This window comes from Protopterus annectens, chromosome 2.part0 (genome assembly GCF_019279795.1).
Source record: "Protopterus annectens isolate FY-2018-M chromosome 2.part0, PAN1.0, whole genome shotgun sequence".
NCBI classification, from domain to species: Eukaryota; Metazoa; Chordata; order Ceratodontiformes; family Protopteridae; genus Protopterus; species Protopterus annectens.
Genome location: NC_056728.1, coordinates 370,563,411 through 370,707,589, shown reverse-complemented (window position 1 = coordinate 370,707,589; position 144,179 = coordinate 370,563,411).

Below are 144,179 nucleotides of genomic sequence, written 5' to 3'. Positions count from 1 at the left end.
TGCAAAAGTCTCATACCATTTAGAGGACCCCCACTTGTATAGACCCTTTATAGAGCACACCATTAGTATAGACCCCATTTGGAGCACCCAGTTATTCCACAACCCTCCATTTTCTCTTCCCACTCTGAAAACAGGATTTAACCTAGCATTATGAATGGTCAGTTTCCCTCCATTTCTCCTACCAGTCTGATTGATATGGGTATCCTGAGGCAATGTAGCAACTGCCTCTTGTACACTGACTACCCTCTACTCTTAAATTACCCAAGTACAATTTGTAAGAGAAACATCTACACTAAGAATCTGGAATCATTGCTGTCTCATGCAGAGAACAGTAACACTGAAATGGTTGTCAGCTCACATACTACACCTCTTACACAAACCAAGCAATCAACACATAAACCATCATACATGGAGATACTCACCAGAAACCTACCTTAACACCAGAGACCTTCCAAACATAAATATTCTAAACCTAATACAGCACCTACAGCACTCAATACACATAAAAACACAAGCATCAGTGTCTCAACAAATACGTCTGCAAGGGAAAGCATATCTAAACCATTTTTTTAGTCATAGGTGACTCCATTGTGAGACACACAGATGTTCCTCTCACAAAGCTGGACAAGGAGAAGGTCACAGTTAGCTGTCTATCGGGTGACAGGATCCATCATCTCACACATGCACTCAAGTATCTACAACTAGTACTATTATGACTCCGTCATAGTTCATGTTGGTGTGAATGGCTTGAGACATACCTCACTGGACTGTATGAAGAGAAACATGATTGAGCTCTATGAATATATGTCCCAGGCAAATATGTCCCTAGTCTTGAGTAGCATTCTACCCTTACCTATAATGATATCACAATATTAACAAAAAATGACTGACATCAACAATTGACTTAGTTTCTGATGTCATTCTAAGGGGATCTAGTTCCTGTCAACCTGGGATGATTTGGTTGATAGACCATGCTATTTTGCCAGAGATGGTCTTCACCTGTCACCTCTAGGCTTTTGCTTACTGGCTAAGGCACTTGCCACCCTCATAGTACCTTTTTAAGCAAGGTCTCAAGAACAACATTTCCAAAGTGAAAATTTTCACCCAGAAATAAATTGAAGGTTATGCTGCTAAATGCTAGGAATTTCAATCAGAAACTGCACTCTCTGGAAGCACTCCTCTCCCAGGAGGCTGTTGATGTTTGTGCAGCCACAGGAATTTATTTCAGGGCTGTAGAGAGAACCCCAGCCTTGCAAGGCTACAATGCCTTCCACACTTTCAGACTGCAAAATGAATGTCTGAGAACCAAAGGAATATCTGCCTTCATCAAAGATAAATACACCTCTAGACTGGTTAGACAGGAAAACTCCAAGGTGTTACTGCAAGTTCAACTAACTGTGGGTAAGACCCTCTTCAAGTCATTATTAGCTATAGTGCCCCTTCAGTGACCAAGATTTCCATGCTGTTTATTTGGACCTACTTGAGTAAATTAAATTGCAACAAAACACTCTAGTCATGGGCAATATTAACTATCCCCCATTGACTGAGAAACATATATGAGTACCACCATGCTCACACAAAGGTTCCAGGACTTTGTTAATACTAATGCCCTGGAACAAATAGTATGCAACCCTACAAGGGCCTCAAATATTCTCAACCTGGTCCTCAGCAACATAAATGGCAGTTGCACCACCACAAGTATAGCACCCTCACTGGTTAAATCTAATCACAAATCAGTCACATTTGAAGTAGCTATAACACTGGAACCCCTCTTAGGTGAAATCAGGCTAAACATTTTTACCAAAGCTGATTATACCCACCTAAGGGATGGCATAAATAATTCCCAAGCTCCTGTTCCCACAGATGATATTCACAACTATACTAAGGCATACACAGATGCCTTGTACAAACACTTGAATGTATTGGCACAGCTGCACCTGATAGATCAAAACAAGATCCTCAAGAAAAAAACAAGCATCCCTGGTGGCCATCTACCATTAACAAAGCTATACAACAAGAGGAAGAAGTTGCTGTCGAAGAATAAAAAGAGAGGCCCCAGGACTGAAAGAACACCCTCCTCTGCTTCAACAAATAAGACAACTTGTAAAATCCTCTAAGGGCAACTTTGAAAGAAAATTAGCAACCATAGCTAAGGATAACCATAAGGAATTCTTCAGCTATATATGTAAACTAAAAGATGGAACCCAGAAAAAAACAGTGAAAAAAAGACAAAATGATGACTGTCCACACAGATATAAAGTTAAGCACTTTCTTTCATTTTATTCACTACAAACTTCTTCAGAACTGACCGGTGAATCAAGTTTAAATGCAAAATTTGATTAATAAATAAACCAATAAAATGTCCATTCATCTAATTGTTAATTAATGCATAACATTTTCGTAAAGGCAAAAATATCAAATATAAAATATTCCACTCGACAAGTATACAAAAAGTATATAGCACAGACAAATGTGTGCCTGCTAGAACAATACTTATCAAATAAATTATTTAATAGTACAATCTGTTATTTAAAAGACATTTAACATTTAAAGTCTCATTCAGACAAGGAATATGATCTGCCCTAAAGAAAACCTGCCATCTAAGCTCCTTGTTTTCAAGGGCATCGTTGAATTCTGTGGCAAATGGAGTCAAATCTATTCCATCCAACACAAAAAATAAAATATTTTTTTAATTGGAACATTCCAAGGCATGTTTAGCTAAAGCATTGTTAGTGTCTTTATTTCTAATAGCCAAATGGTGTTCATAAATCCTTTTGTAAAGGGCTCTAGTTGTTTTCCCCACATAGAAATTATGACAGGTGAAGCAGAGGGACTTGAACCTCAGCACAGAAATAAATAGAGCTTGCTGGAGGGACAGGTTCATAACCCAGAGGCTCCCTTCACTCTGTAATAGAATTCCAGTTCATGTGAGGCAGAGCACCTCACTGAATCTCTTCAAGAAGAATCTCGATAGGTGGATGGGGGATCGTAGGTTTGTCCCAGGGATTACTCCCGTGTCACTATTAGACAGAGGCACAGTAAACTAAACCTTAAAAAGGGCACTTTATACTCAAATCAAGGGGTGGTGTAAGCCATACAGAATCAGGCTAAGCTTATAATTGCCCCAGGGCAGATAGCCTAGTATGAACCTAACCTATGAACTTATGTTGCCAAATATACTACCCCCATACTTTTGCAAAAACTACAGGAAATGGTATGTATTAATTAACAATTAGATGAATGGACATTTGATTGGTTTATTTATTAATCAAATTTCCTATTTAAACTTTACTAATTGACTCACTGGTCAGTTCTGAAGAAGTTCGTTGTGATTAAAATGAAAGAAAGCGCTTAACGTTTTATCTGTGTGGATAGTCATTGTTTTGCCTTTTTTTCTGAAGTTCACTCTGGTTTTCATGAATTTGGTGGTTTTTACATTAAAAAATCGGAACCAGACATGTGATGAATTAGTTATGGATGGCATTACACACACACTGATACTGCAAAAATAGCTAACCTATTAATTGACAGATTTGGCAAAAATATCACCCCATTGTCCCCTCTGAACATTCCACAAAGCATTCCTTCTAACATCCCCCCACCTTGTATCTCCAAATAGCAAGTCACTAATGCTCTCTCCAAGGCCAAAAACACAGCCTCTATGGGACTGGATGGCTTCCCAGGTTGCATTTTAAATGATCTGAAACATGAGTTAGCAACTCCATTAGGTGCTCTCTTCAACCACAGCCTGAGTACTGGTTTTGACCCTGCTGAATGTGAAACAGCAACTGTCACCCCCCTTCAGAAAGGTGTACAGCCACAGACCCTGGGAACTACAGCCTTATCTGTAAGGACATCGAATGAATCATCGTGGATTCTAATGGAGAGATGAAAAGTCAGCAAGCAAAGGAGAGTAGTAGTGCTGAAGTTGAATTCATCCTCAAGTCTTGGTGAGTACCTTAATGAGGTGGACCCTGTTTTTCACAAAATCTAACTAAGGCAACACTGATATATAGACTGTATTTATATAGCATATATCATGGACCGAAGTACGTCAAAAACAAAAAAAGATAGCTGGGTGTAAAAGTCCCAGGATAAAAAAGTGCCCAATCCTGGTAGGCACACTGATGCCAGGGCTAGAAAAAATGACAGTGTAGAATCCTCAAAATCTGGAAACATTCCTACAATGGACCTAGGCCAGGCCCAGGTGGAGGATGGCCTCCCCTGTTGTAGAAGGAAGTAGCAGTCCACAAAAATCACAAAAACTGATAGGCCAAAGAAAAACCATAAAGATGACAGAGTGGACTATTGAGGATAAGAATGAAATTATCTGTTGTTACTATTATGCAAAAAGCCCAGAATTTCCAGACAGAGGATAAACAAAGAGATTAAGAGATAAATTAGGGGAAAGGAAAATACTTTCACAAAACAAAAAAAAAAAAAACTGTCAGAAGCTTCAAATAAAAATGTGCATTCATGAATACAACAGATTTTTGAAAAACAGTATATAGATCAAGAAACTTTGAATTATTTGGAAAAAGAAGCATCTGAGGAAGTGCAAAAATGTAAACAACAAACCTAGACATTTTTGAAAAGTATAAAAAAGAAATATGGACATGGAAAAGAAAGAGAGATTTGATATGGTGCAATATTTATGCAAAGGTGAAAGCCACGTTAATTAATATAGAGAAGGGAGCCACAAAGATATTCAAAGAGAAATACCGGCAAAGGCATCCAGATATGAAAATTTTCACAATAAAAAAATCATTATCACAAAGATGGAATGTGGAAAAGAAGATTGTTAAAGCAGAAGTTAAAGAAATAGAAGTTGAAGTTATGGAGTGTCTGCGAAGTGAAGGATTTAATGTAGAAAGTTTAACACAGACTGCATGACAGCATGATGGAGTGAGTCCTCAAAGTAAGGAGAAGCAGGAAGATCAGGAAACATCTAAAGAAGAAATACGGACACAGGAAAGAGAAAGAGACTTATTATGGTGCAATATTTATGCAAAGGAGAAAGCAAAACTAACCAATACAAAAATAGCAGCACCAAATATATTTGAGAGAAATACAGGCAAAGGAATCCAGACATGGAAAACCTTACAGTATAAAAGATAAGAAGACAAAGAGGAAATGTAGAAAAGGAGATTAGTAATGGAAAAGTTAAAGAAATAGAAATTGAGGTTATGGAGCACCTGCAAAGTGAAGGATTCAGTGTAGAAAACCTAATACAGAAAGCTCCACAACAGGATAGAGCAACAGCTATCCAAATTAAGGGGAAACCAGTGTAACAGGAAACAATTGGTCAGGTGCCATATCAAGATATTTTGGAGCCTTCCACAGGAAACCAGTATAAAAGTTTACTTGAAGCTAGACAGCAAGGGAATGAACAGGAGATTGTGGAAAGTCTGATGCAGTCAATGTTGAGGAGTGAATGGCCAGTGACTTCCCATATGCCAGAGAAATGGATGACACAGGATGAAATTGAAGAGAAGGTGCCACAGGAAGAGGCTGTAGGACTTTCTATACAATGCTCGCAGGAGGTGGAAAACAAAGGATGTACGCTCAGTATGGAAGAAAATGAACTAAGGGAAGAGTTGCTTGATTTAATGGCCATAGACAGATATATTAATATCAATGAAAGAAATAGACTGCAGAAGGTTAATGAAATCCAAAAGTCAAAAATCTGAAAAAAACAAATGAAACAAATGAAATAAAAATTTCAGCACAGACAGAAAAACTTAGAAGATACACAGATAAATATAAATGAAAAATACAAAATAAGAAATTTAGTGATATCCCAAAAATGTTTTATTAAGAATTGGGAAGCAAGGTAAAAGGAATTGAAAGACTGCCAAAAAAAGAAGAAATAGATGAATTTTAGAGAAGTATCTATGAAGATCCTGTGGAACACAACAAAGATGCAAAATGGATAAAAGAACTAAAAGAAAGAATAAGAAATTTAAAGGTACAGGATGTGAAATGGGATCAAGTAACAACCAGAAAAATTGAAACAATGTTAAGAAATGCCTCTAACTGGAAAACCCCAGGCCCAGATGCAGTGTCTAACTTTTGGTTAAAAGTATTAACATCTTTGCATGAATACCTAGCCGAGAGTAAGAAATATTTGTATGTCCACCCTGAACAGACACCAGTCTGCCTAACAGATGAATCAATGCTACTACTTAAGAGTGAACCTGCAAGCTACCCCAAAACTTATAGACCAATAACTTACCTTCCGACGATGTATAAACTATACACTGGAATTGATGCAGACAGAGTTTATAGTCATTTAGAAGAAAACTCAATTATAGCAGAAGAACACAAGGGCAATAAAAGAAAGTCATATGGAACAAAGGATAATTTTTTGTTAATTAAAGTCATAGTGGAGAACTATAAAAAGTGAAAGAATCTAATTATGGCATGGATTGACTACAAAAAAGCATTTGATAGTATCCCGCATTCATGGATAAAAGAGTGATTAAAAATGTATGAGATACACCCTACACTGATTGACTACATTACAGCGACCATGAAACAATGGCAGACCACTTTGCAATTAAGCCATGATAAAGGAAAAATTATTATCCAGGGGATACAAATTCAAATGGGGATATTACAGGGTTACTTTCTGTCACAGTTGCTGTTCTGCCTTGCCCTTAACTCATTAAGCTGTTTACTTAGCTTAGGCCATGGCTATAATTTGGCTCCTAATAAACGACTTCTCATCTTCTCTTTGTTGATGATTTAAAACGGTATAGCTCATCAGAGGAGGAACTGATAGCACAGCTGCAGGTTGTCAAAACTTTTTCAGATGATTTTAGAATGTCATTTGGCCTTGATAAATGTTGAAAAGCAACCTTTAACACAGGAAAACAGCAGCACCAGCAAAACATCAGTTTGGGACAAGAATGTGATATAAAAGAACTTGAGCAAGAGGGAGTGTATAAATACTTGGGAATTAATGAAGGCTCAGCAATAAAACATGAATAAATGCGAGTAAAACTTAGTAAGGAATATTTTAGAAGACTTAAATAATCTAGGAATAAAATCCAACCTATAAACCAATTTGCTTTTTCTGTCCTAACTTACAGTTTTGGAGTGATTGACTGGTCCCAAAATGTGTTGGATAGACTAGACAGGAAAACAAGAAAGATTCTTCATGCTCACCAAATGATCTATAAAAATCAGTGCATACCAAGAATATATATTCTCCATTCCAAAGGAAGGATCGGCATCTTTGAAACTGATTACATGTATAGTTCTGCAATCGTGGGACGCCACACATATCTGCTGACCTCACAAGACACAATCATAGTGAAAGTGTTGAAATATGAGGAGAATAAATCTAAGATGACTTCTCTGCTTAACCTAACAGAAGCATATCAGTGTCAAGCAGGAATGGAAATCAAACCAGAAGTAGATAAAAATCAGGAAGCAACTGAATGTGCCAAAAAATAAAAGAAAGAATATAAGGTGAAGGACCAGATGAAAAGGCAAGAAATGTAAAAAATGCATAAATATAGTTGCAAGTATAGAAAACTTCTGGAAGAACCTCATGTTGATCAGGAACAAATGCAGGAATGGTTAAGGAGAGGTGAATTCAAACCAAGAGATGAAAGGGTAATATTTGTGGCACAAGACAGTGGGCTACATAAATGCTGGTTTACCAAGTCCATTGAACACATGGGAGAAACAGACAAATGTAGGTTTCGTAAAACTGAATTGGAAACTGTCACACACCTTGTTGCTGGTTGTGACGTACTAATGGCAGAAGGACTGTATATTGAAAGACATAATAATGTGGCAAGACTGTTACACCAAGGATTTTGCAAACATTATGGTACAGAAGTGGCTGAAAAACACTGGAAACATGAGCCACAAAGCATCATAGAAAATTATGAAGTCTGCATCACATGGGATCATCCACTACCGACAGTTCAAAAGATAGATGCTAGAAAACTGGATATAGTGGTCCAGGAAAAGAAGACAAAAGTACCATTGATCACTGAAAACACCACACCCAGTGACTACAGTGTCCTGCGTACAGAGAAACACAAAGTTATAAAATATCAGGATCTGCAAGAAGAAACAAGAGCAATGTGGAAGAAGGATACCCAGATAGTTCCAATAATAGTAGGAGCAACGAGCATTACAAAAAAAAGTCCACAATCATATTTAGATATGCTACCAATACACGTAATTACAGGAGGAGTCATTACTGGGCACACTGCGGGTACTGCAAAGAGCACTTTTGGCTGACACCAAAGAGTGAAACAATACTAATTTCATGAACTTTAATTGTACTTTGACTTAGTAATGGGGTCCATTCCTGTCATAGTATTAGAACCCCCCCCAAAATTTGGAGAAATTAAAAAGGGAGAGAACTTATAAATAAAAATATAGGTGATCTCTAAACCCTTTATCCAACATAGTTTGGTTTTGTCAAAGGCAGGTCATGCCTGTTTGACCTGGTTGACTTCTTCGAAAAAGTCACCAGAGTCATAGATGAAGACAAATCTGTGCATACAGCCTACCTTGGCATAGTCAAGGGCTTCAACACAATCCCACATGCCGTCATCATTGATAAACTCTCCAAGTTGAATATCAACCCTTATGTTGTCTGGTGGGGTGCTAACTGGCTCACTGATAAAACACACTCAGCCAAAGTTGGAGACTTTACCTCAACCAGCAGACCTGTCATCAGTGGGGGTTCACAAGGGTCACAAGTGCTGTGCCCCCTATTGTATGGAATATACTTCTTAGAAGTTCAGGCCAAAACAGATGGGTTGTGACTAACTAAGTTTGCTGATGACTGCAAATTAGGTGCAATCACTGAATCCCCAAATTATATCAATATACTTATTGACTTATAAGAGGGACTTACACAAACAAATGATTGGTGCCAAAGCCAAGGACTCAAACTCAGTGCAGAAATGCATAATCACCCCTTCAGTAAAAGCAATATCTCTGCAGACTATCATATAAATAATAATACCCTGAGTAACAACTCAGTGGTGAGAGATCTGGGAACGTAAGTTATCTGTAGCCTAAACTTTAACCACCATGTGTCTACTGTGCTAAGGAAGGCATTTTACATCACACACCTCATTAGCAAAGGCATTGCCTCAAGAGCAAAAGGACATAACACCCCTGCACTCATCCCTTATCAGCCAATAACTGAGTACAGTCCTCCGTTTGGTATGTACCTTATCAGGCACCTACAGCAACTTGAGAGACCTCAGAGATTTCTAACCAAGAAAATTCAGGGTCTCCAGCACATCATACATTGACAAACTGAAGTCACTGTCACTGTGCAGACTACTTAGAGGAAACTTATGCCTGGTCTACAGAGCAATCTTGGATCCAAACTTAATGGAAATGCTACACATCTGCAAATCAAATGCGGCAAGGGTCACCTGCTCCAGGGACCTTAACCTGGCCTGCAACATAAATAAGACCTGCTGGAGAGATAGATATGTCTCTAAGAAGTTGCTATTCCTCTGGAATAGGCTACCAGTTCAAATCAAACAGAGCCCCTCTATGACCCTGTTGAAGTGCAGCCTGGATCACTGGATGGGAAATCATAAATTCCTGGGAGGTTGAAATTCTGCCAAATTATCACTTAATAGTTAGAAGTCAGCCTTATATTAGTTCCTGAATATTCCAGGGTTAACTTGGGTTCCAGGATTTATTTTTACTTCAGTGGAGACCATTTTGTGGTCTGACCTCACCAGATAATATATTACACTAGCAGGTGTACTGCACTCAACCATGTTAGTGAGACCTAGATCCAGTAGGTTTGCACCCCTGGTCTTTGCACTGACTATCTGGTCTAGGGAGTTTGTGCTTACAAAAGCCAGGAAACTCTGTGCCTTTTCATTTGGTGTCATATATGATTCCCAGTTAATACTGAGGTAATTAAATCTGGTCATAAATATGGTGTTGGGTTGGATGGCGAATGTTTCCAGTAAGTTTAAATACATCTTATGGGTTTCCTGGGTCATACAGGGGCCTATAACTTGCAAGGAAGTGGTATGGGATTTTGTCTATGGAGATCTGAACATGGAGAAGCTCAAGTACATTGTCCTGTTTGATCAGCCACAAGGTAACTTATTTTTATGTAAATTGAGATACTTCCACCTTTAGTCCCTGTCTGTCTAGCAACTCATCTAAATGTGTGGAAGGCATTATAGCCTTGACTACTGGTGTGTTTTCCATGGCTTTAAACCATGTCTGAGTGACCACACAGACATCAGCATTCTCTAGGGTGAGGAAATCTTGTAGGGAGTGTTTTTTTTTTGTTTGTTTAGATTCCTAGCATTGAACAGTAACACTTTTAGATTTTCTTGGTTTTGATTTATTATGTCAGAAGTACATTTAGTCTGGCATTGCCTAAAAAAGGTAATATGGGGAGGACAATGTTTTAGCTAATATTTGAAAGCCTAGAGGGAAGAGGTGCAGACCATCCCTGGCAAAGCAATGTGGCCTGTTAACCATCCCTTTCCATGCTGACAAATATTGCACCCCCTTTGAATGACAACAGAAACTAAGCCAGTTAAATCTTCTGTTCATATTGTGGCATCACCCTTGGAGAAAGTAAAATGCTGCTGAATGTTAGGCTAATGCGAGTCTGGGGCAGATATTCCAATGTCTTCCTTCATAGGTATGTTTCAGGTCATTTATACTCACATGGACTATGACTGAGTCATATTGGTACTTGTAGTCCAATAACTTGACGGTGTGCATAATGTGGTGGATCCTGGTCCATGATAAGGAACTGACTGTAACTTTTTCCTTACTCAGCCTTGGGAGCGGCACATCAGTATGTCTCACAATGGCGTCTCCAATGACCAGAATATTAGATTCTATGCTAGCTTGCCTTATGGGCTAAGAAGTAGAGACTCCATAAGATGTGGCTGTAGGTGTTGATATGGGTGATGTTTTGAAAAAGAGTGCATTTGGGGCTGCTGAGGGTATTTGTTATGTGTGCTTCATCTAGGAGATCATTGAGGTTTAGGAAGGTTACATTTAAGTGCCTTAGTATATGTGGGTCTATGTATCTGCTTTGAAGTGTGTGATGGGTGCAGAACATGTACTGCTGACAACCTTGTGGACATTAGGAGTGTTTTATGTGAGAATCTTGCCTCCAGTGATATTGCGTAAATGCATCCCTCACATACCATATCAATTTGTTTGAGAATTAACTAGTTGTCAGTAAACATGAGGCAATTTCTACATTGTCTCAGTATGCCCACAGCCATGAGGCTGGTAACAGAGATAGTGAGAAAGTTCATATCCATGGCAATAGGCTCTTTTTATGGATTAGACAGTTGGAGTGAGAATATAAAGTAATGTCTGAAATATCTGGTTTGCAATTCTGGCGACAGTGCTTATCACTGCAAACTAGTTGCCCCATGTGCAACAATGTATTGGTGAAATTTCTAGTGTGGTTTTACAAGAAAAAAAGTCAACTGCAGGTGTCTGCACCTATAAAGGGCACTACCAAACACTTAAGGGGAAACTGATATATTTGCCCTGATGATTTATGGATGAAGTATTTAGGAAGCTAATCTGAAGTTAGGTTAGACCGCAGCTAATCAAGCAGTACTTACCAAAAAGAAAGAATTAGTTTTGTCAAGAATGATGAAAAGAGGGGATTTGCCTGAATGACAACTGCCTGGCTACTACTAGTGCTAGTCTTATTACAGCTTCACAGTGCTGGGATACAATGCTCCTTTGTTTCTTCTCTCATCAGAAGCAAAATGATGGCACCAGTCCCAAGATGAAAAACAGGCCACAGGCTCATTGGTGATTAACAATCTTGGCCCAGATGATGTAAGAGTCTGTAGGCTGTAGGTTTGTTTTAGCCTTTTCCTGGTAGATTCCTTGAATAGCAACCAGACCATGCTGACAAATATTGCACCCCCTTTGAATGACATCAGCCTTCCTTCTCTAATGGCAGATGTCTTGAATAGCAACCAGACCAATCAGGAAGGTCCAACACAGAGACTCACTTCCCAATCAGAAACAGTCAGGAAACAATGCACTCTGCTTCTTTTCTCACCAGGAGCAAAATATATCCACAAATTCCAAGCTGGCATCCATGAAGCAGTTATTAGGCTTTCTAGTGATCATCACTCTCCAGGAAATATTGACATATGCTTCTTCTTTTACCAGGAACAAAACAGAAGTAATCCCTAGATAACTATTGAGAGGTAGAATGTGGGCTCTCCAATAATTGGTGGTCTTGGAGTAGATATAGACTTTAAATGTATGAAGGAAAAATGGTTAATATCCTAAGAGTTAAAGTATGCATTAAGCAGTTAGATATGAAAGAGGGGGAACTTAAGCTTTAGCTAAATGGGGAGCCACTATTTAAAAAAAAAAAGCTAGATACATTAAAAGGGGTTATTCACTTTGTTTTCTGGCTGAATTGAATGCAGTGGGATGACCAATACATTTAAATAGCTGAAGGGGAGTGATTTCACAAAATGATAATTTTGTACTTACAATAGCCAATGAATGAGGAGAGGGAAGGTAATATGTGGTCAAATTAACATAAGGGGCAGCTAACTAGAAAGACAGTTAAGTTTAAAAAGATACACCAGGGTGAGAGGGTGGGGAAAATGTATTTCTGTGGGACTCACAAGAGAAACAGCTGTGGTCTCTTTCCGAGTTAAAATATGTAATTAAAAGCAGAATAGAAGTAAAACAATGTGTAAAGAAAATAAACCACTATAAATAAAAAAGAAGGCAATGAATCAATACAAAATACAAGAAAACAAAAGCAAACTAATCTTTTCCTAACAGCAATTTGTGGCAGTGTTGATTGAGCTTCTCCAGTTTAGCCTTTAAATGTTTTATTTTACCCCCTAAATACTAGGAAGCAATAAAGGGGGCAAGCCAAGATCAAAGCTCCCAGTAACTTTCCCACTGTTTATTTCAGAAAACAGATAGCAAAATGTAGAACTTCAAAAGAAAAATCAAATGAAGTACAACGTTTTTCTGACAGAAGTGCTAACACCTTGTCATGGGCAAGGGAAGGAGAATGGGTCAAAGTGAGACAAGATCAGAATTTTGGTCACAAACCAAAGAGTCAAGCGAATATAATTAGTCATCACCTATAACCAAGATCTCATGTAATCAAGAGAAATGATACACAAATGAACAGGAGGAATTGAAAATACGTACTGAAAATCTCAAGTCGAGATTTATTGACAGAGACTTAGGTTTTTTTGAGTCAACCAAAGGATAGTTTTTGGTAGCTCGGATACTTTATTAAATGCCCAGGTGAAACTGCATAGATATTGTGAAGTCTGCAGGTATATTTCCATTGCAGGATCTGTCAACAATTTATTTATCGAAGTCTTTGTACTTGTCATGATATTTGAAGATATTGTTCCACTATAGAAGCTAAAAGAAATTCACTTACTGAAGCCTTACTTTCTACTTCAAATGCTGCTACTGAGGGTGGTATAAAATTAAATAGGGGCAGTAACTACTCCATTATTTTGTGGCAGACTCAATACATCAAGAGAGTTAAGGAGAGTGCAGAGTGCCATACTTCTCAAGTGTGTAGATTTTTGCCTCATATTTTTGGTCTGTACATCATAAAATTTGTGGTTTTCTGGCAAATCACTGAGGATTCAAGTGACTAAATAATGACATACATTTACATTTCAGACTTCACATCCCTCAGGAAATCCATGCTAACACAAATTCTCTTATTCTAGCAACCTCTTATTCTAGCCACTTTCCAAGCTTATAACAGCAATATTTTAAATCTGTTCAAATTTTTGCACCTTTGTCTCACAATTATGTTGGGCTTTGTCCAGATTTCTTGCTCTAAAATGTTGAGAGGTATGCAGAATGCTGATTATACATATATATATATATATATATATATATATATATATATATATATATATATGTGTGTATATAACAGGAATATCCACTTCCAGCAGCTCACAGCAGAGTCTCCAAATGTTCAAAAGCTACAGCCTTTCTTAGAAATGTTTATTAGGTAAGCACTTCCGCAAACAGTAAGTTTGCTTCCTCAGACCTTAATGAAAAAACAGCTATGAAACTTATACTTATAACCTCCCATAGATTTAAAACAGCCTGTCACTAGTCATTTCTAAATAGCAACAAGTAACTCATTCATTGCCAAGTTACTTAAAGAAAATACAGACATTAAAAATGCAGAGATTAAAAATACAGGCAATGAAAATACAGGCAATAAAATGCATTAATAATAAAAACACTAATACATAGGATTCCACACTATTTTAGCTTATTTCCTTAATTTTTTATTTTCAGCTTTGATATGATAGTTAGGTGGTCATTGAGTCTCTTCCCCACATGTGCACTAAATTTTGTTCTTCAGTGATGGTATTAATGTTCCCTAACCTATTTTCATGCAGAATCTCCAAGACACTGAACATAAAATGGTGCTGACTGCCTAGTTCCAAAATGTGTTTGGCTACAGCACTATATACATGCCCCCTCCTCAAGAAATACATGTGGTCCCGTATTCTCTCCCTTAACTTTCTATTTGTTTTCCCAATATAGAATGATGCAAAAGTGCAACAACGGGCAAGGTAGGCCAAATTCCTAGAGTTACAGTTGGCATCTATCTCTAACACATACGATCTACCAGTGTCAGGATGTATAAACCCTGTCCCTTCTTGGATATATTCACAAAAGTTGCATTGACCACATTTAACTGTGCCCATACCCTTAGGTATAGGAACTAACTGTGGGTCCATCATCGGATAGCATAACCTACGCCTTAAGTTCTTTGTGTTTTTATATACCATCCATGGTCTAGTTCCCACTAGTTCTGCTGCTTTATGATCTAACTGAAGGATATGCCAATTCCTAACAACAATATCATGTAATGCTTTGCTATCCCTAGTGTAAGTAAGACACAGGAGAACACTTATTTTACTATCAAATGTCCTAGTGTTACCAGATGCCCTATGGGCTGAAAAATAGGGTTTAGCTCTATCATTTCTCATGCATTTTGTAGCTTGGTAGACTTGACTGACCTGTTCCTTGTTATAACCCCTTTTGACAAAATCTTTTTTCTAGTTTAATAATTTCCTTCTCATACTGACTATCTTTTTCTGCCAGTCTGGAGCATCTCATTTCTTGGCCCTTGACAACATTATTGAAAATGTGAGGGAGGTGCATACTTGTCCTATGGACAGAGGCCACATGTTGACAAGTCTTCCTAAATCTATAAGAATGTAGCTGCCCTAGTGTGTCAATGTTAATCTCAACATCTAAAAATGCAATATTTCTATCTGAATATTTCAAGGTGAACTTTAAAAATTCATTGGTGGTGTTAATGTCATGTGCAAAATTCTTAAGCTGAGTTATACTCCCTTTCCATAAAATGAAAATGTCATCTACAAAGCATCTGTAAAACTGTATACATGACCTTGCTAGGGGATGTGGTAGCATGCATGCCAATTCTCACTCTGCCATAACCATATTGGCATAACTGTTGGCACATGGAGTACCCATGGCTACACCAGATACTTGTGAGTAGTATTTCTCATCAAAGACAAATACTTTGCTTTTTAAAATAATTCCTAGCAAGTCGCATAATACATCGATCTGTCCAGTAGAACACATCTCCTTTTTTGTCAAAAAACTTTTCACCATTCTTATTCCATCTCTGTTGGTTATCACTGTGAATAGTGATACCACATCCATGGTCACTAGCAACACATTACCTGTCATCCCATTCACATCACCTTTAGTGAAATCATATAATTCCTGTAAGAATTGTGTACTATCCTGTAAAATATACTCATGAGCCTGTAGCAGAGGTTTTAATTGCTTGTCCACATAAATGGGTAGTGGCTCTGTTAACCATCCCTCACCAGCTACTATAGGTCTAAATGGTGGGGCATAGGGATCCTTATGGATCTTAGGTAGTCCTTGTAGAGATGGAATAAGTGGTTGATCTACCATAAAATATCTGAACAAATCTTTGGTTATAGTTTCATTATTAACACTTTCCATTAACATGTTTAACATGTTGTCCCTGATTTCATTTATCACATTGACATCTATAATCTTATAAGCCTTTTTATCCTGCAACATTTCATGCATGCATTGGAAATAATATGGCCTGTCTATATTCACTATTAGGCCACCTTTATCTGCTGGTCGTATTAAATAAATGGAAGGTTAAGGGAGAGAATATGTGACTACATATATTGCTTGAGGAGGGGGCATTTATCATATCAAAGGTGAAAAATAAAATATTAAGGAAATAAGGTGAAATAGTGTGGAATCCTATGTCTTGGTATTTTTATTATTAATGCATTTTTATTGCCTGTATTTTCATTGCCTGTATTTTTAATCTCCATATTTTTAATGTCTAGATTTTCTCTATTTAACTTGGCAATGAATGGGTTACTTGCTGCTAATTAGAAATGACTAGTGATAGGCTGTTTTAAATCTATAGGAAGTTATAAGTATGAGTTTCATGGCTGTTTTTTTAATTAAGGTCTGAGGAAGCAAACTTACTGTTTGTGAAAGCGCTTACCTAATAAAGATTTTTAAGAAAGACTGTGGATTTTGAACATTTGGAGACTCTGCTGTGAGCTTCTGGAAGCGGATTTTGCTGTTATTTACTTGGATTGTTACTATACAGCAGCGTTCTTCTGTGTGGATTTTTGATCCATATATATATATATATATATATATATATATATATATATATATATATATATATATATATATATGTGTGTGTGTGTGTGTGTGTGTGTGTGTGTGTATGTATGTATATATATATATATATATATATATATATATATATATATACTTAGACACTATTATCATTGCTTTCTAATATGTACTAGCATATAAATTACTTGTTTTAGATTAAGCTGGTTATAACAGTCAGGGTAAACTGTAGTGTTGTATTTATTTATTTATTTATTTATTTATTTATTTATTAGTGTCTGCAGTTTTTCATTGGCTGTTTCCTCAGCCTGTACTCATTCATCAGTTCAACTGAACTTCTATGCCATCCCCAGACTTACTCCAACACCTGTTCTGAAACAGTAAGGCCTGGGCAGCATCTCAATCTAACCAAGGGAGTTTTTCTTCACTTTCAGGTCTACTTATATCCTCATGTGCACACTTGCTGCCAGTGATGGTGGTATACAATAGACTTGCAGCTTGTTGTCTATATATGACTCGGTCAAAATCTCAACCATTTGCAGACAGCACTCCTTCTGCTCAACAGTGGTGGTATGCTCGAGCACCTTCCCTTCCTCCCCTAGGATGAGCATTCCATTCTCCTTGCCTGGCCATCAAGTACCTGAATGACTAATTAGACTCAAGTCACCTTGGTCTTACACAGAGCTTTATCCATCTAGGCCACTAGTGAGGCTATACAGTTAAATGTACAAAGTGCATAGCCTTCCTTCTCTAATAAATGAAACTATAATATACTTAAAATATAAAAGAAATATAGCATGTGATATGTGAAAGTGTGGAGTTGGCACCTGTGAGTAAAGCTGCACTGAATCCCTCTGTAACTGTGTCTTGCTTATTCTTATGCATTAGACGGCAGTGTAGTGTAGTGCACTAACAATTAAAACCCTTTGCCACACAGCTGTCCACACAAGCAAATCTTGTTGAACCAACACATAAAAGAACAATGCTCCACAGAAAAGTAGTTTTAGCACTTTTGTTAATTTAATCTTGAACTTCACCAAAAACTAAATAAAAAGACACATAATTCCATTTAAATACAACATGAAATGACAGTAAACTTTTAAAACATCCAATGACTTAGTTTAAAAAATACACACCTTCATTTAACTTCTGTTAACCATAAAAAGACATTTCAGACAAATATAGCTTCATAGAAGCTTGTTTTTAACACACTTTTGACACACTTTTAATGCTCATTAATACCTGATAGAAAATCCACTCTAAGAAACACTTACCATTTAACTCCTATTTTTCTAAATAGTTGCTAAATGAATCAACAAACAACTGGGTCTATGTTCGGCTAAAGAAAACTACAAAACTTGAATGGTGAGATATCAAATATAAAACAGCGAGCGGGAAAACGATCAAACAAAGACAAAAGCAAATAAAATATATTGAATGGCCTTAGTTGGCCCACATCACAAACACAACTAAGCAAGGTGGGAGGCTGTACCCCCTTGACTCCCCTAACTATATATAGCAACTCCTAGATTGTACGTCAGTGGGGAATAGGGGTAATTTAAAAGGTTTTCCTTCACTTACCTTATGCATTGCATTACTTCCTGGTTGTTGGCCAACTATAGCCATTCGATGAATTTATGTTCAAAGTTGTCGTTGCTGGATAATTTTGCATTTCGCTGCTTTACATTTGATATTTCACTGTTCGAGTTTTATAGTTTTCAGTAGCTGAACATGGACCCCAAATAATTTAGAATCCACTTTTTCTAACACTAAAAATTAAAATTTCCTGAAATCAGTACAATTCAAGCTGTACTTTGCTAGAGCATTGTTAGTATCATGTTTCCTAATGGCTGACAAATGTTCTTTAATTCTGTTAGGCAGTTTTCTAATAGTTTTCCCTAAATAAAAACTTTTGTCAATTTGTATAGGTTGCAAGGTAAGATTACCCAATATTATTGCAACTGCATGCCTGTTTTGCTACAAAATGAAATCCATGGTGTTCAAAACATATCTACTGCATTGGTTAATATACCTGCAGTACTTACAAATGTAACAGAGACTTGTACCATAGGAATTCTTAATCCAGAGAAAAATGAGCCAATACCAAAGCCAATACCAAACAAAAAAGTCCTGAAGAATTTATAATAGTCACCAGCCAGAAAAACTTTAATTGTGTAAAATCCTTAACGCTGAAATTGTACAAGGCGTTTTCGTCTGAGTATCACCCAGAATTCTTCAGAAATTAAAACAATTGACACAAGATTAATTGCTTTTATATACCCTAAACTTGATTAAACAATTAAGCTAATAAACTTGTAAAATCACTAGACAATTGATTATTAGTAACTAAATGGTGAGGAAATTAAATACATAAACAACGCCTTGTACAATTTCAGCGTTAAGGATTTTACACAATTAAAGTTTTTCCGGCTGGTGACTATTATAAATTCTTCAGGACTTTTTTGTTTGGTATAAGAATTCTTAACCTTTTGACCACTGTTACTAGGCGTTTGTACAAGAAATTAATAGTAGTGTTCTGCGGTTTAAGTTTGTAGTTAGTGTTGAAGAACAAACTGCTCATTTTTTGGATACCCAGATTTCTCTTGTTGTTAATAATAAAATGTTTCATAGCAATATCTTTAGAAAAGACACCTTTGCAAACAACTATTTACATTTTCAAAGTTACCATCCTTGTTTTATGAAATTTGACATCTTCAGAGGTCAAGTTATAAGACTAAGTAGATTAATTAGTTCTGACATTGATTTTTGAGACAGGCAGATGCCATTACCAAAATTTTACTATGCAAGAGGGTACTCCTTAGACAAACTTAACAAACTGCTTTTGAAGTTGTCCAAGCCAGGAACAGTAAATTCCCTGCTATTTTGTAAATAAAGCTGATGTCACCAATATGTTTTGTTTCCCTATACCAATGAGTTTAAATGACCGTTATATTCAAAATATTCTTACACAAAATTGGAAAATTATTTTAGGGAATTCAGAACTCACAAAGGCTCTGGGAATACAAACTAAATTTGTTTACAAGCAAACTAAGAACCTTAAACAGTTATTGGAACAAATGCCTAGTAACAGCAGTCAAAAGGTTAAGAATTCCTGTGGCACAAGTCCCTGTTACAATTGCAAGTACTGCAGGAATATTAACCAGTGTAGTAGCTATTTTTTGAATACTGTGGATTTCATTTTGTAACAAAAGAATCATACAATTGCAATAGCATTGGATTAGTTTACCTTGCATCTTGTACAAATTGTCAAAGTTTTTATATAGGGAAAACTATTAGAAAACTGTCTAACAGAATTAAAGAACACTTGTCAGCCATTAGGAAACATGATACTAAGAATCCTCTGGCAAAATACAGCTTGAATTGTACTGATTTCAGGCAAATTTATTTTTTAGTGTTAGAAAAGTAGATTTCTCCAAGTTATTTGTTTTTTAACAACTATTTGGAAAATAGGAGTTAAATTGGCAAGTGTTTCTTACAGCAGATTTTCAATCAGGTTTTAATGAGACTATTAGTGTTAAAAGTGTGTTAAAATACAAGATTCCATAAAAATGTATTTGTCTCAACTGTCACTTTAAGCTTAACATTAGTTAAATGATGGTGTGTATTTTTTAAACTAAGTCACTGGGAGTTTTTAAAGTTTGATGTCATTTCCTTTTGTATTTAAATGGAATTAAGTGTTTTTTTATTTAGTTCCTGATGAAGTTCAAGATTAAACAAATGAAAGTGCTAAAGTTATTTTCCTGTGATACAGTATTCTTTTATTATCTGGTGCAACAAGATTTGTTTGTGTGAACAGATGTGTGGCAAAAGGTTTTGCAGTCAAGTTTTGTCTTTCATACCCTTTGAAGCTTTTTCAGTTTTACTAACAATTAAAACTTCTACTTTAGTTATCGAGAATCAGAATCTATAACCAGAATATTCATTACAGAACAACTATAGCAGCTATTTAATTAAAAGTGCATTGCTTAGTCAAATATCAGTGTCTGATATTTAAAAAAAAAAAAAAATTTTTCTTATATAATAAATAATTACATTCTTATACAAATATGACTTAAATTCCCAATACAAACAAAAATACTTCAAAATTTGTTCATTATCCTGTGCCATCTCTGTAGCTTAAAGGAAAGAAGCCTTTACTATAACCCGGATGACTCAAATTTGATTAGTGGCCTGGCTGGATCTTGGAGGATCCTGAGTTAGAGGCATGGGAGTGAATTGTGTATGTCGGTGTATCCACTCCAGGGGCAGGGCAGAGGTCTAATGATGGTTCCCACTGAAAATGGGAGCATTGTATTCATTATTTCTAGACTGAGTTGTCGGCCTTTCTTCTGCCAAGCTGCTTTGGCAGTTATCCTCTGAGGCAGCATAGGAATGGGAGCATAAACATGACTGCTACCAAGGATCAAAAAGTTAGGGCCTGCAAAAAAAAAAAAAAAAAGAATAATAGAATGTCTGCCTAAATGATGCCCTTTTATGTCTCATACTCATCCCTGATAAAGGGAAACATATGTTCCAGTTGGCTATTGGGGATGCTGATGGTTGGCTGGCAGTGGATATAAACAAACACAAAAAAAAGTTGTTCATTACCTTTTGAACTTCACAGAAATTTATTCTCAGGACTAGTGGGTAAATCATTCCTTTGCAATTGATTTATTCCATTGTTTTAGTCTAACCTCTCTAATCCTTTTGCCAAAACAGAACATAGAATGGGGCACTTGCTAGCATATATCATGCAGTTTATATAGCACTTATACTCATTGTAAACAAAATATTTTCTCTATTTATGTCCTTGCAGTCAGGTCATTCTATAAAAGCAAAGACAAAACAGCTGAGGCATGCATTCCTTTGGGGTTTTAGTCCTGGATATATATTAATGGAATGATACCTGCATGAGCTAGTTTATCTGTGTGTTCTTAGACATTAGACATTGTGGTGCAATAACAATTAAAGATTATACTCTAGTGATTGAGAATCAGAATCTAGAACCAGAATCTTCTCTAAGAGCAACCATGGCAGATAATAAATTCAAAGTCCATTACTTAATCTGAGAGCATACAATGTCTGATATTTTTAAAAACACCTTTCACTTATATCACAAATTCACAGCATTCATACACCAATGTGACTTATATTCTCAATATATACAAAAATACTTCAAAAGTTTTTCATTATTCTGATCCATCTCTGTGGCATAAAGGAATCAATCCTTTACTATAACGCAGATGACCCAAGCATAGGCATGGGAGAATACACATAACACCCACCACGAGTTACAAAGTTCAGACTTGCAAAACAAAAGAAAGTAAAAAAAGAAAAAAAACTTCTGCCTAAATGATGACATCTTATGTATCACTCCCATCCCTGATGAAGAGAAATGAATGATCCAGTTGGCTATAAAGGGTAGGTGGGGGGGCTGATAGTTGTCAGGCAGTGGGAAATAAACACACACTAAAAGATGTTCATTACTCTGCTGGACTTCGTAACAAATGCCGGGCTACATGACTAGTTGGTAAACTGTTCCTTTGCACTTGATTTGTTGCATTTTTTCAATCTAACTTATCTAATGCTTTGTCCAGTGCAGAACATAGAATGGGAAAATTATTGGCAGATATCACACAGTTTATATATCAGTTATACTCATTTTAAACAAAATGCTTTTCTCCATGTCCTAGCTGTCAGGTCATTGTACAACTAAGATATACATTCCTTTCCATCTTTTAGCCCTGGGTAGATATTAATGGAATGTTACCTGAATGAACTTGTTTGTCAGACAGGATGGGTGGTTTTGGGTTTATTTGAAATGACCATGCATAAAATATTGCAAATTAAAAGTACATTCCAGTAGTTTTAATAATGCTATTCACATAGCAATCTTACAATGCTTTGATTTGAGTAGACATGGTTTACATCTGAAATGCTCATCTAAATCAGGTTAATGACTGAATTAAATGAGCACTGTCTAAAACATTTCTAAATTTATGGTCAAGTATTCATTTGTAATAAAGTATTAAAAAGCATTTTAATAAATCTTATACATAAACTATGAAATGCTACTTGTCCATCTACAAATGAAATATTTCTCGAACATGTAGTTACCTTGAAGCAAAAAAAAATCCTTTACAGCCACAGCTGTATAATGGATTTTTACAATTAAATCTAAGATGCACTTTATAAATATTCATACTTAGGTATGCCACAAATCATTTAGTTATTTAGCCTACCTATGACCTGTTTTATAACTTTATTACTTTAGTGCAGTTTGCCATTTAATATACTAAATGTTTATTTCAGTAAGGTGAAAATTTATACAACATGTTCCATATGTTGTTTTTATTATTATTTGAGAATGCTGGGAACACATGACAGCACATTGGGAAAAGATGATATCTTATAGATGATGGGGAGGATTCAGTAATCCTCCATGTAGGAAGATCGAAGAGTTAGACGTCAGCGTGTCATGCATATGCATGAGAGTTTGCTGACTCAATTCCCAGGATAACACGGAGCATGTAGGAGTGCAGGGGGCATGTCAGACTGCCAAGCAGTCCAAATATCCACTCCCCTGCAAGTGCCTAACTCTGCAAATGTCAGCAGATATGAGCGGGTCTGCTCAAATGTGTATACCCCCAACACTACACTCCCCCCAATGCCCTGTACAAATGAAATAAAATGAAAAACATTTTTTTTTTATTATTCACCATATAGCTGCCTGTATTTGCGCGTGTGTGTGCAGGTGTGCCCATTGCTTAGCTACAGTTAGCAGTTTAGACATCGAAGAGGATAATAAACCACTTATATGAAAGTTAAGCCAAATCGCAATAATGTAGTGGTAAAGCCTTTGCACAAACAGGAGGCATTCCCGGTTCGAGTCCCACCACTCCCCTCTCCTTTTTCGGTAGGAAATCTGTGCATAAAAATAATTCCTGACATTTACCTTTTAAATTATATTAAAATGCATCAAAATGGCCCATGTAGTAGTGAATGATATTTTAAAGTGAAACGGTCATGCATACCAATGAATGCATAAGTAACCTATCTTAAGCAATGTGAAGCACTTCTAAGCAATGTTCACCAATAGTAAGCACATTTAAGAAAAATTGCCCATAGCTAAGCACTGGTTTAACTAGCGTGATAGCTTTGCGTGGAGCTGCACATCGCGACAACTAGCGCAAACCAAACATGTATGCGCAAAGCTGCGCACCGTGCTAACTAGCAGAACATCGGGCAACGTTGGGCAACATCGGTAAACGTAGAGTAACATTGGGCAAAGTTGAGCAAAGTCGGCTAAATCCAGCCACAGCCCCTACCGGTCAGGCCAGTAGTAAAATAAAAAAAGCAATGACAGGTCTCGAACCCGGGATAGTGTGCACCATAATCACAGTACTAATCCACTAAGCCATGACAACATTTGATGCTCATGGACTGTCAGCACACATATACATACAATTCAAAGTTTACCCAGTGCTAAGCAGGTATGCACTCAGTTGAGAACTTTGAAATCTGGCCAATCACAAATAAATGCGAGAAATGAGGCATATTTAAGCTCCATAGGCAGGAATACTTGCCATAACTGGTTGCAACTCCCATTTGCAGGCAGCAATGTCTGGTGTCGGAGAGGGCTCTTGCTTCCCAGCTCAATGGTGGGGCATTGAGGAGTCAAAACTGATGGTTTGGCTCCTCGTCCATCATCATGATGTTAGACTCCTGCAGGGCCAGTTCCAGGGCACAGAATACAAAGCGGAGGTCTGTAACCGTCTCACACATGAACTCAGCAGTGCCACAGGCGTCCCTTGGACTGGTGATCAGGTTAGACATCACCATGCAGACCTGAAGAGACGCAAGTAGGACCTACAGAACCAATGGATACAGGAGGCCCTTGGGATGCAAAATGCCCCACTACTGAGTAGGTAGCCATGGACTGAAGTATGTAAAAATTGCTAGTGTAGTTGATACTATGGATAGGTATATGTCTCACTTCATTTACTTCACAGCTGCAGGTGTCTGTGCTACGAATCAGCAAGCCTATGCAGATAGGCTGCTAAGGCTGCGCCACCAGGCAGGTTAGTAATTTTACTGCATGTACTGTTATATAAAATAAGTGAGAGAGCCTGGCTAAAAGTGTCTCAGCCCAATAATAAAGATATAATAAGGCTTGAATAACCTCTCTGCATGAACTGTTATGTAAAATAAGTGAGACAGCCTGAAAAAGAGTGTTGTAACCCATTCATAAAGATATAATAAGTTCTGAATTATTTCTCTGCATGTATTCTTATATAGAATAAGTGAGAGAGCCAGAAAAAGAGTGTTGTAAACCATAAATGAAGGTATAATACATCCTGAATAAGATGTCTGCATGCACTGTAATAACAAATAAATGGGAGAGCCACTAGAAAATTGTTTAATGTAATTAATAAAGGTATAACACCTGTAGTGTGTCCGTGTCACTTCCTTTGAAATGATGATGTACTCTTGCAGTATAGAAATAGTAGTGTTGTATTAAGCGCTGTCAACCCACACTTGAGTAGGCCCATAGAAAGAGTACAAAGGGAGTGCCAGTATCTCTTAAGCATATATACAGTCCTCAACTGCAGTTTAAAGCCTGGCATGTATTGGTAAATGTGGCACATGAGTAGCTTGTAGTTGTGTGCACTGGAAATGTCAGTGTGCTGCTAGAAATGTAGGGGGCTGTTAAAATATAACTGATAATGTCACCTGAACACATCCAGATATGTAGACATATGAATATAAATAAAATATATAAATACGTAGTAGTAACATCTGCATCCTGGACAGTTTGTATAACAGATCCAGGTCAGGTACATAAGGAACTAGCAAAACACATCCCACAATGTAATGGACTTTGCCTAGTGTAATAATACATGTAGGGGATATATACCTGCAGTCAGTAGGAATGTAGTGTAAACTATAAGTTCATATAAGTTGTTAATGGAAGTATCTTTTTACACCCTACTGTATGTGCATAAACAACGCAGTTCCACGCCTCAATCGGTATGTGCAGTCTCAAAACATTTGTTGAGACATATGTCCTATTGGTTTATAAATATCTGCATAACTTTGATGCATGTGCCCTGTTCAAATACCACAATCTTGGTGGCCTGTTGCCACCATTCATTCCTGCATGCTGTTGGAATGTCCACTGTCGTTCAATATATGCATGTGTTATGCTTCCTGTTCAACTGTTGGAACTCAGGTGTGTTGGGTTAATGGGAATATTATTGCATGCTGTTACAACTAATTTGGAATGCTGTTGGCTATACTGTCATTAAACTCACCTAAACACAGAACGTATGGGAAGGCCGGTCTCAGCGGACCCACCTGTCCCACCTCAGCTGTCGATGGCACCTGGCACCAGCAGGTCCGGTGCCCAGCCCGGGACCCCCTCCTCCATTGGACCTGTGCTGCCTTTGGGTGGAAGCACTGCAGGGAATGGGGCTCATCCCCCCATGCAAGCATGGCTGGAGTAGGGCCACCTGTCACCCTCCGAAGGATCCGGGCTGTGGTGAGTAGGGAGAGCCAGCTTTCAGTCGCTGATCCCCTACGCCAGCTCAAGACAAGAGTGGCGTGACTCACGGGTGAGCCTGACCCTCCTACACAGCCCCCAGCACAGCCACCCTCCGGGCTGTGAAGGTGCAGTGGTGACTGCCCATGGGTGGGGATCTCAGGTCAACTGTTACCATCTGTGGGCTCATGGGATTGCGATTTCCAAAGATCCTTCCCCATCAATTGTGTTCACCCACCCCATGTGTCATATTCCACCCTTGTATCTGCCTTGTTTGCATTGTCTGTTTACCTCCCCAACCTACCACCCAAAACATTCCTACTTCCCCTACCCCACATTCCACTCTCATCTGAAAAAAATGGGCAATCTGCTCCCACAAGAAAATATGCCCCATACATAGCTGCCCATTTCACACAGATGTCCACTGGACACAGAAACTGAAATTCAATTGGCAGTACAACATACTTTGTTGTCCTCACCCCTCTCTCAGGGGTGGAAGATTTCAAAATTCCCTCCAAATTACTAGTATATGCACAGCTGTTGCTGTTAAAGAAATCGGCAGCCATGGACCTTCCCTACACCCATCCTGCACATCCCGAGCTGTTTTCCCTATAGTCTTTCCCTCAATGTGCCCTTTTTTCACCACTTTCCTATCTCCCCATTTGCTTTTCTTTCAAAGAAATGAGAGTGGGGTTAGCGGGAGTAAGCACTTTTAAGCAGCAGTAAGCGGGTTTGAGCGAGTGTGCGCATATGTGCGCTTAGCTAAGTATTGCTAAGCATCGCACAAACCCACGCAAACCCACTTACAACTGCTTAAAAGTGCCTCAGTCACCCTGCATATGAGGGGCCTTGTTCTGCTCAGCAGCAAAATAAAACACCACTGTCAGTCTCGAACCTCTGACACACTAGACTGCATGAAGTACCACTAGGCCACAGTAGATATACAGCAGGATGTTGCTGAAATATATATATCATGCATCAGAATGTGTGAATGTAAAGGAAAGATAGGAATGCCATAACACAAAATCTGTTCTGTGGAACTTTACCAGCAGTTGTTGTGGAATTGTATTACATGGCTGTGATAACAGAACCAGACATTCTATCAGGAAATACCGTTACAGCAGCACTTCACAACCCCCACACAGTATCATAGCAGGACAATCCCCACCCAAATGTACAAATTACCAGTGTGTTCAAGGTACAGCAAAGATGTAGGTAGGCATACTCAGTACTGGAATTGTCCAGTTTCATGAGCATCCTGTGATAATGTCAACAAAATAAAAAGCACAAACAGTGCAGAAGTGAGTACATTAATATCCACAGTATAGCTGTTCCCAAACAGTTCATGTGCCAAATGAAAACATTGCAATAACTACATATGTATGGCAGCTAATTGCGGATGTTGTAAAGAAACTCCATACTCCCATGTTTCTTGTGTTAGCATTTCTAGGGGTGAGTACAATTCTACACTGTCAACTGTGTACTGGAAGAGGCAACATTCTGGTCTGAGTACAACATACAAATAACTGGCTATACCCTTAGCAACAGTTAGAAGAAGTATACCAACCTTCTGACTTACACAACGGTGTCCACAGCAAACAAGCATGGTCCCCACTCTGGAATTCTGAAAGGGCTATGCCTACCTGACCTAGCAATGTGTAGCACTGGGTTGCTATGACAGTGAGTACTGCAAGTACCACCCAGCAGGCTGCATGCAATTGACAGATGGTGGCCACCAATTGGTACAGAGGCCATCACATGCACATGTGCAGATACCTATAAAAGCAGTCCGTACTTGCTGTCCACACATGCAATCATTCCATTGCAGGTACAGAGGGGGAGAGAGAGAGAGAAAAAAAGAAAGGAAAAAGTGATGTAAAGTTAAGAAATATAACAAAAAGAATATATTGAAAAAAAACAGTATACTGACAAAAGAAATTATATTGAAAAAATATATTGAAAAGAAACTATATTGAAAAAATCATTGAAATAAAATATATTGGAAAAAAAAGTTGAAAGAAAAAATATAGAATAAAAAAATTAAAAAAAAAATATTGAAAAAAAATATTGAAAACAATATATTCTGAAATATAAATCTACTAAAAAAATCTTGAACAGTAAAAGAGATATTGAAAGCAAAACGTATATTGGTAAAAAAAGTATACCAAGATATACAGCAACATATACAGACACATACAAAGGAAAGGTATGTAACAGCTGTGCATTTACTGGAATGTAGTAGATGTTAATGAAGAGTACTCTATATAGTTTGAATCATCCATATGTGGCAGCAGTACGTATCGATGCTCAGATGCCCTGCATAACCACTGGCATGGGGAAATGAGTGTGTTGCTGTGTGCAGTGGGATGTGACGGTGACATATGTAGTTCAGCATTAAATGTCAAACATCTGATCCATGTTATCTGTGTTCTGTACAGTAGTGTGTACAATGTCTGTTTGGGGTAGTAGCCCATACGGTTATGCAAACATGGATGTGGCAGAGTAACAAATGCATGATAGTCATATTAATGTGTAGCTTAGTATTGGCAACAGCTGTACCAGGCTAGTATGCTAATTCAGCATTAGCAGCTATATATATACACCCTCTAATATTACTGTGTGCTCACATATGACACCTGTTCATGTTGCAGCAAGGCTCAACAGGTCGGCCGTGAGGTACATGTACTTACAACAGTGTGGTCCTTGTGTGTGTATGGCACATACATATGGAGAGATCTGTCCATGTCAGATATATTAGCATCTGTACATGTGCATTGAGCAAGGGACATACTGCAACTGTTTGATAAAAGGTGGATATATATATGTTGTTGAAGGTTGTTATATGCATATTTCTATGTAGGTTGTAGTGTGTGGCAGACCAGACAGCATACAGTGCTGGTATATGACATGTGGTGGTTAAACGCTGTGGGTATGGTTCATCAGGTTTGCAATGTTGCAGCCAGTGAGGCCTGCTAAAGCTACATGGGCTGAGAACACCTTCAACGCATTCTGCACAACACTGTGCAATGCTATGACATAACTGTATACGTCACAACCTTCCCATACTTGATATACCCATCATGACAGGTGGACTGTATATGTGCCTATATGTATATCTATATGTACAGTAATTGATGTTCATATGTATGTGTGTGTGTATGTATATGTATATGTATATATATATATATATATATATATATATATATATATATATATATATATATATATATGTATATATATATATATATATATATATATATATATATATATATATATATATATATATATATATATATATGTATATATATATATATATATATATATATATGTATATATATATATATATATATATATATATATATATATATATATATATAAAGAGAGAGGGTCATAATTACTGCAACAGATGCCTGGTGACAAAGCCATGGACTCAAACTCAGTGTTGACACTGTATTGGAATCCTTCCTTGCAAAGACTCAGTACCCATGAACTACCACATAGGTGGTAGTCTACTCAACACCGAAGGTGTGATAAGAGACCATGGGACACAGGTGGACAATAGTCTCCCCTTCGATTGTCACAGTGCCACACTAGTCATGTAATCCGTCTATGTGGCACATGTCATCACAAAAGGTGTGTCATCCAGGGAAAAATAGGTCAGTGTTCCCCTCTACTCCACACACATAAAACACAGTATAGAGTACAATTCCCCATGTGGTATGTATCTCACAAGACATCTACAGCAAGTGGAAAGGACACAGACATACCTCACAAAGAGTGATACCGGCGTCAAACAGATGCCCTATGCAGACCATCACACAAACCCACAACTAGACTGTGTTGCATGCCGCCTACCCAGAGGTGACCTCTGACTGACATACTAAGCTATGTCAAACCCAAATCTGTTGAACATGCTCCACGTAAACAGATCACAATCTGTACGAGCTACATGCTCTAGGGACCCAAACCCTTTGACCACAATAAACAGCACATGCTGGAGGGATATATTCCTATCTCAGAGACATCCCATACTCTGGAACTAACCAACTATCCATAGCAAACAAAACTCCTAATTAGCAGTTGTCATAAATAATCCTGGAGATTGTATGGGAGATAGTGAATACACCCAGGCAATCACCTCAGTGTCTCTGCTTGACTGGGCCATGTGTAATTTAAATACCTGTGTGTCAGAGGCCAGGGTAGCATATGGCTAGAGTTCTATAGGCCCTAGGGCCAATAGCCTCTTACCTACCTATGAAGAGATACACACCCACATGTACTTGTTGCAATAATCGATATGTGAGGTTGACTGAGTGTGATGGTGAATGTGTTGGTGAATGTGTCAGAGTTCGGTATATGTGTGATAGATTTGCGGGAAACTGTTTCAGTCATGATGTGTTTTAGCTGTGATCCCAGCAAAAGATGTGTATGCAATTGTTAGGCAGAAAAAGCAGTATGCCATACGGTCTGACGTAGTCCCTTGTTGTCGAGTGGGGTGTCCCATTGTAGGCTAAAGCAGTACATGTATGCTTATTGGGTGTTACTGCCGGTGAATCCAACTCCTGTATGAACTGTTGTACTACCTGAAGCTATATGCCTAAACAGCACAGTATGGTGTACGTGCACATTTATTGGAACCACTGTTATGTGTGTTCCCTGTAGTCATCACAGATTACATACCTCAGGCATAAGTTCTGGTAACTACTGACACACAGTACTGTAAGGTACACAGGTAAAGGTCACCTGGGTTGCCATACCTTTGTGTCTGTTATGTATGTCTGCTGTGTGTGTGGGTATGCCTGTACCATGGCCTCGGTCATATGTGTGTTACAGGATATAACTGCGTATCTAGCAACACGTATATTCTAATACAGCAGTATGCCACCTATATTAACAAATGTGCACATATGTAAGGCAGGGGTCCGCCATCAATGACTAGTGTGGTATACTGGTAATACTGTCAGTGGACTTTACATTCATTGTAATGGATTACATATTTCATGATGCATTAGCATGATATATACCTCCTGTGGCTAGGTGGTGCATTGTGTCACATACAGTGTGCCATGTACTGTTGTATAGTCTTACATACTGTTATAACGTTGTTCCTGTGCAAAACATGGTTTGATATATAGAGTGTGCTAGGCACTGTCAGGTATCTGTGTGTTGAGAACTGATATGTGGTATTGAAAGTGTGTATCTTCTGACAGCCAATAGGTTGCTATATATGGCAGTTAATTTATATCTGTACTTTAGAATGTTACGTGTGCCACATGACTTGCTCACACATATTGTTTAATTGTCTTCCAGGGTAATGTCCCACCATCATAACCCGGCATATAGCATGGCCGAGAAGGAAGCCATCACAGCGAGCCTGGTGCAGCCCTATGCACTGCTGTTCTCCAGAACCAGCAAGGACCAGCATGAGTGGGCTGCACTGTGGCAAGATCTTGTCCGTAGGGTAAATGACAAAGGCATGCATAACCGGACATATGAGTAGGTACGCCATCACTGCAGTGATTTAATTAGACTTGTCCAGCAGCATGCATCTGATATCCACAAACAGCTTGCCACAGGTGGGGGGGTAGCCATCCAACCCCCCTCACCAGAGTGGAGGAGCTGCTCCTGAGCCAGGTGGCTCCTGGCCAACAACAACCACAGCAATTAACATGTATCATCACGGAGGCCGGAACCACCCAGCAAGTTGACATGGAGCGTGCAGGTAACATGGCATAGCTGTAGAATACTATTACCTCTATTGGTAGAGCATGCTTATGTGAGATGTGTACTGTGTAGTTAGACGATGTGGTGCCTAGTGTTGTGCAATACTAATAATTAGGAATATAATCTGTAGGCCTGTGACTGTCCACCATTGTACTACTGTAAGATTGCAAACACACAGTAGCAATGCCACAGTTGTTGCCGCTGACAAAGTGTCTGATATCCTTGTAGGTCCCTCTGGTGTGACAGCAAGGCAGCAGAGCCATACTGGTGAGTGTGTTATACCTTTAATATTGCTAATTAAATGTGCATGCTATAGGTGAGGTGTAGGCTATGTACACGTAACACACCTACGCATAATGCATGCTGTGCATGTTTGCTGTGAGACTATGCACATCCTAGTAACGTGGGTAGCTGCCTAAAACATATACAATACACAGAGCATGCCACACAATTGTGGCAACACTGTAGAGGACATTGGATAGGCAGAGTCGATACACATGCACACAACATACACACCTTTGTCATACGCAGTACACGTTAACATGCTACACATGGCTTATTCAGAAACCTGCTGTAAGGTCACACTACAGTATCCCAAACCTCATCCACACAGCACACGTAATATACCTGAGGGGTAGATGCCTCACATGTGGCTGTGCAACATTCTTCAACACATAACACATTCATGTTAGGCAATGCCCCCTATTGGGTGCCTCACATACCCATGTGACAACTGGCCATGAAATGGTGAATGTAGCCATGGTACTGCAGTTCAGGTACAGCATGCTATGTGCTGGTCTGGCACACATTAGTAGCCTTGAGTGACCACATGATGATGGCTCATGGTACTACACATCATCCAGTTACAGTGGCCACAGTAATACACATATCATAAATTGCTCTGCACCTCAATGTTGTGTGTGTGGAGACATATGCACCTATATGCAGTATGCATAGCAATCCCCATTTGTAGAAAGTGACATGCATATGTCTTGTAATGCTATGGGGTGTATAGGTCACATGACACACATTGTGTATGTGTGATGTTTCATGTTGCAGTTGTGTGGTAGCATGTCATGTCATGGCTGGCACTGGCATGTCCACAATATGTCCTACACTCACCATAACCACTGTACAATGGCTATGTTGAGCAATGGTATTCCATTAGGTATACATGAACCACTCATCATATGTGTATATATAACATGCATGTGCTACAACTGTGTCCACAACCATCTGCTAAAGACACAGATGCTTTAATCAGAAATGGATATCTATGTGACACACTGATACACATCCAGCCATGGTATGTATACCTGTGACTGAAGGTGCACAGGACATTGCAGGGCTTTTAATACCTGCAAAGCAATGTTGTGTCCATGTACACATTGCGTTCCAGGGTGAGGCCATTCACTGAACAAAACACACATGCATCAAGGCCATATATATACTGTTATTAGCAATGGCTGTCTACACTCACACTGCATGCTGCTGAGCAACACACGTCCTGCATGCTGTCACATTTGATATAAATGTTTGGCTTGTGATACTGTACCCCAACATCACACGCTATTGAGTATATTCGGGATTGCTGGTGGTGTGTGTGTGTGTGTGTGTGTGTGTGTGTGTGTGTGTGTGTGTGTGTGTGTGTGTGTGTGTGTGTGTGTCTGTACTAGTGAGGAGTGTATTTGTGTGCATGTGTGCTGACATCATGTACAGGTCGTAAAGTGTGTTTCCTGTCTCCCTCTCAAAGGTGCTGATACTGGGCTGGTTCATTGCAGCAGGGAAACTGATGTCACTGAGCATGATAGTGATGATGATAGGTGTGTTGAGGCACAGGCATGTTTGTCAGGGTCTATCATTGGGCCACCAATCGACACTACACAAGTGTCCACCCCATCCATGCACACAGTCATACTGCCAATATATCCATCACCAATGCCCTTAGCAGAGGGACAGCGTACAGCTGGCATTGGCCAGGACAGTGTGGTATCCATGGTACATGCATCCCAACACAGCAGCCATACCCAGATGTCTGGAAGGGTATCACATAGGCAGATGTCCAGGGATTCTCATTGGAACACTGCTGCCCATCATGCCACTGGCAGACTTGCCACAGGTCTAACTACCTCATGCATGTTCCAGGCTGTCATGGAGGCACAGGCATGTATGGAATGGTACACCAGACAGGGACTGAGGGCACAGAGGGCACATAACACCACCGTAATAGACAGTATCCATGACCTAGCTGGTGCCATCTGCAATTACACTGAGGTCACCAATAGATGTTGGGGAGAGACATTAGATGTCCTCCGCAATGTCATGTCCATGTGTCAAGACAGTGCAGGACAGTTGAGTCATCGATGTGAACGTATGCCAGCAACATCAGCAGCTGTCAGTCGCCGTGGACATCCCTCAAGCAACAGCCGCTCCCATAGTGCCAGTACCAGCCCCAGCAATGTTGGGGGTGGTCTGTCCATAGAACGTCCTAGAAGACCATGTGCACGTGGCTCTGGACAGTCCTAGCAGGGACCTGGGTCAAGTGTAAATCCATCTACCTCTGGGGGTAGTACGCAGTCTGGCTTGGTACCTGATAGTGTCAGTAGCACCCCTGCCAGGCACAGGTACCATATCCATGGCCAGAGATGGTGATCTGTAAAGCCTCGCAGGTACAGTCTGTGGTTGTCCAACAAGTACCCATATGTGGCAGCCACATGGTGGAACTTTGTGCATGCGGACACACACACACATAATCCAGACACCTAGGGCTAACACATACCCACACACATTACATCAACATTGGCCAATGCCATTATTCTTGCCCCATACACACACACACACACACACACACACACACACACACACATACATGTCGATTGGATGGCTCACTGTAGGCATCTGGCAGACCAACAACACACCCTGTGCATATGATGAAACCTGTGCCACCTCCTGTCATCTGTAACATAGATGCAGGAACAGGCTACCATGATGCTGATGCACAGGGTGTCTTTATAGCAGTATAGCAATGTTAGCATGTTGTCAGCAGTAGAGTGTAATGATATGCTTGAAAGTGTAGCTGAGCAGGCATGATGCATTAAAGCTATGATTATCATTGTAGTGTTGTTTACACCAGTGTTAGTTCCAATTGTATATTGTCCGCCCACGTGCCACTTGGCTGATGTGTGCAGTATTGGCAGCATGTGTTAGAGAGTGGACAGTATGTGTGGGATGTGTGTAGCACATATTTGCAGGTGTACAGTTGTGGAAATGGTGGAAGTGCACTGTCTGCATGTACGTGCATAGTGGACACATGGGCAGGATGACATGCTCTGTATTACACAGTAACACTCCATAGTTTCTATTGGTGGCCAGAATGCATTGTACTACACACATTTTGGAACCTGACTACACCTGTGTGTATGACATGGTTTGACACTGTGCTGTGGGTGATACTGTTACTATCTCTCATTGTTTCGCATTCTGGTAGTATACCTGACTGCAACAGCCTGACCATAACCAATTGTTAGCTGATGTCCTGACAACTGACACACAGATGTAAGACACACAGCAACATTTGGAGCCTTCAGGTACTATACTATGCCAGTAACCAGTGGTATTCAGCTGCACCCATTACTGAGACCACTCCTGTTCAGCATATGGCTCTCTTAGGTACAAGCAATCACAGTAGGGATATATCTGTCCACATGTGCTAATGCATACTGTGGCCTATACTGCATTCTCCAGGTGACACACACATCCGCCACAAGGGTATCATACAGACAGATACCTGTTGTCAAACCCATGCTGTAAGGCTATAGGTGAAACTAAGCGTAGTCATCCACCTTTATGGAACATAGTATCCCCACAGTACCACATAGGTAGTAGCCACAAACATCATGAACAGGTACCAATGTGTACATGCAACCTAGTGTTATGTCATCTCTCCTTTGATAATCACATTCCCTAAAGTATTTTGGAATCCCTCGGTGGATCACATAAGCAATCAGGGGTCTGCATGCATGTCCACAAAGGTTGTTGTGCACCTATAATGCATAGTCATCATTGACAGACTCTGCTGCTTTTGAACAGGTCTGACATATACCTCGGCCATAAACCCTCACACACACAATTCAATAAAAACCGTAATGAGTGTGTGTGACACGGATGACCTAGGCCAGGCATCACTGCAGTGGCTGGCCTTGTCACAAGCATACAGATGTAACCTAAGGTCTGTGAAGCAGCAGCACAGTTTGGCAAAGATGCCAACTGTGTATTTGGATAAAGCAGGGTTCCCACACATGCAATACTTGAGGTGACATGTATGTATATGTATTTGCCTCATAGCTACCTCACATGTGCAATACCTACTGATATGTCATACGGTAGTAAAAGCAAAACCCCCAACACAGTCACACACACACTCACCCAGTGTAGGCTTCAAACCCCTACCTAACTAATTCATGATACTAGAGGAGTATGCATCAACGCATTGTGCTGTACACATTACTGAGAAGTATCTTTTCCACAGGTATATTTGTAGGATGGTGACATAATCAGACTTGACAAAGAGTAGTTTACCACTTTTAAGGTGTTTTGCTACTCCTCTAAAAGGTTGATCCTTCTCAAGGAGACCACATAGAAACACACAGTCGTCAAGTGCAGGATTTAAACCACTACCTAACGACACCATGATACTAGAGGAGTACTCATTAACACGACACACTATGCACATTACTGGGAGTAGTTTTTTCCACAGGTATGTTTGTAGGATGGTGACATCATCAGACATGACAAAGATTTGTATACCACTTTTAAGGTGTTTTATACTCTCCAAAAAGGTTGCTCCTTTCTAAGGAGATCACACACAATTGTCAGGTGCAGGATTGAAACTCATACCTAACTACTTCATGACACTAGAGAAATATGCATTAGCATGGCATGCTATACACATTACTGGGGTTTCATTTTTCCACAGGTATATTTGTAGGATGGTGACATCAACAGACATGACAAAGATGTGTATACCACTTTTAAGGTGTTTTACTATTCTCCAAAAAGGTTATTCTTTTCCAAGGATATCACATACAAACACACACACAGTTATCAAATGCAGGATTCAAACCTCTATCTAATTATTTCATGATACCAGCAGAGTACACATTAGTATGCAGCGCTATACACATTACTGTTTTTTTTTTTCCACAGGTATATTTGTAGGATGGTGACATCATCAGACTTGACAAATATTGGTTTACCACTTTTAAGGTGTTTTATGACCCACCTAAAAGGTTGCATTTTCCCAAGGAGACCACACACAAACACCCACTTGTCAACAGCAGGATTCAAACCCCTACCTAACTACTTCATGATATTAAAGGAGTATGCATTCACACGACGCGCTATACACATTAGTGTTTTTTTTTTTCCACAGGTATATTTGTAGGATGGTGACATCATCAGACTTGACAGAGATTAGTTTACCACTTTTAAGGTGTTTCACTACTCTCCAAAACATTTGACCCTTCCCAAGGAGACCACACATGAACACACACTTGTCAAGTGCAATATTCAAACCACTACCTAACTGCTTTATGATACTACAGAGGCATGCATTTACACGCCGTGCTTTACACATTACTATGAGTTACTCTTTCCACAGGTTTATTTGTAGGATGGTGACATCATCATACTCTACAAAGTGGGTTACATTAGGTGACATTAGGTGGGCTACATTGAAGGAATGTGTACACACTTTGGCCATGTCATCATCAAAGGGGTGTGTACTATCTACCTGTGTCTCCAGGGCCATAATGACTTTCTCCGTATATACTGGATTACCACCTATGTGGTAATTTGTGTGCACTTTGTTGTACCCAAAGGGGATGACTATGCATTCTTTGGCATTCAGCTTGAGGGCATTGTTTTGACACCAGGTATCTGTCTCTGTAAGACACTTCTGGAGGATGTCTGTGTTAGCCGTGCAGTTGGTTATGGACCACAGTTGCCATTCATCTGCAGACCTGTTCAGCCATACACCTCCCTTGCTTGCCTGTACCTCTGAGCAGTATCTACTGAACAGGTGGGGTCCCAGGACCAAGACCTGTGGGATGCCATTTGTGACTGGCTTAGAGTTGGACATGGCACCAGCAACTCTGAACATGTGTGTTTGATCTGTGAGCCACCTGGCCACCCATACTGTGACATAGCTGTTAATGTTCCAGCTGGTATGCTTGTCCACGATGACAGAGTGGGGAATGGTGTGGAAAGTCCTTCATGAGGTCCGGGTGGGCTGTGTGGACTACTTTCACCTCCATCCATGTCCTTGGTAACTGTTTGAAATAAGTCAACTAGGTTTGGGAGCCAGGATCTTACTTTAGCAAGGTGAAGTTATGCAGAGTACAGTGTCTGGAGGTCTCCAATGCCTCTGTTTATGGGTTCCATGACAATTTGCTCAATAACTCTGTAGACCTGGCTGAGTAGACATATTGGACAATGGTGTCCATGTTCTGTTGTGGCATCCCCTTTCTGGAGCTGGATGACTGTTTCTGTATGCCATGCTTTGGGTACATAGCCTGTGGTATGCTTGTGTCTGGACAGTGAATGTGAGTGAGGGTCCAGTTCCTCATGGGCCTAGTGTATGATGCAGCCTGGGACACCATCCAGACACATTGATGCTGTGTTCTCAGCTTTGGTGAGGGCTGTCTTTACCTGCATGTCCATGATGTCTGGGGCTCTGCATCCTTCTCTGCTGGACACAGGCCCTTTTGGGGGTGATGGGGGTGTTTACACTGAACGTGTCCCCCTGGATGTGGGCAATGAAAGTTGGTTTGGTGTATTTCTTTCATTTTTTTCAGTAGCTGACAGCATACTTGGAGGTTGACACCTACATGTCTGGTATAGCTACCAAAGGTTTTGTGGTTGTCATTCTTACATTCCTTGGCTATTTGTCTTTAGAAACTGTCCTTGGATTATTGTATGAGCAATCATTGTTTCATCCTGATAATGATCAGTGATGCCTTTCCTTTAGTGAAGTTGGCTCTATCATGTGTTTGTTTCCTCCTTCTGTTGTCTAGCTTATTTATGGGCAACAACCACCTGACTGTTGTCCTATTTTTGGAGGTGTGCTTCTTTGTTTTATTTTTGATGTCTGAATCCATGCATCCCTGTAGATGCTCATAGGATGCACTTGTAAATTAATCTGTGGATTGTATACCATTATCCTATAGCAAGAGGGCTTTGGAACGCTCCACTTTGGTCTTGGGAAGTATGCAGTTTGCTTTTGCAAATGTCTTCACAATGGTTTCATTGACTGGGTGGGGGGGGTCAGATGTGGATGTCCAGTGTGATTACTTTATGATCTGATATTACCAGTGAGGGATTTATCTCTGTAGTGGAACACTGGTACCCCATGTTGATGATGATCATGTCCAGTATGTTGTCACCTCTAGTGGGCCTGGTGACTAGCTGTTCCAGGGTGTTAGGGTTTTTAAACTCTAGGAAACATTGGGTGAAGGACGTTGTACATGAGTAATTCCACCACTCACTGTTTGGGTAGTTGTAATCTCCTTATATAATGGTGTTGGATAGGACCTTTATACTTTGCACTGTTCTCTGGAATACTGAGTGAGGTTCCTGAGACAAGGTACGTGATCTGTAGCAGGCTACAATCTGATGGGCAGCTTTGGCCATTGTTACTTGCACTTGCATTGTCTCCAAGGCCTCATGCTGTGTCACTAACCTGAAGTTGTGGGTATCCATAGGGTAAATGGGTACACCCCTTCCTTTTGTATTCCACTCGTGGTTTTGGGTCCAAAGGTCAGAGGGATTGTGAGTGTTTTACGTGGACCATATCCAACAGCTCTGTGTTTGACATAGCTTTGTATGTTAGGCAGTGAACACCTCTGAGTGGGCGATATGCAAGGGAGTACGCATGGAGCATTTTGAGTTGGTCTGTGTATGGCATGTATTTCAGGCTGCTAATGCTCTTTGTGTGGTACTGCTGCTGTCTTTCCAGTTGTTATAGTTGTCTTGTGAGGTATATAGCAACAGTGGTGTTGTACTCTATTATAGTTCTAGTGAGTGATGAGTGGAGGAGAACATTGTCCTCTTCCATTCTGCATGAAACACATTTTGTGATGAGGTGTGCCACATGGGAGAGTTTCCTGACTACTGTGGGAATGTGATTATCACAGTTGTATCCACTGTCCACATGTGACACAAGGTCCCTTGTCACACTTTCAGTGGGAAGTATACTACCACCTCTGTTGTAGTTCTTGGCTACAGAGTTTTTAACATAGGCGATGACAATGCACCTTTTGGCATTGAGCTAGACCCCATGGTTTTGATAACAACCATCTGTCCCAGTGAGGCCCTTTTGTAGGATGTCCACATCTTTTGTGTTTACCATTATGGCTCCTGGTTTGCAGTCCTCTGGTAAATTCAGCTGCCACAGACTTGCCATGTTAATGTTTACTTCAAGGAATTAGATACTACACAGCCTGGGAAGTTATCTGGTCCCATGTCTGCTGTGATACTGGCTTTGGAGAGTGTTTATTACCTGTGCAGCCATGATGACAGCAACTTTGCAGTCTTCCATTATGGAGATGTGCTCTTTCATGGGTGAGAGGGGTACAGTTAACTGTGATCCTATCTGCCAGGATGTTGGCAATATCAGTTGGCTCTGTACATTTACTGCCATTGATCTGTAACTTGGAACAGATCTGACTGTAACCATGACATGAACCTGTCTGTTGGGCAGAGATCTCCTGAGTAGACAGTATGCCATGGAGTACAGATTGGGTTACATTCAGTCTTGGTGCATGGGGCGACTATTTGATGCCAGTAATCCTCTTGTTAAGGTACTTCATTGGTCTTTCTAGCTGCTGAACGTGCCTAGTCGGATTCATTGCAAGTGTGTTGTGGTGCTCTCTGACAGGTCTGATGACTGCTGAGTAGTGGGAACCTCCTTTGACCTACGTGCACAGACCTTGGCAGTTTGTGTGAACACATAGCATGATTTTCCAACCACTTTGTGAATGTGTTTCTGGAAGTAGAGATGGCTATCCACATTTGTCCATAGATCCTTAATTATCACATCTGTATTTAGCCTAAGTGTGTGAGCATGCCCAGTATGACCTTTCAGTATGTTGCTGCCTGACATTTGGTTCGTTTCTATAAGTGTGTGAGCATGCCCAGTATGACCTTTCAGTGTGATGCTGAATGGAATCAACTACATTTGTTGGAGTGTGTGAGCACACCCAGTATAGACATTTATACTATATGTGTATAAAAAATCAAGTTGTATTTTTACAGTAGGGCTCACCTTTGTGTGATAGATCAACAGGGATCATGCTGTGCCTGCAGGGATTCTATGCGACACTTTGCATAGACTTGCCAACATTTCTACATATGGGGGAACAGCTATTCTTTGTACATTTCTACCCAGGGGCATGCCTGATTGTTACTGTGGGTATACATAGGATGTGGGTTTCACCTGACACTTATACACATTTGCTCTGCCTGCACTGCTATGTACAGGACACTATTTCAGTCTGTACTGTTGCCTATCATAATGGCTTGAGGCATACTACTGTACTACAGATGTTGGCGTCCAATGTCACGTATATTACACTGCGACTTCATAGCCTACACAACCCACATCACACCACCTAGCCTGATGTTTTCGGTCTGCATAGGCGTGTGGAGGAGGTTACCCATTTGCCTCTTTAGGGGCATGATGCTGCATTTCTTTGTGTTTGCATTAGTGTATAATTGTCCTGCTGTGTCTGTGGCACTGCAATGCTATCATGGCTTAGTGGTTCATTACTGTGACTATAGTGCACAGTATCCTGGTTCGAGCCCTGTCATTGCTTTTTATTGCCATGCTGGGCAGACCAGACTGCTTAATGAACAGTAAAGCAGATATGAGCATGTTTAACTAACTTTGGCCAACCCTGCCCAACGTTGCCCTAGTTGGCATGAGCAATTTTGTTTACATATACTAGATATTGGTAAAAGCTGCTTAGCACTGCTTTATATTGCTTAAAACATGGCAATCATGCCTCAGGTGGTGCTGCAGGGCTGCCTATGCCAGATGCACATACTACACTCCCTACACATTTTTGGAAACAGGTAGTGTCATGTTAGGCATCCTTATTATTTTATGTGTGAGTCAGAGGGGGGTATCATTTCCAGGGTTTCTACTGAGCCAGTGTATGTGCTATGCGTTGCCTCTTTGCCAAGGCCAAGGCATACTGGGCATGCCTCCTTCTGCCTACTGGAGCAGACTCAGGTTGTTCCTCCTCCGAGTCAAGCTGTCCCTGTGCAGGCCTTGGCAATGGCGGGGGGCTGTTTGGCCCTGCCACATGCTGTTCCTGCTGCAGCTGTTTTCGCAGCATCATATTGTGTAGCATGGCACATACCATGACAATTTGGGTACATGTAGTTGGTGAATACTGCAAGGCTCCACCAGATGTGTCCAGGCAATGGAACTGTGACTTGAGCATCCCAAACACACGCGCTATTACATTTCATGTTTGTGCGTGTGCCTCATTATGGTGTTCTTGTTCAGGTGTGTGTACATTTCTGATGGGTGTCATCAGCCATGGCTCCAGTGCGTATCCAGCATCCTCCACTAAGTGACCGTCAGGGATGTCCCCATTGGCAAATGTCTGGTACAGCTGCGACAGATGCCAGATATGGGAATCGTGGTAACTTCCAGGGCAGCCAGCACACACATTCAGTATTATGCCCTGGGCATCACACATGACCTGGCAGTTGATGGAGTGGAAGCCATTGCGGTTGATGTAGGCCCTACCCTGCTCACTGGCTGGTGCTTTGATGTGTATGTGCGTGCAGTCAATTGCACCCACTACCTCAGGGTATTCTGCTATTTGATGGAAGAGATGCATGTTGCTGGCCAATACCTCATGGGAATTGGGGAAATATACATGATCCCCGACATGTGCTGACATGGCACTCAGAAACTGGTGCAGTACTCTGGATGTTGATGCCTGTGAAATCCCCATCATATCACCAGTTGGTCTCTGGAAGGTACCTGTTGCTAGTATTCTTAGGCCAACACATGCCTTGGTTTCCACTGGGATGGGTTCCCCTCTGTTGGTTCTGTGTGTGAGGCATGGCCTGCACAGATCAACAATTTGCTGCAGGAGCTCTCTGCCCACTATATAGCGCTCCACTATCTCCAGCTCATGTAGGATACCCTGGGTCTGTACACTCTTCTCTGTCTCCTCACTGTGGGTTGATCAGCAGCATTTGCAATGGCACCACCCTCAGCATCTTGCACATGTTGCCTTATAATAGCAATGGTAGCCCCTAACATTCTTTTGTCTCAGTTAAGCTTTTTAAATTTTCACTTCTCTTTGTAGACTGCAGTTTTGCAGTGTTTCTGAGAAAAAACATGGGGGAATGTTGTTTGCAGAGTTTTAAGTGCTGGGCTGGGCTAGGCTAGTGTACTGCCTGTGTGATTGGCTGATTCTGATTGATTTCACCTGGCAGCTCTGCTAGTTCTCCTTGGTTAACTTCCTACTACTTCCTTTCCTTCCTTTTCCCATTTCTGTTTCCACAGGGGGCAATCAAGTGCAAACACGTGCACATGAGCATACATGCACGCACACAGCCTTACACAGGCTTACACGGCTTAGGCATGTGCACATTCGTGCATACAGGCTTAGACGGCCTTACACAGGCTTAAATGGGTGCACACACATGCACACAGGATTAGTCGGGTTTACTGGTGCACACACGCATGCACACAGTGTAAGCAGCTTTGCAAAAAACTTCAGTGATAGCCATGGTGTACACCTTCGGTTTCTGGGATTCAGTTTAGACAACTGTAGACACACCTTTTCCAGTCCTGAGTAACTCACAGCAACCACATGCCACTCTGCTCCAATAAGCTTAAAGTCTTTTTGATACATACCCCCTCATGATGTCACCTATCTTCTACTCTGTTACTCTCCAAATCCTACTCTTACACTCTACAGACATGGTTCACATGGCGGGGAAATTTGGGATTCACTATCCTTATACTCATTTGCATAGGATTGCCTACTAATGCTTGGTTACATCTGTCAGACTGAGCTTCTCCCCCTTAGCAACCACTACTTAGTAGCCATGTTGTCTTCAGCCTGCCATTCACCTGCACGGTAGATGAATATTTTGAATAAAATCCCTATTTGTGGCTTTTATTTTTTGTTTTTAGGGTTTTTAGAGCATTGCACGTTTGCTCGACGCTGAGCTATGCTTAAACATCGAAGATCGAGGAAAAAAAAAATTTTTTTTATTATTTTGCAATGGATATAGATGCCAATGGCCGTATATTTGGCCATTGGCATGCTTCCACAACTGGATGCATCCTTTATTTGGAGCTGTCATAGCTCCGTTTTGTTATTTGCAGAACGGTACTCAGTTGCCAACCGAGTACATTTCTGCAAATAACACTACTCCTACTCGGACAGGTTAGTGTTTCCTGGATCACAAATTTACCTCATTTGCATAGCTTTCAGCAGCAAATGAGGTAATTTGCATAAACTAACCCTGTCCGTGCAAGAGTCATTTTAGGAGCTCTCTTGCACGTCCCTGCTGGCTGTTCCTGGATCGCTCGGCAGACATGTTGGCTTGCTGGAGTCTTACTCTACTCTTAGACTCCATGCAAGCATTCGTGAATCTGGCCTGATATCTTATGCATGCGAGATTCAAACATTACTAAATTAAATTATAATTAAAATATATTTGCAACATTTATGTAAGGAAGTCAGCATTTATGTAACATTTATTTTATAAATATGTTTGTGATAAGTTATTAGACTTGTACTTTCAACAATTAACTTGTGGCTGTGTTGAAATTGATGCTATAGGATGTTTATTTTTCTTCACAGAATAGTAGCAATGATCTGTCTGCCTATACTTATGTAGTTACTGTCTATGATGGAATGGTATCCCATTCACAAATAGCTACTCTGCCTTATACCAATAGAGATTATGCTATGCCCCCTCCCACAGTCTTCCTTATACCAATAGAGATTAAACTGTGGCCCTCCACAGTCTGCCTTATACCCATAGAGATTAGGCTGTGGTGCCCCACAGTCTGCCTTATACCCATAAAGATTAGGCTGTGGTCCCTCACAGTTTGCCTTATACCCATAGAGATTAGGCTGTGGTCCCCTACAGTCTGCCTTATACCCAAAGAGAGTAGACTGTGGTCCCCACAGTCTGCCCTATACCCATAGAGATTAGACTGTGGTCTCCTCACAGTTTGCCTTATACCCATAGAGATTAGACTGTGGTCCCCCACAGTCTGCCTTATACACATAGAGATTAGGCTGTGGTCCCCTACAGTCTGCCTTATACCCATAGAGATTAGGCTGTGGTCCTCCACAGTCTGTCTTATATCCATAGAGATTAGGCTGTGGTCCTACACAGTCTGCCTTATACCCATAGAGATTAGGCTGTGGTCTCCCACAGTCCTGAGCTGGACAAAACAGGTATTGAGAAATGAATAAATGTCTTCAAACTATAATCATTAATTCATTTCTTTATGCACATGTTGATACAAGGATGTCTAGCTGAACCGCATGCTTAAATTCAGTGGAAGCTTGTAGGCAAGCCCTCCACAGTACATACGTTACATACATTCATCAATAAGTTTAATTTTGATCTATAGTACACAAGATACATAACAGACATATGCTGCCACCTTATAGTAAACAACAGTGCAGTAAAGACAATGAATTCATCTGTTTGTCTTATACAGAGTTAATTATTCCATGAGAGAGACAAATCATCATTAGTACATACGAATGGTCAACAAGATATTTGCAATAAGTTATAAATGAAGACTTTACATCACCAGTAGAATTTTACAAGAAGAAGCTAACATGCAGTCCAATACAATTAATTCATGACACATTTTGACAGCTAGTTCACTGTATGCATATATTAAGAAAGGCAGGTTTATCAAGCAGAATTATAATCAGAATGATACTCATAAGCATGACATTACATGATTTCAATAAGAATCCGGAAACTATTCAAGATATGACATGAAACTGCACTCATTGCAAGTATTCTGTACCCTAGAAGATGCTGACATTTGTGCAGTCACAGAGACCTGGTTCAAAGCTGCAGACAGCACCCCAGCCTTACCAAGTTACTTGTCATACCATATTTTCAGACCCCAGATAAAGGGCTACAAAGCCAAAGGAGGTAGAGTTTTAGTATTTATCAAAGACATACACACCATCAGGCTGGTCAAACATTATGATGCACAGGAGATGCTCCAGGTGCACTTAACTGTTGACAAAACACCTGTTCAAATCATATCTAGCTACAGACCCCCGGCCATTACTCAGGAGGCCCATTCCACCTATCTGGACTTACTTGAATCTATCCAGATTCAACCCTCTACTCTGATCTATAGAGTGGAAGACCTATTCCAGCTCAAACAAGAATGCCCAGAGATTCCTCAACTTCGTCAATGCCAATGCATTCTATCAGCTGGTCGACACCCTCACAAGACATGAAAATATATCGGACCTGGTACTAAACAACAAGAGTAGCCACTGTAGTACCTCTATAGTTTCATCCTCCTTGGTAAGATCCCACCATAAAGCAATCACTTTTGAAGTCACTATCTCCCCTGACCCCCCCCCCCCCGCCAGGGTCGAACAAAAAACGTTTCCAAAGCTGACTACAACCTCCTGAGAGCAGGTATAAGCAGCTTCACAGCTACCATACCTTCAGTTGGAACAAGCACTAATGTCTAAGCCTACACCAGAAAACTATATGAGCACCTAATATAGCTGCATGGACTCATCAATGCCTGACAGCGCCAAATCATCTTCCTCAAGGAATAGTAAACCTGTCTGGAGGACAACAGCAATAAACAGACTCTATAATAAAATGAAAGAAATTGCTGTCCAGAACCAAGAAGGAGCAGGTGCCAAGTTGGAAGCAATCTCTCCTTTACCTGAGCAAGCAAATAAGGTCATTGGGGAAATCCTCTAAGGCTAACTTCTAGTCCAAATAGGCCACATCCACTAAGGACAACCAGACCTTCTTCGCATATGTCTGCAATCTCAAATGTAACTCCCAAATCTGCTCTGAATTAGTGGTCAAGAATACCACATACACAAATGCCATAGAGATAGCCAACCTGCTGGCAGACAAGTTCAGTGAAAACTTCACCCCCCCCTGCCCCCCCATCAGTAAACCAGGACAATCCCAGCACCTGCCCCTCTCTCCTCATCACCAGGGAGCAGGTTATTAATGCCTTCTCAAAAGCAAAAATTACAGCCTCCATGGGACACAACAACATCCATGGCTGTGTCCTAAATGAACTCAGGCAAGAGTTCCCAACACCACTAAAAACCCTATTCAACCAAAGTCTGTACATCAGCTTCATACCAGCAGAATGGAGGACAGCCACTGTCATCCCTCTACATAAAGGTGGAGCATCCACTGACCTAGGTAATTATATGCCCCTCAGCCTAACAAGCCTAATCTGCAAGGCCATGAAATGCATCATCATGGACCTTATAAGCAAGGACATTGGCAACCTCCAAATGTTTGATACCACACGGTTTGGTTTTGTCAAAGGGAGATTATACCTATTAAACTTGGTCAACTTCTTCAAAACAGTCACCAAAACCATGGATGAGGGGAAGGGTCTATATCATGAAATTGAACTTCCAAAATGTCGAACACCATAAGTTCGAATTTGGAAGATCGAATTCGGATAACATTGACAATTCAAAACAGTGAATTTTTTCCCAGGGAAAAAATTCACTGTTCCGAAAAATACACACATAACACAATCACACCAAACACCTTCAAAACCTACACTAAACCTAACATACACCACTATCTATGCACTAACCTTAACCCAACCCTAACCCTAAAGTCCGTCACTACAGCACACTTACCTGACCCTAACCCTAAAGTCTGTCACTACCGCACACTTACCTGACCCGCGCCCTAACCCTAAAGCCCGTCACTACCGCACACTTACCTGACCCGTGCCCTAACCCTAAAGTCCATCACTATCGCACACTTACCTGACCCGCACCCTAACCCTAAAGTCCGTCACTACCCGTTCATACACTTAACTTGACCCGGTCTGAAAATGCCGAAGCCGCAGAAACGGGCAACTGAATTCTTTCCCTGGGAAAGAATTCGGGTTTCTGCGGCTTCGACATTCTCAACTTTCAACTTACCAGGTTCGGCCTTCCGGTATTCGGCATTCACAACATTCAGTTTCGTGATATATACCCTGAGGGGAAGACAGTGCACACCACCTGCCTTGACCTAGCCAATGCCTTAGACACAATTCCCCACTTGGGCATAATAGATAAAGTCTCCTAGCTAGGCAGCAACCCGCATGTTACCAGATGGGTAGCTATCTGGCTCACTGATATAACCCACTCAGTCAAAATAGGGAAACCATCTTTAGTAGTAGACCTATAACAAGTGGCATACCCCAAGGATTCATCTTGGGGCCTCTACTGTTTGGGATATACTTTTCTGAGGTGCAAGCCAAAACCAGTGGTCTGTCACTGACCACGTTTGCAGATGACTACAAGCTGGGCACTGTCTTAAATTCCTCTAGTGATGTGAACATCCTGCAAGACGGCCTTACCCAATCTAATGACTGGTGCCAGAAGCATGGCCTCAAACTGAATACCAAGAAATGCATCATTATCCTCTATAGGGAAAATGGCATACCCACTAATTATCACATTAATACCAATGTACTAAGAATGCAATCAGTCATGAGGGACTTACCCATCCAGGTTGATAGCAACCTGACTTTTGACCACCACACTGCATTCATCATATGGAAGGCTTTCTACATGGCCCACCTCATAAGTAAGGGTATTTCATCCAGGAGCAAGGAGGTCATAACATCCCTGTACTCCTCCCTTATCAGACCCATTATTGAGTACAATGCCCCCTTCAGCATGTATCTTGCCAAGCACATGCAGCAGTTGGGGAGACCACAGAGGTTCCTGACAAGAAATATCCAGGTTCTCAATCTCCTATCCTATACAGATAGGCTAAAAGCTCTGTCCCTCTACACAGTCTCGTACAGACTGCTTGGAGGTGACTTGTGTCTGGCATACAAGGCCATCTCAGACTCAGCCTTGATGGAATTGCTGCGTATCCGTAAGTCAAACTCCACTCATGCAACCCACATACAAGGCCTCAACCTAGTCTGTGACATTAATAGAACTTGTTGGCAGGATAGATTTGTGCCCCAATGACTCCCCCATCTGTGGAATGGACTCCCTCTCCATTTCAAACAGACTAGCTCACTAGCTCTTTTTAAGAGGAACCTGGATGACTGGATGGGAAACAGAAAATATATCCCCTGGGATCCCACCTTTGCCACTGCTGGACAGAGAAAACAGGTGCTAACTTTGTGGGAACATGGGTGAAATTCTTGTCTAGGCTTATGAGAGTCTCCGGGCCAATAGCCTACTATTGTCCTATGAACATGGGAACCTGTATCCTTTAGTCATGAGAAGCTTTGAGGCAGAATGCTATGACGCAATAGGATTTGGGTTCTGAGAGTAAGTGTTTTTTGGTATTTATGGTGTAACATATTTGTAGTGCATAGAGCACTGTGATTATACTCCAAAATTAGAAAAAAAGGTCAATCTGTTATGCAGTTCTGTAGAGGGCAACCAAACCATAATAGTGCTTTCAAAGGTATGTAGCAAATGTTACACATCCTAAATGTTTTGACAGTTGTGTATAAGAGAAGGGATGTTCCTTCACTCTCAGTGGTCCCTGAATGTCTTTCCTTCTATGTCCACACATATTTACAGACATCAGTCTGTAAGTACCTTATTTAAATTAGGTAAGTATTTAAAAAATGCCTCCGGGCCAATAGCCTACTATTGTCCTATGAACATGGGAACCTGTATCCTTTAGTCATGAGAAGCTTTGAGGCAGAATGCTATGATGCAATAGGATTTGGGGTCTGAGAGTAAGTGTTTTTTGGTATTTATGGTGTAACATATTTGTAGTGCATAGAGCACTGTGATTATACTCCAAAATTAGAAAAAAAAGGTCAATCTGTTATGCAGTTCTGTAGAGGGCAACCAAACCATAATAGTGCTTTCAAAGGTATGTAGCAAATGTTACACATCCTAAATGTTTTGACAGTTGTGTATAAGAGAAGGGATGTTCCTTCACTCTCAGCGGTCCCTGAATGTCTTTCCTTCTATGTCCACACATATTTACAGATATCAGTCTGTAAGTACCTTATTTAAATTAGGTAAGTATTTAAAAAATGTTCCTGATGATTAAGGCTGTGAGATGATGGTAAGCTTTGTCCTATAGTCCTGATGTGATTTCTTCAGTGGCCAGTTGACTACTGTGTGACCCTGAATACGTCTTTTAACCATTCAGTGCTCCAGGGTCATCCATGTAAAAATCCCTATTTGCTACTGATTTACCAGTTTATCAAATAAATAAAATAAAATATGTTAATTGAGATTACATGCAAACAAGTGTTTACAATGGAATCTTTGCTGCAGAAGAGGGCCTTTGATTAATTAGGTGATATCTACACAACTTCAGCAATAGTCTCAAGTAATGTAATTGTGCCAGACTCTTACTTTGTTTTGAAGAGCGTGTTGCTAGTAAGTTTCTTTAACTCGTTATGTTACAAAAGAAGGCATTTCCATATTAATTCTAGATTTATAATAGAGTGTTTTTTCATTTAAACATATATTATCGCTTAATTAGGATAATACTATATAAAATATTCTGCTAAGTTTTAATCTGGTACCATCACAGAAAAGATCAAATTCCAAAACAATATCTATCTATCTATCTATCTATCTATCTATCTATCTATCTATCTATCTATCCATATATATCTATCTATCCATCTATCTAGATCAGCTTCATCATAGTGGATCCCCTTTTTCCCATTTAATATATGAATCAAGGTATTTCATCACCTGTCACCATCTTTCTCAATTCCTTGTCACTCTTCTGACTTCTTCAGTGCTCAGGCCTGACTGTCACATGACTTCTGTCATGCAATCTAGCCGTCTTTCTGCTAGATACCCTTGTTTCCTCTTGCCTTCTTTCTGTCTCTTCCAAATCTTATTCACAAAATTATTGTTTGCTTTCCTGAACATGTGCCCAAACCCCTGTAATCTGTTTTCTTTGACATTCACCACAATTGGCTCTGCTTTGGCTTCTGTTCTTATGTCCTTATTTCTTCTTCTGCCCCACAGTGTGCAGCCTACCACATGTCTCTGGCACTTCATCTCCATCATCTCTTGTTTTGTCAGCTGCTCTTTTTTTCACTGTCCAGGTTTCTGCACCACTGTTTTGTACACCTTCCTTTTCAGCTTCTTTGGCATGTTTCTGTCAGATACTACATCAGAAGGTGTATGCCATTTGGCTGTAGTCCTCTGTTTCTAGCTCTGACTTCCTCACCAAACTTTCCTTTTCCTCAATAACCCATTGCAGATATTTGAAGCTGTTAACCTATTGCATTACTTTTCCTTTTCAGTTCAGTTTTTCTTTTCTTCTGTTACCCCCCTCCCCCATTTGCTGATATGACAGCTGTCTTGTCTGTACTTAGTTTCATCCCATTTGTCTTCAGTTTTGTATTCAATTCCGTTAGCCTTTTCTGAAGTTCTCTTTCAGACTCTGTCTGTAATGCTGCATTGTCTGCATACAGCAGCTTTGTTGATCTGTCCCCTCTGACCTCTTTGCCAATGTAGTCCATCACTAGTATGAACAGCAATGTGCTCAGTGATGAACCCTAATGCACATCCATTACCATGGGGAATCCCTATATTATTCCAAATATGGTTCATACTTCTGTGTTTGGTCCTTGTACATAGCCTGCACTAATTCTATCAGTGCTTCTGGGTCTTCATGCCATGATAGGACTACCTAAATCAGTTTCCTTGGAATCTTGTAATGTACTTTTTCAAAGTCTAGGAATGCCCAGATGAACTCTTTCCTTATTTTTAGCTTCTTCTGAAATATCTGTCTCACTGCCAACATTAAGTTGGCTGTGATGCATCTTAATCTGAATATGAACTAGGGTTGCCACTTTTTGCTGTCACTAAAACCGGCCATAGGCCACACCCCTTGCACCTCCCAGAACCTCACCCATGCCACACCCACTTTACACCATTTTGTGACATCATTGTCAAATCAGACGGGTGAGAATGCCCTCTTTTTCCATTTATGATGTCTTTTTTCCTGTGGATTTTCTGTGCTTTTTGTAAAAAGAAATAGGACCAGATTCAATAAAGCCTACACTAAGTGTACACGATATGTATTCAAGAACATTCCTAGTGCATGTTTTGTGCTTTCTAGTCACTCAGAAAGATTAAACTAAGTGTACATGTAGGCTACACTTGGTGGTAACTTTTATAAATCCCTATCAATATTTAAAGCTGCAAGAAAATCAGGAGGAAAACTAAAATAAGGAGGAAGAAGGTGTGAGTTATGCCTGCGTTCACTCAGAACAGTGTACACTTAGTGCAGGCATTATTGAATCCCAGGGATAGTAAATCTCCAAATTTAACAACTTAGCTAGTCTGTTTCTTTTTTAAACAGAATACTGGAGTTTGTACAGTGTTTTCCAGACTACTGGGCAATCAGTTTGATTTCTGAATGGTCCGAAAAAAAAAAAAAATAAAGATAGGTGGCAACACTAATATGAACTGCTCATCTCCCATCTTACTTTCTACTACCCTGCTTATTCATTTATCAATAACCATTTCCAGTACCTTCATGTAATGTAAAGGAGTTTGATAGGTCTTTACACACAACTGTCAATGTCTCCTTTGTCCTTGTACAATGACACTAGAATGTTTGCACTCCAGTCACCTCAGGTACATATTTCTCTCCATACAGCAATGATAATTCTTTGTAATAGTTTCTCCCCCTAATTCACCCAGCATCTTGATCATATCTGCTGTGACTTCATCTGAGCCTGCTGCTTTCCATGACTTCAAATTTGTAGTGCATTTCTTACTTCTTCTAGTTTAGTTCTTCTTCTTCTTTCACTGTATGTTATATCTTGAACAATTTCTATGTGGTTTCCTTAATTAAGAAGTTGCAGGAAGTATTTCTTCCTGATGCCTTTGATGTCCTGCAGGCTGGTGAGCAGGTTGTTACTGGCATTCCTTAAGAATTGTGTTGGATGACTATCTTCTTTATCTTTCTAACTTTGCCTGGCAACCTGACAGAGTTACTTTGTGCCGAATGCTAAATCATGGTCAAATGGGACCCTATGCAGGGTAATGGACCAGATCCCCCCACAGCCACTCCATTATCCCATTACTTGGCTGTCTCACCAAACTTACCAGATGCACTGTTCAAATCTGGCAGTGTGCATTTTCTTGTCTTCCTTAGTTTTACAGAGATTACAGAACTTTGGATATAATTTAAAACTTTTATTTCAAATTTTATTGCACAAACAGTAATGACCATTTGCTAAACAAAACAAAACAGTTTTTAATTGAAAAGACTTAGAAAACACAACAGTAAACTTTCCTTGAAACTCACATTCATTAAAAATGTACCTGACCAGCAGCGGATTAAGTGTATCTTGGTCACCAGCTGTTTTCAAAGCATGGAACCCCTGAACACATTTTTAGGACCATGCATAAATGCATGTATTCGTTGATTCACATTTCTGATTGCTTTAAATTATATTTCTTGGATAATGTAGTAATATTTGTCAGAGGGTAATTTAGTTTCGAAAATTGTTTCCATTAAGCAGTGAAACAAAATATAAGAACCGATATTGGAAAAAAGTACCCATTTCAGAACATTTCAAACATAGTATCCACTCAGACTGCTACTGTTATAATCAACCAATATCTATACTCAACAATTATGATTATGGTCGCTTTATCAACAGACATATCACATGTCTGATTGTGATAAAAATGGCCATGGGTAAAGTAATCCATTTTGCTCTGCATAAATGCACTCAAGTCCTACAAAGACATATGAACCACTTTTTAACTTTAAAAATGACAGGCCTATATTATTTCATCAACTGGCCACATTGTTGATTGACATTTCATCAGAAATGCCATTCATTGAACCTCCTCCCACCACTAATTATATATGCCAACTCTGATATCACACTACAGTGGGGAAAGGGCAAATTTCCTGATCCCTAACATAATGCGATCTCAGTCAAAATGGTTCAATGAAAGGCATTTCCGATGATATGCTTTTCGATTAAATAATAGGGACCCAAAAATGACTGATCCTTCTGATAAACACAGACATCCCCAAACACAGCAGTTATAGATACATTGTTGACTGCATCCTTCTCAGATGTCTGTGTAAAAAATAATAGCAAAAATAATGACCATATGCATATATTTCAAATTTCTTTCACTCAATCGCATACTAGCCAAGGTATTCCAACTTAATTCACACACACACACACACACACACACACACACACACACACACACACACACACGCACGCACGCACGCACGCACGCACACACACACACACACACACACACACACACACACACAAACTAGCCCTGCGAAATTAGATTAAAGACCCTTTCAATATGACCAGAAGAGAGCATAAAGTACTTCCATCGATAGAGCGCCCCAACCACCAACACTAATAGTTATAGCCACTCTGTTGACTCTATACACCCATTTTTTTTATAAATAAATAAATCACATGTACTTTATTGGTAGCCACTGATGAAATACATGAAATTGTAAAGTTCATTATCATCATACCATACAATTCAGCCATGTGTATCACAGTTTAAACAGAAGAGTATTTATGTGAGCATAAGCAATGTTAACCAGCTGCTAATATATGATGTCAGTATGTATGATCTCTGCAGAAGCAAAAGTCGTTTAAACAGTTCCTCATTAAAGATTAACTATTACTAATACAGAGGTAGCCTGCTCACAAACAAGTTTGCATTTCAGTGCTTCATCTATAAATGTAATGTCTGCTACCCATGAAGGATAAACTGCCAAATGTTGCATTAAAAACTAGTGTGCTGGTGATATTGCCATACTATATCTTGACCTATATTAGTTAAGCAATAGGAAGTCTAGCAAACAACAACAACAGGTCCATAGTTATCAGGCATGTAGTGCTAAAGACCATTAAGAAGCCTAGCACAACCTTCCAATTGCTACAAAGCATTATCTGGTCAAACAATTTGTCAATGTCACACACAAGGTAAATAGAGGTAGAATGATTAAAACTCTGCACCCCTTCACCAGGAAGCAGCTAACTAATGAGTCAGAAATTTAGGTCTTTGTGTTTTAACTAAATACAGAAATTATTTACAATCTGATCTTGTAGAGAAGACTGCATCACACAAATGTGATCATCATTCTAAATAAAGCAGACTATATGACTTGACAAATGTCAAAGTCTTTGTATTTGCTGGAAGCTGTAAAGAAGGTACTGCATAAATATATTACTAAAATGCAACAGGTTTAGACTATTTTACACAATTCAGGCCTAGTAAGGAATTTATTTAATATTCAGTGCAATGAATAAAGCAAAACAACTGCAGACAATATAAATGCAGCAGTAGCTTTTGTTCAACAGCCCACAAGTCATACAAAAATCAGAAATATTACTGCATATAGCATACTGTTAAAAGTTGTTTTTGGGGGGGTACATTTTACACATTACTGCTTACCCATACATGATGCTTCAACATTATAGCATAACTCCAATGCTGCTTCACTATGTTCACTGCTAGTAATTCCGTAATTCCTTAAATCTTGTGCCATCTCTGCTCCTGTTTCATAGGCTGGAAGCAGCAAAACATGAGCAAAGCCGCAAAACTTTTTTTTAATTCCTAAAGCAAAAGTACAGAGTCACAAAGTAAGTAAACCTTACTTTTAAATTTAATGTTGTGGCCAGGCTCTCCTGCCACCATGGGACTCTAGACAACTGCCTAGGTCACCTAGTGATGGATATAGTTCTATTTGTGCCATCTTCTGAGTTATTTTCTAGAAGATGATGTAGTAACTCCTTTGCTACTGTAACTGCTCTCTTAGCCTCTTTTTAGTCAACCAGTATTCCTTTTTACCCTGGTCCATATTCTCTATCTCCTACATTTCCTGCACTCCCTTCTTTCTTTTGATAACTTTCTAGACTTCTGTGTTCCACCACCAGCTTTCCCTATATGTCTTATTTCCATACCTGATTTGACCACATATCTGTTCTATAATCCTCATATATACTGTTTTGAAATGATGTCATTCTTTTTCTTCAACTGAACCCATTTCCACTTCTTCCTGAAGTATAGAGCCCTGAGCATCTCCTTGAACGCTTGTGTTTTCACTCCAGTCAACTTCCAGGCCTTCATCTTAGTCTCTGTTAACTGCAGAGTCTTCTCTGGTCACTGTTTATAGCAGACGGTGGCCATCAGTATTTTATGTGGTGGCACTGCTGTTTCACTGGGGAAACAGTTGCTGATTCTATCCCAATGCCCTTTCCCTACTAGGAAGATGACTACCTAAGTTGCATGTTGGCCACTCTTGTATATGATCTTGTGATTTTCTGTCTTTTCGAACCATATTTTAGCCACAATTTAGTCATTTACCAAACAAAAGTTGAGTAAGGCCTCTCCTTTATTCTTTGTGCTACAATTATGTAGACCCAAGAGGTCCGTATATCCTGTCCTATCTTCATCTGTCTATCCAAGTATGAACATTCAGGTCCCCTATTATCAGCACCGACTCGTGTTTTTTCTGCTTTATCTAGTAGGTACTGCAGCTGCTGCCTGAAAGCACTTTTTTCCTCACTATCACAACTCTGCTCTAAGGCATAAGCTGACATTATAAATGTTGCCCTATCTTTACACAGGAGTGTGATTGCCATGAATCCATCGCTAATTCTAATGACATCCCTCACTGTCTTCTGAAGACTACCCTCACTACAATTCCCACATCATTTCTAGCCCATCCACACCTGAGTAATGAACTCTGTACCCCAAGTCAAGTTGCTTTGTTGTACCACCCTTCCATCTTTTCTACTGGATATACAGGATGTCCATCTTCCTCCTTACAGTCATGCCTTCCACATCTGATCTGCATCTGTCAGTCAACATGTACTGAGTGCAGCAATCTTTATTTCATGTTTTGGAGTTTGATTGGCTTTAAGCCCAGTGCTTTCACTTAACAGAGGTATCCCAGATAACCCAAACTGGACAACTGGACATCAGATCACTAGTAGCTTATGGGCCTAGGGCTGCTGGACTTTATGGTAGCCACACACAGGCTAATAGAGGCACATAGACCCCTCCTCAACATTTGTATGGGTACCTGATGAAAGTCGGAGTAGGTATGGCCCTCAACTCACTTAGCACTGGCAAATACCCATGCCTATTTTTGGTGACATTAGTCAGTGTGACCAAACTAACTACAGACATTTTTTTCATCGTTGAGTGGCAAGCACTGAAATGGCACTCAGTACGTGATTCATGATCTCCTATATAGGTGGTACTGTGCAGCACAACTAATACCTAGAGAGGTTAGGTGGTTAGTTTATACAACTATTATATAAATATTTATAAATAACCTGTTCATGGCAGCTAACAGGTTCAATTTATTTATTCAATGCTACACAATAGTGTTTTCTGATTTACTTAAAGAAAGCAAATTTCACTGTTTTATTATGAAGAGATTCTTTGGGTTAGTGGGTTCTGAATTTGATACTATTAGTATTACATACATTTAGGGACTACACCAAAAGATACAGACAAATGTTTAGTTTTGAAAATTCTACATGAAGTTTTTTTTCTTTTTCTGGAATTAGTATCTGACAAGAAAAGAATGACTAAATAACACACTTACTAAAAAAAACAAAACAAAAAAAAACAAAACACCTTGATAGTATATTTGGTCCACACATGGGGGTGGGGTTATTAAAGAATATTAGTAAATGCCCCAGAGGTGGTGGTAGGTGTCACAACATGCTGCTTCCATTTTGCTCTAAGGCTTTTACCTATCAAGTAATCAATTAATGAATGTAGTCTCCATGAATCCAAACCAATAATACTGAGCCTGTTGATTAATGTGTCCCTGCAAATACTACTGAAGGCATATAACAAGTCATGGACAATTGCTACACCAACTTGTTCATTGCTAGAAGTGTTTCTGACATGTTCAGCAGGTAAGAATATGGTCCTGTTGATAATGTAGTTTTTACAACATCTATGTAGTAAAGGAGAGCTAATATTGTTTGCCTGAGGCGAATATGTTGAGTGGGAATTATTTATACTTTTCAAAAAAAATTTTTGATGAGGGATTGAATATTTATGTAGGCTTCAAGTTAGGTTCTTGATTGAAAGTGCCACCTTTAGGGAGATGGACAATGACTGCTACCTTCCATGATGTGGGGAATATTACTACTGAAATACCTTGAACAGTCAATCAGAAGATCTAGTAGGTGGAACAGCATCTTGCATCTTGATTTTACTAACATGATGGCATCTTCCATAATTTCTTGAGCATCTTCGTCATTTGTTGAGGTTTTCTCACCAGGTCTCTACTGAAAAAGGGCTCCGGCCCAGCTGGACTAACCTGGCCAACAAATGTTAAATAAACAAATACATTTGTTAGGTTGATCATAAAGCTGCTTCCTTCAAAGTTAAATTGAAACCAGAAACCCCTTCCACCCGAGATACCTTTAGAAATTTCTCTAAGACAAACTACCTACTCCTAAGTAATATATCAGTAAGCTCAAATTCCCTCCAAACTCAGTTAACTTCACTTAATATGCAGAAACATATGCCATTACACTCTACCAGCATATAATTAGCTGCATAGATACAGCAGTACCATGTAGAAACAAGTGTGGGGCAAACCCCTGAAACAACCCTCCATGGTAGAACCATAATATCAACTGGCTTTACAATAAAAAGTAGAGAATTTTGACCACAAGTAAGACAAATAATTCACAGATTGACAGAGTCCTTGTCATTGTAATAAAAAAAAAAAACAACTCAGGAGCTAAAGAAAATCCACCAAGGCCATGTTTGAGGCTAAAATAGCTACTCAAAAAATCACAAGACTAAGTTACGTTCTTGTTTCGGAAGCATAGTGTATCAATGTGCTAAACTGATTGTGAATGATATTACCTACACTGAGATTAAAGATATAGTGAAACTACTAGCCAGTAAATTCAACTCAAGCTTTACCCCTTTCTCTTCTCCATCTGTCCCACAAAATATAACAGAAATCCGTTTACCTACAGCTATCACAGTCCTAGAAGCACTACAAAAAGATAAAAGTACTGCATCAGTGGGTCCTGACAGTAACCCCAGATGCATCTTAAATAGCATGAAGCATGATTTAGCCACCCCAATAACAACATTGTTCAACTTCAGCAACATTACAGGTTTTGTACCAAGTGAATGGAGAATAGCTCATTCACCTGCATGAGACAGAACCTTCAACAGACCCAGGTAGTTACAGTCCTATAAGTCTAACCAGACTTATATGCAAAGCCATGGAAAGACTTAATATGGAGCTAATTAGTATAACATAGTAAACCTCCAAACACTGACTCGTCTTAATTTTGATTTGTCAAGGGCAGGTCGTGCTTATTTAACCTCATGGACTTTTTTGAAAAGGTCACCAAAGTAAAGGATGAAGGAAAAATGCTACACAATTCATACCTTCATTCTGCCAAAGCTTTTGATCAGGCAGATAAGGTAAATAAACTAGAAATAGACACTTACATCACCCACTGGATTGCCAACTGTCTCACAGATAGGACATGAGATCAAAAGAGAGGAAGTTACCTCCACAAAGAGACCAAAAGAGAGGAAGTTACCTCCACAAAGAGACCAATCACCAGTGAAGTTCTCCAGGGTTCAGTGCTGGGACCTCTCCTGTTGGCATCCACTTCTCTAAATTAAAAGCCAATACCAAAGTTCTCTAGCTGACCATGTTTGCAAATGACTGCAAGCTAGGGGCAGTCACTGAATCCCCAAATGACTTAGTCATTTGGCAAGAAGGTTTGTCCTAAACAAATAATTGGTGCCAAAATCATGGACTGAAACTAAACACCAAAACATTCTTTGTCTTATCATTTGAGAAGTCATCTTCCCTGAGAAATTACCACATTGGCAATATGTCCCCTGAGATGACCCAGTTGTGCAGGATTTGGGAACTTATATGGACAATGACATAATGTTTCAATGAGCATGTGTCCACTGTTAGAAGAAAGTCTTTCTATATTTTGTAACTTGTAAACAAAGGGATTGTGTCTAGATCTAGAGCTGTCATTGTCCTTTACTCAGCCCACATAAGGCCAGTCATTGAGTATAATGATCCATTTGGCATGTGTCTATCCAGACACATGGAACAATGGGAATTCCAACAAAGATACCTTACTAAAAGAAAACAAGGCCTAAACAATATGTCCTAAATGGACTGACATGAAGTGCTGTCTCTATACTTGGTATCCTACAGACTATTAAGAGGTGTCTTGTGTCTGACATACAAGGCATCCTCCAACACAAAACTGATGGACTTAATGCATATCAGCAAGTAAATGGCTTCAGAATTTCTCAGTCTAGTGATTTAAACCTCTTCTGCAACATCAACAGAATGGACTGGAGAGGCAGGTATATTTTGTAGAGGATACAGCTGCTCTGGAACAAACTCCCCATCCACATAAAACAAATGTCATCCCTATCCATTTTCAAGCACAACTTAGATCTACGGATTAGTAACTGAAAATTGACCACAGGACTGCCCCCTGTGCTACTGGTGGACAAAGAAGGCTCTTAAATGCTTTAGCCCATGCATGGGTCCCCTCAGATTATCTGTAGTATGATCCCAGTTATTACAGGATGGGTAAGGCCAACCTAACATCAAATGGGTTAAGTTAATGCAAGTACTGAATGAGAAACTGGCTAGGCTTAAAATGGCCTACAAGGGCAGCTAGCCTAGTACTTACCTATGAACCTATTTGTCAGAACTATAAATGGCATAGACATCGAGCAGGAATCTATATTTGCTAGTCTGTGTAGTAATGTGTGAGTTCCACTTCAACCTCATCTTTTATCTTGGCTAGAAGCTTTGGAATCTTTCTAATGTTCCTTTGAAGTGAAAGTGGTATTGAATTTTATTCAAGGCTTCATTGTAGCTAGCAGCGGGTGGAATGTGAATATGTGGAACTGTTCATTAAAAGTGTTTCTTAAACAACTAACCTACCACTATATCTTGTGCTTCTAGTAAAAGGGAAGATCAGAATAGTCTGACCCAGCAGAAAAATGTATGGGACTCCTTTCCCCAAAGTCCTAATCTTAACTGGTCCTGCTTGCTTTAGGAATATAATAATTTGTTCACAGGATCTGGCAAGAATTTTACATTGGTTCCTTAAATGATTATATGAATTCCAGGAAGATAGTATCTTAGTGTAGATATAGTAGGGCTTAGACTTTGTCTGAAAACATCAAAGATCAGCAAGCTTTTTTCTTTCTTTTTTTTTTTTAAAGCTCACTTGTCAGATAAGGAAGATTGGGCTTTCTTAAACAATAAATATTTAATGGGAGCTAAGTCAATGAATATCTTTAATATAGTGTTACTGGACTGATTTGGTGCATTGTTTAACTCAGGAACTGCTTTTAGTAAGGACTATTCCCGTCTCTAATGTTTATACCTACATTAGTATATATAACTTGCATAATATGAAAGTAGTTATGCATCATAAATATTTAGGAATAATTACCAATCAAATAATCTTTATTGCAGCTTAAACAACAGTGTTAAAGAAGAGCTCATTTACTAACCTTAATTCATGTTTATTCTTATATTCTTCTTGTATGACATTTATCATTATTATTAATATGTTACTTTGTGCAATGAAAAAAATGGATTTCAATGACCTATACTGGAAAACTTGGATGGAAAGACAGAATCTGAATCCTGTTTCTGTAGAGAGGCCATTGCCTCCTGCATCCTCTTTTGTAATAAGTGCTTCTCATACACGGGTGAACTACTGGTGGATGAAGATGGAACGCTTGAGCTTCAGTTGCCCAAGGTTCACACCAATGATGAGCAGAGTTCCTCCACTGGAAACCACTGTCAGTGAGTAGTGCCAGCAGTGATGCCTTTTTTTTTTGGGTGGGGGACTTCCCCTTTCTTCAGGTTTTTGTGACTGTAGAGTTGGTATATATAAGTTGGTGTGGTACAGGTGCAAGATATTTTGCCTTCTGCAAAAAATGTTTACAAAAGTGTTTTTTGGCATTTTTTTATTGTTGTTGTTTTAGTAAATGCAGTTTGGGGATTACAGTCCTCAATGATTCACCTCTGTCCACTCATAGTAGAAGCGTCACATACAACACTTGCAGACCAACTTGTCACACTAGAAAAAGAAAAATGATCTGGTTCCACACAGCAGTGAAAATCAATATGTCCTTTATTGTGGTAAGGTAAACGCTTTCTTGGAATAACATCCGCTTCATCAGACCAACAAGGATAGAATAACAGTTACATTTTTAAACACTAAAACACCCCATCAAAAATCAGATAAAATGTGTATCATAGTTGAAGCCATGTGATAAAATACATCTGTAGGATATCTAGATCTTTAAAACATTGAATAAAAACAGACTAAATGAACAATATGTACTTAAAAATGTTAACGAATACAGTAGTAAAAAATAATAAAAGATGAACTATTGAAATATATATGATAAAATATTAAAAGACAAATCAATGCTTTAATGGCCGTGCTTTAAGGAAGGGTTTCAGGGAAACTCTGTTGTTTAAACCTGGAGGTTTATCAGCTTGAAAGCGCAAAATCCATTTCTGTTCACTAGATTCTGTTCTATTATTTATGTCGCCTCCTCTCTTGGTACTATGCAGAATCTCTAGTACCATAAAGATAATTTATGTTCTTAACCCTCTTTAGCTACATGTAGTGATAGTGCGCTGGTTTCTTTAACATTCCTAATATCCCTAAGGTGTTCAAGTATTCTATCCTTAAGCACCCTGTTTGTTTTCCCTATGTAAAATGAGAAGCAGGTAGTACAATAGCAAAAATAGACATTTTTTGTTTGACAATCTGCATAAAAGCAGTATCTATCTTAAAACCCAAAGTGAGATGTGTGGAATGATTACCAGTATGTATATATGTACAGGCCATACAATTCCTGCACATATATGTACCAAGTCTATCAGATATTATAGTTGATTTAGTATTAAAGGATCGATAACAGAGCTGACTCTTAAGTGATCTATTATTTCTAAAAGCAAAATCTGGCTGTGTGCCAATGACCCCATTCAACTCATGTACAGTAGACAGAATATCCCAGTCCTTTTTAATAATATCACATGCTACATGCACATTGCTGGCAAAAGTCAATGGCATCCTTAGTTTATTCCCAGAGGTATCAGTGGAAGTGTCACTTGAGAAAGTATTGTCAGTATTATCCCTGTTGTTAATACTAGTGGGGAGGGGGGGAAAGTATGGCTGGCACTTACCTGACCTATGCCGCCATCCTTCTGCTATTTGAGAATCAATAAGTTTACTGCTATAGCCTCTTTCTAAAAATTCTTGTTTAAGTGTTTGTAATGCAACAGTGAGACTATCATCACCATTAAAAAGTCTCATAGTTCGAAATATCTGTCCTTTCAACACATTAAATTTTGTATGATTCGGATGCATACTGTCATAGTGTAGAACATTATTCTTTCTAACAGTTTTCTTATACAAAGTAGCAGACACAGTGGCTAAAATAGTTTTAGTAACTTTAACATCCAAAAACTCTACTTCTTTATCAAAATATTCATAGGTAAAACTCAAGAAGGTATTTAACTAATTTAAGTATAAAAGGAACTCTTGTAGCTGCTGCTCTGAGCCATGCCACAAAAAAAAAAATATCATCCACAAAACGTTTATACCATTTGATGTTAACCTGGTATTCATTATTTGAAAGTACATGTTTAGCTTCCAAATTAGCTAGGGATAGGTTGGTGTACTATTAGCACAAGCTGAGCCCATAGTTATGCCAACTTTTTGTGCATAATAAACATAATTAAAAATAAACACATTGTTTTCTAGGATGATTTCCAAAAGTGTGCAAATAAGTGTCACCTTAGTATCAGGGGTGTTTCTCTCACACAGTAATTCTCTAACATTTTCAATTCCCCATTCATTGAGTATAACAGTAAACAATGACTGAATATCCAGAGATACAAATAAACATTGTCCTAAGATAATTTAATTTTGTTTAGATAGCTCATTTAAAAAAAAAAAACTCTTGGTATCCTTTAAAACAGTGCTACAATTAGCCAAGGCAGCATGCAAGGTCTTTTCTACAAAGATAGAAAGTGGCTCAGTTACCCAACCTCGGCCTGAAACTATAGGACGCATAGCTGGAGTTAAAGGATTCTTATGTATTTTGGGTAGACCAAACATCAAAGGGACTGTCGGATGTCCTACCTTAAAATACTCAAACAGTTGCTCATATATCATGCCTGTTATTAATAAATCAAAGATCAAAAACTGTACTTTTTCTAAGACACTACTAAGTATATGCATAGGTAAGATGGCATATGTATCAACGTCACTGATATGACTTAACATAGATTCTATATATTTGTTCTTGTCGATAACAACAATACCACCTCCTTTATCATCTGGACATATTTCTATACTATTTAGTTCTTTCAATTCAACTAGAGCTTGTATCTCTGCAGCTGATAAATTACTAAAATTATTAGTTTACTTATCTAGAGACTTCTTTCTAAGTTGTTTTTCACAAAGGTCAATAAACAGATCTATAGTAGAATTACTAGGTGGTATGCAAGTGCTGGGCTTTCTAAATATACAATCAGCATTATTAGAATTACCAAACATAGCTTTAAGTATAAGAGCTCTGCCAAAAAGGTGTAAGTCTTTAATTACCTCTGTTATGTCCATTCTTTGAGCTGGAACAAAGGTTAAACCTCTGTTTAACACAGATAATTGTGAGTCAGTTAAAAGTTAAAGTAGAGATATTGTGAACTATGCTTGTTTGTATCTCTTTCCTGACCTTATTTCGTCCTCCTGGCTGTGTAGTCATCGTGTACACTGATTTTGCAGGCGATTCCTCAATCTGCCTCTTATAGGCAGGGGTTCTCTCAATACAAAATGTTCACGAGTGGAGCCTGATAGCACAGAGGCCTGCTCTGTGGAATTCAAGCTCAGACTGGAAGCCATGCTTGTTTTAGGTCTAACAGCTGCAGTGCTTGTGCTAGCATCAGAGTGGCTGTTTACAGCAGCTACAGATGTATTTAGGTTAACTTCTGAAACAATTCCCTCACTAACAGGAACAGTAGTAACATTGGGCAACAGTTCTGTGGGTTCTGTTGACGTGGTAGTTTTAACAGCATTTGCATATGCTGCTTGTTCATCTTAAACAGTTGAATGCAATGTAGTTCTGGGTCTTACAGAGCTCAGCCCATTTCCTCTTATATGCTGTATGTTGGTATTAAAAGTATTAACCCTTTCATTTACCCAAGAGAAGAAATTACCTTCTTTAAAATCCTTCAAATCCCTTTTTAATTTTTTGTTTTTGGTAATAGAAAGTCTCTTGTCATAACCAGTAATATTTTCAAACAGCACATCCATTTTATCAACAAGTTCATTTGAATAGGTATTGTTAATTATGTTTTGCAACTCAGTGATTTCATTAGATAGTTTTAGCTCCTCTGGTCTAAAAACTTCGATGAGGAGCTGCATATATTTAGAGCTGCACTCAAGGTTAAGTAACTGCCAGCGCCTAAGTAGCTCAGGATAAGCTTGCCCATAACTAGGCATGGTGAGAAACCTAAGTCCCCTTGGTGCTATATTAAGGCTCAGTGAAGCCTCAAGATGAAAGCGCTGCCACTGCAAGCGCTTAAACTTATAAAGTTTATTCTCCAGATTGCGATAGTCATCTCTCAAAGCTGCAGATAAATCAGGATTATCTGGAGTCAGTGATGTTGTCTGCATACAAGTTCCATTAAGTAATGGATTAGTTTGAAAGTCCAATAAAGTAGACAAACAATAGTTGTTCCTCGTATTAGATGGCAAATCCATCGAAGGTACAAAGTTGTCCAAATGATCCATTTCATTTTTCGTTTGGCAACTTGTCACACTGTTTGCATAGACATGCCATTTTTCACATTTTTTCATCCATAATGAGATCAGCCAGCAAAAGCATAGCAGCATTGTCCTAACCTCTAGTGAGGGCTGCAATAATAATAACACATTTTGCCAAATGATGCTACCATTGCGTGAATTTGAATTTACATCAGCAGTGAAAACATGATTATACATTTAATATTCATGCATTCCCACAAAGCATGACTGCATGTAAGGATGAGCTGAGGGAAAAGAAAATGAACAATGTTAAAATATGTACATCACCAAGAGTGTTATCAAACAACTCTGCCAGATGGGTTTTCTGAAGTAATTCATAAATAATGCATTTAATCTGACTTGTTTTTTTGTGTTTTACTATCAAAATTGTGACGGTAAAAAAATGTTTCACAGACCTACAAAACTAAACACGGAACAGAAACTAGGTCAGTATGTCGAACATCATGCAGATTATTCTAGTTAGGCATCATTCGACATACTGTGTCCCCTGCACCTTACACAACAGTAACTTAAGTTCAGGTTGTCAGCAGTACAAATGTACTGCACAACACTGAAGTACATGGTTTTGCAGGAGGACAAGCCCCCCTGATCTCCCCCCCATGGGGAGCTGCAACCCTCACACCCCCTGCAAGTTATATATTTCAACTTCAAAATTGCACTACAATGGAGAAAACGGTAAATTTTCCGATCCACACTGTACCGTGATCTTTTGTACTAAGGTCGATCACATATGTGGGAATGCACAGTTCATTCACTGAACTGGGGACTCACACACATGATGGTTCAGCAACACAGATTCAGCTAACTGTAATTCTACATCCCGTGGTCACTGAACCTTCACTTTAATTTTGATGGTAAACCGTTTTTGTTTCAACCTATATATTACAAAAGTTAACCGCTGCAGTAATGTGTTGGACTTTTAAAATTTATATTGTTGTAACATGGAGTAGGAGGTGGAATATAAATATAGGTGAACAACCTATTTAATACTTTTTATGAATTTCAATTCCTTAGAGAGGGGGCTGCCAAACATTTTTTTTTCAGAAATACCTGATGTTTTATACAACGGAGTAATTTTATAAGTTAATATGAATGAAATTTCAGAGACTATCATTGACCATTTTGTTGTCCACTCCATGGCTATTTTTACCAGGACATAAAAAATAACATAGTGATACAGATGCACTTTTCTTCCCACAAATATGGGTTTTTCAAAACACAAGAATAATAATGACAGATATGTCTGGAAAAATATAGGCATGTTTACATAAAGTGGGATAATTATGGAGCTACTTACTATGGTAGGTTCATTTGTTTCTGCAAAACTGTAAGAATGAAAGAGGCTAATTAGAGAAATAAAAGTCTTTGTCACAGGGAAAGAAGGAAGGAAGGTAGGAAGGAAGGAATTCGGATAACTAGACCAGAGCACTGGTGTTAACTTACTGAGCAGAGTTAAAATAATAAATAGCCAAGTTCCTATGTTAGATTCATCCCAGGATCAGACCATATTTATTGTCTGGGATAAGGTGGTGTTGAAGTGCTCCTTGGCAGTTCCCAGGAGAGGGGTTGCAAACTGTTATCATTACCCAAGGTTCAAATGTGTATCTTATGTGACCTGCAAAACAAAATAGGGTAGGAGAACATACAAAAAGTGGGTCATCAGTACTCAGTACTACCTATACTACCACTATACAGGTTATGAAATAGCTAAGATTAGGAACAACAAAATGCTTTACATGTACCAACTAAATGTCCTTAATGAATCCTACAATACAGTAAAAAGTGGTAGATTGAGCTTGAGTGCCAAATATGGGAATTATGGACCCTGCCAGGATACTAGGCTGCCACATTGGTGATGTACTCCAGTGAGTCAAATATTACCTGACAGTTAATGGAAAGGTAGCCCTTCCTCTTCCAATACCACAGTGGTGACATGGGTGCAAACTATTGCACCAAGTACCTGAGGAAAATTGTGCAATCCATAGAAAGCACATGTGGTACTACCTTGGTCCTGTAGTGACAGTGGGAAACAAATGTACTGATCCAAGTGTCAAGAGTATGTCCAGGAACTGCTGAAGTCCCCTCAAGGCAGAATTCCTGTGGGACACCCAAAAGATTCCCAGTTTGCCTTTAGGTATTCCTCATGGCAAATATAAAGAGGACTCTACAAACTGCAGTATCCACTAGTATACAAAGACCACTCATTCTCCAGTCCCTATCTGTAGGGCATACAAAACCATCAGAACCCATATGATGTCCCTGTCCACCCTAAATATATCTACAAATTACTGATCAACAAAGTTCAGATAGGTCAGTCTTTGCCTGTATCTTTGTTGGGTGGTGGGCAGCTCTAAGTGCACCTTCTTTTGACATAGCCAAAATCAACACCCCACTGCAGAAAGCAGCTAAACAATCAAAAAATCCAACCAAAGTCAAAGATTGCAAAGTAGATAAAAAATGTATGATTGAACCTTTTATTGCCCTTATTTGCACAACACAGAAGAACATCAAAGAGCGACTATGAATAACACAAAGGTGAGAAGAGCTACTTATTTACATAATACAGACACGCATTTTACCTTATTTCTCATTTATCTGTGATTATCTTAATTGCATATGACTTTTTCAGGCTACTTCAAAATGCTGCACTAAACAAGAGTTTTTGTCTCTGAATCGCACTTTATATGCATTTAAATACAGCCAGTGCAGCTTACCACTATGACGACTTTGAATGCTGTTCTTAAAGTGCTTAGTTGGATTCAAGCACAGTTATGGAGTAACTATCATTCCTGTGGCTGCATGAAGCTTGCTTTCTGTCAACCCAGTTTCTATGTAAGATCATGCCTATAACAAAGCTTTTTATAGCACAGTTCATACACACACCTGGGGATTCATTAAAGGGCATACTGCACGCCCAAATGCCCTTCTCCCATGATGCTGTATTTTGTGATTCAGAGAATGTTAGCTGCTATGACAGAGACCTCAGTATCAGCTAATTTGCCTGCCTCTGAATCACAGTTCCTAAGTACTGTGATGTGCAGATCATTGCTGATTTGCATGTCACAGTAGTTAACTGGTGTGTCATGTAGACACTGGCGCCCCCCCCCCCTCAGTCACTCTCCCACACATAAATGCACAAGTACACATTCAACAAACACACACGCACACACACACACACACACACACACACACACACACACACACACACACACACACACACACACACACACAGACACACCACAGTCTTCACACCTCTACCTGAGTTTAGGTTCCATTAAGACAAAGGAGGTTAGAATACTCACTGGTGGCTAGTGTTTCCACAGACCCAGTAATCCCTGTATTGCTGTTGATGCCATTATGACAAAGTTGTATTATCCCTGATGGCTAGTGTTTCCCTCACATTCAATTTTCACACTGCTACTTGCCCCATTATGGCACTCTTTTATTATCCCTGGTGGCTAGTGTTCCACCCCACCCTCAATAGCTGTACTGCTGTTTTTGTCATTATGGCACAATTGTATTATCCCTGCTGCTAGTGGATCCTCCACCCCCAATCCTCGTTCTGCATTAAATGTTGGTATATGAACTCATGTTCACTACCACAAAATGGTGGAGCTGACTGTGCTTATCTGCACATCTGAGCAATTTACTGAATTGCCTGGCATGTACATTTCTTCCTGGAAGTGGTTCTGAGAGAGACACAGATAGCTAATTGGCATATGTCTCTCCCCCTAGACTATCTCATTAGCATACAGCATGGCACAGTTCCACTTGTCTTAGTGCTAGACCAACATGGCACACAGGTTAGGGCTGTTTATGAGTTTAAAAAGGTTACTGTGATAGGTACATAAGGTGTGTTTGTTGCAGAAATGTTTTACAAATTCTCCCATAATCATTATAGCTGGATTCTTACATATAAACCTGGCCACATCATTATATTTCTCATTTTCAGAAATAGTTGGAGTGCTCCGTGTAATACAAAGTTATTTGTGCATTAAATTGGTTCATTGAATTATATAGTTCTCTTTTTCTCTGATTCTTAGGCAAGTTAGGGTGGATAGGGTAGGATGTGATGCATATGTATTTTTTATCTAAGAAGTTTCATTGTCGAGACGAAAGTGCTCATCTTGGTCTATTCTTTGAATAAATTACTTAAGCTGTTGACCTGTGGTTGGAACCCTTTTTTGGTCAATTTTTGGATTGACCAAAAAATCTCAGAGTGCTAGGGAGGGAATTCTATTTTTTCTCTTATTGGTTTTTAATACGTTCATAACTTCATAGGTAGGTACTAGGCTATCTGCCCGAGGGCATTTATAAGCTGATTAATTAACTGATCCTCTGTTAAGCAGAGCCAATGAAGTGATCCCAGGGGTGTATTTTCTGTTACCCATCCACTCGTCAAGGTTTCTCTTGAAGAGTGTTAGTGAGGGGCTCTGCTTGACGTAATTTGGAATTTTGTTCCAAAGCATGGGGAGTCTCTGTGACAGGAATCTATCCCTCCAGCATGTTCTATTTATTGTTGCGGCGAGGTTTAGCTCACTAGAGCGCATGGCTCACAGTGACTTGGATTTCTTTAGGTACAGCATGTCCATCAATTCTGAGTTGGACATGGCTTTGTAAGTCAGGCAGAGATCACCTCTGAGTAAGTGATATGCCATTGAGTACAGCCAGAGTTTTTTCAGCCGGGCTGCATAGGACATATGTTTGAGGCCAGTAATCCTCTTGGAGAGGTATTTTTGTGGATTTTCCAGCTTTTGGAAGTGTCTTGTGAGGTACATCCCAAATAGGGCATTGTACTCTATGATGGGTCTAATGAGTGACGAGTAGAGGGGCACTATAACCTCTATTTCTTCATGCAAACCCTTTAGTAATTAGATGGGCCACATAGAAGGATTTCCTAACTACTTTGGCAATATGATTGTCAAAGGAGAGATTACTATCTACATGTGTCCCCAGATCTCTTATTACCTCTTCTGTATTAAGGAGGCTGCCATCTATGTGGTAATTCATAGGTGTTTTGTTTTTCCCAAACGGGATGACTATGCAGTTTTTGGAATATAGCTTGAGGCCATGACTTTGACACCAGGTGTCCGTCTCAGTAAGGCCCTTTTGGAGGATGTCCGTGTCAGCCAGAGAGTCAATTATGGCTCCCAGTTTGCAGTCATAGGTGAACTTAGTTAGCCATAGTCCTCCTGTGTTTGCTTGTACTTCTGAGAAGTATATGCTGAACAGTAGAGGTCCCAGGACAAGGCCTTGTGGGACACCACTTGTGACTGGTTTAGAGTTGGACCTGGATCCCGCTATTCTTACCGTGTGAGTTCTGTCTGTAAGCCAGTTGGCAACCCATCTCATGATGTAGGGGTTTATGGTCAGGCTGGTGAGTTTTTCTGTAATACCTGAGTGGGGAATGGTGTCGAAAGCCTTGGCGAGGTCAAGGTAGGCTGTGTGAACCACCTTTCCCTCATCTATGGCCTTGGTGACTGTCTTGAAGAAGTCAATCAGGTTTAGTAGGCATGATCTGCGCCCTTAACAAAGCCAAACTGGGTTGGGTCAAGTGTTTGCAGGTTCCCAATGTCTTTGTTAATGAGTTCCATGATGATGCGCTCCATAGCCTTGCAGACCAGACTAGTCAGGCTTATGGGGCGATAGTTACCATGGTCAGTTGTGGACCCTCCTTTGTGGAAAGGAATAACCGTTGCTGTGTGCCATTCTATGGGCACATAGCCTGTGGAGAGGCTGAAGTTGAACAGCGTGTTTAGGTGGGGTGGGGGGTTAGTTCATTCTGTAGTTTGTGCAAAATGCAGCCCGGGACATCATCTGGTCCCATTGACGCTGTGTTTTTGGCTTTTGAAAGGGCTGTTTTCACCTGTGCGTCTGTGATTTTTGGGACACTACACTTTTCCGGTATTGTTGTGGGCCCTTTTGGAGGTGAGAGGGGGGGTGAAGTTTGCACTGAATCTATCTGTCAGGATGTTGGCAGTATCAGTAGGTTCAGTATATTTTGTGCTATTTTGCACTAGTTCAGTGCATATCTGCGAGTTGACACTTAGATTCTTAACATAGCTGAAGAAGGCTTTGTGGTTATCTTTTGAATCCTTGGCTATTTTTCTTTCGAAGTTAGCCTTGGATGATTTCAAGAGGGACCTTAGTTTCTTACTGACACTGATCAGGGATGTCCTTCCTTCTTGGGATTTGCTTTTTTTTCTGAACTAGTTTCCTCCTTCTATTGTATAGCCTGTTTATTACAGGGGTCGACCAAACTGGTTTCCTTCTCTTAGAGGAGTGAGTCTTGGTTTTGGTAGGGATGGCACAATCCATGCATCCTTGTAGGTGCTCATAGAGTGCATTAATAAAGGTTTCTGCATCTTGGGCAGAGTTATCCTTTAGCGAGGGGGCTGTGAAACGTACCATGTCTGTCTTAAGTAAGGTGAAGTTTGCTTTAGAAATGTTTTTTACTGTGGTTTCCTTAGTTGGGGGGTGGGGTGTGGACATCCAGAGTGATTAGTTTATGGTCTGATCTAACCAGTGACCGGTTGACCTCCAGTGTGGAACACCTATCACCCATATTGGTGATGACTAGGTCCAATATGTTTTCACCTCTGGTAGGGGAGTTTACCAGCTGATTCAGGGTATTTAAGTTGATGAATTCTAGGAAGCACTGGGCCTGGAAATTTGTACTCGAGTAGCTTTCCCAGTGAATTGTAGGGTAATTGAAATCACCCAATAACAGGGTGCTAAGTAAGACCTTCATGTTTTCCAGTGTCTCCAGAAAGGTGGAGTGGTGGTCCTGGGTCATGGAGTGTGATCTGTAGCAGGCCACAATTTGCATTGCAGATTTGCCCGATGTTAGTTGCACATGGATGATCTCAGAGGTATCATGCTGTGCCACTAACCTGGAGGTGTAGGTATCCTTGATGAATATGAATACATCCCTTCCTTTTGTGTTTTGGTCCATGTTCTGTGGCCGAAACATGTGGTATGAGTTGTAGCCCAGTAGTGCTGGGGTGCTCTCTGGAGCCTTGAACCAGGTTTCAGTTACTGCACAGATGTCGACGTTCTCCATACTGAGGAGTGCTTTGAGCGTGTGCATTTTGAGATTTAAACTCTTGGCATTGAGTAGAATAACCCTCTGTTTTTTGTTAATTGTGCTGTTTGCAGAGGTGGGTTTGACTTCTCAGTCTTGCCTAAAAAATGCACTATGGGGGCAGCAAGAGCCTTGGCCAGTATTCGAAAGCCTAGGGATGACAGGTGCAAGCAGTCTGTTGCAAAGCAATGCGGCTCATCGAGCATGTCGTCCCAGGCTGACAGATACTGGATCCCCTTTGAATGACACCAGAAACTTAGCCAATTGTTGAAATTGATATTTTTTTCTTATTATTTCAAAATTATTAAGTATTTAATGGCTTGAAAGTTCTTACTTAATTACTGCCTTTACTATAACTAAGGAAGGAGTCATTTTAGTCATATTTGTTTTGTTGTTTTTATAAAAAAAAAAAAGAGTATGATGAAAGACATATAAAGATGTATTCTTCAAGGAGAAACAGTTACATGCAAATACAATTATGACCCATAATCACGAAGACCTGCTTATCATGCTTAGCATGTGTTAGGGAAGAGCAACAACAACAGAACAGTTTGCTATTCAGAAAACAGCAGCACATATCACAATTGGCTGTAAGACAAAGTTATCAGCAGAATATGCAGATGATCACATAGTTAGCCAGTCTTCATGCTAATGAAGCAGAAATCCTGGCTGAGCAATTCAGAAATGTATAAAACAAGTGCAAACACATCACAGTCACTTTAGCTCTGAATTCCAACACATGCTGGAATGCAGACACAGGAAAACTTTAAAAATGTCAGGGGTTAACGCAGTCATTATAAACCTGTATCGGCAACAGGCTCATACAAGATGCTGCTGCTGATGGCAGAGACCACCATAGAAGGCATAGGATGTGTAGAGCATGTTTGACCTATCATGGACTACATGAAATTAAAATACTAGGCACTGCAAGGTGGACAAGGATACCACACAGGAAACTGGGCCCCATCAAAAGCCTCATGAGAATAATGAAGAACCTATTCCAGTGGAACCTAATTTATGTGTAGTTTTATGTATTTTAGCTGCAAGGCCTTTTTATCAAACTACAGGAAAGAAAGTGGGGGTTTCACAGGCTTCTACTTCAAGAATACTCCATCAGTTCTTCAGTGCTATGCTTTAACATGTGGGGGAGAATATATGGTTTTATGCACTGCAAAGGAGAGATCTACCACTATGCAACATTTCTATGTCATAACCCATTTCCCTAAGATTCTAGGGGCCATAGGCTGCACCCATATTGAAATAAAAGCCCCACCTGGTGAACTAAGAAGAAGGTATGTGAACAGAAAAGGTATCACTCCATCAGCTGTGAGGTGGTTTGTAATGCACAAGGTAGCATCTATAATGTGTGAGCAGGCCACCATGGTAGTTTCCATTACTCCCACATATGGCACACCTATGACCTGCACTTAAGGTTTTTCAAGGGGCAACTTTCCACAAAGACTTCTAGAGAAGGATCCAGGATATGCACTAAGACTTTGGCTCATAACTCCTATGAAAAACCCACACAACCCTACGGAGAAGTTACAACACTGTACATGCATAGAGAAGAAATATCACAGAATGTGTATTTGTCCTGCTCAAATCATGGTATTGATGTATGAATAAATCTGGAGATGCTCAACAATATGACCCAGCCACCCCTGCCAAAATATTGACTGTGTGTGCCATCTTACATAATATTATATTTAGAAAACAGATGAAGCATTCTGGACCAGGACAGGGACTGCAGTTCTCAGCATCCCAGACAGGGGCTGCTGTAAAAGATGAGGGGTTTGAGATGAGGAACCAGCGGCTGGGGATGATCTTGGCAGACAGAGAAGTGCACAAAATTCTTTGGTACTGGCTAAGAGGCATCAATTTTTACATACACTCACCACCTAATTAAATTAAGAGCTTAGCAGATGCAAACAGCAACACTGATGCATACAAACAAACCAGGTTGTGCTTACTCATGCAATGGCTGGCTACTCTAAGCATCAAACATAGGCAACCCCAGGCTAGGATAATCTCAACACTAGTAACACAGGTGAGTGATGAATCTGTAACGAACAGGTACAACAGTACATAAACAGAAATAAATGTTAAATAAAAAAAAACAATGATATCTATACAGGAATATCATTGCAATTACATATATCCAGCAAATAGAGACACCAACTATGATGAATTCAAATGCAACATACTTTACACTTCCTGTGCATTCACTAGCACTAAACTATTACTCCAATAAAGAAACCTCATATAGTGCAAGAGCTGCAGGGTAGTCAAAAGTAGATACTTGTCAACTCATGGACAAATCTGTATTCTTCAACTTACAGTCTTGGTATGTCACTCGCCTGTGGTGTTAGCAATTATTAAACAGAGTTCGGTACTTCATGTTTCTTTTTGTCAAGGGTTTGATTCTAAGATGGTATCACTCACAGCTTATAAATGTTGATGTAATAATAAAGCATTGTTTACTAATTAAGCATAATGTACGTAAGGATAACACAGAATAACAAAAATATCATGGGGATGATGTCATATTTGTGTGTCACATTGTTCACATTAAGAATGCTATAAATAATCCCAAACTGATATTGCTCACATTATGACTGCTATAAATAATCGCAGAGTAAATGCCCAGAGGTGGCAATATATCATTTGAAATGTAACTGAGATGTCAACATTAACCAGCATTTGCTGGAGTCAGTGTGTAGCATGTGTATATATATATATATATCTATATATATATATATATATATATATATATATATATATATATATATATATATATGTATATATATATGTATATTTATGGATGAACACATATGTCCAAGTATTACTGCCATGTTTGTCTGTTAAAATGGACATTGAAGAAACAATGCATACATTTAATTGTAGACCATTTGTATGCTTTCTGTTATGCAAATGTGGTTCTCTACCTTTTCCATTTCTGCAAACAGGCTGGTTGAGAAGACATGGCAGGTGGTGCTGAGGGTAGTTCTCTAGGAGTCAAAGATTTTTGTAGGACTCCTTATCAAACATCACAGCCAAAAGCTCCTGCAGGCTGACTACACTTGGTCATAGTACAAGGCTGCGGCTTGGAATAGCTTAGCCAAGGCTGTCAGCCATGCAACTGACATCCCATGCAACATGAATAATACTGTAATTGTTATTGTTATTGTTATTGTTATTGTTATTATGGTGACATAAATAGGGAAAACTGGGACCGCCTTAGTACATGGAAGAAATATTATGATCACCAGTACACATCTCAGCTTTGTAAGTATAATATATAACCAGGCAGTACACTACCATGACTTGGCAAAACAAACATGTATTCATTATTATTTTTCTGTTATGTGTAGCTTCTGCAGAGATTGAAGGAAAGAGAGAGGTGCATCTGAAATGACTGCAATGTTTCAGAGAGGCATGGGGTAAGTATGGGTTCAGCAAGAGTAACTGCCATTTTTAATAGCATTGATTGTACAGTAATGCATGACTAAGAATACTCTACATTTTCAAACTGTACATGTGTACAATTAGCTCATGCAATATTGCAGTAATCAGCGATTAGGTAAATGAAGATGTCTGAACGCTCAAATTCAAACAACTGAAATTACTCTTTATGACTTAATATTTATTATTTTGTAATCAATAAGGTAGTATACCATTAACTCAGATGACATAAAGATTTAATGACATTTTCTGCATAACCCAGCTTACCTATGCTTACGTATATTGTACAAGGGTCATAATAGTGGCAGCCATGGAGATTATCCTTTAGTGTAACAGAAATGTATGGCCTCACAATCATATCTGGATGTGAAAATTCTAAAAACTATTAGGTTCATAGGTTCATAGATTAGTACTAAGCTAACTGCCCTTGTGAGTCATTTTAAGCCTAGTCAATTATCCCTTGTGAGACTCGAACCCCGTGCCTTGTGTTTGTAAGGCAAACACCTTAACCATTAGGCCACCCTCCCAACCCATATTGTGGGATATGTTGTAATTGGGATATGTTGTAATTGGGATATATTAGAATTACATAACACTTATGATATTTTTCTCTGCTGTCTCTCTCCTACACTATGTCTTGTTTTACATTATTGCATTTGAAATATCATTCCTTGTTTTAACATGATCACCACTATGGGGAGTCCAACCAGCTGCAGTAGCTAAGACAACTATCGCTCCACAAGTGGCTGTGTTATCTCCACCACAGGCAGCACAGGTAAACAGCACTTCTCGGACACATAATGTCTGTGGTGCCTGTGTTATCCCTGCCACAGGCAGTACTGGCATGCAGCATTTCTAGGACACAAAATGTCTGCATCTAGAACCCTTGCAATAATTGAACCACCTGCATCAGGTAGCTTTGCCCGGGAGGCTGGCTGATACAGTAGTGCCCAACAAGAGTGGTGCCATTGAAGGTGATGATTATTTCAGCTGGCAGGAACTGATAGGGCTAGTGGAGGAGATTATGGAGTGGGATTTCAGTAACCCACTTTAGCTGTATAGAAAGGATCTGGACAGAACAACCAAATCACTGACCCATCCAGCACTGATCCAGGTGTCTGGGACAGGAGACAGAGGTGACAGTTCTGACTGTGATAACTAGATTGCTACTGTATTTACACTAGATTGGGAGGCACCTTCAAATTCACATTCATCAAATTCCCAAATCATAGCATCCCCCAAACTTGTGTGTCCATCACCATTCCTGTTTTCTTGTATGCCCTGTATGTTTGCACTTGCAACCTGAACTACCCTACATACCTACTCATCTAATTCTTAAATACCTTCCCCAACCTTCCTCTATCTTTTAAAAAAGGAAAAGGGCAGCTGTGTCACAAAATAACTATGTTTTTGGTGCAGTATATAACACAACATTATTAAATTGTTGTTACACATCCTGTATAATGTGCCTAACCAAATTTACAAAATTGCTTGCAAAAATACAATTGTAGCTTCTGAAGAAGTGGATAGCTATGATGCTCTCCCATCACCATCCTGGTCATCTCTGAATAACCCCCAGTGGCCTATCCCCTGCTTGTTCATTTTCACCACTGCCCAATCAACCCCATTTTATAAATTTAATCTGGTCAAAACATTTATTCATACACCAAACACATGGCCAAAATTGCACGTAAAGAATGATATTTATGTCTTTCTCAGCATTTGCACAATGCTTGGCACTGAGCAGCATGCTACTGATACTTACTTAATAGTATCTGCTGTTTTCTTTGCTATGGCAAAACCTAATCTGATTCTGCCTTCAGCCTCACTCAGATGCTGCTACTCACACTCTGATGCTTAGCACCACTGTGCGACAGAAAGCAGTACCAATATCACTATGAGGAAACAGTCATTATTATATGTATAACAGGTTTGAGGGTTTAATGTACTCCTGCTGAGATATTTCACATATCCCTGCTGTTAAATCTGATCCACACCATATTCCTTCCTTCATATTTATGTCATGGTCTTTTCAACTGTGTGATTTTTGCTAACTGAAACATGACTTCCTTTGTGGTGTGGTCAGGTAATGCACAGGCCTGTAGCATACTGAGTAAAATTGGCAAGTGCTTGCATATAGCACTGTGTACAAAGTTTCTAACAGTTTTCTTTAGTATACATTTTACCTCATGAAGAAGTGGATAGATATGTTACTCTCACATCCCCATCCTGTTTATTCCTGTATTACTCTACTGGTGGCCTACCCTCTGCTTGCTCCCTATTTTCAACACATTCCTGCAAACCCCATTTAACAATTGTAATCATGTTATAACTGAGATTTACACACCACAAATGTCCAGAAATAGCTTCTAAACAGAAATCTCTGTTTGTATTGATCATTTCTATAATGTTAAGCATCAAGTAGCAAAGCCCACTGCTAATTCATATCCTAGGTTAAAAAAACTCAAAAAATAATTACGCATTCACTAATTCTCTGTCATCATTTATGAAAGTGACTTGCCAGCAGTGCTCTTCAGTAAGTGATTGTGACAGACTAAAAGTAGTATCAGTGGCCTCTATTACTTATATATGATTTTTTGGGTTCCACTTCATATCGTCGAAAGTTCATTTCATCGAATTTCAAAACAGCGAGACCAAATCATCGAAAACTCAAATCATCGAACACTCATAACATCGAATCTCAAATCAATGAAAACTACAAAGCAACTAGAAATAACATCCCACAGAGTTTTTACTATGTTTATGCAGGGGGCAAGCCCCCTGCACCCCAAAACCCCATGTATATTAAATATACCAACTCCAATGTCGCACTACAGTGGGCGAAAAAGGTAATTTCCTAACTCCTGGAAAAAGGTAATTTCTTAACCCCTGCAGAAATGTAGTAAACAGTGTCTGGGATGTTATTTCTAGTTGCTTTGTAGCTTTCAATGATTTGAGATTTGATGTTATGAGTTTTCAATGATTTGTGTTTTCGATGATTTGGTATCTCTGTTATGAAATTCGATGAAATGAGATTTTGACGATATGAAGTGAAACCGATTTTTTGTATCCCTGACATGAAGAGTCCATTATAATGCAGTGCATTTAATTCAGTTTTGTAAATGAGTATGGCAGTGTCTCACATTGCCCTTCCATTTGTGTTCCAGTGAACTGGTAGAATAACAGATGTAGACTAGTACTGATGAGTGATGTGCAATCTAGTAATTACCTTGCACATTGTATAAATATCACCTGAACTTGTCTGTGATGCAGACACAACCAATAGACTTACATGAAATGATCTGGAAATTAAATGTCAGAAATGCATGGGTGGCACTCTGGTGGTTGACATCTGTAAATATCACCAATCACATAACTGTCCAATATACCTTAATATGATGCACATAGATATTATTCCCTACCAAAGCAATTAATGTGAATTATGTGATGTATGTCATATTGCTACAGTATGTTTTTTCCTCTTAAAATATTTATTAAGATTTTCAAAAATAATTCCAGATATGACAAGATTTGAAATGTAATATATTTGAATAAAATAAGTCATGTTTTTAAGAACGAAAAAATATAACTATTTACAATATTTACAGTAAGCCTGATACCAAAGTAATAATAAATAAATCAGAACAAATATAAGAAATCTTAATAACAATCCAAAATTATTAAATTGCTAAAGAAAAGTATTCATTAAGGGCCCAAATCTTCAACCAATGATTAATTTTCAATTTCTGTCTTCTACTATGGATTCTTTAATTGCTGTGTATTTTATAAGGATAATGAAGTATTCACATTTTGATTCTGTAGAAATTTTCCAATTTCTTGTGATAGTTTTCCTTGCTAGAGCAAGTATAGTCCAGGATAGATAAGAAAAGTTTTTTTTTTTGAGTTTTCTGTTAAGAACCATTTATTTTGTTAAAATAAAGGTATCATTACATAACGCTTTAAAACAATCTTGGACTTTTTCCAAAATTGTGAGCCATATGACATTCATAAAATATACGTGGCAAATTAACTTTAATATGTTTATTACATCTCCATCATTCAATACTACTTTCCTTTCTCATTTTAGCAACCCTTTGCTGGAGTTAAAAATGATCTAAACAAACATTTGCAAGTAAATATACTCCAGTGAAGGGTCCAAGAAGTATTTTTAATAGAGCAGAATAATTGATTTGTGTTATGGTCAGAAAAAAAAAAGCTTCAGAATGTTCTTCTGAGAACATGTTCCAAAATTATTTAAGTTAGAATTATTGTTAGCTAGTACTGAACATATTTTAGAGATTAAATTATAAAATGTGTGATGTTTGTAAACAGTTGCAAATAAAATATGTATTAGTTCTGGAAATTCTGCACAGTTTGAGTTGGATAAGAGAGAAATGATGTTAAAAATACTTTTAAGTGAATTATATCATTATTATTTATATTAAGTTTTAAAGAAATGGAATCAATTAATGTGACTATAATTCCTTCAAGATATTGGTAACCATAGTAAAATGTTGATTTTTCTCAAGATTTAAGTAAATTAATTGGTAATTTAATATTTTTCTTGTTAATGAAAAGGGAATAAGAGATTCAAACAAAAATTATAGTTCAAGTTATTCATTATTACTTTTTTAAATATTTTTAGGACTGGATTTATATAATTAGGATTAGATGGCGAATATGTAGAAATTTGAATTTACTTACAAATATAGACCCAGAAGGGATTGTATGATTTAAAATTTATTAAGTGTAAAAAAATCATGTTTTTAACATTGAGCAAATAAAAATGTAATATTCTCCAATTGGATATATAGTTGGTATCAAACCAATTGAAAATAATTTTTATAATAACAGCTTTTACACAAGTTTCTATATTTGGAAAATGTACACCCCAGTATTTCAAAGACCTAAAGTGATGATTTATACTTAATCTAGATTTATTTGAATACAATAGAAAATGTATAAGTCATTTATCGTTTATATTTGTTTCTTATTAGATGGTAATATAAGAGACTGAGGTATAAATAATAGCTTTGAAAATAGTCATTTGTATAAATTGTAATCTATCTTCAATGAAACATAAATTTTATTCTAAGAATTAATTAAATTAAAGAAATTATTTTTCATAGCTGTAATTTATAGTCTCTTCTGTTTTGTTAAAAATATGAATTACTAGATATAGTAAATTAGTAAACTCTTTACCTAATAAGTGATTATCTGTATTTATTGATTTTCTTTATTAATAAGGAAGTAATTAAATTTTAAATTATTAAATTAGACATCTTTTGAAGATTTCTTATAATTTTCTCAAGTTTTTTCTAATGTTTTTGATTAATTTTTAATGGTTAAAAGGATATCATCAGCAAATAACATAATTTTGGAGTTCTATTACTGATTAATTTCTAATATTTGAATTTTTGTATTTGAATTAATAAGAATTACAAGTATCTCAATAGCTAATTTAAATAATAAAGGGGAAAGAGGGCATCCTTGAATAATTCCTTTTGTTAAATTTATCAGATTTGAAGTGTATGGATCTAATTTTAAGTATGCTTTATTATTGTTATAAATAGCCATTAACATTTTAATAAACTGTGATAGAAAGTCAAACATATGTAAAACTATAAATAAATAATCCCAATCCAATGAATCAAATGTTTTTACTATATCTAACTTAATAAATAAAGACATGAAAAAATAATATACATACATATATTGTTAGTATCTAATATATTTACATTCCTATTTTCTCTTTGTTACAACTTTTAACTGAAAATAATCAATTACATTTCAGAATTTTCAAATTAATATGGTATTGCTATTACAAAAGAATATATATCATTATTTTTAAAACTTCCAACATCTCCTCTTCCCTCTCTTCTCTGCAACACATTACTAAGAATTAAAAACAAATGAAAGAATGTAATATTGTTAGCATAACACATGAATACCATAAAGAGTGACAGAAAATTACTATTTAACTTCAAGTATAAAGATACAAGGAATTGTGTCAGATATTGACTTTTTGGAACAATAAATTCAAAGACTATTCATTTAGAACTACAATAAGATGAAAATAAGAAAACCTTTAGATAAGTCTGAAACATGTATATGTTGAATAATCAGTTAATAGTTAATAAAAACTGAAGTATCAAACACCTTTAAGTTATCTGAAACTATGAAAACACTTATATTACACATAAATATTGACATTGTCTTGATACTAGTTCAGAAGAACATTTTAAGTAAAAAAACTAATAACTGTTTTCCTACTATTAATATGAGCAAACCTTCTTAACTTCATTTAAGAATCCTATGTTAATACATGGAGAAAAGATAATAGAACATATAAAAAAACTCCTTAATATCTCTTTAAGTTTCCACACAAGAATGACTGTGCCAGAATTCTTATTTTTATTATAATAATTCTTAAAAAATGAACAACATTGAAATAATGTTTAGTGTTCATGTTAAAGTGAAATAAATTTACAATACTAATAATGTCTGCATATAAAAGGAAATAGAATACTATAATAATCTGTAGAATTAATATCATAGAATATATCGTGAACATCTCAAGTAACTCATGATGAATCTTTTGATATTACTGGGAATTTTACATAAAATAACTCACAGTGTTTAATTCAAATGCATTACCTGTAAAGGTTCTTATTAACATGCTAAACTTTGAAAGGTAAAATATTTTGGTGAAGACATCTTTGGGGTTTAATACTTGTGAATAACCATAGAGGAAACTATGTTTATTCAGAGCAGTATGTGGCATATTACTATCATTGTTTAGGAAATGTTTATATTGCCTTGTCAGATTTGTATAAGGATACAACTTTTCCCATCTTTTATACTGCTATAGTAAAACATTCTAATTTAGTGAACATATACAATTTTATCAGCACTATGCCTTATCAGTGGATTAAGTTTTATGTATACATATGCCCAAAACGCGTATAAACTAATATCAAAAACAGGAGAAAAACATACATGTATGTTATTTTTACAGTTTGTTCAAGCTTCCCAAAAAATGACAGTCAATAACTCCAAGAAAATGACTTTTTTAATATAGTACAATATATCTAAACTCTGTTTCTATTCTTATTTATGAAACATTCTAAAACCAAAATGAGAGGCTTATTCTTAAAAAAGATGATGTTATAATTATTATTACTAATATCTAGGAGAGTACAGTTACTTTAATTTATTAACTAGAAAGCAAAGGCATTGACCATGGCATACTTAAATGACTGAGTACAATAAGAAGAGAATACTATTAATAATTCTGCTTGACATTTTTTTTTTACCTCTAAGTATTTATCTGACAAGTTCATCTCATTAAACTTTTCCCTAAATACTCTAATAAATATACAAATATGACATTCACTAGAATACAATTGTATTTACATTTAGCTTATGTTCTTTAAATTATTTTTTCAAATACTATTCAGGAGTTTGAGATTGTGTGTTGACTTCTAGAAATGTGGCATTTCATGTCAACCAGCCATGAATGAGTTAACTAGAACTTCACGGTCTCTCACTACTCAGGTATTTACTTTCGGACAGCTGAATGGAATATTGACTTAACAAAGCCTTTTTTTCAATACATTGTTATCAGTTTTTTAAAGAATCTACACATTATAAGCTATGATCAACATATCTTCACTATGTACAACAATATCTTAATTCCCATTTATTTAAAATCAAAATCAAAGTAGAGAACCTTATTTTTCATTCTCAACATTTTAACTTGGTTTGCCACTGGTATTTTACTTGCACATTATCAGTTTTTATTATGCAAACATTATTTTATGCAGATAATTTAATTATGTGAAATTCTAAATCTTCTACCTCATGCATAAGCTTCATGCTGCTGAACAATCATGTCAGTTCAGGTTAGTTCATTTCATTATAATAAGAGTAGGCATAAGAAACTGAAGCCAAACTAATTTCTTTCAACAAATGCCACTAATATTCAATTATCATTACTTTCATGGACTAACATAGATCATACATGTAACTCTACCTCTCTTTCTCATTTCCCCCCCCCCTCCAATCTATCACAGTTCTCAATATCTATGAACAAGCACATCAAATGCATACATCTGCACCATCGCATGACACAATAAATGAACAAGGAAAAAAGACACAGAAAAAAAAAAAATTCCACCATCCACTAACATCACACACATCCCCAGTGAAACAGGAACAGAAACTGCCACCACAACATCAAAAAGAATATCAGTACATGACTAGAGTTACCCTCCAAAGCTCCAACTACTGCAATCTCACATCTCTCAAAAAACACTTCCAAACCCCCAAAGTCAATCAAGGCACAAAAAGGAATGTATTCATATGTAAAAATATACAGCCCATAGCTACATTTCAGTCTTTGCAAAGCTGTCAGTAATCATCACAGAAGAAACCACATCCCCACTGATACATTTGCATATTGAAGTTCTTTCTTAAGCAGGACAATAAATGGGAAGAACTATTCATAAGCTGAGTACTAAAAGCTTCAACAGCTTGATTTGAATCAACTGGCAAGTACAAGTAACAGCTAGATAGAGAAAAAGTCAGTATGAGCTATCAAGCGAGAACCCATACCTCACTACAACATACACTAGCAACAGAACACACAAGACCAAAATGGGTCGAATCAGACATGTAAATAAAATAATAATAATAATAATAATAATAATAATGATAAAAAATTAAAAATAAAACATATTTCCCACATCTCCCATCTATGAAACTGTCATGCTTCAATGTCTGAAATAACTCAAAATCCCTGTAGCTCCATGTCAAAATCTCCCAGAAACATTGCTACACTACATCAAACCTTTAGAGTCAGAATGCCCCCCCCCCAACAATGCAAAATACAGGACTCAGAAGCATATCCAGCAAAACACAAAACTTTCTTTAACATTAATATATAAATAAGAAGCAGGAAGGAAGGAGCAACAGAATCAAGTATAAAGCCCCCTTTCTTTGCATTTTGTATGAATCATATTAAAAGAGATAGTAATAAATAAACTATTCAATTTAATAAGCAAAGGTAACTTAAATATACACAGATAAATTTAACTAGTGAGTGGCTGGGAAGAAAGAGAAAGAGAGGAAAAAACTTTTATAGCAAGAAGAAATAGTAACAAGAATATAATAGTTATAAAGGAGGTAAATGGGAAATATCACTAGACATAAATTAAATAATATATAGTTATTCTTTTTTTGTTCAAATAGTTTTTATTAATTTCTAAAAATAGCAATAAATTAGTATGTGTGTATATTGAGTAAATTATAACAAACTATATACCATATTTACAATTGGCCTAAATAACAATAACAATCTACTAATAAATGTTTTTGTTACACATTAACACTCATTTCAACTTCACTATCTATTAGGAGAGGAAATAAAGCTAGACTTTAATGTTACAGTAAGATAAAGACTTTTCTTCCAAGGATTGTTGTTCCATTATTTAGGAACCATTATTGAGTCTGACTTTTATTTCCAGTAGCACTGTTTCTTCCAGTAAAATCAGGAATTCTTCAATATTGGGCTCTGAGGATGATTTCCATTTTCTTGTAATACATTTTCTAGCAACTGCTAACATGGACCAGAGGAGATATAAGTTATTTTAGACATTTCATGTGTTTCATTAACATTCAGCAAAATCAAAGTTAATATAAATGTGTCTGTGAAGATGGCTTGAAGGAAGTTAGTGATCTCATCCCAATATTTTTTGATTTTATTACAATCATAAATTATGTGGGAACAATCAGCTTTGCAACTTAGTGAACATCTCCAGCATAAAGTGTTTTGGGGAGGATTTATTTTAGCTATATTATTAGAAGTATAAAAACCTGTATGTAAAACATTTCTATGCGAAAATCATCCAAGATTGTATATTAGAGGTTAATTTGGTAGAGTACAGCAAATTATTTTTCTTTCACTTGATAAGTTAATTACATATCCTTTAGTAATGAAGTCCCAACATTTTTGCTTAGGATTAACTTTCTAATTTATTACGATTATGTATAATTTTGATGTTAAATTTGTCCCTTTATGAGTATTATAAACCACCCACGGTAGTGGTGCTGTGGTAGTGTTGTTGCCTCACAGCAAGACATTGTCCGATTCTATTCTCAGCTAGAGCGTCTTCTGTGTGGAGGCATGCGTGAATGGGCGCGTCTTCATTGAAGGATGTGCGTCAGGGCTGGTAACTCAGCATGTAAAAATCCACTACCAAACATTAGCGGACCGGAGTTCCACTGTGGCAACCCCTAACCAGGATAAGCCAAAAGACACAACAACAACATGAGTATTATAAACCATTTCCTGTACGAAGAATATTAATTTGGTTCAGTTTTAAAAGGAAGAACTATTGATTATTCTGCAAACTTCTTGAGAATAAGATAAAATACTTTGAAGAATAAGCCAATCTGAGGTTGGGATATCAAATATATTTCCTATTTGTTGTATATCTAGTACTGACAAGCTTTTTATACAGTGTTGCCAACAAATGAAGTTTTTTGATTCCCATTCATCAAAAATACTTCTATGGATTTTGTTAGATACATTTTTTTGCAATTCTGAAGGGAATTAGCACATCCTACCATAACTTTATATGACTGTTGGAATTGATGAAATATCTAAATAGATTAAAATGTAATTTACATCATTTAATTTAGTGGGCTTTGACATATTGTATTGTAGATTAGCACATATTATATACCATAATTTATTAACTTGATCATTTAGCAGTAGATTTTTTGCTAATTTGTTTTCATTTAAAAAGATGGTAATATGAAGTGTTTTCCAAGCAGAGGAAAAATCAGGGTCTATCCAGTTAATAACTATTTTGAAGATTGAAGCCTTGATATATGTTTCTAGATCCATGAAGTTGATTCCACCTAATTCCCAGGGTCAAATATGATGACAGTAGGCAACCAATTTCTTTTTGGGAACCAGAGAAAGTTGACTAATATTTTATTAATGTCTTTTAGGAGTTCCTTATTTGGTAACATGGGAATAGCTTGCACTATGTAATTTATTTTTGGAAGTAGAACCATCTTTATTAATTGTAATCTGCCCTCAAAATTTAGGAATAGCTTATTCCATTTTACTGTAAATGATTTTTAATGTAGTTAAAATATTTTTATAGTCTGTAACTACAGTTGTAGCAATGTTTTCACATATTGAAATTCCTAAATAATTTAAAGAGACAACCTGTTCCCCTATTATATGATTTGGAATTAAATGAGTAAGTTTTTTTATTCAAAAACATATAGTTAGATTTTGTATCACTTATACATAGGCCTGAACTATGAAAAAATGTTTTGGATTGTATATCTAATTCCTGTAAATATTCTTCTGAAACTTCCAGAGTGAGTAGAATGTCATCTGCAAAAAGCATGATTTTGGAGTTAAATTGACCGTATATGTCAATGCCTTTTATTTTTGAGTCTTGATGTATTACAGTCGCAAAAAGTTCTATTGCAAGAGCAAATAAAATGGAGGACATAGGGCAACCTTATTTGGTGCCTTTGGAGATTTTAATGGCTTCTGAGGTAAAAGGGCCAAGTTTCACATAAGCAAGATTATTTTTATATATATACTTTTTATCAAGAATATAAAGTGAGGAGGAAAATCAAAAATGTCTAAAGCTTTAAAGAGATAGTCCCATTTTAGTGTATCAAAGACATTTTCAATGTCGAGTGCTATTAAAAAGGCTTCTCTGTTAACTCTAGTTAGGATGGCTATAACAGTTATAATTCTTTGGATATTGTCATAGGTATGTCTATTATAGATGAATCCTGTTTGATCTTCATTTATAATATGTATTAAAGATTTTTTGATTCTGTTAACTAGGATAGACATGAAAATGTTGTAATCATTATTAAGTAGTGAAACTGGACTGTAATAACTACAGAGATTTGGATCCTTATTTTCCTTTAAGATGGGAGCAATTAATGAGTATCTCCATGAAGGTGGTATTAAGTTTTGGGCTTGTATCTCATTTAGGGTTCTGTGATAGAGCAATATAGCTGAAAATGGGAATATCTTGTATAATTCAATTATAATTCCATAAATTCCAGGAGCTTTGTTGCTTTTGCTTTCTTTAATTTTATCAACTATTTCCTTAAGGGAGATTGGTTTTTGAATATCTAGTTTTAATTTTTCTGGAATTTTATTTATGCTAGAAAAATGTATATCTAAATCTACTGGATTGGAATGCATATTATCATTCTATTGATAACCAGTGTAATGATACCTAAAGGCTTCAAGAATGTCACTAATGTCTGATATTGCTTTATAATTTCTTCCTTCATGTATAATTTTTGTAATATTATTTTCACTAGTTTGTCTTTTAACCTCATTGCTAGATCATGGGAATGTTTTGGTGACATCGAAAAATAATTATTAGTTTTTCTAGAGCTAGGTTAGTTTTATGAGTTAATAGTTCATTATATTTTTTTATTTAAATCTTCAAATATTTTTTTGTTTGTAAGTGAATCTTTTGATTCATCATTATTAGTATCTATGATTTGTTTTTTAAATATTATGTAATTCCAATTCCCATTCTTTTGTTTTATTTCTAAACCATGAAAGAATTTTACCATGAAGATAGGCCTTCAATGTGTCCCATAGTATTACTAAGTTTATTTCTCTTAGCTCATTGGTTTCTAAGAAGTATTGTATTTCAGAGTTAACCAAGGTTTAAATTGTTTTAATTTAGTAATATATGCCGGAATTCTTATTCTAAAAATTAATCTTTTAAAATCTGTTTCAAGTTTAAGGATACGTGAATTATGTTCTGATAAAGAACAAGGGATTATAGAGAAATGTATTATTTTCATGTTCATATCTTGAGATATGTAAATTTTGTCAATTCTAGTTTGAGTGTCAATTTTGCAATCTCTATAAGAAAATAGTAATGAGTTATTCTCTTTATATTTGTATGTATCAATTAGATTCAAATTCTCACTCCAGTTTTTAAGGACTCTCCCTATAGGAGTAAGAAGTTTTTTTTTTTTTTATTAGTGGTCTCCGAGCTATCTAAAATACAGTTAAAGTATCCTCCAAATATCAGGTCGCCCTTATAGACTTTATTAATGAGTGTTAGGTGTTTTCTAACTGTTATTATCCCTATACCAGGAAACCATTATGTATTGACCAATGTCCAAATTTTATTATTGAATCTTATTATTAAGATAGCTATAAGGCATTCTTTAGCTTCATAATTATAGATAATTTGAGGAATAATTACTTTTTTTCTTCCAAAGTATTAAAACTCCCCTAGTTTTTTTCTTGTATGAAGAATGAGATAAAATTATATATTCCATTGGGTTCCAGCTGAAATTATCATTTAATTTGAAATGAGATTCTTGGATAAATACAAGTTTTGCTTTGTTTAATTTTAGATATCTTATTATTTAATCCATTAACATTTAAAGTTAGTATATTAAATCCATCTAATGCTTTACTTGTGAGGTGATTAAGATTTGAAACATATTTCAATATTTTCAATTCTAAAGAGTGTGTGACTTTTTTATTTATGTAAGTATTAAACAACTTAATTAGATTAGTTCTTCCTTGTAATGTTGAAAGAAATAACTAGATTTAGGCCAGTATAGAATAGAAAAAAAGATAATGAAAATGATTAATTATAGATAACCCAACAAGTAAAAAAATAATGAATCCCACTAATCAACATGGAGTGAAATACACTCCTAATCTGAAAGAACAGAAACATTGTTATGTTATGTTTGAGCTCCAAATAGAAGTTCTAGGAGAATGTATGTTACTTGAAGTAAAGATAAGTTTCTATATTTGGTTAACTAATTATATAAGATTATTACAATTCAAAGAAGGAGATGAATATAAATCTCACGTAAATTTCCAAAACCCAATATCTAATGTGAAAATTTAGAATATATTTGATAGTAAACATACAAATTACAAATAAAGAATTCCTTGTGAAGTATTTACTAATTTCAATGTTAATCAAAAGGGAAACAAGTAGCTTAGCAAGAAGATAAGATTAATAATCTCCATTTATTTATGGCACATATATGGAAAATCAAAGAAACAAATTTGTTAAACTATCTATATTAAACCTGTGATCCATTAAAGACAAGCAGTAATAATCAGATGGGGTTGTAACAATTCACTTCGAATATCATGTAACAGATTATACATAACATTTTAGTGTAGTAATTAATTTATAATGAGTAATAATATAAATGTAGCTGGACAGAACATAAAGGCCCCAATGTCTGGTTAGTAAAATTAGAGTTACAAATAAAGAAAAGTTAACAGTTTAAATACTATGACAGTTCTAAAACCTTGAGACAAGGTCTTCTTTACTGTAATAGACAAATGAAAGATATGTGAGGTAACCAATTATGCCCTTAAACATCAACTGAAACTTATTGTGGTGAAGCATATACACCGGATTAATTAGTGAAATGAGTTAGTATTTGATATAACATATAACTATTTATGACTCCAGATGAACACCTAACGGATATTGTTTAAACATAATTATCTAATGAATTATTCAAACAGAGAGGGGTAAAATGTGAATATAAATGGTATGTAACATCTAGGAAAAGTCTCAATTTTAAGTATCTTTAATGTTAATATCTTAGGGCTTTTTCTCTCTTGAATCTCTAATGGCAGGAGATTCATAAGCCAGACCCTAATTGCATTATAAAGTATTTTAAACTTTGATTAGATGTCACAGCCCTGGAATCTAGAAAGGAGAGTTAAGACAGTAAATCTTTGATGGCTAGACAACAGCATCATATAAACAAATTACTGGAAAAATCACTCCCAAACCCCTAATTGAATGGGCCTAATTCTATGCCAAGTATCTTGCTTCTTGAGCAGGATGCCAATGCTTCGCTATCTGCGGAGTACCCATAATTGTATTCAATCTAAATCAATAATTAGTCAAATAAGCATCAGAGAGGGACCATCATGAAGACATTCACCAGAATAAACATGCCATTCCCTCACACCTACTGTATTCTCTTCAATCTTCAAGAAATAAAGAATAACTGATGTATAGTATTAGCAAAATTTTCATCTAAATCTCTCATGGGTCAATGAGTCAATATTTTCGTCCCAGTTTAGTGTTAATCACAAATAAATAAGTCAAACATGTTAATCAAATTAAACTTATAAAAGTTTTCTTTATACAATAGTTTAATAACTGATTTAGTAAAAACATGGAAATGTTGGGAAAAATCTGCTTCAACAATAAAATTATATGAAGCTCAACAGATGAATTATTGTACAAAGATGACTCAAGTTACTACTAAACAAAAAAGCCAAGTCAAATATGAAATAATAATTTACAAGAGAATGGATGATTAGAAAGGAAGTCATCACAACAGAGTTAATGGTGAGCTGGAGAAAAGTGAGGGATGACAGTATCTCCAGAACATACTGGACAGAGAATGTACACCAGGACAGCTGGAAATTCCCACGCTCATCTTTCCAGATAATTACATGCATTTTTATAACTGCAACTCTCTCTCCCAAGTATTTAACTTGTTGATATAACTTTGCTATAATTTAGATTTCTATATTATATAGGGAGAGACTGCACAACAGACACGTAGTAACAAGAAGTTAGTAGATATGTTCAAACCTATAGTCATCTAGTAGCTGAATATGTAAATCTAGGAAATAATTCTATAGTAATTGTACATTAATGTATAATTAATTTAAATGTCTGAAAAGAAAGAAGCCTAGATATATGTTGTTATGAAACCACTAGAAATTGAAAAGCATAAATATTAAGAGTGAACTATCCAACATAAACTTAGAAGAAAAAACTCTAAACTGTACTTGTCATTTCTCTTATATAATGTTTGACTATATTCACCTATTCAGCATTTCAATAACACTGTTTGAGTCAAAAAAGAATATCATACAACAATTATTTACATTTTAATATATGTCAAGTCAAATAAGTCTAAATGTGTTATGAAGTGTTAAAAAACATATTACTTTTCCCCATATGAATCAGTGCTTATTTATTTGAGGAGATCACCAGCTAGTGGTTGTACTGCAAATTTGTCTCAGACTACTACTAAAATCTAATGTATTTAAATCTATTAATTATAGATGTAGTGACTTGGCTGATTATATAGTCTATGTAAAATAAAAAAGAACAGAACAAAACTTATTATATATATTCTATGAGTGTCCGTATACTTTATAGAGTAACAACTTCTCTTCTCACATCACAAGTACTACTATATGTTATTTACAAACTTTACATGTATAAGCAGGTAGATTCAATGTAAGACGATAATGAAAGTTACTTTATATGCAAAATATCCTCTCATTAGGTTGCTATTAAATAAGTATCAATTCAAATATACTTCAATAAACTAATCACTTTTTTCCTTTCCTCTCCCCTCTCTTTTCGTTCTTTGACTGAGTGCCTGCCAGCTTTTGTTATGCAGATTTATTGCCATTGTGCTATAACCATATGCTATGACACACACAGCAAGCATCACAGAATAACTTCATAAATGTATGACATCTTGAAAACTGCAGTATATTTTGTACTATCAATGACACAACTATATGTCAGAGAAAAGTGTCTAATAATTTTATAACTGTGATGGATGATTAATACTTAATGGAGTATTATTTGTTCTTAATGGTATTAGAGTTTGAAGTTTTGCTGTTAACGTTTACTGCACAAGTTATTTTTTTATTTTAATAAATCAGTCTGTGTACTAAACTGAGTGAATTCATCTGGCCTGGAACTTGTGGTGTGAGGTCTGGTCTGTTCTACAATGTTGTGCTTTATCTATCTGTGAGCCAGTTGGCAACCCAGCAGGTAATGTAGGAGTTTATTTCCAGTTTATTAATGTTTCTATTATGCCTGACTTGAGGACTGTGTCAAAAGCCAAGTAGCGTGTGCTGTTTTCCCTTCATCCATTGTTTTGGTGATGTTTAAAAAAAATCCACCAGGTTGTAAAAGCACGACCTGCCCTTGACTGCCCTTGATGAATCCAAAAATTAAATGTGTCAATTATTTGGAGTTTCCTTATGCCATTATTGATTAGTTCCATGCTAATAAGCTGGCTTGGCATATGAGGCTGTTCTGACTTATCAGTCTGTAATTGCCTAAGTCTGTGGAAGGTCCTTCCTTATATAGAGGAATGACTCTACCTGTTCTTCATTCACTTGGTACAAAACCTAATTGTGGCTGAAGTTGAAAAGTATTATTAGGAGGGTGTCTAAATTGTGCATCATGCTATCTTAGATACATGCAAGGATATTATCAGGATCAATCAATATTGCAATTTTAGATTTGTATAGTGCTTTTAAAACTTGGCCTTGTGTGATAGCTGGAGGCTTGTCAGTTTCAGGTGTGTCTTGTAGAAAAGAAGGAGGAAAAAGAGGGGCAAAGTCTGAGCTAAACATTTTGGCCAGCAGGTTAAGAAAATCTTCAGCATAAGTTGAGGTAACAATTGACAATCAGCTCAGTGTATTGTTGAGTAGTTTTTTCAATGGAATTTACTCAGTTTCATTGGGATTTGAAGTTTGCCAATGTATCACTTAGGACTAGGCTTTTTGCCTTAGAGAAATTTCTAAAGGTACAATTGTTGAAAGGGGTGTCTGGTTTCAGGTTTATGTCATAGGAGTTGACTTTATGGTCAGACTTAACAAGTAATGAAAATATGCAAGGGATGGTGCTCTGATTGTAGTGCACAGGATCCTGGGCTCAAGACCTGGGAATGAAATGCATGGTAGTAACACACCACTGGCCATTTCACACAGAGCTAATCGGAGGAGGGGCACTGAGCAAAACTCTGACCTGTGATATATAACATTAAGTATCCTGTTTTTTGCTTAATTGTATTAGTTATTGCTTTTTCTAGATATTTATAGCACTTTCATTGAATGCTGCATACTTTTTACTATATTTATAACTATAAACTAATCTGCATAGTTGTATTAAAATTAACTGGAAATTGTTAAACACCTGTTTGTTTGTTCTGATTTCCTGCCAAGGAGTGTATCATATAACTGATTTGTTTGCAGTTAAAAGCATTCTCTAGATTCTCCTTGCTCCTTTGTCAGTTTAAAACTTTCATTTAAAGGCTCAATGCTGTTTTTTCTGTTGTAATAAACATTTCTGTAGTGTTTTTTGCCTAAGTAGTGTAGGTAGTAGCTGTAGCATTGCCCGTATCCAGGATTGTATTTCTGGGCTTATTTGTTGGTTTGCAGAGGCTGTGTGTCTGATCACATTTTCTAGGCCATCCTAATTTAGCAAAAGCCATTTTACATTTTAATGAGAGTGTAGTGCTTATAATCATTGGCTGATTGGGTTACCTGGACTACGGCTTGGAGTAAGCACCTCATTGGTTCTTTCAAGCTTTTTTAAAGTTGTTTCAGGTTTCAACCTTCTGTTACTTAAGTTCCCTTGTGAGTGATTCTGCCATTTCACACAGAGCTAATCAGAGGACGGGCACTGATCAAAACTCTGATTTGTGATATATAACATTAAGTATACTGGTTTTGCTTATTTTATCATTTATTGCTTATTCTAGATATGTATAGCATTTTTATTGTCTGTTGCATACTTTTTGCTGTATTTTATAGCTATAAAATAATCTGCACAGTTGTACTAAAATTGACTGCCTCACAGGGCCTGATAAATAAGGTTTTGATTGTCACACTGTTTGTAAATCTTTTCTAGCAAGTTTCACTGTGTGTAAGGTATTAACTGGATATGTTCTCCATTTGTTAAACATATGTTTGTTTGTTCTGATTTCCTGCCAAGGAGTTTATCATATAACTGGTTTAGTTTCCCACCCTCCTCCCTATTGGTGTCTTGTTCTTATACATGGTGGCTTTGTAGTTGCCTGCCCCTACTGTAAAATTTGATCTGGGACACTCCACCCAGTCTAGTGTCATTATCTCATTCTACCTAATACAGAAAGAACATTTGAGCAGGCCAACCCACTTTATTTCATAACCTTGAATTATCTTCTGCTCCTCCTTTTTCCCTTTCCACTTTACTAAAAAAAAAATAAAAAAATAAAACAAACAAACAAAAAAATGTTTCTAGAATCTCCCTGTGTTCTGACCGAGTGTGTTTCTCAGCTGATGAGTATAAAGTTTGGCACGTTTTAACTGTTCAGAGGTGAATAAAACAATAACTGAATTCAGTCCAGAATGCATTTTGAATAAATTGCATTTATTTAAACTGTGTTTGCTTTAATACGGCTACACACTCAAGTGTGCTAGCTTGTACTGCACTTGAATTGTTTTAATGCTGTTTTAGCTGCTTTTCTGTAAAAAAATTGAAGCTTGTTTCCTGCCTTTCTTGTAACTAGTCTAGTCAAGATACAGATTTGCTGTATCCAGGACTGTTTGTAAGCTTCTGAGTGGTGCCAAAGTCTGCTCTTCAAATTTTCCCTTAGATCTGCTAGTTCTCTGCTCTCTTGCACTTTTACTAGCTTATTAGTCTAGCACTTTACCAGACTTCTTGTAGCAATTATTGTAGCAAATAAAAGTGCTACCAGCACTAAAAATTCTACAAGGAAACAGCTCCAGTACTTATTATTAATGCCTATCCCTCCAGACATGTCTAAAGGTCAGTCATCTGTGCTTTCTCCTATTAACCTGGTGAACCTGGGCATCCTAAGGCAATGTAGCAACTGCCTCATGTACACTGACAACCCATCTCCTCTTACCTCCTAACACTCAGACTTGTGACAGATGTACTTATATATCCAAATTGGAAGCCACACACTCTCCAGCCAAGACCGTAATAGCTGGTCAAGAGGAGAAGGTCAACACTTGCACCACACCACATGAAACACATTGCCATTCAGAACACACACCAGCACTGCCTTCACATAAAATCACAAACCACACACCCACTTTTGCAGAGGCTCTCAAGAAAAATCTACCCAAACAACAGAGACCTCCAAGGCAGAAACGCACTTGACCAGCACAACACAACACTAATCACGAGACTTATAACTCTCCAAAACATTGTGGCACTTAACCAAAGCCCCTAAGGCAAAACAGCATGCCCAACACACTAATCATAGGTGACTTGATAGTGAGGCACACTGATGTCCCACTGATGTCCCACTCACTAGGTTGACTAAGGAGAAAGTAACAGTCAGCTTCCTGTCAGGCACCAGGATCTGCCACATAATGCACATACTCAGGTCCCTCAACAACAGGTACAAATAAGGCTCTGTCATTGTACATGTGGGTGTGAATGACCTGAGACATACCTCCATGGACTACATGAAAAGAGACATGGAGGAGCTCTCAGATTATGTAGCCCAGGCAGATATGACCCTAGCCCTGGGCAGCATCCTACCATCACCCACATTGATACCACAGTACAAGCAGAAAATGATTGATTTCAACAATTGGATAAGTTTCCGGTGTCATTCTAAGGGGATCCAGTATCTGTCTGCCTGGGCTGACACGACTGACAGACCTCAATGCTTTGCCAGAGATGGCCTGCAACTGTCACACCTGGGATTCTGAATACTGGCCAATGCTCTTGCCACCCCTATAGTGCCTTTTTTAGGCTGTGGTCCAAAGACCAAATTACCACTGTAACAGCTACAAACAAATGCAATCTGAGAGTCATGCTGCTCAATGCTAGAAGTCTAAATCTCAAGATGCACTCACTCGAAGCACTCCTTAAAATGGAGAACATTGACATTTGTGCCATAACAGAGACCTGATTCAAGGCAGCAGAAAGCACCACTGCTCTATCAGGTTATAACTCATTCCACACCTTTCGGCCCCAGAACTTGGACTGAAGCTTCAAAGGTGGTAGTGTTTCCATATTCATAAAGGATGCACACATCTCCAGACAGGTAGCCCAACATAACACATCTGAGATACTTCATGTGCATCTAACATTTGGTAAGACAGCGATTCAGGTCATAGCCTGCTATAGGTCCCCAACCATGTTCCAAGACTCACACTCCATGTTCCTAAGCACCCTGGAGGATATTAGGGTCCAACCTAACACTCTCATACGGGCGACTTCAACTACCCCTCCATTAATAGGGAAAACTTCTCATGTACCAATACACTTGCCCAAAGTTTCCTGAAACTCAATAATTCCAATGCCATGGACCAGCTTGTTCTTACCCCCACTAGAGGGTAGCAACATCCTTGACCTGGTCATTACTAACATGGGTGATTGTTGCTCTACACCAATAGTCAACTCCCCCCTGGTTAGATCTGATTACAAACTAGTCACATTGGAAATCCACATCCGTCCCAACCCCGTGCAAAGGTAACCACCATGAAAAACTTCTCCAAAGCTAACTGTGGGATCCTAAAAACAGAGGTGGCTAAATTCACGGCACCCGTGCAAATGCAAAATAGCTGCATGACCACCAAATCATACACCAATGCACTGTACGAACATGTAGACAAATGCATGGATCTCATCATACCCAATAGAACCAAGACACACTCCACCAAAAAAAAAATAGAAGCCAATCTGGTGTCCCCTGCCATAAACAAACTCTACAACAGAAGAAGGAAACTGATGTGGTATAAGGTGAAGTCCCAAAACTAGAAAAATTCCCTTATCAGTCTCAACAAAAAATTGAGATCCCTCATCAAATCTTCTAAAGCTAGCTATGAAAACAGATAGTAAAGACAACCACAAGGCCTTCCATATTTATGCAAATGATCTCCATGGCAATACCCAGATTTGCTCTGAGCTACTGCGCAATGGTGCCTCCTATACTGAGCCAACATATATTGCCAATATACTGGCCAAAAGATTCAATGCCAACTTTACCTCCCCCCCAGTGGACCAGTCACAATACCAATAGATTGTCAGGAACCCCAGTATTACTGCTGCAGAGGTTAAAACAGCACTGTCCGATGCCAAGAATACAGCTTCTATGGGACATGACAATATCCCTGGCTGTGTTCTACATGTTCACCTCAGGCTCTGTCCCTACCAAATGGCACACTGCTACAGTCATCCCTCTCCACAAAGCAGGAGCAACTACAGACTCTGAGAACTATCTCCCCATTAGCCTGATGAGTCTGATATGCAAAGCAATTGAATGCATTATCATGGAGCTATTAAACAAGAAAATCTCCAAACTCTGGGTCCCACACCGATTGGTTTGGTAAAAAGTAGAACTTCTTTGAGCCAGTCAACAGAGCTGTAGATAAAGGCAAGGTGGTTCATACAGCCTACCTTGATGTGGCCAAGGCCTTTGATACCATTCCCCACTCAGGAATCATAGAAAAACTCACTAAGCTAGGCATCAACCCCTATATCACTAGGTGGGTTGCAAACTGGTTCACAGGTAAAACTCAGAGTGTAAAAGTAGCTGACTCCAAGTCAGACTGCCGACCAGTCACTAGTGAAGTCCCACAGGGTTTGGCCCTGGGTCCTCTTGTTTTTGGTATCTACTTCTCTGAAGTCCAGGCTAACACGAAGGGACTCTAGCTGACAAAGTTCACAGATGATTGCAAGTTGGGAGCTATTATTAACTCCCCGACTGATGGTGACATCCAACAGAAAGGTCTCACTGAGACCAACGATTGGTATCTGAACCATGGCCTTAAGGTCAATACCAAAAAATATGTCATCATCCAGGTTCCCATGAATTACCATGTAGATGGTAGGCCACTGAAAACAGAAGGTATTATAAGAGATCCGGGAACACAGGTTGACAGCAACCTCTCTTTTGACCACCAGATTGCCACTGTGGTCAAAAAGTCCATTTATGTGGCACATCTCATTACTAAGGGTTTTGCATCCAGGAAGAAAGAGGTCATTGTCTCCCTCTACTCTTCCCTCATTAGGCCAATCATTGAGTACAATACCCCATTTGGCATGTACATCACTAAACACCTGCAACAACTGGAGAAGCTGCAAAAGTACCTCACAAAGATTATCCTAGGCCTTAAACATTTGTCTTATATGGACAGACTCAAAAAAACTCAAACTATTCTCTGTCTCATATCGCCTACTTAGAGGTGATCTCTGCTTGACTTACAAAGCCATGTTTGACCCAGCTCTGTTAGAAATGCTACATCTAAAGAAATCCCAATCCCTCCATATCACATGCTCCAGAGACCTCAACTTCATTACCACAATCAACAGCACATGCTGGAGGGGTAGCCTTATTACCCAGAGACTGCCCATGCTATGGAATAGACTTCCCATACATGTCAAGCAGAACACCTCACTAGCCCTCTTCAAGAGAAATCTTGTCGAGTGGATGGGAAATAAAAAATTTACCCTAGGGATCATTCCAGTGGCTTTACTCGACAGAGGCACAAACTCAACAGGGAACAAAGGTTGGGTGGCATGATGCCAGGGTAATACTATGGACTAGGCTTGTAAAGGCTCCAGGGCCATTAGCCTAGTAAACACCTATGAGCCTATAAACCTATGAAGATGTGGCCATATTAGTAAGGACAAGAAGCAAGATGTTGCTCCTCCAATGGACACTGACTGATTGTAACAGTGCATTTTTATTGATAAGACAATGGATTTCTGTGCTTGTGCAGTACTGATGATGTAGCTTTTCCATTTTAGAGTTGGATAGTTTAGACCACATAGGAAAATGGTTTGGGATTTAATACTGAGTGATTCCAGTTCATGTACATAGGTGTAGTGAATTTATGGGTCTTAGAGTAAATTCTGTGTCTAGCTAACATATCATATGGGACCTTTCAGATGATTATTTGGATGGGAAAAAGCCCTAGTGCATCATTCCACTTTATCAGCCATGATGCGAGTATCTTCTGGATGAAGACTGAGACACCACCTCTGCTTTTCCCCTCCTGCACACTAGCTAGTTTAAATGTGTAGGATATATTTTAACCCTGCAGATCCAGAGTGCTCTCTGCCAGTTTAAACCATATCTCAGTCACTATACAGATGTCTACATCATCCAGGGTGAGAAGGGCTTGTGGGGAGTTTCTTGGTTAGGCTTCTAACATTGATCAGTAACACCTTCAGATATTCCTTTGCACTGTCCATTATTTTACTAGGTTTATTAGGATGGCATTGCCTTAAAAAAGGCACGATGGTGGTGGATGATGTCTTTTCTAATAAACGAAACCCTAGAGTGGCCAGAGATGTCTTTTCAAATAAATGAAACCCTAAAGGCAACAGATGCAGGCCATCCCTGTAAAAACAACATGGTTTGTCAAAATCCTCCCAGGCTGTTAAATGTTGGACCCTCTATGAATGACACCAAACACTAAGCTAGTTATTGAAGTAAAGCATTTTTGTTTGCATTATAATTAATATCATCATGAAAGCTGTTCTCACACTGCTACTGTTTAATTATGAGATGCTGGTAAAGGCAAATAATTTGAATTTAGGTTTAAATAATTTCAAAAAGTTTGTCTCAGAAACTTAAAAGCCTTAAGTTAACATTAAATACAATGATATACGACTGCAGTTCTTTTATATGCTGATAACTATGTAATGACACAAGAGGTTAAGTTAGAATGTGCCTGTCTACAACCACAAACACACACACACACACACACACACACACACACACACACACACACACACACACACACACACACACACACACACACACACACACACACACACACACACACTAATTTCTTTCTCAAAGCTTATTTGTACTTACTTCATATTATATCACAATGCTTATGTTACCTATCAAAGCTGACTACTTTCTTCTCCTTCTTTGATGGGAATGTATACAACTGGTGGGTCTACAGAGGCAGAAATGTTATAAATAATTTGGAATTGAGCTTGTATAATTCCATTACACTCTTTCATTTGAGTAGAATTCATCTCAGAGATGTTTATTTTGTAAGTGCTTAACTTTACAGGGCACTCAGCTGCAGCAGGATCAGCAAAGGAAAGGGATACCCAGCCCCCTACCAGAACCCTGGTCCAGACAGCCACACCCACAGTTGGGTTCAGAGGAAGAACCACCTGATTACGTCCCTGTAGGCAGACATAGGTGTGCCCAGTATGCCTTGGCCTTGGCCAAGAGACAATGCATAGCACATGCACAGACAACCTAGGGCCCTAGGGACTGACATCTTACTCCGACTGGCATACATATAGTAAAAATGATGCCAGTCAGTCCACACAACCTGCACCTAACCATGTATTGGCTGTGCACTGTGTGCATCAGACAGAGTCAGCCTGTCAACTGCTGCATTGGCAGGATAAGTCATTCACCTATACACCACTTGTAAGGAGTACTAGAATATGCTAGCATATGTATGGACCAACCACTTGTATATAAGGGAATATAGTGGGCTATTGGGCTACTTGCATAGATCTAACAACCACTTGGGACAATAGGTACTCTGTCCAATAGTATGTGCTCCATAATATTCATTAGGCCAAATGGCTGGAAAATCCACCACGTTATTCAAGAGGAGCTAGCAAACAATGGGGTCACAGGTTAGTCGCACGACTGTCTATGCAAGCAGAGCATGCGCTGGTTGTCCCCCACCTCCAACACATCAGTGTTAAGACACAACTGCTGTAACAGTAAGTCTGCAGTGATATATCAGCAGACCAGACAATTCAAGGGCTGTGACATAGAACCTGGCCACACATTGTATTTTCCACATAATGCAGGTACGCCAATGTATGTCTGTATGCTGTTGATAGTGTAAAGAATAAAACCTCTGTATCTGGTGGCTGGTGTGGCTCACTGGGCTAGGGATGATGGCATGGGTAATGGTGTTGATGGTTTGAATCTGGCAGCATCTAGATCTTTTGTATGTGAGGTACTCGTATGGTGGTATTCCCACAGACTATCATACCCCTCAATCTGTTACTGCAAGAAAGCTGGACAAAGGCAGAAAGAATGGGGGGGGACTATAGACAGACATTACACATGCTCTGATTAACTTAGGAGACTAGTTTAACAGCAGGTTGCAACAGAACAGATTAGCTATAGGAAGTAAAGGTTGTCACTTAAGTGTGTCAGTAGTTACAATTCAGTGGGTGCATTTTGCAGTATTGTACTGGAAAACCACAAATGTATGAGGAACAGACCAGACATATGGGGAGAAATGCTAAAACATGTACAGTGAGAGGTATTAAGGCTGTCAACCTGGATGTCATGTTACCTCATGTACCACAGTCACACACTAAGTACAACAAACAGCCATGGAATGCCTTGGACAATTTTAGGGAAGTGCTGTACTGTGGAAACAGCTGCAGCAGCCAATGTCTACAACACCCAAAATCCCAGACCAGAGTACAGGTAGCTCTGGCCTGGAGTCAGCCTGTAAGTACTGGCAGTCACAGTGGGCATGCCCCTACACTTAGCTAACTTGAGTGCAAGTCTGTTGCGTCTTCCTCACAAAGACTTGCTATGTAGAAATATGTCTGTACATAGAGACAGCTATGTATACATATCTGTCTGTCCCTATCCCCTTCACACATGATTAGTGGCATATATAGATATGATACCAATATATATATATATATATATATATATATATATATATATATATATATATATATATATGTATATATGTCCACCTTGTAATCTCAAAATACTGAAATGTCAAAGTTCAGTATTCCAAGATCACAAAATTAAAAACCCATAAGTCCGAACATTCAAGAAGCTGAGCCTGAGTTTTCCGAACCTCGAAATATCGAAAAAAGTGAATGCGGCTTTTTTTTACTGATATGCACCCTACCCCTTTCACAATAGAAGTATGCACACTGCAACACGAACAAAAGCAGTTACAGGCATTCCGTCCATGTCAACACCAACAAATCCAGGTATAATCATTCCATCCATTTCTGTTCATTCTATACATTAACATCACACCACGTGATGCATAAGGTAGTGCTGCCAACCTCCCACACAGGAATAACCCCCGACATACAGTACAACCATGCACTAACACTTACATTTGCAGGACCCTAGCCACAGCCTTTAGGAACTTCATCCTAGTGTAGTCATCCCTGGGTGCAAGCACAGATTCAAACTGTGCATGCCTCTGCATCAAGCGACATCTTTTAAGGGACAGTGAGCACCCTATTCCTAAACAGTTTCTTGACTCCTCCACCCTGTCCTGCTCCAGCGCCAGTGTGTGCATCAGGACAGATAGGTTAGTGGCCTTAGACCCCAGTAAACACTTCAGCCGATGATGCTACACCTTGACTATGTTCTGTGTATGGGCAGAAACAAAGTGCTGAGATCATGCACATTCCAGAATGAAATGGGGAATAAAGGGGGGAATCTGCAGGCTGCAGTAGACCATGTAGCGAACATCCTCTTTCTCCCAACCACATACCAGTCCCTGAAATACTTTATAAGCTCCTTCCCCTCTGGTGGAAAGAACTCTTTCAGCTCCTAAAATGCCTGTAACACATCCCCTTCTGGCACGAATGCAAGTGCAATCAAACACTTGACTGCAATCTGAAATGGCATGCTGGTGTAGTAGAGATGAGCTAGCCCTAACTGCTGCACCTTGCACCATACATTTCTCTTGAAATGGAATAGGCACCCTTTAGACTTCTCACAGTTGATATTCCACTGGATGTTCTTCATATCAGCAATCTCAAAATCGCACAGGACGTACTGGAGTGTGGTTTCAAATCCATGTTCAGCAAACAGGGAAAACAGACAGTCCCACATGAAGTTTTAAGCATGCAGGGACTTTTTGATCATCAAACAATACATGAGTGGTACTGATTTACTGTACCCTCCATAATGTACCAGCCCATGTATGCTGTACAGCTGCCTGCAAATCACCCCTTTGTATAAAACATGCCATCCATCAGTCAGATGGTTGCACGGCTCAAATCGAAAAGATTGTTGACTGTGCTGAACACTATCACTACATGCTCCCCCCACCATCAATCATCCACTTTTCCAGGAACATACTAGTCTTGATGGGGTAATCCTGGACTTAAGTGTCCTCAGTGTTATGGCAGGGTCAGTTGCTACAGTAGACACCTTCTGACGCCCCTGATCCACTTGTTGCAACAGTGCACGCCTTGTCAGCAAGTCGGGAAATATATCCATTGATGTGGATGCTAAAGCATCCTCTACAAGCAGACAAGAGGCATCCCTGGAAACAGCAGCTCTGTGCTTCAGCTCCACACACATGGCATACCTTTCAATGTCAGTTGGATCCCCTGTGTGGTTGTGCGCTGCTGTTTTTAGGAGCCGTTCACCAATGTGAACGCATTCTGTTGTCAACCTCCCTTTACATTTCCATGCCGACTTCCATTTGCAGCACCAGTAGGTCCTTCTGCTGCCCCACATTTCCAGGTGATGCACATGGCCTTCCACTATCAAAACAAGATTCTCCTGCTGTGACAGTGTGGTCTGGTGGAAGCTCCCTATGGTTCCTGGTGGTTCATACGCAAATGCCGCAGACGCCATTTTTCTTTGGGTACTGTGTACAAGCTGTTAAAGGTATACTATGTCCTTTTATAACTTTTTTGTGGTTGAAGTATGCGTGATTTTGGACTTATGGGTTTTTGTTTTTGTTTTCTCAGAATACTAAACTGCGAGATTTCAGTATTTCGAGATTACAAAGTGGACCCATATATATATATGTGTGTGTGTGTGTGTGTGTGTGTGTGTGTGTGTGTGTGTGTGTGTGTGTGTGTGTGTGTGTGTGTGTGTGTGTATCTTCTTATCTTCTGGAGCTGTAAGGAAATCTTCAAGCTCTGCTGTTCCTTAAGAGTGCAACTTGAAAAAACTGGATATGCAAAAACCACCCTCCCCTGGGAAACAATGATTTTGCACATAATTCCTAGTTCAATTAATGGAATGCACAAGCATATCTTAGTTACAGTATGTGCCCTACTTAAATTTTATATATCTAAGAATTGGGTAAATAACAAAAAAATCTCATGGAACAATTTTAAAGACATTGCAGTTAAGTATATCATCTCCCACAAACTAACTACTAAAAGCATAAAAAAGAACATGCTTTCAAACATACTGGAATTCTCTTCTAGACACATTCTTGACAAGCAAACAGAATACATAAAACTAAATGAAAATCAGGTGGCAGTTAAAAAACCTCTACGTTACTAAACACAAATTGTGTATCACTTAAACATAAAACATGCTTCTAGAATAACAACAAAGGGATGACGTCCAACATTGTAAATAGTGTAAATATGTATTTAGTTTAGAGGGTTTTTTTTACAATTCCTTTTATTAAAGGTATCTTACCTATACAAACTATGCACTCAACTTCGTATCATAACCTCGTTCCTTTATAACCCTTAGTTATGATGTTATCATGTCAGTTATTAGTTTTTAATTTTTAGCAAGTGCCTAAATGATTCTCTTTAAATAAGTGTTTACCTTTACTCATTTGTGTTTACATGCTGTATGTCTGTTTTATTTTGTGTTTTTGAAAAACAAAGCAATAAAAAGTAATTGAAAAAAATACTAGGTAGGTAGGGGCTCTAATCTCACATCAGCCAACTTTGTGTTTATAAACATCTCTTCTTGCAGCATTACAGACATGCCCATATGGGCTATCTCTGTGCAATGGTTATGCATTCTCTGGCCCTGTGACTAGCTGCTGGCCTCTAAATCAGCCTCCTCTACAAGGCCTACTGATGTCATTCACCTTAAGAGCACTGGCTGACAAGTAATATCCGATAAATTCCATGGTGCATGTGATAAGTGTTATGAGCTGACAACCTCTGTGGTGCATGTGAGAAATACTGCGAGCTCTACTGTCTCATACCTAGATAGGTAGGGGTTTTAATCTCACATCAGCCACCTCTGTGTACATGTAAATTTCCCACTTTGCAGCACTACAGACATGCCCATGTTGGCTTTCTCTATGCAAGAGATATGCATTTTATGGCCTTGTGACTAGCTGCTGGCCTCTAAATTGCCCTCTTCTACAAGGTCTGCTGATGTCATCCACCTTAAGAGCACTGACTGACAGGTAATATCAGATAAACTCCATGGTGCATGTGATAAGTGTTATGAGCTGTAGTGCATGATACTAGATAGGTAGGGGTTCTAATTTCACATCAACCAAGTGTGTGTGTGTGTGTGTGTGTGTGTGTGTGTGTGTGTGTGTGTGTGTGTGTGTGTGTGTGTCTAAATAGCTCTTCTCCAGCACTACGGATACTGTATGTCCTTATAGGCTATCTCTGTGCAATGGTTATGCATTTTATGGCCTTGTCACTAGCTGCTTGCCTCTAAATTTCCCTCCTGTTCAAGGTCTGCTGATGTGATCCACCTTTAGAAAGCTGGCTGACAGTCTAATATCAGATAAACTATTTGGCACATGCAATAAATACTGTGAGCTAAAGTGTGTAATACTAAATAGGGAGGGGTTCTAATTTCACATCAGTCAACCCTGTGTATGTGTTTAAATGTCTGCCCTTGCAGCCCTACGGACATACCCATATGGGCTCTGTGTAATGGTTATACATTTTATGGTCTTGTGAATAGCTGCTGGCCTCTAAACTGCCCTCCTCTAAAAGGCCTGCTGATGTCATCCACCTTACGATTGCTGGATGACAACCTAATGTCAGATAAACTGTGGCACATGCAATAAGTGCAAGCTATAGTGTGCAATAGTGAATAGGTAGGGGTTCTAATCTCACATTAGGCAATTGTGTGTGTGTGTGTGTGTGTGTGTGTGTGTGTGTGTGTGTGTGTGTGTGTGTGTATAAATATATGCCCTTGCAGCACTATGGACAAGCCTTTACAGGCTATCCCTATGCAAGGGTTATGCATTTTATGGCCCTGTAACTAGCTGCTGTCCCTAAACTGCCCTCCTCTACATAATCCTAACTGATGTCCACCACCTGCCTGGCCTGGACACAGGATATTTGTAGATGTTTCTTCCACTAGTACCTTTTGGTTTGCTGGTTTGTGACTGTTTTTGGTACTAGGCTCCATTGTCGTGGTGATATTTGTAGATGTATCAACTCCATCACCACACCTTGTAGATTTATAAGTTCAGAAAACCTAGGTGACATAAAGTCAAGGGTAGCAGACCTTATAACAAAGTATGAATGCATGATTACCCTGACTACCCCCATTATCCATGATAGACTGTTCTACACATATGCAGCTAGGGAGCCATGCATATATACTGCAGTACCTTGCTGACGTCATATTTTTACTTTGCTGACATGCCATCCTATGCTGCTGTATTGATGCCATGTGTCCATAGTTTATCCCCTCAGACTCCTGCAACAGACACATACACAGGTCCATGACACATCTGTCATTCTGTAACACTACTGCCAGTCCAACATCATGCAACAAAGAAATACAAAGTGTGATGTGATGTGTATTCATGACACATCCCAGAATACAGTACCTGTTGTGGCCCACAATACATGGCATGGCAAAACAATACTGTACTACACAAGTACATGTTAAGTAATGTAAACACCCTGTGCATTCCAGTAGCATTTTCCTGCATCGATGTTGTGGATGGCAGGGATGTGGCAAAGGTATCATCACATGCACAGGGCGTGGTGTAGGGGTGCTGGAGACCTGAGCTGTGCCAAACAGTTAACAGCATGTGTGTGAGTCAGGAAGGGGTGCAGGTTATATGGGCCATGGAGAGGTACTGTGTTCATCTGTGGTGACCTGCATGTGACAGTGGTGTTTGAGTGTGTGCATGTACACATTATAGCCCAGTACTAGCCCTACACATGTGTATGTTGGACAGCTGTGAACTGTACATGGTAGAGCAGGCAGTTCACTCTCTCTGGCCTTGAACATAGGAACTGGCTCTGCCAGGAGTAGCACTGGCACCACCATGGCCAATGTCAGATGTGGTGCTAGTACCTGCTGGTCACTGTTGACTGCTCGGGCTGTGTCCCCACGGGACTGCCCAGGACCATGCGCACATGGCTTTCCACATCATGGTGTGGCCAGCACACTTACCTCTGTAGATCTGGAGGTACTGCCACTACAATAACTGTGAATGGCCATATAGGCTCTCAGCAGATGGTATTGCTGACCTATGTCCACTTGTCTGATACCCAACTCCAACCAGATGTTCCAGCACAGACAATGTGCAGTCCATGACAGACACTGTCTCAGCCCACAGTCTGCCCACTGCATCAGTGAACTGATCCAGGGTGTCTCCAATGGGATGGAGGCAGTCACGGATGTCAGACTGTGCTGCATCCATAATCCTAAACATATTTATGGTGTTGTGTTCAGAATGTGCCTATGCCTCCATGGTGGCTCAAAAACATGTACCAAGTGACCTGTTGATCTGACACCTGCAACAGGAGCTGGATGAACAGCAGTCCTCCTATGAACACCTTTATTAATCCGCCTGTGTCGGACTTCGCTATATCTCTCTCTATGGCCAGTGTCTATACTCACTGATGCCATAGTTGTCACATTGTCCTGTTCAATGTTGAACCCTCTGACTGTCCAATATCTGTGGCCTGTGAAGACTGGTTATGTGTAGGCATTCTGACTGTGTGTAGTGATAATGGGGGCAGAAGAGGGATGTCAACCACTGGGGCAGATTCAGCACCAGACAACCCCTCCTGTGCCTCAGTATGGCCATCATCATCATCAGAGTCCGATGAGACACTGACATCAAGTTGTGGGTGGGACAGACTCCAATCCCCTTGTTCACCTGTCAGAAGCAAGACAAAAGCAACACATTACTACCTGCATTACTGTGTATGGTAATCCACACAGACTCATACAGATAAGGATTCACAGCTGCATTACCAGTCCCACATCTCCTCATCTCTGCTGCCATGCATAACAGACAACCTCACACCAGCATACACAGACAAGTTAAGCCCTGTATAACATGCACTTCAGCTACATCCAGTTAAAGGTGTCAGTATAATCTACCTGTGAGGTATGCAAAATGACACTATATGTGATGGAACTACACATAAAACCCAGTACACCTATCTAGAGAATGATATGCCAGTACTAGTGTCACTGTCTCAGGCATGTACCATCTCCCTTTTGTGCTTGAACAGGCATCTTGGAGTAATTGTTTCATGCATACTAGGCTGTGCAGTTGCTCATACCTATAAGTGCAGATGTGTCACTGGCTGTTCAAATGCACACCTGTGATTACCCAGTCTACGAACTATAGTTGACTGTTCCAGAATGGAACATATAAATATTTTACTCTGTCTAAACAGAACACTTTTATATAGGGCAATATGAAAGCCCTTTTTTACAGGGTATATATGATCCATTAAAAAATCACACTTACCAGGTACAGGACCATGGACTGGGGCCACACCTGGCAGACCTATGAAAAGGTGAGGGAGAGTTATTGTCAGCACCACCAAATGTTGCAGCACTACAAGGTAATATGTGCATATATCCACATATACAGTAGTTACTGTGATACTGGCTGTATTGCTGACATTCTGAGTATGTGTGCACAACTGAGCATAAACCCCAACCCCCCCCAATGCAGATAGACATGACACCCATGCACAGGTATGTACAGCATGCCACAGTGAGTGATACAGTATTACACTGGTGAACACAGTAAGCTTGACTGGATGCCCCCTCTGCTGTGGACACTGTGGCACCCACCTCCACAATGTATGGTGTAATGGATGCATGGGAGCTGTTGTATGTTCCTAGGTTCACTTAGAATTCCTCTGTGGCTGAGAGTGGTTCTTCCATCACAGGCCCTCCACCAGTGGTGGCACTATTCCTGGCAACATCAGCTGCCCTTTGTCATGCAGTATTCACCATGTCTGTGGCCTGATGTTGGACCTGCGCATAGGTCCTGTCTGGTTGGCCAATCTGATTGACATCCTGTACAAGGTCTGCCCTCAATGCTGCCCACTGTTCCCTATTATGCCACACCCTGGACAAGATCTGGTCATGCTGTCACAGTCCGTCCACTATTATTTTATTCTCCACATCTGAGAAGGGGGCATGTCTTCTATGGTAAATGGTTCCTGAAAGACAACAAAAGGGGAACACAGTACAGGTCCAAATACGTGGACATCCACTATGTACAGATCCAGCACACCCATAATGGCCTGCACTATCCACTGCTCCCTCACAAGTCATACCCCACAGTCTGGCAACACACTACATGTGTGGATAGCACCAAGATAGTAGCAATACTAGGGTGTGTCCCTGTGTGCCTTGACAGATTCTGCTGTATGTTCCTACACCCAGCAATGCAGTCTACTGTGGTTTGTCCCCTATGGGCAAACTTCCACTAATATGTCATACAGCCACTGCCAGACAAATAGCAGTGTGCTATTACAACCACTATATTGGGACAGTCCAGCAACACCAGTGTGCCACAATGACAGAAAACAATGCAAACCTGCATGTATATGTTCCTTGTAGACATCATTCCTCCCATCTGCATCCTGTTATATGGAGAAATATATTGCATACCTGGTGGAGTGCAGTACTCTTTTGTTGAACTTTGTTCCCAGTAATCTTTTGAAAATGCACTCTCTGTGTGAGTTAAATCTCATACAGACGTGTTCCCCATAACCAGCTGCCTCCATTTTTAAGGTACTGCTCATTAGCAAGTAATTGCTTCTGCACAAATCTGTGGCTCAGATTTGCTAACTGCAGCCAAAACAAGTGAACTGCACTATCATTAGCCAATGACATGCCACCACAGTGCAATATATAAGGCCTTCATGTAGACCTCAGCCCATTTGTTAGTTAAGATGGACATTACTCAGATGTGGAGACTACAGCATCACAGTGGGTAGCTACCATAACTGTAAACTGTAGAGATTTATGCAGTATGTCCACAGTTTCACCTCATATTTGTGGTCACTGTTCCATGACATCGTGGTCATCTATCAGTTCACTGGCAAACATTGTGGATTGAGGTCAGTAATGACAGACCGACATTTGGGTGTCAGACTTCATACCCATCAGAATATGCCTGCTAATGCAATAGCTGTTATTCTATCAATATACTATCTTTGTAGGAGCAAACTGTTAAACATGTCCCTATCTCTGGGCATTTGTCCCCCCCCCCCCATTATGTATGGCTGTGTCCAGATTCCATTTTCTAGGGTGTTGGGAGGTATGGTAAGTCTGTAGCAGCTACCTTTACATACAGCTGTGTGTTACAGGCTGCAGGTGCTGCTGCAGCCTAGAACACATAGGGGGGAGTGTGAACACTTTGGAGGACAACAAGCTGTATATTTAACTGTAGCTGCTGTCTCAGCCCTGTCATTATGTCAGAGCTAGCGTAAGGGTACCCTTTAGAATCCAGTTGTGGCATGTGATTAAGGTACATTTTTTTTTGCAACAGTGCCAAGAACAGAGTAGTAGGGAGCATATAATTAGGCTATACAGATATGTGTAGTGTGACCCTACCTGCAGGCCTCTGACTTGCAAAACTGGATAGCAGTTCATTAATTAGCAGTATGCTGTGTGGATAAAGATTGTATGACTCAGTCATTACTTGCTGTCTTCACAATAATGTAATGAAACTGCAACACAAACCTGGATTTTAACCCAGGACTGTATGTGGCAAAATGTACTACATGCAAGCATTTAGTACTCTGAGCTACTGACTCATTTTGGCAGCAGGTGTATTTGAAAGGTATATGTACAGAAATACAGGCTGTGACACACATATTGTCTGCATCCATCAGTATGCGTGTGACTTTCCATGGCTATATTTCTGCACCAGGGTCCCAACTGAACATGTACTTTGCCACTGATGTCTTAGCAGGTGTGTTTCAACATGCTGCTGATAAAAGGGCACATTTACCTGCTATCACAGGCCTCACTTACACTTACATCCATTATTATGTGTTTGGCTGTCTAGTGGTGTATTACTGCACCAGAGTCCACGGTACACTTCATTTTTTCCATTAAGTTTTATTCCAATTTGCAGGGTGCGATGCAGTGCTCAGCTCTGCTGAGGCATGCCTAATGACACTAAGTGGCAATCACTATGTTTTGCTGAAAACACCTGCTTTAATTAAGATCTGTGTGCTATGGCAGATTAATGTAGTGTGCTTTAGGTGTGAGGGGTTTGGGTATGAATCATAGCAGAGGTGTTTATTTTGTATATGTGTCACCTTATCTTACAGCCTCAATGCATACAGCTCTGTTGCAATGATTACAACAAGACAATCCTGATGTACACAATTTTCCTTGGTGTTATTGGTATTGTTTCATGTTTTTATTGAACTACAGTAGGCATTATTCACTTATTGCACTACAGTTCTAATTCTAAATTTATTGCACTACAGACTGTATTGTATATACTTTAATGCAGGTATTGGCATTGTTTTGTGTTTTATTGCACTACAGCTGGCAATATTCATTTATTGCAATACAGCTCTAATTCCACATTTATTGCACTACAGACTGTATTGTATATACTATAATGCAGTTTTTGGTATTCTTTTATGTTTTTAGTGCACTACAATTGGCATTATTAATTTATTGCAATACAGCTCTAATTCTACATTTATTGCACTACAAACTTTACTGTATATACTTTATTGCAGTTAATGCTTTACTTTTTGTTGCTTATTTCACTACAGTTAGCATAATACATCCATGCTCACAGTGCAGCCTGGCCAAGAGCCAGGCATGCAACTTGACATTGCAAGCCCTTTCAGCTGCAGCTGTTGGGAGAGAAGCACACCATTATACATACCAGCTTTGCAGATGTTGAGATTACATATTGTTAAGACAGAGGTAAAATTACTTACATACTTGTGGGGCATTCCCTGCTCTCACTTCTTGGACCCAGGTGTCCATGGTTCTCCTCTTTTACCTTTTCAGGTCATCATGGTAGTGATGACACTGCTCACCTGTGTGGGGGATACCAGTAACATTGGTGAGTTTTCTGGCCAGCCAGTCTCAGGCCTCCGCCTTACACTCAGATCCCTGGAAACTGCCCTGCAGCAGCCTATCATCATGATTTTTCATGAGGACCCCGACCATGACCCTGGACTCCAGAATGCCCCAACGCTATGCCAAAATGTGTGCACTTTCACCAACACCACTGGCTATAGTATACTTTCAGTTGACAGAACTCCAATGGATTCTACTGTATTCCCATCTAATAAGCTTAATATAGGCTATTTTCCTGCCCTTACATGTCATTGAGCAACATTCAAAAAAGCTCTGCATCACTTAGCATTGCACAAACCAGTGCAGCTGAGCTGAGAAGCCTGAAAAATTCGACTAAGACTACAGTTCTGCAAGTTATCAATGCACAAACCAGCCAAGCAGCACATAAACATTGGCAGCCATTACCATGTTTATGAGGTGCTTAACAGGTCTAAGCACAGTTGTGCAGAGCTTAGCATAGCAATGCAGGACCATATTTTAAAATGGCCTGCATAATATGTATATCAAAATTAAATACATCTTTTCCTTCCATGTATTCAAACCCTGAACCTACTGCACATAAAGCCATAAATCTACCCACTTAGCTACATGGATATAAGCAGTGCTGAACCACACCGCTCCATGCAAACACACTTAGACATGCTTAAACACACCTTTAAATAAATAATTAATTACATCTGGTTTCTATTTTTAGTTGTCTGGTGGGTGTCTGCTATCTTATATGTGAGTGCAGCTTGGCATTGCTCCACTCTGCTCCACACCTCACAAACATGCTTTTTAAAAAATAAATAAATAAATAAAACAAATTGACAATGCAGTGAGTGTCATACTCATCTGCAACTATGGTTAACACTACACCTCTCCCTACACTGATTCAATAAACATGTTCCTTGACTCTCTTTTTTTATCTGATGATATAGGGGGTTGTGTTTCAAAGTGAATGACTCACTGCCACTGTATGTGTACAGCCTGACATGCGTTATTGCTTTTTTCCCACCTATAGTGAATATGGATTGTAGCATCCACTGAGTTGGTTAGAGAAAAAAATGATGAGGTTGTTCTCTTTGTAAAGCATGCTTTCCATGCTTATTCCTGTTAGATCCTTGCATATTTCTTTTTGATGCTGATATTTCTTAGGAATAGCAACATAAGAGGTTCAGATATGTAGAAAAGAGCAGATTTAGTCTTCAGGTAATGTAAGCATGTTGTTTGGGACATGTGCCTTTGAATCTTTTTTTTTTATGAGGAATGTTACGTGGGGTATAGGCATATTTCCGTCGCTCTACTGCCAAGTGCTCGGGCCAGAAGGAATCCATGGCTGTTTACACCAAGTACCCATACTCTTGATTAATAACCACCAGAGACTTCATAACTGTGTATCAATGACCTACATTCATGGGGCTTTATACTCTCTACCCCAAATTATGCCTCTGGCACATCATTGGTGTTGGGGTTTATCCTCCTGAGTACAAATTATGCCTCTGGCACATCATTGGTGGTGGGGTTTATCTTCCCGAGTACAAGTGATGTCTCTGGCATGTCATTGGTAGTGGGGTTTATACTCCTTAGCACAAATGATGTTTTTGTCATGTTATTGGTGGTGGGGTTTATATTCCTTAGCACAAATGATGTTTTTGGCATGCCATTGGTGGTGGGGTTTATATCCCCCAACACAAATGTGTCTCTGGTACATCACTGGTGGTGGAGCTTATACTCCCTAGCACAAATGAAGTCTCTGGCATGCCATTACTGGTGGGGTCAGCTCAGCTATGGGATGGAGGGGGAAAATACAAGTGAAATGTCTAGTTCCTCTCAAGTGGCACCAAGATGGAGTATCAGATTTATTTCTTGAAATTTAGGGGAATGTATGCATCCTATTATAAGGGTAAGGGTATTGTAGAGGCAACAAGAGGACATGATTCAATATTATGTTTACAAGAAACAAAGGTGAAAGTAAAGGATATTAGCAAACTGAGGGCAAAGGAGTATAGGACAATCTATGCAGACCATAAAATGTGAAGGGAAAAAAATGAGTGGCAATACTATTTCATTATACCCTTTTGGTAGTTTGAATAGTGGGACAGGCATATGGACAGAAAGATGGGTAATTTGGATGGGTATGTTGTATAATGAACATTGGTCCCTAGGAAATAGTTACACCCCTAATCAAGATAATGAATCTTTTTTAAAGAATTTTTTATGAGTGTGGCAGAAGGTGGTAAAGGAAAGTAAAGTCATAATCTTAATTGGGAATTTAACTTTACACTAGATGAAACTATAGTTAGATTGCTTTGCAAGTGTGAACCCTGCAGAGAGAGTTAGGAAATCTTTAAAAATTGGTTAGTAGACCAGGGATGGATGGATGTATGAAAGGAGTCACATCCAGACATTTGTATACCTTACTTGTCCGGTAATCTGGACAAGCAGGGTAGTATAGTAAAGTTGCTACTTATACCTTCCTTCCTGAGATGAAGTGTGCATAATCCATTGATACATGAAACAGGGTCATCAGGTCATGTTCTAGGCTCAGTAATGGTGCAGTCTGATGCAGAAGACTAGAAAGTCAGGAAGTGGTTATGGGCTTGTTAGCACTGTAAGCACCCCAGGGATAGAGTGCTATTAAAGAACATTTTAATTTATATGCTTTATAGGAACAATCCCAGTGATATTGTCAAGTGTAAATATTGGTATGAAGCCTGAAAAGCAGCTCTGAGAGGACACTTGTTGAAACAGAAAAACCTAAAAAAGAAAAAGGATACAGTAGAAGAACTGACTAAGGGTGGAGGGGGTAGTGAAGTGAAGAATATGGAGATCTTACTGAAGATTAAAATTAAAATGTTGGAAACCTATAAGACTGAACCTAAACATTCATGTAGGGGCCAAGCCTGGTGGATGAGTAGGAAAAGTAATCCTAAAAGTAAAGCATATCTTTTTAACCAATGGACCCCGAGAGGAATAATAACTTAATGTATGACATATGAATGGCTCATTAATATCAGGGGGACAAGAAGATTAGTACAGCTTTTAGACTATGTTAAACTAATCTTTACTACCCCTCTGATAATCGATAGAACAATGTTTTGGGGATTTTGCTGCAGCTACATTCTTACCTGTGCCATCAGATTAACAGGGGAATTTGACAAGATCAATCATTCAGCAGGAGGTACTCATCACAATCAATGGGATAAATCCTGATAAAGCAACTGGCACTGATGGGCTTCCTGTAGAGCTATACAATCATCATCATCAGCCCACTTTTTCACATTTTTCTACATGAGGTCAGGCTATCCTGTTAACTGTCGCCATCTCTCTCGATTCAGTGTCACACTCCTGCCTTCTTCAACACTCATGCCTGACTGTAGCAGATTTTCTTTCATACAATCCATCCACCTCTTTGCAGTACATCCTCACTTCCTCTTACTGCCTTCCTGTCTGTCCCAAATCTTCCTAACCAACCTGTCTTCTGCTTTTCTACACATGTGCCCAAACCACTGTAATTTTTTCTCTTTGATCTTTATTGCAATTGGAGCTACTTTGGCTTCTGCTCTTATGTCCTCATTTCTTGACTGTCCCACAGTGTGCATCCTATCGTTTTTCTCAGGCACTTAATTTCTATCACCTCTAGCTTCTTCAACTGTTCTGCCTTTACTGCCCCGGTTTCTGTACCATACAGTAGTACTTGTCACACCACTGTCTTGTTCACCTTACTTTTCAGCTTCTTTGGCATTCTTCTGTCATAGACTATACCTGATACTCTATGCCAGTTGGCTGCAGCCCCTCTGATTCTAGCTTTGACCTCTTCATTCAGACTACCCTTCACCTCAATTACTCCAACCAGATACTTGAAGCTGTTTACCTGTTCCACTATCTTCTCTTCTATCACTATTTTCAGCTTCTTCTGATTTCCCCAATTTGTTGCCATTACCACCGTCTTATCTGTGCTTAGTTTCTTCCCATGTGTCTTTAGATTTGCATTCCATTCTCCTATCCTTTGCTGAAGTTCTAGCTAAGAGTCTGTCTGTACTGCCACATTGACTGTATACAGTAGCTTTGTTGATCTGTCCCCTCCAGTCTTTTTGCTAATGTAGTCCATCACCAGTATGAACAGCAGTGGGTTCAGAACTGAACTCTGATGTATACCCACACCCACTGGGAACACTGCTATGAGGCCAAACACTGTCCATACTTGAGTAATTGGATCCTTCTACAGAGCCTGCACTAATTCTATGAATGTTTCTGTGATTTCAAACCCATAACACAGCCCAGATCAGTTTTCTTGGGACCTTGTCATATGCTTTCTCCAAGTCTAGGAATGCCCAGTTGTATTCTCTCATCTTTAGCTTCTTCTCAAGTATCTCTCTCAGTACAAACATCAGGTCAGTTGTGCTGCATCCTGATCTGAATCCAAACTGCTCATCTCCCATTTTACATACTACTACTCTGCGTATCCGTTTATCAATCACCCTCTCCAGAACTTTCATGTAGTGTGATAGGAGTTTGATGACTGTATTGCCCATAGTTATACATGTCCCCTTTGTTCTTGTACACTGGCACAAGTATGCTTATTCTCCAGTCATCTGAAATACACCTTTCTCTCCACATTGCTATTAGTACCCTCAGGAGTCATTTCTCCACTATCTCACCCAGCATCTTTATCATATCTGCTGTAACCTCATCTGAGCATGCTGCTCTCCCTGACTTCATCTTCCTTAGTGCTGTTCTTACTTCTTCTAGGGTGGGCTCCTCTTCTTCTCTCATTGTAGGCTGTTTCTAGGGCAGTACAGCTTCTGTGGGGTTTTTTTCATTCAGAAGCTGCTGAAAATACTCCTTCCATCTGCCTTTGATGTCCTCTGGGCTGGTGAGCAGGTTGTTGCTGGCATCCCTTATGAAGGGTGTCTAACTCTCTTTATCTTTCTGTCTTTGCGTTGCAACCTGATATAGTTTTTTTGTGTCTCTAGAGCTATGCAAATGGGGAGGTAACAGGCTTAGCACTGTTCTTATCGAATTGTACAACATCTCAGACTTTTTAACTTTATACCTAACCAAGAGGATTTTAGGCCAATATCCTTGATCAACCATGATTCTAAAATCTTTGCAAAAATCCTAGTGCCTAGTTTTGAAGATTGCTCACATTACTAATACAACCAGGGCAAAATGGATTCACAAAATAATTGGTGGGAATTGGCAAGTTTCCTCCAAAGATTAGGTAAGCACCCCACAGAGGGTATAAATGGCCTTGTTTTGACATTGCCAAAGCCTTCATAGGTTTATAGGTTCATAGGTAGGTACTAGGGTATTGGCCACCAAAGAAAGTTATTTTTTTCAGTAGAGCTTCCTCTTAAAACCTTAAGAGGTTTGGGGATTGGCAAAACTTATTAACTGGGTCAAGCAGTTATATTTATCTACAACATTCAAAATGTTCATGAAGGATACCCACTGTCACTGGCTTTATTATTCGGAATATGGAAGAGATGTCTTACTCACCACATTTATTTATTGATATTTATTGACTGGGAAAGTCCACTGGGCAAAGACCCATTTTTTAGTGGTGGCCCAACGAGAAAAGCTCCACAGTTAAAAAAAAAAAAAAAAAGCAAAAATCATACAGTTTGATTACAGATTGGGGAGAAAGGCTCCATAGTTTAAAAACAAAACAATACCACAGAAACTACATAATTGCAAACAAATGTTGTACAGATTAATATACAAGCACCAAATCACAGATAAATTATTTCACAGAAATTAGGCACATAGTGAAGGACAAATAATAGGGTATTTCCAGTCACTAGAACAGATTTAAATCAGAGGTGTTAGAGGGCAGGATTCTTGTTTAATATGTCATAGGATTAATGGGGGGTTACATTGTATACCACATGTGAAGTTTGGATTTTGTAAAAAGTAGGTTTTTAGTGCAGCTTTAAAGGGCTTCAAGGAGTCTAGTTGGATAATTGCAGACGGGAGGGTATTCCATAGTTTTGCAATGTTGTAGGAATATAGGTATTGTTCTGCTCTCTTGTTGGAATTGGCTATGCTTATAAGGGCTCTCTCTGAAGAGTGGAGGAATCGAGTAGGGGTATATGTCTGTAAGATGGATTGGAGACTGGGACAGCTATCGGGTTGGAAGATTAATTTATGGGCCATAGTTAGTTGAGTAAACTGGAGATAGTGGTGAAATTCTAGCCAGGACAAGTTTGAGAGATCAGTACAGTGGTGTGAGTGGTTAGACAAGTTAGATGCCAATTTTGCTATCTTATAGTAACATTGTTGTAGCTTACTACTGAGGGATGTATGGAGGTTGGGGAAAACGGGGCTCCTATACATAAGGGATAGAATAAGCAAAGTATTTGCTAGTTTGATCCTAGTTTCTTTATCAAGGTAGAGTTTGTGTTGGTATAACTTGTCCAGTTTGAACTGGGTTTTCTTTACTGTTGATTATATGTTGTTCAAAGGAGAGTTTATTGTCGATAGTAATTCCTAGACGTTATGCGAATTGTACCTGTTCAATTTCAGTTTTGTCATGGGTGAGAATTTTGAATTATGTAGTTGGAGGTTTTGGTGAGAATAATAACAGTTTAGTTTTTTTGGAGTATTAAATTGAGAGTCATTCAGAAAGGTTTCTATAGAGGAGAAGGCATCTTGGGTGATTTTCTGGAGGATGGAGAAATTATTGGAGGATGAGATGATGGTTGAATCATCTGCATACTGAATTAGTATGCTGTGATGGGAGGCATTATTTAGATCATTAACGAATATATTGAAAAGTAGTGGTCCTAAAATGGATCCTTGTGGAACACCTATGTTGTTTGCTAGGAAATCTAATTGTTGGTTTTGCCATTGTATTGCTGTCTGTTGTTTAGGTAGGAGAAAAAACAGGTTATTACTCTTTGAGAGCAACCAAGTTTCTCTAGGTGTTGCAAAAGCTTAGGGTGAGATACTGTGTCGAAAGCTTTTGAAAGGTCTAGCAGGAGTACAGAAGTAGGTAAGCTAGCATCAGGAGCATTATTCACTATGTCAGTAAAGGAGAGTAGAGCTGAGGTTGTACTATGGCCTGGGTGGAAGCCATTTTGAGTGGGAGCTACGAGGTTATTGTTGATGAGGTGATTGAGTAGTTGGGTTTGAATACATTTTTCTAGGATTTTTAACAGTGGGTAGAGGATGGAGATGAGGTGGTAGTTTGAGGGAACGTGGGCATTACCTCCTTTATGAAGTGGGGTAATAATGTTTTTTTTTCCATAGATGGGGGACATATGATTCATTAATAGAGTGACTGGTAAGAATGCTAAGCAGGTAGGCTATAGCCTTGGCTGCTAGTTGCTAAGTATCCTGGTGGTAAGTTATCGGCCGAGAGTGAGCAGGGTTTTAATTTGGTTAGAAATTTTTGAACTAGAGATGTAGGCACTGGTTGGAATGAGAAAGGTGGCTTAACTAGAGAATTATTTGTGGGAAATAGGGTGTCTATAGAGGTAATGATAGAGATGGGATTTGGTTTTGAGAGCGAGTCCTTGATTAGTTTTTGGATGCTGTCAATAAAATGGTTATTGAATATTTGGGCTATCTGGGGAGGGTTTTTGTCAGGAGCAGGTGATGGTTTCGGATGTTACCAGGATTCAGAAGGGAGGATACTGATTTCCAGAAATTTTTTGGGTTGGTATTTTGAGAGGAGAGTTTAGAGGAGGAGAAGTAGGATTTCTCATCAGTTATGATAAGTTTCTTTGCAGCATTTCTAAGTTTTTTTATAGTTTAGTTCATTTTCTATGGTCCTATATTTTCTCTACGTTTTCCAAGCTTTGTCTCTGGACAAGAGGGTTTGTTTGGTATGCTTTGTCAACCAATGGGGCATGGTTTGGGTTTGAGCATTTAGTATGAAGAGGTGCTAGGCTATTTAGTGTGGTTAGAAAGATGTTGTTAAAATATTGTACAGCCTCTTTTAAGAGCAGTGATTTTAACATGGACCAGTTGTGAATTTGAAGGGTGGTTATAAATGTTTCTTGGTTAAAGTGGGCAAGGTTCCTGATTGATTTGCATGTGTGAGGTTTGGGGATGTGTAAATGGATTCTGTGGGTGTAAGCAGGCAGGTGGTCACTTAAGCTGTTAAGGAGGGTACCGGTATTGGTGTAATAATGGGGGTGGGATACTAGGATCCAATCTAATATACCTTTGGCTTGGGTGTTTAATGCCTGTGTAGGCTCTGAGATAGGTTGGGTGAAGCTGTGGAGATTAATGTTGGTGTTCGGAGTTTTGAAAGTTAGGTTATGCCAGTTGATGTTAGTATCTCCTAGAATGATAGTGTTTTACGGGATAGTGTGGTCAATCCATCCTAGAAAGTCTTCTAAACGAGGGATGTTATGACCGGGGGGAATATAAATGGTGGCAATACATAGTTGTTTGTTAGGGTTTATATGAAGGGATGCCATTAAGATTTCCAGACAACTGAAAGTGGGCTGGATTTGGATATATATTTATTGTGAAGGAGTCTCTCCTTTTTTCTGGACCCTATCTTTACAAATAATGTTGTAGCCAGGTGGAAAGATTTCAGAGACTAGTATATATGCTTTGAGCCAAGTTTCAGTTATTGCTATTATTTCAGGAGAGTGGTGACTAAGCCAGGACTGGAATTCTGTAATCTTGTTGCAGAAGCTTCGAGCATTGATAGTTACAAAGTATAAGTCATGGGCTTTAGGGGTATGGGTAGTTTTGAGTAAGTTATCAGATCCAGGATTGGGGTGCATCACATTCTTTTTTGAAGGCTAAGTTACAGAAAACAGGAGCCCAAAGCCTTTATTTATTTGCAAATGACTGCCAACTACTGAGTTCTGAGATCACAGCTGTCCTGCATAATACTCCAATTTTCGGGTATTTGGAGAGGCATCTGGGTTGAAATGTAATGATACCAAGTCCATGTTGCTTAAATGGAATATGTTGCTTAAATCCAATGTAGAAAATTATTTCTTGAATTCCCCAGTGCTGTCTCATCCTAAGTATTTGGGCTTGTGCGTCTTTTCCACATCAAGTGATATGTTTGCTGTTAATCTTGAGAATTTATCTTGATGTATTATAGAGAATTAACTTCCCAAACTGAGCAAGTTCTATATAATTTCTGGTAGAATCCAAGATTTACAAGTGATGATATTACCTCGCATTTTATATGAGTTTAGGTGCTTACCCATTCCAGCACAGCATCCGACTCTGCTTTATCTACAGGGTCTAATTAATGCAGTGGTTCTAGCTGAATCAATCTGGTGAATATTCCCAAAATTTGCTTACATTCTAAAATTTGATATATGTGGGGTGTGCCCCTTTTATCGAGATATATCGCAGCTTTTAAGTTAGCCTAATTGATCCAGCTCGTTAATAAGGCGTGGCAACCGCAAACAATTAGGATTACCGAGGAGGGGGCTCACTAGTGGATATTTCCATGAGGATGATGTTAGACCTCAATGATGAGTGCAATAAACTGGGTGACTTACTATGGGGAAGAGGTCCCATATACAAAATTTGGTATAATTAAGGAATTATTACTACCCTTTTAACTTGAATGAATATGTATTGCTCCAACTGAGGCATAGCAGAATGCAAACCATTGATAGTAAGCAAATGCAATTAACTATTTAAAAGCTTTTCAACACTGAATGACAAACTTCATGTTGGAGAACAGAAATACTTTTTGTACATACAGGTTTAACAGATCTATACACAACATGCAGTGAAAACAAAAAATCTCAAAAAAGGGTTTTACCCTGGTCAAAATGGTGTAGTGCTGAGAAAAGTAGAGTGGTTACAATATATAAAACACATGGGAAATTAGAGCCACGTCAACAAAGAAACTGTTAATAGGGAGGTGAAGGGAACAGGAATGTCTGGCACTGACTAGCAAACAATGGTCTCAGACTTGGAGTGGCCAACATTGCTGAATAAATGGCCATGATATAGAGACCACACCCTGCTAAGACATTTTGAACAGATGCTTAAGCAGTCTGATGAGTATTGGAGATGTCGTGGTATGGGAGTAAAATTACTTCATTACATGAGAAAGACAGCTATTTATGTCTGACATTTTCATAAGTAATGGTTAGCATACCATTAAAAAAAGTTTAGGCAGGTAATGGTATAGGTGCTAATTACATTTCTAGCAATTTCATTTGTCAGTTTAGGAACCAACTGATTCCCATGTTAATAACATTGTTTGCTAAGCTATAATTTAGCGATTCCTCACATTTGGAAACTGAGAGATGTATTTCCTATACATAAGGGTGGAAGGCATTATTTGATTACATATAATTGACATATAAGTATGATATTTTATTTAGAAAAGGTTTTGATTTCCAGTAATGGAAAAAGACAGTAAAACAGTGTGACTAGAAGATTACCATTATCAGAGTCTCAAAAAGGAGATAAACATTCACCAGTCTGGTCATTTCTACAAACATGTTAGGCCACAGACATATAAACTTTTGTTTGTGTGGACTTTATTGATTTGGCATAGGTATGTCATAGTATCCTGCATTGTGTCATTATTGAATGTATGAAAAAATAATTTAAATCCTTATATTATTTAGTGGGTCTATACATAGTTAGAAGTAAGATCTTAGAGTAAAAGTTCAACTGCAATTTTTCATTTGGTCCTTAGAAGTATCTGGAGTCCTGTAGGGCTTGATACTGGGTCTAATTTGTTTACATTTTTTTTATACAACCAATATGTAATAGATAATTGATGTCTAAACATGCTAATAATATAAAAATAGGGGCCTGTATAAAACAGAGAGCATACATTTATCTAATGTTTATTTGTTTAAAATAATCAAATGATTTTCAGAATATTGCATTAAAATCAATAATGATTAAAGTGGGATATGTTTTTTTTTGGTTAGGCAAATCTAGACTCTCTCATTAGGATTGGATAACAGGAAATAGAAAAATGAAGGACTATAAGAGTTGTTGTGGTTAGTAATATGATGGCTTCAGTAAATGCATCTAAGTTCATATCTAAGGCATAGGGGTAATTGATCCAATTCACAGAAATATAGCATTAACATTGCATGGTGTATTAGTAAACTTGTAAGTGTCTAATATTAAACCAGTTATAGGGTCATAGGTTCATAGGCATTTACTAGGCTAATGACCAGAGGGGCCTTTTTAAGCCTCACCATACATCCCAAGTTCTGGCTCCCTGAATAAGTGTAAGCAGGGACTTGGGAGTTGAAACATTTACAAGCAAAGGCCTAAGATATGAAACATTCACAGGCTGCCTGTGTCCATTAGAGACATAGTTGCCAAACCAGGGATGAATTTGTTGTTCCCCATTCAGTTGCCAAGTTACGTTTTAAATGGATTAGGGAGGAACTCTGCTTCATATGGAAGAGGAGCCTGTTCCAGAGAAGGTCTAGTCTATGAGATACATACCTGTCTCTTCAGCAGATCCTATTTACATCACAGGCAAGGATTAATTCTTTAGAATGGATAATTCTGGTGCTTTTTGTTTTCTGGATATTTAGGAGGTCCATAAGAGTGGGGTGTGACAATGTCTTGTATACCAGGCATAGATCTCCCCTCAATAGCCTGTAGGAGACAGAATATAGAAAAAGGGTCTTGCAACAGTCTGCAGCAGCATGAGACATGTTACTTATGCCCTCTAACCTGTATTTTTTAGTGAGAAACTTCTGTGAATATTCCATTTGTTGGATATGCTTGGATAGGTACATACCAAAGGGAGCACTGAGCTCAATAATAAGTCTAATTAAATGCAAGTACAGTGGAACAATGACTTCTTTGGACATAGATGCTATATTTTTGTTTATAAGTTGCAGAATATAGAATGATTCCCCCACTACTGTAGACACATGATGATCAAAGGCTGGATTGCTGTCTATGTGTATCGCTACGTCCCTGACTACTGGGTCAGCTCCTAAGGGGTGTGTTGTCAATATGATAAATACCAGGGGGTGGATGACTGCCCAGAGGATACTATTTTGCATTTCATAGGAAGTTACTAGACTATTGGCCCCGAGGCCCTTACAATCCTAGAAAGGAATTTAGCATATGTTCCGACAAGTCAATACCCGATGCCTCTGTCCAGCAGGGACACAGGTAGAATCACAGGGGTGTATTTTTTATTCCCCATACAGGTATCCAGGTTGCCCTTAAAAAGGGTTACTGAGGTACTCTGCTTGACATGGAGAGGGAGTCTATTCCACGGAAGGCAGACTCTCTGGGACACAAATCTGTCCCACCAATAAGTCCTACTGATGTCACAGATGAGTTTGAGGTCGCATGTGCGTGTTACTAAAAGTAGAGCTTGACTTGCGGGTATCCAGTAGTCCCATCAAGGTGGTGCCTGAGACTGCATTGTATGCCACACACAGGTCACTTCTGAGGAGTCTGTATGAGACTGAGTAGAGGGACAGGGCTTTTAGCCCATCTGTGTAGGGTAGATGTTTGAGGACCTGGATTCTCCTGGTGAGAAACCTCTGTGGCATCGCCAGCTGCTGCATATGCTTTCTGAGGTACATGCTGAAAGGGGAATTGTACTCAATAATGGGTCTTATAAGGGAAGAATACAGGGATGTTATGACCTCCTTGTCCCTGGATGAGATACCCTTACTAATGAGGTTGTCCATGTAGAAAGCTTTTCATACAACGGAGGCAATATGGCAGTCAAAGGTCATTCTGCTATCAACTTGGGAGCCCAAGTCCCTCACAATTGATTGTGTGCTTAGGACCTTGTTATTAATGTGATAATTTGTGGGGATGTCACGCTCCGCAAAGGGGATGACAATGAATTTTTTGGCATTCAGTCTGAGGCCATTTTTTTCTGGTACCAGTCATTTGTTTGGGTGAGAGGCTCTTGGAAGATGCCCACATCACTAAAGGAATTGATGACAGAGCCTAGCTTGCAATCATCTGCAAACCTGATCAGTTATAGCCCACTGGTTTTGACCTGCACCTCAGAAAAGTATATCCCAAGCAACAGAGGCCCCAAGATAGATTCCTGGGATACACCGCTCATTACAAGTCTACTGCTTGAGGTGGCTTCCCCTATTCTGACTAGGTGGGTTCTATCAGTGAACTAGTTTGCTACCCATTTGCTAACATATGGAATTATGCCTAGATGAGAGAGTTTATCTATTATACCCGAGTGGGGAATAGTATTGAAGACTCTGGCTAGTTCAAGGTAGGTCGGTGCACTGCCTTCCCCTCATCCATGGCTTTGATAATGGTCTCAAAAAAGTCAATCAAATTTAACAGGCATGACCTCCCTTTGATGAAACCAAACTGTGTGGGATCATGTGTTTGGAGGTTGCCAATATCCTTGTTAATGAGGTCCATGATAATCCATTCCATGGCCTGGCAGATCAGGTTAATTAGGCTGATGGTTCTATCATTTTCTAGATCAGTAGACACTCCACCTTTGTGCAAAGGGAAGACAGTGACTGTCCTCCACTTGGCTGGGATGAAGATGGTACTCAGGCTTTGGTTGTATAGGGTGCCTAATTTTGCTGCACGTTCATGCCCGAGTTCATGTAGGATGCAGCCTGGCATGTTATCGTGTCCCATGGAAGCTGTATATTTTGCCTTTGACAGGGCAGTGATGACTTGGACCCTAGAGATAAGGGGAGGGAGGCAGGTATTGGGGATGTCCTGATTTACTGATGAGGGCCAGAGGGATGAAGTTTTCACTGAATCTGTCTGCCAACAGGTTGTCTATATCTATGGCATTTGTGTATGTGGTGTCCTTGACTATCATTTCTGAGCAGATCTGAGTGCTTCCTTTGAGATTTCGGACATGTGTGAATAAAGCCTTATGATTGCTTTGAAGAATTTCACTAGTGCTCTTATTTGCTTGTTCAGCTTAAAGAGAGATTGCTTCCAATTAGGACCTGCTTTTTCTTGGTCCTGGACAGCAGTTTTTCCTTTTATTATATAGTTTATTTATTACAGATGCCCACCAGACAGGTTTACTCTTTCTTGAGGAGGATACTTTTGTCCTGTTGAATATTCCAGATTCCATGCAGCTCTATAAATGCTTGAATAGTACTTTGGTTTAGGTTTGAACATATGTGCCAGTTCCTATGGGGGAGGTGGCTGTGAAACTGTTTATACCTTCAATCAAGAGGTTGTAATCAGCTTTGGAGAAGTTTTTTGTTTGATCCTAGCTAGGGGGTGGTCGGGTGAGATGGTGACATCGAAAGTGACTGCACTGTAGTCAGATCTTACCGGGGAAGATGACACTGTATGGATGTTGTAGTGGTTACTCATGTTGGTTAATACCAAGTGCAAGATATTATCACTCTTGTGGGGGTGTCAACCAGCTGGTCCAAGGCATTGTCACTGACAAAATCAAGGAATCTCTGGCCATTTGTATTTTGGCATGAGTAGTTCTTCCAATCTATGGTTGGATAGTTAAAGTCACTCATGATCAGGGTTAAGGGTTGAATCCTGATAGATTCGAAGAGGCCCAGATAGGTGCAGTGGGCATCTTGAATCAAAGTTGGAGGCCTGTAGCTAGCTAGGATTTGTATCCGGATCTTGTCACTGGTTAACTGCACCTGGCATACTCCTATGCATCATACTGTTTTACCAGCCTGGAATTGTGTATGTCTTTAATATATATTGTAACGCCACCTCCTTTTGTTTTGCTGCTCATGGTTTGGGGTCTGAATGTATGATAGGATGAGTAACCCAAAATGGCTGGGGTGCTCTCCACAGCTTTGAACCAGGTTTCTGAGACTGCACAAATGCCAGCATCTTCAAGGGTTAAGAATGCTTGCAATAAGTTCAGTTTCAAGTTTACACTCCTAGCGTTTAGCAGCATGACCTTTAATTTGCATTTGATGAAATTTTCATGTTGGTAGTTTTGACCTCATGGCATTGCCTAAAAAAGGCATTATAGGGAGGCAAGAGCCTTTGCCAGAAGCTTGGAGCCCAGTGGAGACTGATGCAGGCCATCTCTAGCAAAGCATCGCAGTCTGTCGATCATGTCTTCCCAGGCTGTCAGATACTGGATCTCCTTGGAATGACACAAGAAACTAAGCCAATTGTTAAAGTCAATAATTTTCTGTTTGCATTGAGGCAACATTCTTGGTGTTGGTAGAATGCTGCTTAAGGCTAGGAACATACCTGCCTGGGACACATATTCAGTGAGATCAACCATATCTCTCTTCATATAGTCCAGGGAGGTACGTCTCAAGTCATTTACATCAAAATGGACTATGACAGAGTGAGAACAGTACCTGTTGTTGACAGACATGAGTACATGGGTGATATGGCAGATTCTGGCACCTGACAAAGACTAACTGTGACTTTCTCTTTATCCAGCCTAGTGAGGGGTACATCTGTGTGTCTTACAATAGACTTTCCTATGACTAATATGTTGAGTTTATGTTTAGGCCTTAGTGGCTGTCACACACAGGTGTGTGGTGTGGTGGGCAGTGTTGTTTTTGCCTCGGAGGTCTCTTTTGTTTGGGTATGTTTTTGTTGAGGACTTCCACATATGTGGGTGTGTGTTGTGTAGGTGTGGGTGGTGTTTGTGTTGGCAATCTTGGCAGTACCAGATATGCTGGCTTGTGAGGGAGAGAGAGCATAGACTCCTGGTTATTAATGTAATTGCATCTCTCACAAATTGTGTTCCTAGGAGGTAGTAGTAGAGGATTGTCTGGGTACATGAGGCAGTTGCTGTACTGTCTCAAGATGCCCATATCAATCAGACTGGCAGGAGAAACCATAGGAAATTGTCCATCCATATTTGTCATAATCTGAAGGACAGAGGCCAGAGAGAGCTAAGGGGGTAAAACGTGGAAGGTCTAAGAGGAATACTACTAGGTGATCACACAAGTGCTACTAAGGAAAAATGTGTAGCTGGAATACCTCAGAATGGGTTAAACACAGTGCAGCTGCAGTGCGTGATGTGCAAACAAGCCCAAACCAGCTCAAACATTGGGTTTAAATACCACAAAAAATCAGAAGATTCTAGTAGCACAGAAATCTAACCAATCCTGCTAGCCCCTGCTTTCCTTACCAATTAGCTTGTGCCAGACAAGGTCCAGGCAGCCTTGCTACTCTCACTAGCATAGTAGATAGCCCCTTACCAACACAAAATAGCTGCCAGAAACACAGAAGGCAAACACAAGATGACTGCCAGAAACACAGAAGGCAGAAACAAAACTCTGGATGCAGCAAACCTGTATCCAGACTATGCTACTCAATTTAAGGGTTAAGAACACAGTAAAACTCACAAAAAAGCACAAAATAACCAATTACAGTCCAGAAAAAATGACAGCATGAAAAATACAGTTAACCAGTAATTAAATAAAGTAAAATGCAGTTAAATAGTAATGAATTGCTTTAAATAGCAATGAAATATACTTAAACAGTAATGAAATGCAGTTAATCAGTAAAATGCTTTAAAACAGAGCAAATATGATAAATTAGCTTACAATCACAACAGCAAAAAACAGCTCAAATAAAGCAGTAATTCACTAGAATACTGTCATCAATTTAGTCAGGCAAGCAGTAACAAATGAGTCAAACTAAATGCAGTAACACCTAAGCACAAGCAGCAAAATGAAGTAGAAAAAGGCACAATATATTTTTTAAGTAGAAAGTGAGGAGACAGAAGATAATTCAAGGTTAAGAAGATAAAGGGGTGGGCCTTCACAACTGATCTCACTGTAATCAGTAAAATGAGCTGATGCAATGGGACTGAGAGGAGTGTCCAGTATTAAATTTATAGTACAGACGGGCAACTCAAAATACACCAAGCTTTAACACCACAACAACAATTAGGTGGATGGGTGGGGATATAAGATCAGAACAGAGGTAAGCATTCAGTTTACTAAACCTAAAATACAGTTGCAGTTTAAACAGATATGCAGCAAATATTGTTTTAGTTAATCAGAAGTGCAGAAAACAGTTGAAAATGCACACTTATCTTTTGTAGTTTCACAGCAGATTTTAGGAAAACAGCAGAGCAAGGCAGTAGGCCTGACTCAATGCAGCTTTGAGAAAACAAGCACAAACTGGTCTAAACACTTACTAGGTATTAAAGGCAGAGAAACAGGGACCAGCTGAAGTTCAAATTATCCAATCAGAAATACCCTAAACATAGCCCTGTAGCAGTAACTCCAGTTAGATCAGACTAAACTAAAATCTCCTCCAATGAAGCAACAGCTAGACCTCTCTAGACAAAAAGATTAACTGTACTACAAGTTCCAAAGGTCAAAACAGTACTTGATTCAACTTGATGCTAGTATTTTTCAAGTGCAGCAACAAGCAAAATGAACAGAACAAGCAGAAAAACAAAAAAGAGACAAAGATCAGAACAGATGTAAGGATTCAATTCACTAAGCCTAAAATACTGTTGCACAGTTTAAACAGATATGCAGCAAATATTGTTTTAGTTAATCAGAAGTGCAGAAAACAGTTGAAAATAAGTCGTTATCTTGTGCAGCCTCACAGCAGGTTTTTGGAAAACATCACCATAACCATTACATCAACCTCCCAACCCCTTAGGACAGAGCAAGGGCAGAAGGCCTAACTCAATGCAGCTATGAGGAAACAAGCACAAACTGGTTTAAACACTCACTAGGTATTAAAAGGTAGAGAAACAAGGACCAGCCAAAGTTCAAATTATCCAATTATAAACACCCTAAACAGAGCCCTGTAGCAGTAACTCTAGCAAGATCAGACCAAACTGAAACCCCTGCCCTCAAAGCAACAGCTAGGCCTCTCTAAACTAAATTATAACTGTATTACAAGTTCCAGCATTCACAAACAGTACTAGATTCAACTATATGCTAGTGTTTTTAAAGTGCAGCAACAAGTAAAATGAATAGAACAAGCAGAGAAACAAAAAGGAGGCAAAGATCAGACCAGAGGTAAGGATTCAATTCACTATGCCTAAAATACAGTTGCACAGTTTAAACAGATATGCAGCAAATATCATTTTAGTTAATTAGAAGTGCATAAAACTGTTGAAAATAAACCCATAACTTTTGTAGCCTGACAGCAGGTTTTTGTAAAACAACACTGCAAGGGTAGAAGGGCTAACTCACTGCAGTTTAGAGCAAACAACCTCAGGAAGGCTTTGCCTATGAGACTAGTAAGACTTATGTCATTTAGGTTTAGTCCATGGCTCTAAAACCAGGTTGTCAGCCCTTCCTGGAGAACATTTGTGTCAGTGGGTGATACAGTGACAGCTCCTAATTTGCAGTCATATACAGTTTTATAGACAGCCAGAGGCCATTGGCAATGGGCTTAACATCAGAGAAGTGAATGTCAAAAAGAAGCTGTTCCAGGAGTGATCCCTGAAGGACTCCACTTGTGACTAGCCTCATTTTAGAGGTGGACACCCCCATTTTATGTAGCATCCTGGGACCTATATGTGAGCCAGCTCACTATCCACTGGGTGGCATAAGGATTCACACATAACCTTTTAAGTTTGTCAAGAATGCCCAAGTGGGGTACTGTGTCAAATACCTTGGCCAGGTTAAGATGGGCAGTATGAACCCATTTGTCCTTATACATTGTTTTGGTAACCTTCTCACAGAAGTCCACCAGGCTGAGTAGGCATAACTTGCCCTTGATGAAATCAAACTGGGTTGGGACAAGTGTCCGGAGGTTGCCTATGTCATTACTGATCATTTCCATGATAATTCTTTTCATGGCTTTTCATACAAGACTAGTGAGATTTATGGGTTTGCAGTTTTGAGGGTCTGTAGATGACCCACCTTTGCGCAGAGGGATGACTGTTGCTGTTCTCCATTCATGAGGCATGAAGCCTCTTTCGAGGCTAAAGTTAAACAGCAATTCCACAGAGACTGATAGATCATGTTTCATGCTATTTAGAAAGCATCCTGGGATAATGTCTGGGCCCATTGATGCAGTGTTTTTGGCTTAGAGAGAGCATTAAGGACCTGTTTCCAAGTGATAGCAGGGGGACTTATATTGGATGCTATTTCCTGAGGGAAGGCTGATGGAGAGAGGAGTAAAGTTGGAGCTGAATTTGTCAGCCAGTAGGTTTGCAATATCTTCTGGCTCAGTATATGTGGCTCCATTTAGAAAGAGCTCTGCACACAATTGCATATTGCCTTTGAGGCTGTGGACATAGCTAAAGAATTCTCTGTGTCTGTCCTTGGCCTGGGAGGCCAAATGTACCTAAACGTTGGCATTTGTAGACTTTATTTCCCTCTGATTTGTCTTTTTAGTTTGATGACAGTGCTTTTATCCTGTTGGGTGCTGCATCTTCTAATTTTGTCATGATTTTCTTCCTTGTGTTATACAATCTATTGATGTTGTGATTCCACCATGTATGGCTTGTTTTTTGTGTTAGTTCTGTTCTTCTTCCTGGTGCGTACAGCAGTGTCTATGCAGCTATTAACATGCTTGTATGGAATTTCTGTAAACAGGTCTGTGTAGGCAGCAGTGTTTTCAGGATTTGTGGGAGCTTGAAATTTTTCTGATTATCCCCTAATAATAGGAGTTAGCTTTAGAGGAGTTTCTGATCCAGGATTTATTTTTACTTCAAAGGAGACCATTTTGTGGTCTGACGTTGCCAGGGAAGACATTACACTAGGGGGTGTGCAGCACTCTCCCATATTAGTAAGCAACAGATCCAATACGGTTGCACCCCTTGTTGGTGTATTGACAATCTGGTCTATGGAGTTTGTGTTTATAAAATCCAGGAATCTATGTGCCAGTACATTTGGTACCACATATTATTCCTTGTTAATAGTGGGATAATTAAAGTCACCCATGAATATGGTATTGTGTTGGATGGTAAGTGTTTTCAATAAGTTTAAGTACATGTTATGGGTTTCCTGGGGGACCTACAGTTTGCAAATAAGTGTTATTGGATTTTGTCTGTGATGATTTGAACATTCAGAAGCTCAACCGCATTATCCTGTTTGACCAGCCCTGAGGTATATTTATGTTTTATGTAAATCATGACACCTCCACCTTTAGTCCTTGTCTGTGCACTAGCTGGTCTAAATTGTGGAAGGTGTTATAACCTTGCACTGTCGGTGTGCTCTCCCCAGCTTTAAAACATGTCTCAGTGACAGTACAGCCATCACCCTTCTCTAGGATGAAAAGCTTCTAGGGAGTTGATTTTTTTGTTTAGACTCCTAGCATTGAGAAGTAACACCTTTAGAGTTTCTTGGTTTTGATTTGCTATGTCAGAAGTAATTTCAGTCTGGCATTGCCTAAAAAGGCACCATGGAGGAGGAGAATGCTCTTGCCAAAATTATAAAGCCTAGAAAGAAGTGCAGACCATTCCTGGCAAAGCAGCATGGTCTCCTCTATGCTGACAAATAGAGCACTTTGTTAGAATGACACAAGAAACTAAGCCAATTATTAAAGTCAGTCATCTATTGTTCATAGTGTGGCATAATCCTTGGACAAGGTAAAACGCTGTTCAATGCTAGGTATCATACCAGCCTGGGGTACATATTCTGAGAACTTCATGATGTCTTTCTTCATATAGTCTAGGGAAGTACGTCTCAAGTCATTTACTCCCACATGGACTATGACTGAGTCATACTGGTACTTCTGGTCCAGTGACCTGAGTATGTCTGTAAAATGACAGATCCTGGTCCCTGATAAGCAACTGACCATGGCTTTTTCCTTACTCAGCCTGGTGAGAGGGGCATCAGTGTGTCTCACAATGGAGTCTCCAGTGATGAGAATGTTGGATTCTGTGGTGTCTTACCTTATGGGTTTAGACGTAGAGGGTCCATGAGATGTGGCTTTATGTGTTGATATGGATGTTGTTTTGAAAGAGTGCATTTGGACCTGCTGAGGCTATTTGTTATGGAGGTCTTTGGGGTCTAGGAAGGTTATATTTAAGTGCCTCAGCATATGTGGGTCTATGTGTCTAATTTGAAATATGTGTGATGAGCGCAGTATCAGTACTAATGACAACCTTATTGACGTTAGCAGTACTTTTATGTGAGAACCTTGTCAACAATAACATTGTGTAAATACATCTCTTACATAATTCAGTATTCTGTAAGTACTCTAAAAGATACTTATTAACTTCAAAAGTATTCAAATAAAATGTTCACATATATTATAGAGCTTAAAATATGTCTTTTGAATAACGTGAAGTATCTATACTTATTTTCTATCAGTTATGAATAATGGCAGGCAGGCAAGCTTTGTTTGGTATGTAAAGCTTTGTTTAAGGATAAATTGAGAATATTGCTGAAGTCTGGAAAATTACATACATACATCGGAATTGAAACAAGGCAATACAAAAATAATTAACAAAATGTAACTCAGTCTTTTTGTGAGTCTATGGAATAAATTGTTAATATCTGCCAGGAGTAGCCAAACACTGGAAATATTGAAAACAACCCTAGACGCATTCATTTTTCTTTAATTCATAATATGTGTTTTAATAAGGTCTTTTATGTCCTTAACACAGTATGTTAAGCCTTATAAGCATTGAAAACCTTGTGACCATGTGCTTCAGTGCATACATCCTAGAGTAGCTGTGTTTACTATATGCTATATTTGTTGATCAGCTATTCCTCAGTGCCCTCCTGGGTTTGCTATTTTTTATTTATTTATTTAAATAGCCATTTATGAATTTATTATTAATTTGTTGAATATGTAAACCAAGGTGTTAACATTTAAGGTAACCCAGGAAAGCTATCTTGTTAAGGGGTCTATTCAAACTCAAACAGTATGCAAATGGAGACTCAGGAAATCAAACCCAGGACATAGGATGAAGCTCTCTAGTAGCTCAGAGCCGTAATTATGTATATGGAACTGAGAAAATATCACCCAATAGTAAAGACAGCAGGATTTTGACATCTTCAATTACTTGCTCAAGCTGGCCTTACAATACACAAGCAACTAGTTAAACTTGGATCATTACTCTCATAGACTGGAGCAGCTGTCCTGCAGCACTTGGACCAGTTAGTTATATTAAAAGTCTGGGAGGAGAAATTAATTACATAAATGAGAATGTGAGTGATCTGTCTGTTGGAAGCCACGCTGGCAGTGTTGAAAAAAGGCAGAATAAAGAACTTCATGTCTATCAGCTTTAAATGTGAAATGGAATTCCCTCATCAGGACCCTTTAGCTAAATATTTAGTTTTACGCAGATGCTATTTTGACAGCTGGTTAATGGTTGAAAAAAAAGAGTATAACTGCTCTACTCTAGACACAGTAGACTGCTGCAGAAAAATGTATAAGATTAGGTGTGTATTGATGGTTGTGGAGGTCTAGAAAAGAGTAGGAAGGATCACAATATACACTAATACAGCTAAAAGAAAGAATGACAGAAAAATGCTGTTGCATAATATAATAGAAAATGAGGCAGAGGCAGCAGTTAACTAGAAAGGGCAAAAATAACCAGTGAATAAGACAAGCTTCTATGAAAAAATACAATTGTTCTTCTTTCGGCTTTTCCTGATTAGGGGTCGCCACAGTGGATCTCCAGTCCACTAATGATTGGCAGTAGATTTTTATGGTGCCGAGGTGCCAGCCCAAAGCCCAACCTTCAACGAAGGCACGCCCATTCACACATGTCTTTTGGACACCACTCGACCACAGGGAGGACATGCAGACTCCACACAGAAGGTGCTCTAGCCAAGAATCGAACGGGAGAACTTCTTGTTGTGAGACGACAATGCTACTGCTGCACCAGCATGGCTTATATGAAAAATCTGAAGTCAAAATTAGAGTACAAGAAGAAAATCAAGAAAATATCCCTTTTAGAGCAGTTTGCTTTCCTTTCAGTTGTCTAAGTTAAAAGTAGTCAGGACTAACATAGTAACCCAGGGTGCCTACATAATATATTGAATGGATTTGGATTGCAAAAAGTAATATATGGTAAAAATGTTAGTGTGAAAATGTGGTAATAATGATGGAATACTAACTTATTTTGTTTCTAGATATTATGGGTCTGACAAAAATGGGGAGCTGTTCATTTTCTTAAAATGGAAGACCTCTGACTTTGCTTTATTGGAAATGCTACATATCCGTAAGTCCAATGGCTCTTGGATTACTCACTCTAAAGACCTTAACATGATATGTGACATTAATAGAACTGCTGGGTGGACAGATTCATCTCCCAGAGGTTACCACACTTGTGAAACAGACTCCCAATTCATGTCAACTTCAAATGTAATCTGGACAATTGGATGGGCAACTGTAAATTCACCCTGGGAGTTCCACTTGTCTCTCTCTCTTGGACAGGGAAGATAGGTGTTGACCATGGAAACAAGGTCAGAACTTGGCTAAGCTTGTAAGGGCCCTAGGGCCATTAGCCTAGTTACTTCCTATGATCCTCAGTTCACGTATGTCCAAGTGCAAGGTTTTTAAAAAGAGTCTTCTCCCTGTATGAGTCACCAAAGAAGACAAATACTGTTTATACTAATATAAGATGAGCTAGAGTATAAGGTGAAAGGCAACTATTAGGCCAAAATGCATTAAGATGTATTAACCCCTGTATATCACAAGGTTAACAATGAATACCGGGTTCTGAGTTTTATATTATGTGAAACTGCAATAGCAGAATGCATTTAAAGTATATGCCATGTAAGTCATTAAGCCAAAACAAGTACTATATATTCATTTTATTTATTAGTTTTAGCTCCTTTTCACACAGTTTATGCTTTTCATTCATAAGTCTCATTTTACCTGTCTGTATCTATTTTCAAATTGTGTATGTTGTTTACAGTGTAATCTGCTAAATGTTGCAGACATAAACGTCTTAGTTTATTTAGGACTATAACTGTTTACTTGATTTTTGTGAAAAATGTATGGCTCTTTGCCTTGTGTCTTAATAATAACAATATCAGGGTGCATGTCATACAGTCATCTACTTGGGAGGTGTAGAGGATTTCATTGCATAAAACACCCGATTGAGACAAATGTCCATTAATAAATTTCTGTTCACTGATTTTGGTTATTTCATGTAAAATCTGCATGTTAGATGTCCCCCAGGATCAGAACATTTATAGTATTTCATTAGAATGATGTGTACAAAATAATATCTTTCACTGTAATATCTCACAAGGTGAAATATCTGTGTATTCTACCATGTGATAACAATTAAAGCTGTCAGAATTTGTAAACATGGATATGATTCAAAAACTATTGTGAGTTAGATACCAGCTGTATGACACTCAACACAACGATTTGCTGAAAGTGGTACAAGATGTTTGTCATCCCACACTGCAGTGAGCAGAAGGGGTTGACCACACATGCTAGGGACCCTGTAGTTTATCAGCACCCCCAAACATCAAAGCAACATATGCAGGTATGAAACAACAGAATAATTCAATTTTGTATCAGGGTAAAAGACAAACAAACAAGGAAAGCTGGCAGCAGCAGTGCAAAGTGCAAAGAGCAAGACTTGTAAGTGGAAAACCATTTCAATTACAGTCAGTGTTGTCATATAAATGGTCAACATTGCTCAAGTCCTGCCCTGCAGTCACAATGGACTTAGGCAGGAATGACAGAAAAACAGTGTAAGTATGACATATACCATTTTATTGAATGGTTCCTATAAATAGCATTAAGATCAAAGCAAAAAAGGTACACACAGTCTTGAACCCATCATCCTGCACTTCCCCAACTACAGCATATGTCTACTTGACAAAGGAATGACTCCACAGCATGCTCACAGTTATAGTCCTTATGCAGCACATGATGTTAGAATGTGCTGATGAACTACCAGGTTGCTAGTATAGATTATCAACTGCTTATGTTTGGTGATTTGTTGGTCGATGTTGAATGCCACAGTTATTAGTTAGAAAACTGGTTTGTTACTATATTACAGTTCATAACATACAAACAAAATATTGTTAATATCATTAAGATAAAAGCAAAAAAGGTACACACAGTCTTGAACCCCTGTCATCCTGCGCTTCACCAACTACAGCATATGTCTACTTAACACAATAATGACTCCACAGCATGCTCACAGTTATAGTCCTTATGCAGCACATGATGTTAGAATGTGCTGATGAACTACCAAGTTGTTAGTATACATTATCAACTGCTTATGTTTGGTGATTTGTGGGTCGACGTTGAATGCCACAGTTATTAGTTAGAAAACTGGTTTGTTACTATATTACAGTTCATAACATACAAACAAAAGGTTGTTTGTTGTGTATATATGCTGATCAGATACATAATATTGTTTTCAGCTTTTATTTTTGCTACCATCTATTACCAGAAACAACATACTGGTTTGTAAAACTACTGTAGAATAGTGACATAAAGTTATTTCTTCTTTGTATGAAAAATGGGATCTTGCTGTCAAAGATGTACTGTAGCTCTTATTTCTGTACTACTTGCTTAAACCTAAAACTGCAAGATGAAAAAAATGATTTTCCTCTGTGGCCTACAGATTAGGGTAAGCAAAGGGCCATTTATCTTAAACACTGACACCAGGTCATAAGGAATAAAGTCATGCTCAAAAGGATTTATTTTGATATTTTGCTCCTCACACAGGCATAACATCTTGCTCTTCTACATAATGCCAGAGAACAAGTTGCTTGTAAAAAATTGTTAATGAGAATATTATTTTCCCTGCTTCTAAACTAAATGGCATAATAGTAACGTTGTTTCACAACTGTATCTCTAAATCACACTCACTTTATATCCATACTCAAGCATGTACAGCTCACGAGGAACGGATAGAAATAGGGTGAAGTTACTTAAGATGCTTTTTAGCACAGAGAGCTATGGTTTTATAAAATAAGAAATGCATGGATACAATGCACAGTAGCTTGAGTTTCCAACATTGTTTACATGCCCAGGAATGGAGTGACTCATGCTGAATTCTTTTCTGATCCTATTCACCGAACCATTAACTAAGCAACACAAGCAGGGCAGTCCCTATGCCTGATACAAATTTATCAGCCATTTTCAGTGTGCAGTGCCAAGACTGGGAGAGAAAAGTGGACAGAGGAGAAATGATCATCCCCTTCCTGTCACTGTGGCATGTTTTTATGCTTTATTTTAACCGAATGTTGTGAAACATACAGCCATAGATTATAAATAACACTCTGAAATTGTTTTATTCCACCAGAGCCAAGCTGAAACATTTGCACCTGACCTTATTTCACACATGCTTGCTTTGTCAATTCACCAGAGCAGGGGGCTTAAACAAAGCTTGCATGCATTAGGAAAATCATCACAGACAGCTAAAGAGACAAAGTAAGTTATCCTTTTAGTTAATGATGTAACAGCAGAAGGTGAATAAACTACCTACTCTGTGCATTAGGCATGAGGCCTCTACCTGCTGTATGTCTAGCCCCAAACTGTTCTACAACCCTCAAGAAATTAGTGATCATTTAATGTGACAGATTAGCAGATGTTCTTCTGTGATGCTTCGCTTGGGCTGCCAATTCCATCATGCGGATTATCCATCTATACTGTGCATGTTAAATCAGCCTGAGTAAGCAAACTGATTAAGGTGCAGCATGCACACATTGTGCAATCATCATAACACTAGTTAACATTCAACAGTAAGTCCTGCATCTCACAGCTTATTACACAGAGGATGGAGCTTGTTCAGTGATGCAATGGTGCATGGAAAAGTTTCTTTAAACTTTTCTTAGTGTAGCAAACATATATGTAAGTCATCCAAGTGTAACTAGACTTTATATTATTAGGGATATTCTATTTTTTTTTTTTTTATCATTATGACAAAAATTTTGTTTGGCTTCCAATTCTTAACAATATAGTTTCTGCTCAACATCAGCATGAAAATGCATGTTTTAATTTATTTGTCTAACCACTGCTAACAACTGACAATTCTGGACATGTTTTAAAACAGAGCTCTAAAAATACTTTCTTCCAAAAGGCTACACTGAATCACAGTCAGTACATGTGCTCTCTTACCAACTCATGAATTCATACCGCTTAAACTGTGCTCATTAGTGTTTTGCTTATATATTGTAAATTGCTGATATAACGGGAATGCCCTAGCACACTTGTCAGACTGTAAAAAATCATCAAATAAAATGTTTTGAAATCTTTATAATCTACTATTAAATCCAATATTTTATGCATTATGTGTTGGCTAATCCAGTGCAGAGTATTTTTTAGTTTAAAAATGCACACTGAAAAAAATCTGTACTTATGACGATGTAATAAATGTTAAAAGCTGAAATGAATAAGTACAAAAGCATGCAGACAAGTGAGGTCATCTTTGCTTGAGATCTGACTGTGGTATTTATTCAAAGCATTCCCATGCACCGTCTGAATTTAGTATCCCCTCCCCCCAAAAAACATAGTCAATGAATGTTAAAAGCTCTTGCGCACATAACATCAATACATATGTTCTGCCATATACAGCCTGAATTTGAGGCTTAAAGGAAACCTAAACAAATAAGTAAATATTCAAAATAAATGTTTATCACTCTCTAATGATGTGATCAAAATATAAATAACATCTGACATTTTGCAATTGGTTCAGAGAAATCTTTTATTTTGAAATTTATTCTGAAATGTGGTTTAGTATTCTCACTTCTTATATTTATTATTCAAAGGTTGTGTCTAAGATGTGCATGCCATTTGCAATAATAAACTGTACAGGTATGCGTGTTATTATTTATAAAGCATACCGAGATGAGCGGTATCATTTATGTTGCCTAGTCAGCCACTGAACAGTACATTCTATAATGCCAACATATATAGGTTCATAGGTTCATAGGTTCATACTAGGCTATCTGCCCTAGGGCATTTATAAGCCTAGCCAGAGTGTGTTTGGCTTTCGCCACCCATTTTAAATTAATTTTGCTATGCCCTTTTTCGAGGTTAGTATACTGTGCCTCTATCTAACAGTGACACAGAAGTGACACCCGGGGTAAACCTACAATCCCACATCCACTCATCAAGATTCCTCTTGAAGAGAGTCAATGAGGGACTCTGCCTAACCTGAACTGGGATTTTATTCCAGAGTGAAGGGAGCCTCTGGGTTATGAATCTGTCCCTCCAGCATGTCCTATTTATTTCAGTGCTGAGGTTCAAGTCTCTCGAGCACGTAGCTCGATGGGATTTGGATTTTCTGAGGTGCAGCATGTCCATTAATTCCGGGATGGACATGGCTTTATACGTCAGGCACAGATCGCCTCTGAGCAGGCGGTATGCCACTGAGTAGAGCTGGAGTTTCTTTAACCGGGCAGCATATGGCATCTGTTTGAGCCCTTTGATCCTCTTGATGAGGTACTTTTGGGGTCTTTCCAGTTTCTGCAGGTGTCTGGTAAGGTACATCCCAAAAGGGGCATTGTACTCAATTATGGGCCTGATGAGAGATGAGTAAAGAGGCACGATGACCTCCCCTGATCTAGATGTGAATCCCTTCATGATTAGGTAGGCTATATAAAATGTTTTTCTAACCACTTTGGCCACGTGGTTGTCAAATGAGAGATTGCTATCAATTGGGTCCCCAGGTCCCTAATTACTTCTTCTGTACTTAATGGATTACCACCTATGTGGTAATTTGTGGGCACTTTGTTTTTGCCAAAGGGGATGACCATACACTTTTTGCCATTTAGCTTGAGGCCATGGCTCTGGCACCTGTTGTCTGTTTCTATGAGGCCCTTTTGGAGGATGCTTGTGTCGGCTGGAGAGTCGATTATGGTGCCCAGTTTGCAGTCATCTGTGAACTTGGTCAGCCACTGTCCTTCCGTGTTGGCCTGTACCTCCGAGAAATATATACCGAACAAGAGAGGTCCCAGGACTGAGCCTTGTGGGACGCCACTTGTAAATGGTTTAGAGTCTGACATGGCTCCAGCAATTCTAACCATGTGGGTTCTGTCCTTGAGCCACTTTGCAACCCATCTAGTGACATAGGGGTTTATATTTAAGCTGGTGAGCTTATCTATAATGCTCAAATGGGGTATTGTATCGAAGGCTTTTGCGAGGTCCAGGTAGGCTGTGTGGAACACCTTCCCCTCGTCAATGGCCTTGGTGACTGTTTCAAAGAAATCAACCAGGTTTAAGAAGCAGGATCTGCCCTTAACAAAGCTGAACTGGGTAGGATCCAGTGTCTCTAGGTCCCCAATATCTTTATTTATGAGGTCCATGATGATTCTTTCCATAGCTTTGCAGACCAAGCTAGTCAGGCTTATGGGGCGATAGTTTCCAGCATCCATTGAGGCACCACCTTTGTGGAGAGGGACCACTGTTGCTGTACGCCACTCTTTGGGTACATATCCTGTAGTAAGACTAAGACTGAACAGTAGTTTTATTTTTGGGTTTAGCTCTTCTTGAAGTTCATGTAGGAAGCAGCCCGGGACACCGTCTGGTCCCATTGATGCTGTGTTTTTGCTTTGGAGAGGGCGGCTCTTACCTGAGCATCTGAGATGTCAGGGGGGGCAGCACTCTGCTGGGATAGATATTTGCCCTTTTGGTGGGGGGGGGGGGAGTTTTCGCTGAACCTGTCAGCTAGGATGTTGGCAATGTCTGTGGGTTCGATGTATTTTTTGTCATTTTGGAGTAATTCTGAGCATATCTGGGAATTCCCACTCAGGTTCCTATATATATATATATATATATGTGTGTGTGTGTGTGTGTGTGTGTGTGTGTGTGTGTGTGTGTGTGTGTGTGTGTGTGTGTGTGTGTATGTGTGTGTATGCTGTATTTTTAGGTACATTATATGTCTTAATTTTTGCAGCATATTTCTTACCTACTTAAAGTGTACTTCAAAGACATGGGCTGGGATTTGGAGATGATATCAGAATGTAGAATGGTAAATTGCTTTATGAGTGGCAGCTAGCAGGGTGGAGGTAATTCAGAGATGCAGCATGGCTGTGCAAGGCTGTGAAATTATGTGTACAATGTATGGAAATAGGTGTATAGGCTCATAGTTGTAGCCCACTGAGGCCCATAAAAGCCTGGCTATGAACCCAAATATGAGCCCCAAATTTGATTTATATAGGTGTGATTTACTGACTGCTTGTGTCCATCAGAGTCATAGGTGCCAGATCAGGGGTGAAGTTCCAATTACCCATCCTTGGTCCAAATTGCACTTAAATAAAGGTAGGGAGGAACTTTGCTTCACATGGATGCGGACCGTATTCCAGAGAAGGGATAGTCTCTGGGATACATACTGTCTCTCCAGTAGGTTCTATTTATATCACAGGCAAGGTTCATGTGTTTAGAATGGGTAATTCTGGAACTTTTTGTTTTGTGGATATGCAGGAGGTCCACCAGGATGGGGTATGGCAATGCCTTGTATGCCAGGCATAGAACTCCCTCAACAGCCTGTAGGAGACACAATATAGGAAGAGGGCCTTGAGGTGGTCTGCAGAGGACATGTTACCCATGCTCTGTATTCTTTTAGTGAGGAACCTCTGTGGATATTCCACTTGTTGGATGTGCCTGGTTAGATACATACCAAAGGGGGCATTGTTCACAATAATAGGTCTGACGAATGCCAAATGCAGTGGAACACTGACCTCCTTGGACCTAGATGCCATGCCTTTGTTTATAAGTTGCACAACATAGAATGATTTCCTCACTACTGTAGACATGTGATGGTCAAAGGCTAGATTATACCGTATATTTGTCCTCAAGTTCCTGACTACTGGGTCACTCTTACTTACTAGGGTTAATGACTTCCAAAAAGATACTATTATACATTTCTTGGCATTTATTTT